The 112,223-nt window shown below is 43.6% G+C and overlaps 2 protein-coding genes and 1 long non-coding RNA gene across 5 annotated transcripts; 1 reads left to right on the forward strand and 2 right to left on the reverse strand.

Moving 5' to 3' along the window:
- Nucleotides 1-5,637: 5,637 nt before the first annotated feature.
- PRR5L (proline rich 5 like) lies at nt 5,638-64,838 on the reverse strand. Of its 2 annotated transcripts, XM_075754733.1 has the most exons (12): nt 64,779-64,838; nt 60,260-60,324; nt 56,406-56,490; nt 56,100-56,305; nt 44,909-45,179; nt 43,437-43,517; nt 39,877-39,925; nt 25,783-25,840; nt 22,593-22,684; nt 19,085-19,225; nt 17,488-17,614; nt 5,638-8,645 (listed from the first exon to the last, which is right to left on the reverse strand). In XM_075754733.1, the coding sequence occupies exons 5-12, from the start codon at nt 45,076-45,078 to the stop codon at nt 8,263-8,265; spliced, it is 1,101 nt and encodes a 366-aa protein (XP_075610848.1). In that variant the 5' UTR covers nt 45,079-45,179; nt 56,100-56,305; nt 56,406-56,490; nt 60,260-60,324; nt 64,779-64,838; the 3' UTR covers nt 5,638-8,262. The 2 variants fall into 2 exon arrangements, with proteins under 2 accessions (XP_075610848.1, XP_075610847.1); XM_075754732.1 differs by lacking the exons at nt 56,100-56,305; nt 56,406-56,490; nt 60,260-60,324; nt 64,779-64,838 and adding an exon at nt 55,733-55,978.
- Nucleotides 64,839-65,218: 380 nt separating this feature from the next.
- On the reverse strand, nt 65,219-79,757 carry LOC142601926 (uncharacterized). The gene is made up of 3 exons (XR_012835503.1): nt 79,576-79,757; nt 70,928-71,062; nt 65,219-65,965 (listed from the first exon to the last, which is right to left on the reverse strand). It is a non-coding gene; the product is annotated as an uncharacterized LOC142601926 (long non-coding RNA).
- A 15,280-nt stretch (nt 79,758-95,037) lies between these two features.
- On the forward strand, nt 95,038-101,982 carry COMMD9 (COMM domain containing 9). 2 transcript variants are annotated; one of them, XM_075754713.1, is made up of 6 exons: nt 95,038-95,359; nt 95,459-95,584; nt 96,042-96,259; nt 97,027-97,061; nt 99,768-99,871; nt 101,012-101,982. In XM_075754713.1, exons 1-6 carry the CDS (start codon nt 95,309-95,311, stop codon nt 101,150-101,152), a joined length of 675 nt encoding a protein of 224 aa, XP_075610828.1. In that variant the 5' UTR covers nt 95,038-95,308; the 3' UTR covers nt 101,153-101,982. The 2 variants fall into 2 exon arrangements, with proteins under 2 accessions (XP_075610828.1, XP_075610829.1); XM_075754714.1 differs by having other exon boundaries at nt 95,044-95,359; nt 96,120-96,259.
- Nucleotides 101,983-112,223: the final 10,241 nt, after the last annotated feature.

A 112,223-nucleotide genomic window follows, 5' to 3' on the forward strand; every position in this document is an offset into this window, starting at 1 on the left:
TGTGGATAAGTTCAAGCCAGAGCAGGGGCAAGGGGAGGAGTTCAATACAATGTTAAACCCAATGGTCTGGTCCAAAGGGACCAGCGGTGGAGAATGTGCTGGAAGAGAACTGTAATGGTTTAACCCAGCAGGCAGCTAAAACAACCTCACACCCATTCACTCACTGCCCCCTTCAGTGGGATGAGGGAGAGAATCAAAAAGAAAAAGGTAAAATTCATGGGCTGAGATAAAGACAGCTTAATAGGACAGAAAATGAAGAAAATAATAATAATGATGTGGTTTAGCCCCAGCTGGCAGCTAAGTACCATGCAGCCACTTGCTCACTCCCTCCCTCCTGTTCCACCCCCCTCAGTGAGATGGGGAGGAAAATCAGAAGAAAAAGGTAAAACTCGTGGGTTAGGATAAGGACAGTTAACTGGGACAGCAAAGGAAGAGGGAAATAACAACAACAGTATTTATAACAGAATATAGAAAGTATATACACACAATGCAATTTGCTCACCTGACCTGATGCCCAGCCTGTCCCTGAGCAGCAGCCCCTCCTCCCTGGCCAGTCCCCTTTATATACTGAGCATGACATCATGGTATCAAATACCCTTTTGGCTAGTTTGGGTCACCTGTCCTGGCTGTGTCCCCTCCCAGCTTCTTGTGAAAATTATATCTATCCTAACTGAGAACCAGGAACAATAATAATAGTAATAATAGTGGTAATAATAATAACAATAATAAATATACAAAACAAGTGATGCACAGCGCAATTGCTCACCACCTGAACCTGATGCTCAGATAGTTCCCAAGCTGCCCCACGTCCCAGACAACTCCCCAATTGGAGCATGATGTCATATGGTACGGAATATCCCTTTGGCCAGTTTGGATTAGCTGTCCCGGCTTCTTGGGTGCCCCCCACCTTCTCATTGGCAGGCCAGTATGAGAAGCTGAAAAGTCCTTGACTGCTTGGCAACAACTAAAATATTAATGCGTTATCAACATTCTCCTCATCCTAAATCCAAAACTCAGCACCATACCAGCTACTAGTAAGAAAATTTAACTCTATCCAAGTCAAACCCAGGACAGTCAGCTATTTCCTTTACCTGCATATAATTCTTCTTCATTGCCCTCTCCCATACATTCTTACTTGCAGATGTGTCTCCTACACACGCACCCATATTTGTGGCCCAGAGAGTGTGTTGGCCATACACGACTAGCAACTACTGATTAATAATGACAATTTCCACTTCACTTATTTCCTCACTGGAACTGCTATTTCTTATTATCATTTGGATTGGAGAAATGCAGCCCAACCCACTAATACACCCCGAGCTGCCACTCCTTATGTACTTAGAACAGCTTTCACTAGACCTGGAGAACTGCTTGGGGCAGGATTTGTCCCCTGGAAGGGAGGAACTTAACACATAGAGGAGCCATAAGCTGGCACAACAATTATACAGCACTTGCTTTGTCAGGTGGGAATAATGGTTGGATATAACTAACACGAGTACTCAAGGTATCTTTGTGTGTAAAAGTAATGAATGAAGGGCAGCCAGTTCTCAGGTGGAAAGTGGCAGCTATTTTACTGCATGCAATTTTGAGCACCGTATTAATGAGAACGTACTGTTCCTTTGCTGCTAAACTGCTTTAAAAGCTGGCATTTCTGTTTTGAAGCTTTTGTTTATTTAGTTAAGTGCTCAGTGCCCTCACTGGGAGCTGTTGGGATAGAAAGGGGGACTGTAAGCACTATCCAAATGGGTGGATAAGTAACAAAATCCCATTTAAGCTGTTGTCATGCTGCCAGATCTGCCTTCCACATTTGAAAAACGAATAGGACAAATAATTATCTTCTCTTTGCGCAGGGAGATACCAACTAGCTATGCTCTTCCCACTTGAATTAAGAGGAAAATTTGTGATGACTTTACTATGGAGCTGGAGTGTTTGTGAGTGAGAAACGAGCTGACTGCAGGCTGAACTTCCAGCTTATGTCCCCTAGGAAACTCCCTGGGCACCATGGGGCATGTGCGCCAGGGTAAGTCTTGCTTTCTCATCTGCTTTCCTGAGCTCCCCTGCCAGGCTGCTCCATGCGGGGAGCAGCGCTGACTCTGCAGACACCCATCCTGCACAGGGAAGGGGGCAGCCAGGGAGCACAGACAGCCTGGCCCCCCACCTCTTTCAGGACTTCAGATGCCTGATTTGTAGTTTGCTACAATGCACACATTTCTTTCAGGAGTGGGTGTTTTACCACAAAGGGCAGGCTAACAGGAGGATGCACTCTCCGGCCTCCTCCACAGTCTGTTGAAGACATGCCACTGACCAAACCACGCGGGAGATTTGTGGGGCTATGGAAGGGGCCTGACTCTGCCTCAGTGAGGAGGGGCCCCAGTCTCATGGCACAGATAGGTGCCTGCTGCACTAAAATCACTGGATAAAACACAATCGCTTGCTTCTGCTGGCTGCAGTTTCCACAGCTGAATAGATCTTTATCTGCCTCTACATTTCAGTCGTGAATGAGTGTGTTGGTTTTGCGTGGCAAGGTTTTGGTAGCGGGGGGGCTACAGGGGTGGCTTCTGTGAGAAGCTGCTAGAAGCTTCCCCTGTGTCTGACAGAGCCAATGCCAGCCGGCTCCAAGACGGACCCGCCGCTGGCCAAGGCCAAGCCAATCAGCGCCTCTGTGATAACATATTTAAGAAAGAGAAAAACAGTTAGTGAGCACTTTTGCAGCCAGAGAGAGGAGTGAGAAGATGTAAGAACATCTGCAGACACCAAGGTCAGTGAAGAAGGAGGGGGAGGAGGTGCTCCAGGCGCCGGAGCAGAGATCCCCCTGCAGCCCGTGGTGAAGACCATGGTGAAGCAGGCTGTCCCCCTGCAGCCCATGGAGGGAGGATGAGGGGGTGTAGCGATTCCACCTGCAGCCCGTGGAGGACCCCACGCCGGAGCAGGTGGAGACACCTGAAGGAGGCTGTGGCCCCGTGGGAAGCCCGCGCTGGAGCAAGCTCCTGGCAGGACCTGTGGATCCGTGGAGAGAGGAGCCCACGCCAGAGCAGGTTTGCTGACAGGACTTGTGACCCCGTGGGGGACCCACGCTGGAGCAGTTTGCTCCTGAAGGTCTGCACCCCGTGGAGGAGACTCACGTTGGAGAAGGCCGTGAAGGACTGTCTCCCGTGAGAGGGACCCCACGCTGGAGCGGGGGAACAATGAGTCCTCCCCCTGAGGATGAAGAAGCGGCAGAAACACCGCGTGAGGAACTGACCGTAACCCCCACTCCCCGTCCCCCTGTGCTGCTGAGGGGGGGCGGAGGTTGAAGCCGGGAGTGAAGTTGAGCCCGGGAAGATGGGAGGGGTGGGGGGAGGTGTTTTTAAGATTTGGTTTTATTTCTCATTCCTCTACTCTGTTTTGCTTAGTAATAAATAAGATGAATTCCCTCTCTAAGTTCGGTCTGTTTTGCTCGTGATGATAATTAGAGAATGATCTCTCCCTGTCCTTATCTCGACCCGTAAGTTTTTTTTTCATTGTACCTTTTCTCCCCTGTCTAATGAAAGAGGGGAGTGATAGAGCAGCTCTGGTGGGCACCTGGCCCTCAGCCAGGGTCAACCCACCACAATGAGGAAAGGAACTTGCTTTCACTTGTATAGCACCAATACTTAAAAATCATCCTTCTTCAGCCTTTCCTAAGTATGAGAAAGACCCACAGAGAATGCATCAGTCTCACAGCAGGGCCCTGCCTGCAGCCCTCTGCACGGGCAGCATCTTTTGTTCTGAGCACAGAATCTGCAATTCTGGCTCTGGCAACTACTGGTGCAAGTCAGTGTCATCAACTTTGGCTGAGTTTCTACACCGCTCAACTCCCCTTTCTCTCTCTGGAGAGAGGTGTGTGCCTGGCCCAGGAGCCCTGCTGCTGGCATGGGGAAGGAGTCAGGTCAGGAAGTAACAGGGAATCCAGTTAGGGAAACTGGCTACTCTGGGTCTACAGCGGAATTAGGAAGTTCATATAAGTAAGTACACCATAAACACCATGTCCTGGTTTCAGCTGAGAGGATTGATTTTTCTTCATAGTAGCTAGTGTGGGGATACGTTTTGGATTTGTGGTGGAGACAGCATTGATAATATAGAGATGTTTTTGTTCTATGGACTTATTGTTGAGCAGTGTTTACACGAGGCCAAGGCCTTTTCTGCTTCTTGCACTGCCCTGCCAGTGGGATGGCTGGGGGTGGACAAGAAGTTGGGAGGAGACACAGACAGGACAGGTGACCCAAACTGACCAAAGGGGTATTCCATACTATATGACGTCATGCTCAGTTTATAAGGAGCTTGGAGGAAGAGGAGGGGGGGGGCGGCGGCGTTCGGAGCAATGGCGTTTGTCTTCCCAAGTAACCGTTACGCGTGATAGAGCCCTGCTTTCCTGGAGATGGCTGAACACCTGCCTGCCCATGGGAAGTGGTGAATGAATTCCTTGCTTTGCTTTGCTTGTGTGCGCGGCTTTTGCTTTACCTATTAAACTGTTTTTATCTCAACCCACGAGTTTTCTCACTTTAACTCTTCCAATTCTCTTCCCCATCCTGATGGGGGGGAGTGAACGAGCGGCTGCGTGGTACTCAGCTGCCGGCTGAGGTAAAACCACGACACACCACAATTTGTCCCTCACTAGACAGTCATTTTCTGCTCTCTGGGATGCACAGGCTGCCTGTAAGAGTCAAGCACTTTCAGTCTGTTGACTCAGGGTTGTAAGCATCAAAAGACCATCCCTTCCAGGGAAGGTCCACTACCATTCAGACCTAAAAAGAAAGTGCAATACCCTACCTCTGCCTCAATCCAAACCCTGCAGTGCTCCCCCTGCTGCCACCAGTGCCAGCACCAAGACCTACTGCATTTCTTCAGATAGAAAAAAACCCCGAAATAAACCAGGTTGCTGCCCACCCAGTTGGGGACTGAAGCAGCTCTGCTTGCTGGCAATAAAAACATGCTGCTTGCCAATGGGGGATGTCAGGAAAAAGGCCGGTTGTATTAAGAATAGCTTTCTCCTGAGGGCCTCTCAGTAAGTTTATGACAGACTTGTATGGACACAGAGAATAAATCACTTACCTTAAGAAGAGGAGACAGAGTAAAAAAGAGAAGACAGATTCGGTGTGATGGGAAGTGACTCAATCTAGGTAATTATCCAGTTAGAAGGTAACAAGACAGACTTTGGGAGGTGGTAAGAGAAATTCCTTCTTCCCACTCTGACAGGTCTTACAGGAGGTTTTCTCATGTGGTTGACCATGAGGGTAGAAAAGACCTGCCCTGTGCCCCTGTCATGGCTGTGTGACATGGCGAGTGGCAAAAAGTAGTGTAATGCCAGACCAGAACCCTGTATCCAAAATGCAAGTGATTCTCACACCACAGCTCTGGCCTGGGGACAAAGTCTTTGCTTTTCGCTTCCAGGGGACTGAGCCTCTGCAGGCTGAGAGCATCCTCAGCAGAGAGCAGCCACTCAGTGCTGCCCCCAGGTCTGCCTCCATGGCCAGCCTTGCACTGCCGTCATGGCAGCTGCAGGGCGCATCTTTCCAACCACTTCCAGGTTCACCCAGTCTGCCTGTAAAAGGTACAGGCTTGCAGAGGCTTGTGCATCTCACAAGGCTGTAAAAGTGGTGCTCGTGACCAGACCCTCAGTGTAGTTTACAGAACAAGTTTTGTTTACTTCAGTTTACAAAGTAAAGCCACCAGCTTTAATTCTCCCTAAAATCCAAAACAACTGGGGAAGTGCATGATTCAGAGTGGCTTAGTGCAAATTTTTGCAAAGTAACAGACACAAAATCAAAATAATTCAAATTATACATACATGTAAAACAAAACAAAATTCAAGTTAAAACCAGGAATTGATTTCTATTAGCCCTAGAGATGATCCAAGAATATGTCAGGAAATAAATAAATCATTCTAATTTTCACCATAAAAGAGGGCACTGCTTACTAATCCAAACGGTTTAGGTATTTACAGAAGGCAAATGGGTTAGAGAAATAGAAGAAAAGCATTCATAAGAGTGAACTGAAATGCTGCAGGGTGATCACTTCCCCACATGCCCCACTGTGACTAAGAGAAGGCTTTAAATCACTGCAAGGGGCCACAGAAACTCCTTTTGAGCAGGATGCCATTATCTGCCCCACGCTGGGGGGACCATGCCAAGGTGAGACCAGCATGGTCTACTAGGTTTGGCTGTCACCACAGACATTCTGAAGCTCCACCACAATCCATGGCCACCCTGCGGCAGATGACAACAAATAAGTTGGCCTGGTCAATCCAATTTATGAATAGGAGGGCAATTTATCCTAGAATCCATCTGAAGGGAAGACTGCTTAAACCCACATTTTGCTGGCCTCCGCTGGACTGTGCATGCTCCAAGGAAGAGACAACCAGCACAACTAAATCTCTGTTCTTCAACATGTACACACAGCTGGTGATCAAAACACTCCACATTTCCACAAAGACCAACAGCTAGGGTGCCGTAGATGACTGCAAAAAAATGCAGGCCCTTTCAAGTATCTCTTTCAACATTTGCAAACCACAGGAGACAAAGCAACACCCTTGTTTACAAAGGCAGTGTGACTTGTGCTTATCACTGCTATTTCCGATGCTTTGTTACCAAATAATAATCTGTTTTCTTTTTGCTGCACATGCTACTAAGGTCAAATCCTGACAGGTGGGAGCTGTACTTTTGGTGCAGCCAGTGGAGCAGAAGATGCTTAATGCCCAACAGAAGCAGGGCAAATTCTGCAGTTAATGTCATAGTATGCAAAAAACCATCCTGAAGGCTCGTCCTAAACTTCTGTTTCCTTGTCAAGACAGATTTATTTACAGTCAGTAGCATAGGGACTAGATTCAAGTGGCAGTGGTGTTATATCCATATTTTTAATGGGATTTGACATTTAAGGCAGCATTTCAGTTCACCTCTAAGCCTGTAATTACACTTGCAAATCTGCTTAGCAAGACATCAGCAGAGTATCCCAGGGGACTGCTCAAACAGATTGATTCTGTTCCCACAGAAGCAGCATTTGAGTACCAAGTGATGCCACAAAGCAGACACTGCAGGCTGCAGTGCCTGAGACAGACACTTGCAAATTGGACCCACTCCTAATCTTCAAAACAAACACAAAAACAAAGACTGCAAAAACCCCTTGCTTTATCTTAAAAGCAACACTGCGCTGAGTCAGATACCACTGGAGGTCAGGAGCACTTCATGAATACACTACCGAGACAGGACTCCTTTCTATGCTCCACTAGTTATCTTTGGTCTCATGAAATCTGCAAGTGCTAAAAGTACCAGAGCAGCCCAAGGATGAAATCCGGTTCGTCACCTCCTGGTCTGGAATCACGACGGCCCAGTTCCGAGAAGCACCTTTATGTCTCGTACACAAGTGCAGGCTCTGCCCAGAGTCTCCTTCCCAAAGGAATCCATTTAGATTTCTCCTTTTATTGTAGCCCTACCACCACCAAAATTTTGAGGGCAAATTGATGCCAAACACCAAGATGGTCAGGACTATATTTTGTCCCCAATTTACACGCCCACCCCTCCTTTGCACCCAATTTTACACCATCACCCCCAAAGATATGACTGGAACCAAATAAAGTACATATAAAGTACTCAGCTGGGACTCCATGGATAGTCAGTTCTCCTCAGGTCTGGGGAAAAAAAAGTCTGATTTGTTCAGATTTGGACTTTTCATCCATGCCCATGGGAGGCAAAGGTAAAGGATCTCCTTCTCTCACAAGCCACCTGAGCAAATATTTCTGCAGGATGTAAATGGTTTCATCCCTGAGTTCAACTTTAAAAGAGAAAAATGCAGTCCTCAGCCATCACCAGGAAAATAGTGAACATTTAGCACAGTGCTCTCTGCTACAGCAACAAAGAGCAAACAAGCAGCTCAAAAATGGGAAAGATGAAGAAAAGCAGAAAGAGGCTAATTTGTATCACACCAAAAAAACAGAAGGAAACCTGAGGCCAAAGGGCTTGGTCTGGCAGAGGAAGAAACATTACAGACAATAGACTGTGCTGTTCAACAGCAAAGCCTTTGCAGCCCTCAGTGCTCATTTGGGAGCAGCCTGGTACCTCCATCAACAATGATCCCAGACAAGCAAGGAAAACAAGCATAGAGAGCATTCCCAAAAAGACGTAAGATCCCTCAAGGCCATTTCAATGACATGAGCAAAACTCAAATTTTTCTCTTTTTTCCCAGCAGGGATGACACAACACTTTGTCCAGATTAGTGCATACAGTTCTTCTCTCCTCAGCAAGACTTCTTCTAGCTGACTGATGTGCAGTTCAGCTCTGCAGGGTCCTGCCTACCTGCTGCCATGACTCCCTCTGGCCCATCAGCAATACTGGGCTCACTGGAGCACTGCCTGTGGCTAAAACTGGGCTGCAGGAGGAGGCATTTGTCAGTACTGTCTGACTCCTCAGTCACCATTCCTGTGTGCATCATGGAGGCCATTGCCAGGAGCTGAATATCTGAGTGAGCATTGGCAACAGTGTGACGACGGATGCTACCACATTTCTCCAGGTAAGCCTCACCCTCCTGCTCTGTCAGTGGGGTCAGGGCCATCTCGCTGGGCTGCCGGCTCGTCACCACATGAGACGAATAATTCAGTACACCAGTCTTAAGACGGGATCGGGAGTACCGTCTCTCTAGAAGAGAAAAAGGAAGCAGGAAAGGTCAATAGGGCACAGACAAAGCATCACCCAAACTGCTAGGGCTGGCCTCAGGGAACACAGAGGACTCAGTGTGCAGACACAGGGCATCCCACCTCGTTACCACAGGGGAACAGTCAGGTACTAATTATTTCATATTGCTGGGGGTTTGGAAAGGAGGTCTGCCTCTCCCCCAGTAAGGAGACACCTCCCATCCTGCTGTAAGGCAATGGTGCTGCTGCCTGCGAGAGAAGCGAGCCAAAAAGTAACCAGTGCAGCAAAGGGACTTTCTTCATCATCCTAATGGTCTTCTCTCTTACCCAGGGGGTGAGGACCAAGTAGGAGCTCTCATGTGCAGGTTCACTAAAATTGGTGACACTAAAGTGGCACAAGTTCCCAAAGAAACATTCAGTGAGGACCTGAGTTGCCATCCCTTTCTCTGGAAAATTTCTCTCAGGTGATGCCGTTAGCTGGTGTCAACATGAAATTCCTGATGCTTACATTGTGCTGCCTCCACAGCTGCCTAGGGAAAGTTGGTTCTGCTAGCATTATCCCACTGTATTTTTTAAAGATTATGCAAGAAAAAGCACAGCAACAGCCCACAACAGCCCAAGGGTAAGGCACAGAAGAGAAGGGAAGTACTTGCAGAGCACAGGTGAGGGCGGTGACAAGAATTGATGGGCGCAGGGTCTACAATTTGCTCAGCAAAAACATTAAGGTTTAAAACTCAAACCTGGTTTAAAAACTCAAACCCAAGATGCAGTCCCTAGCCCCAAATAATGAAGCACCATTTCAATTCTGACACTGAAAGCTTTAAGAAAAGCAGGGGTCTGAGTTTGTGCCTTGGCTTGCTGTAATTCACTCCTGAGCAGGATGAATCAGACAGTATTACTTTTCACCCACTGTCTTCCACCACCGTGCAGCATTGCCATGTGGTGTTAAACACCCTGAAGCAGCTGATAAAGCTATTCCCTACCTGTCTCTCTGTTTCTCACCAACTTCCTTGAAGCGCAGGGTCTCATTTCATAAAGTCAGAATCCTTTAAACTATGTAAAATACTTCCACCAAGACTGCAGAGCATAAGAGAGAGAGTAACAAAATGCAAAGTAAAACACTTGTCACTGAAGGTTAAAAAAGAGTTTTGAAAGCTTGCATCAGGAAGAAAAGTAGAAAACAAACTCTATATTCTTGCAGGGAGGAACGGATAAGCAGCCAAAACTCCACCATTGTCAGCAGCCAAGCTATGACAACACTTCACCCCGCTGCTGCCAGTAATACATTCATTCAAAATGGTTTGTTTCATGCTTAAGAGTACGCACAAATAATTTTTGAGGCTGGTTACAGTGAATATACTCTTTAGGTGCCATCTGCAGCTCAAGCCACAGCAAGCTGTAGTGTTGGAGGGCATTGGGAAAAAGTCATTTAAGGGGGAAGCACACAAGCAGCCTTCCATTCTGTACCCCTCCTTGCAGTTCTGTCGGCAGTGGCAGGCAGGGCAGCAGCAGGCGAGCATCCTAGCACAGCGCCAGCATCACCAAAACCTGCGCACTGCATTAGCGTTCTGCTGCAGGCTGTCCCTGGGTCTTGGAAAGTTACCCCAGCGAAGACCGGGCCGAAATAACACTGGTGTCATTAGCAGTAGCTGCTTCTCCACCTTCACCACTACTTATTGGGGCTTCTTTATTTCTGAATTCTGTGAACAAAGTGAAGTATTGATACTAAAAGAGAAAAGCCAGTGGTGGGGGCAGTTACATACTTGCAATGTGACCAACCCAGGCTGAGATCTTTAAACACATTTAGCTGCCCATCTCCTATCTCATTATGAAATCAGACATCTTTTAAGAGCTGTTCAGCTCTTGGGCTGAGCAGCTTAGTAGCCTCCTGGGGTAATGGTTCATTGCACTCCCCTATCCCATGGTTTAATATTTACGTTATGTCTATCATGCAGTGGCTTCAGATGTGTAGACGTGTCTTAGCTAACTAGAGAGGTCTAAGGAGATTAAACTGAACTGAGTCATGGAAAATGCTGCAGATTTTCCAAACTCCACAGCTGCAGATTTTGTAGGCAAGGGCTGAATCTTTGTTCTCCTCTGCTCCTATACAACACATTCAAAATTAAAACATGCTTCATTTAAACAAGGACAGCTTGCAGCCCCTCCCAGAAAGCCAGGATACACAGGAAAAAGAAAAATCATGTCCGTGGCCTGACGTTCACTTAATAAATAAAAATATTCCCATGAGAAAAAAGTGCCAGTTTTGTGTGTAAACTTTTAGTGCTACTGAAAGAGCAAAGCCTGATGATCTGAAAGATTAAAGTCCACTAAGAGCAAGCATACTGTAGAAAGCAATAATATAAATTTATTCCTGTCCAGCCTGGAGACCCTGCCTTCACATGAACTGGCAAAGAGATCCTGAGATCCTATTCTGTAACGTCTTTGGCTGCTGTGGTAAAATGGTCAACTAGTATCATTAGTTACATCAACTACCATGGTACCCAATCTTTATTCATCATTTCACAGGCTTATACACGATATATGTACTTGTGTGCATGTTTCCATGGGTGTGTACATACATATACTGACTAGCAGACTGCAAAGAGCTGATGCACATGTCAGTGTTTCAAAGTCTGACATCATTCAGCTTTTGACTAGAATCAGAACCTGGATGGGGAGACTGTAAAATCCCGCTGGTATCAAAGGAAACACCAAGAGTAGTTCTGAAGACCACACTCTTCCCCACAGACCTATACCAGCACGGCAACAGGAGCATTGTACCGCCTCCTGCGTGCAAAAATAAAACAAAGGTCTTGAGTTTGACTATACTGAAGTTACTACTGTAATCCAGATACCCTGCAATGAACTGAGCCCAGAACTGAGCAGAGGTTGCAAGCCCACCCAGGAATCTGGATGGACATGCAGGCAGTGTGCGCTGGGGCTCGTGTTGCTATGGAACAGCTGCTGTTCACCTAAACTATGCAGCTGGTTACCAGCATGAGCATATTTATGCTAAAAGTAGACCCACATTTAGTCAGCATTCACATGGCATGTTTTTTAAGTAGGCAAGAAATCAATAACCGTTTATCCCCACTGCATACTTTAGTTTGGACAAACTAAACTTTAACTCTTCTCCTCTCTTCTATTTTGTCACAGTCAAATGACTATTTTCTGTCCCAGAAATAGCAGCATTTCACCATACTCTTCTTGCCACCACAATCTTTTGAGATAAGGGTGCTGCTCAAACAGACACTGTGCTTCAGATACAGCCGAATGTGAAACACTGTGGTAGACAGCAGAAGAGTTAACCAAGTGACAGAAAAGGCCAGTTCTGAAAAATACCGAAACTCCCCTCCCACTCCTCTTACCGCAGTCTTACCCACCAACCAGGACAACACTAGCACTTCACTGGTGGACTTGGAAACCCAACTGTTTAAGTATCTGACTGCCTTTGATAACCTAGACCTTCATCTGTGTCAATCCCTGACCATAAAATTTCACAGAAGTTGGGACAGAGGAGGGAGGAGAAAGGTGGTGGTATGAAATAAATTAAAGAGGTTAAAGGACAAAGTGCTCAAATTTTATCTGATGTAGCCACAGGAATTATCCAGCTTCACAGCAGCACAGGAATGGTCCAGTATCCTGCTGTCACAGCAAACTGGGTAGGACTTCAGTGAAATGTGCTGGAAACGCATGACAGAGCTGGTGGCACTCAGTGGAAGAAGTTAGAAGAATTCTTCGTTCTTCCCCCACCAGCAAACGTTTTTGCTGAAGTGGGAGCTCTAAGAGGTAGGACTGGGAAGGATTGCCTGAGCAGTTACAGGAGGCTGGGTGTTGTTTAACTAACACAAGAAGACAAAAAGCAGTTTAGTCACCATCTATTAAGGCTACTCAGTCTTCAGCTTGACTGAGGAAACAGGTCTGGCTTTTGACTTCTGAATTTGCTAATTCAGTTAAGACCTGCTCTGCTCATATTTTCTGTCCACAACAGTAACAAAGACATCCTTAAGACATTAAGCAATGCTTTCTAATACCAAGGGTGAGAGCTGCAAGAATCTGCACAGAGGAGTTGAGGACCCTCCCTCAGTGGAAGTTTATAAGAGCAGGTTAGCTACAGGGATGGCTCACATATGACTGACCAGGTAGTGAAATAGAGAGATGGAGAGTGAGGAGTTTCCCAGTGTTTATCCTCTTCAGGGGAGGGATGACCTGACTCTTTTGAGGAAAAAAAAAAAAGCCATAGATTATTTTTGTGCAAAAAAATTAAAATCCTTTATGTTCAGAATCAGGTAAAAATCAGGCTACATGCTGAACATTCATTTATTGCTTTACTTTTCTCCCTTTACTTTCTTAGTCACAAAACACAGTCTCTTAAGGGAGTTGTCATGCACAGTTTAGCTAGAAATTTTATTTCTATTTTGGTGTGTTTTGGCCAGGAACATAAACTGGGAGGAGTTTTTAAGGGATTTTTTGCAAGCAAACTCAAATCAGCAGTGATGTTAGGTTTAATACATTGGGGGAATAGGGTGAATGTTTTATCTTTTTCCCTATTCCCAATTTGAACATTGTTTCTTAGACAACTGGATCCCTTCAGCACACTCCATCATTATAATGCAGGTTATGGCTAATTTACATGGGCAAAGCAAGCGGAGTGGTAACAGAAGAGCAGGTGGGGATGCTGCCTTCTAAGAACCCCTCTGTGAGCTGTCCTCTCCCCTTTCACACCTATCCCTGCTGCACTCCTCACTTCAAGTTTAAGATACAGCAGCCTTGCAGACTGAAGCCTTATGTGTATTCACAGCTGTGATCAGACACCTTCACTCGCACTTCTCAACGCTTGTTCATCTTGAAGATTCCTGTCCAGACGGCAATTTGGCCTCCACAGTATCCATTGAGAATGCAAGCATACCCAAAGGCCAACAGTGCATTTCAAAAAAGCTACTGCAGGAAAGATACTGGGCTTCAGCATCATTACAGGCTGCCCAGTGAGAGAATAAACTGGTTCTGAGAAAGCAGAAAGGTGACAGAAAGAGGGAGAGAGGAAGACAAAGAAGTTTGATTAGAAGTGGGAGTCAAGGAAAAGAAACCACCACCACAGCAGCACTTTGAAAATATCAAGATTATTTGCAGAAAAGTGCTGCTCTGCTGTCTATGTTATGTAATGCAAACACAAGTCGGTACTTTCCTCCTGCTCAGAACAGGGTGGAGCAGGGGCAAAAGGCCACCTCGGAAATAGACACAAATAAATGACAGCTAAAATCAAAGTACATACAATGATTTTAAGGCACATAAAGTTTACAAGGCTAGCTCATGTGAAATTTTTTTTCTAATGACACTAATGCCTTGTTCATCTGGTGGAAATCCACAATGGCTAGAAACTTCAGTACAGGTCAGGTAGCTACCTTTCAAAATATCCCAGCAGCATGCAGATGTCCATAAAGAGCAAAACAATCAAATTTGTCAAAGCTCAACCTTTACCGGGAGATGCATTCTAGATTTAGCCTCAGGATCAGGTCTGCAAATTAATGCTGAACTATACAATCATATTCACTTGCATAAAAGATATTTAATTGCCAACCAACCACAAGAACAAAAACCCTGAGCCACAGTTTGCCTAAAGTGATGCCATGAGTTTGTTACAGGCACAGATCATCTGAGTCCTGATAAGTACTTCTACCACAAGACCACCTTTTCCCTTGTGCTGCTAATGTGTAGTACAAGACAAGTTGTGTGTCTCCTGCTTGCTACAATTTGCATTGAAGCAAAGGCTAAAGCTCATAAAACCAGAGAGAGATTGGAGCTTTCTTCACTTGTTCTATTTAAATCTTCTTGACTATCAAATCAGTATCACAACATCCATTTCTTAGCTAGCCAATCTCTTCTGGCTGGCCACATGTGAAAGCAGAGCTCCTGGATCATACATGGAGAATTTTTTCACTGTAGGCATCCTCTTCCTGAAGTGAAGTACCAGTTCTCTGACCTAAACCCATTTATCCACAGTTTAAACACAGATTTACTTTTTTTTCCAGAGTCCTCAGATGGAAGGAAGGCTTGCCTGTGACAAGCTGCAGGATGACATGCCAAGGTTAGAAGGACAGGCTGCTAGCGATGGCCCTCAGCCTGTTGCTCAGAGACATGCCAGATACACTGCAGCACACTTGGAGTCTTACACAGATGAGCCACGGGCTCCTGAGGTAATAGGAACCAACAAGAAAACACTGGTAAAGTACCTCAAAGGAATTCCAGCCACTCCAGCCAGTAAGTCAGCTTCATGGGGGGGCCAACTGAAATGCCTCTATGCAAACGCACATAGCATGGGGAATAAACAAGAGGAGTTGGAGATGTGCGCACACCTGCAGGGCTATGATCTCATTGGCATCACGGAGATGTGGTGGGATGGCTCCTGTGACTGCAGTGTTAGGATGGAAGGATACAGGCTCTTTAGAAAGGACAAACAGGGCAGATCAGGAGGGCTGTCGCCCTCTATGTCAATGGCCAGCTGGAGTGCATTGGAGGTCTGCCTGGGAATGGGTGAGGAGCCCACTGAGAGCTTATGGGTCAGGATTAAAGAGAGGGCAGGGACAGGTGACACTATAGTGGGGGTCTGCTACAGGCCACCTGACCAGGGAGACCGAGCAGATGAGGCTCTCTATAGACAGATAGGAGCAGCCTCACGTTCACAAGCCCTGGTCCTCATGGGGGACATGAATTACCCCAACATCTGTTGGAGGGACAAGGACGGGGAGAATGAAGAATTGCCCACTGTAGGAGAAGTTTGAGACCATCTAAGGAACCTGAAGGTGCACAAGTCCATAGGACCTGATGAGATGCATCTGCATCTGCAGGTCCTGAAGGAACTGGTGGATGAAGTGGCCAAGCCACTATCCATCATATCTGAGAAATCGTGGCAGTCCGGTGAAGTTCCCACTGGCTGGAAAAGGGGAAACATAACCCCCATTTTTAAAATGGAAAAAAGGAAGACCTGGGGAACTATAGACCAGTTAGTCTCACCTCTGTGCCCAGCAAGATCATGGAGCAGACCCTCCTGGAAACTCTGCTGAGGCACATGGAAAATAAGGAGGTGATTGGTGACAGCCAACTTGGCTTCACTAAGGGCAAATCATGCCTGACAAATTTGGTGGCCTTCTACAATGGACTTACAGCACTGGTGGATAAGGCAAGATCAACTGACATCATCTACCTGGACTTGTGCAAAGCATTTGACACTGTCCCACACAACATCCTTGTCTCTAAATTGGAGAAACATGGATTTGACAGATGGACCACTTGGTGGATAAGGAATTGGCTATGGTCACACTCAAAGAGTTGTGATCAACAGCTCAATGTCCAAGTGGAGAACGGTGACGAGTGGCATTCCTCACGGGTCGGTACTGGTACCGGCACTGTTTAACATCTTTGTTGGCGACATGGACAGTGGGATCGAGTGCACCCTCAGCAAGTCTGCCAACACCACCAAGCTGTGTGGTGCGGTCGACATGCTGGAGGGAAGGGATGCCATCCAGAGGGACCTTGACAGGCTGGGGAGGTGGGCCCAAGCAAACATCATGAATTTCCACAAGGCCAAGTGCAAGGTCTTGCACATGGGTCGGGGCAATCCCAAGCACAACTACAGGCTGGGTGGAGAATGGATTGAGAGCAGCCCCAGGGAGATGGACTTGGGGGTGTTGGTTGACGAGAAGCTCAACATGAGCCGGCAATGTGCACTTGCAGCCCAGAAAGCCAATCGTGTCCTGGGCTGCATCAGAAGAAGTGTGACCAGCAGGTCAAGGGAGGTGATTCTGCCCCTCTACTCCACTCTTGTGAGACCCCACCTGGAGTACTGTGTCCAGCTCTGGGGTCCCCAGGACAAGACAGACATGGACCTGTTGGAGTGAGTCCACAGGAGGGCCACGAAGATGATCAGGGGGCTGGAGCACCTCTCCTGTGAAGACAGGCTGAGAGAGTTGGGGTTGTTCAGCCTGAAGAAGAGAAGGCTCCGGGGAGACCTTATAGCAGCCTTATAATACTTAAAGCGGGCCTACAAGAAAGCTGGAGAGGGACTTTTTTACAAGGGCATGGAGTGATAGGACAAGGGGTAACGGCTTTAAACTGAAAGAAGGTAGATTTAGATTAGATATTAGGAAAAAATTCTTCACTGTGAGGGTGGTGAGACACTGGAACAGGTTGTCCAGAAAGGCTGTGGATGCCCCCTCCCTGGAAGTGTTCAAGGCCAGATTGTATGGGGCTTTGGGCAACGTGGTCTAGTGGAGGCTGTCCCCTGCCCATGGCAGGGGGGTTGGAACTAGATGATCTTTGAGGTCCCTTCCAACCCAAACCATTCTATGATTCTATGAGGACTCCATGCAAAAAGAACCCCTGTAATCTGTCAGAATGAGCATCCATCAGTTTTGCTGTTTGCAGAAGCTGGCTGATGCAGCAGTGAGCTTGAGACCCCAGGCAGCCAAAGCACGCTAGCAAGCAGGGACGGAGATCAGGCCATAAAGCACCGCTTGCGGTCTCTCACCGGGGTGAGGGCAGTACATCAGGCATGGACCAGGGAGTTTTAAAATCCAGCCCATCTCCAGAGAAAGGGGAAACTGCATGTGCATGTGTGTGCAGTGGTGGGGCAGTAATAGTTCACTCAGTCATGGAAAATGAAAAGCCCATCACAAAAATTTACATTCAGAAACATATTAATCACGATCTTCTCAAGAGTATTTTGGCCTTTGTTTTCTGTCTCTCATGGCATCACGGACTGTCTTCTTTTCTAGTAGAAATGTGCATTGCCTCACATTAACCAACCTGTGTACCCCAACAAGAGTTTCTGTACGATATGCATGTCTTACCAAGCAAGCAGGTGCTACCAGAGAAGCTGTGATCCTCACACAAACCCAAGTACGGCGATACCACCTGCTTGACGAGTTCTTCCAGCTGTAGGTAGCCCTCACTGGGGCCAGTAGGCTCATGGACACTCTGAAATTCAAACATAAAAAGTTGACATTACCCTTTCATAGTTTTGAGTAAGGTTTTTGAGTAAAGCCTGGGGTCTGTCAAATATCTCTGTACTGGAATATCCCAACCATATCAGTAGACCATTTGGAGGAGCACAGCTGATAAGCCCAAATGGACATTCAGGTGTCATTCCGGTCAACCTCCTTATTCAAGTCATAGCCATAACCCTATGGATGTCGAGCAGCTAGCTGTCTTTTTTCTGACCAAGGGATAGGAAGGTACAAGGTACGCTCACACTGATGATTTGCACAATGTAACTACAGCAATATAATTATACCAGGGCAGTTCTACCAGAAAATGTCTCTTTGTAGAGAGACATAAGCTGCCTTAGCACAGCTTGTGGGCAAAGCACTGCTCTTTTCCTAGGCAGGACTGCAGGAAAAACACCCTCTGTAGTTCAGCTTACAGCTGTGAAGATCGTAGATAACACTAACCAATCTAACAGTAATTTCAAAAACCGTTCCCAGACTTAACTTCCTGCAAAGCCTCAATAAGCTTTTCTTTTTCAAATGCATTGCTTTGAGACCCTCTCTGCCCTCAAGATTCTTTTATTAAAATATTTCAGGGAAATTGAGGTAGCAATTTAGTATCTCCTGCTATTACAGTCTGGGTGACTGGAAACAATAAGAACTCATATGGAAACACCAGCTTAGCCATTCTGCAATTTTGGTTGTACTTCAGGAAGTTTCATTCCCCATCACTATAAGGTATATTGGAGAAGAAATAAAAGCGAAAGGAACCCAAACAGTCACCTGTAATGTGGTATTTTGCACATTTTGTCAGGTTGGGCAATATAAAAAGATAAAAGAGTTGGTATACTTGGCTGTATTTGGCATGCTTGGAAAATATTCTCTTGCGGTCTGGATAAAGAGGATAGTCCTCACAGAAGTTCTGGGTCTCTTGGGAGAGGCCTTTGGAAGATATATGGCATTTTTCCTGCTGCAAAAAGATATTCCTCCTCTCATGGGCATGGGTCAGCATCCCAGCCACTGAGGGGCTGGTGTCAGGCAGCCAGCAGCCACAGTTTGTTCAAATTCCACAATCCACTGTGATGGAGACTCGCCTTGTCATCACAAAGCTGAGAAACCAGGAGAACCTGGGCACAAAGAGGCATTCAGAGAAGCTGGGAGAGGAAAATTTATGTGAAAAAAAGTCCTGAGACTGTTCCTAGCTGGGGAGAAGTACCAAGAAAAATACAAACACCAAAGAGCAGAACTCGGACCTTTCACAGCAACATTCTTACCTGTTCCCAGGAAAGCTCAGGACATTCAAATTCAGCTCTCATTTCTACATTTACAGCTCCCAAATAAGCACACATCACTTTCCCTTGATCATACCCTCTATTCTCCTCACTCTCCTTTCCAGGGTTTGTATTAGTTCAGTGAGGTCAAGATATCCAAGTGGAGTCAGACAAAGAAGATGCTTTCCCACCTGCAGAATTAACAGCATCTGGACAATGGAAGCTGGGAGCTTTGTCTGGACCAGAGGAAGAATTTCTTCCAACTTTACTTTTAGCAAGACCAAGTCTCTGAAGCCAAGAAGTGCAATCTGACGGATAGTCAACTCCTGACCCTAAAAAACACAGAAGGCAAAATCCAAAAGTTGGTAAAGGGACGTGTGTGCATTGCACCAACACATGTATGCACACAGACAGAAAGGGTCTGTCCTGCCTGTTGCTGCTGTGGCAAAGCACCCCTCAGCTGCTCAGGTTGAGGATTCATGGTATTCTTTGGTCGCTTCCCTTTCAGTCTCTGTCCCACGCAAATTCTGAAACGAGTAACACCTCATCTGAGGCACCACTAGGTTTGGAGTGAAGCCAAAAATGGGCCTGTATTTCACCAAAACACTATGTATTCATGAAACCCAACTGCCATCCAATTTGGTCACAAACATCCAAAACCCAGGATGGATGCAGCTCTTGCTTTTGCCACTCAGCTGAGAAACCAGAGAAAGTTGGAGGGAAAGATACTGGTATTCCCTAACTAAGCCTACCTCTGGTCTGTGTTGGATCCTCTTTTTGTTCAATGTCTGCACTTTAGACCTTGCTGGTATGACAAAAATCCAGAATTCAGTCCATTACAGATTTTAGGATTTAGGCTACAGCAAAGCTAGCGAGACTGCATGTAGCAAGCATCATTTAAAAATGCAAAACCTTTGATTTCCACCACAGGAAATCATCAGGTGCTCCGTGTCCTCCCAGTTATTTTTTTACATCAGTGACACTAGTGAGCAGGATTAACAGATGAAGATGTTATAATATTTCTCAGCATATTTATTTAAATACATTTGACTCCATCTGGCATTCTGGTATTACTGCCTTTCCCTCTGCTGTGCTTAACATCCACATGTCTCTCTCTTGCCCCACTGCAGCTTAACAGCAGAAATTTTCCTCCCAGCCCTGCCCACCACTTTCCAGCCTGAAAAGTTTCCCTTGTTCTTCCCAGCATGTTAATCTCTGCCCCACGGTCTGTTTGGGAACTGTTTTATGGTCTCCATAACACACTCAACATGGCTAATATTTAGCTGGAAGGAAATAACAGCAGTTAATCATTATTTCATAATGGGTTTAATGTCATAATTAACAGCATCATCAATATGTAAATATGAGTTAAAAACAATAGTCTAGAGAGCAGCTTGGCCATAATAAAAGAAAGCACTTTGCTGTTTTAAACTATCACTGCATGTTTAGAAACTCAGAGGTCTAGAAAAGACCAGTACATATCTCTGAACTATATTTCAGCAGCTGCTCACTTTTTATTTATATCATGCAGTTTAGTCCAGTTAACTTCATACCCCATTTCAAAACGCAAACATCTTGCCGTGCCAAACAAAACAAGATTTGCTATTCTTTTTCCACATCAAGTAGTTACATCAACAGCTGCAACTATATAAAAGCCAGTGACCTGTTTACATAGTTTCCCTCTGTACATCAATTTAACCAACTTGGCTGCTTAAAGGTCGTATTTCTGCAACAGCTATGAGCCTCGGGTTTGAACTTAGCTGAGATAGGAAGGTACTTCTAGTTACTACCTTCTGTAACACATGCTCACACATTTGGCTGACTTACTTTCATTCTGAATGGGCAGTTGCTGGGATCACAGAAGAGTACAACTAAAAAATCATGTTGACATTTGCAGATAAGGATGGAGAACCAACAACAAATTGACTTTCCCATCTACCGAGTGGCACATGAAGAACTGTGACTTGGTGAAAGACATTTACTAGATGAGCTCTCTTCACATGTGGTGACACTGTAGCAATAGGTACATACAGTTCCCTATTTGTAGGAAGAGCCTAATCTTGTTATTAGGGCACTGGCCTGGGATAAGAACAATTTCTTATTTCTTGCTGCACCAGCAGCTCTCTCTGTTGTAGACTAAGACTGCTTACTCAGAGTCAAATTCTTGGATGTATTTAAGCGGTTTAAATCCATACATTTGTGTAGGACTTAGGTGCCTACAAAGCTTTAAATATGCTGTCTGATACCTTTCAGTTCCTTATCCATAAAATGGCAATACTTCCCTAACTTCATAGCTTCTATGAAATATTTTTGAGTGACTCAGATATTGTGACAAGACAAATACAGTAAGAAAGTTATGTTTTCCAAGAATCTCAACATCTCATAGTCACGCTTTCACCACTACCACCAAGTGACTTTCAAAAGTTGCACCCACTGTGCAGTAACTTCTGTTCAGTTTTTCATTAGAGATATTTAATAGCAGGGGAGCAGATTCTTCTGCTAAGTGGCAGAATTATTAGTATCAGTGGGTATAACACACACTTAGCTCAGCTGTTTCCACAGTGCAGATAGCTGCAGTGCAGACAAACCCCTGCCTAAATAGATTAGGTCACTCCCTGAGAATTAGTTGCAAAAGGAGAGAAGGGGAGGATATTATAATTGCGCAGTTTTACCGGCCAAACACCTACCTTTCAGCATCTGCAGCAAGGAAAGAATAAAAATAAACACAGTAGAAAGGTTAGTGTCTGACTTTACAGAAGTCCTTTCTCTTTTAGGAAATGCCAGCTTTAATAGGATTAGAGGAAAAGGGCAACCTTTGAGCTTTACCTGCTGCCTTTCAAACAACACAAAGAAAAAATAATTTTAAAAGGCTCTGGAAAGAAAGTCTTGTGGAAGAGGCAAAAGTCAAGAAGAGGCGGCTAGCATTTCCAAGAACGTCAGTCTCCTCATGAGGTACATTTTTCTTTTCCTCTGATGGAAGAGAAGATCAAAATAGGCTGGGAAGGTAATTAAGCTGCTCATATGGAAACTGACTAGAACTACATTAAAAAATGATACAGCTCAACACTTCTGATGGGATACTCAGCTTTCAAAATACCCGATGTACACAGGTCTTACATAAGGTATTCATTCATCCTCTACCCATAGATTTACTTGTCCCCATACTAAAGCTTCAAAAAACCCAACAGAGGATTTTCCAAAGGTGCAATTGGGACATAAGCCCTCCAAAAGTAGTTAGGGCAAGTTAAACACATTTGCTCCCGATCTAGTCTTCAGATTTGTCCCTCTGAAGACAAGTTCGGTTCAGTGTTGTCATCTGCACCAACAGAGTCCCAGGTATTTAAAAACAGAAGAACTATAAATACAAACGGCCCAGAGCTTCAGTCTAGACTAGGTATAGTCCAGTAGTTCCAGTGTTCAAGCTTAGCTAAGCACAGACAGAGGGTAGACAAATGGGGATAAATTCAGCCCTAAACACTGTGCTTGCCGAGTAGATTTTAGCAGTCCTTCTTACACAGTTAATGCTGACTTGGACAAACTCTGCTTCCTCCCAGATTTGGTTTAAAGGTTTTGAGATCTTTTTAGCCAGTGGCCAAACAGTGCTGCTGGAACAGAAGAGATGTTTCCGTGTGCTGTTAGCAGACATTGCAGTTACATTGCCTCACCTGACTGAAGACTGAATTAAATAATTAAGATTACCTGGACTGGGTAGAATATTGCCTGGAGTGTAGGAAGAGTCTCTGTAAAATAGTGATCCCACATTTCAGACAGGACATCAATGCGATCCTCACCTACGAAGACAGAGATTGGGAGCAAGAGCTTTAGTGACAGGGACACTAAAATTAAGTTGAATTTTCCCACTACTCTCTAATTCCCCAAATAAGAAATACAAGCCCACACTTCACATTCACAGTTTCTGTCCAAAACTGGACATTACTCAGCTAAGCTTCCCCTTAACTGACAGAGATGCAGGGCTGTGACCATAAATTGCTCTGTTGCTTACTGCAAAGACAGCACTATGCAAAACATGAGACCAATTCCAACAAAAGGGTGAAGCCCCTCTTCGACCGGAGGCTTTAACTCCACAGCAAAGGATTGTGCAGTCTCACAGCTCACAGTTAGCATGCTCAACTAGCGTGGGAGCATGGCCACACATTAGCAGCTGAATCTGAAAACCAGCAGGTCACAGCCAACATCAATTGTTCTGCAGCAACTGAGTCAGGGAGACCATTTACAAGAGCTGAGCCTCTTCCGGCATCCGCCCACTCCCAAGCACAGACACAGCAGTCAGGACCCTGACGAGCCACAAAGCCACCATGCTCCTCACAAATGTGACACTTGGGAAGATTCCCAAATGAAATCCACTGTGCTCACCCCTCATATGACTCCAACTCAAACAAACATCCCCAAATCTAGGTGGGTATTTAAAATGAAGGCAGACTAAATTATGCAACTTGTGATTCCCATAACAGGAATACAACTGTGGTCAAAAGCAAAAAATGCTTAACTGAACATAATCATTTGAATAGACATTTTAAATTATGCTCATAGGCTTGACTTACAGAGCTGTGTGTTTCTCAGCATTTTGGCCCAAAGCCTCTAAGTTTTTTAGATTTTTCCCATCCCAAAGGCCAAAGGTTTGCAATGTTTTTTCAAGTTTTATATATCTTCCCCAGAAATTTCAGGTGCAAATATGGATCCAGGTTTAATAAAAGAAGTTTCTGACAAAAGGATTTTCCAGGATACCTTCCACAGAGCCTCAGCTGGAGCTCACAAGCAGTCAAGACTCAAGGAGCAGTAATGAAAGACAGCTGCTCAAGACAGCTTTGGAGGCTCAGCCTCCAGGTGACTTAAAGGCCCTACATGAGGAACTGGAACACACGTAAAATTGCAACTTAAAGGAGCCTTATCACTGTGCACTGAAGTGCTTTCCCCATCTGTAGACTTCCACATGGGTTTTCACGGTGCTTGTCCATCATGGGTTGTGCTGCATAGAACATGGCCAGAGAGCAGAGAGCCAGCAGGACCAGGTCCTGTAGACATTTCCTTTCAAGCAGAGAGCCCACTGACAACTGCAGAGGGGTTCAGAGGGAGGCTACATCATATCAGGTATGACACCAGCTTCAAAACTGGAACTGCAGGCAGACAAGCACCTACCCAACACCCCCATAACAGCTACCCATTACCAGAAACTGCCAACTGTAAGTGAAAAAGACAACAGGAAATAGACTAATGGAATGTTTAATTTTTTCCCTCCTCTGCCTCCTCCCCAGGACTGCAACAGTTTGGCATGTGTCATAGATCACTTCTCCTTCTGAAGGGGAAGGGGGAATGGTTTGTTTCTTCAAGAAAACACAAATCCTACAGGCATTGAAAGAGATTCTGACAGACTGCATAAAGAAAAAACACGTCAAAATAAGAGGCTGTGATTTGAAAAACAGACACAGTAAAACATTGCCATGCCCTGCAGCTGAAACATTATTCCATCTCTGAGTAGTGGGACAGTAGAAATTTTCCAGGAAGACAGAGCTAACCAAGAAGCATGTACAAGAAGTTCTTGTTGCTGTAACCACAAGACCTGCAACAAGCCTACACATCATGAAAGAAAGGTGCCCATGAGTCATCTCTTGTAGAGATGCCAGCCCGCATGGGCAAAGTGGATCCAGTGTTACTTCAAACTAGGCACAAAAAAATGAGGCATAGGAAGAGGGTTTTGCTGTCTGCCTGAGAAACTTCATCTTACACAAACTACCTGAGCAGCTGCGAACTTCTCCCAAGCAGCTCTCAGCTTATTACAGACTAGAAACTCAATTTTCATAATGTTAAAACAAATATCGGAATAGTTTTATATGAATACAGAAAACAAAACCTATGATAAGCTGCACAGCACTCATTCCGAAGAGCTGGCAGCGGCAGGGTAGGTACCATTTTCAGGAAGATGCGTGAGTCTGCCTGTTTTTCTTCCCTTACAGGGCCAGTGCCAAAGAAGCATGCACCAAGCAGGAGGTTGCCAACTCCATAGCTCCTTCAGGGTCCAAGTCCTACAGCCTGCTGGCTGGGTGGAGAAGGCACTTGGAGAGGAATGGTGCGGAGGAATCCAGCACCAACAATGACGTGAGATTAGAAGTATCTATTAGCATTTAATGACCCAGATACAGCAGGTTGGTGATTAGCAAGGGATCTTCCCCACAGGCTACAAAACTGGGTCAAATCAAACTGCAGCCCACTTTTGAATAAAGGCATGTGCTCTAGACAGCTTGCTCTACTTGAGCAAACTGTTAATAAATGTGACTAACTCCCCACACATCCAACACTGAGAGTCACTGCGCCACGCTGGCCTTCGTCCACAGGCCCTGCGGTAGCAAGCATCTGTACCCCAGTGGTTTGAATGGAACTTCATGTGTGATCAACTTGTTTCCTGAAGGATTTTACTGCCACCCAAGTGACTGTTTTTTCTTTAAATTTACACAAAGCCTGTTAGTTCAGTTCTCAAAAGCATGACACAGTAACCAAAACTGTGCTTACATCGAGCTGCAAATCACATTGAGAAATAAAAGGCAGAAGGCAGCTCTCAGCAGTTTTGCAACAGGATCCATGTCAAGCCCAGAACTGCTTTAAGCCCAGGTTCAACTGCCACACCAGACTCATGTTTCTGCTCTCACGATGAAGACATGGCTGGTGGGAGTATTGCAGATACGTGGCTATTCAAACAGCCCATCGTCCCTTAAGCCTCACAAGGGCTGCAGTGCAACCTGGCTCCTGAGAGATTATGTGACAGCCTAAGACAGTACCAGAAAGAGCTGTATGCTTTCCAGACATGCAAATCATCTTGTCTGACCAAACATCAAAGCACAACTCCCTTCCAAAATGGATTTCTTACTATACTTGCCTTCACAGAGCTTAACCTTCTCCTCTATAAACAGCAAGCCTTTCGCAAGGAGCTGGTTCTGCCAAGAGAGAAGAGAGACATGCATTTGCCTTTTCTGAGATTTAAAATAAACATGGAAGAATATTTTTTTTTCAGATGTTATCCACTTTGTATGCAGTTATCTAAAGATTAGTCATAATCATAGTACTTTGTCCCAGCACCGCCACCTGACCTGGTCTCACTGTGAATGCTGTACATTTATTAACCCCCTCTTGTTCAGCCAGAAATGAGAACACAACAGATACAGTAGATATAGTTGAAAAACTTCGGAGAAGTGGGAAGGAAGGACCTGTCCTGAGTCACAGGGAGGGAGTCAAGAAAATAAAATGGTTCTTAACATAAGAGTGCAGCCACACAAGCTATACCTCAGCTATATGATGGAGGTGATCAAAGGGCCAAATGCTATCAAAACTTCGTACTCCCTTCTTGCTTTGCACTAGCTCCGTGCTTGCCTGACTGCACAGTAAACCAGTTCAGCTCCCTAACCCTTACTTCTCTATTGCTACCTACTCTCTTCCTGTGAGGCTATTTTTTTTTGCTATATTGAGCAGCTGGTTCATCTCAGTATGCAGTCTCAAGCTGCAGATGCAGCAGCACAAGCTAGTCTTTCTAGATAAACTTAACTATCATGGACCAGACAGATCAAGATATCGATGTGCTTGTTCACAGTTTAGGACATCTAAATATACGATAAGCTTTCTGTTCCCATTTCCCCAAATATAAGAATGGTGCAAAAACAGCACCTACCTTTGTGTTCTCCCAACAAGCACTAGGAGAATCAGTTATTCTGAAAAGTTTTGAGAATCCCAGAGAAAGGAGCTGCTATCACCACATAACGCACTATTACTGCATCTTAAAAGGTTCAGTCCTACCAAAGAAAGTAATGTTAGAGAGTAAAGCCTTCTGTCCCTCTGAAAGGATTCAGTATCAGGGTAGTGCGCAGTATTCAGAGACCTCTCTCTCTATCTCATGTTCATCCTCCAGCTCTTGTTTTTAATGGGTAACCAGGTTGAAGTTGCACCTTTCGACCTTCCATTAGCTGAGGAGCAAGGCACATATTTTTTCACTCCCAATGGACGTTGCCATTACACCACTGCCTGGCCACCACCATGGCCTCCTGATGAGCTGCCGTACCGCACACCTGCCCTTGCACTGCTGCTCTGCATGACTGACCTGCCTCCTGTAGCCATATACCAGGCTGGCTCATTCAGGACACACAAGCAGGTAACTCTGTAAGCCACCCCAAGCAAAGACAGCAGCACGCCTCTGCATCCTCCCTACAAGAAGCAGCAATACTAAACTGGTGTACTGTTGAAGGGAATAATAAGAAGGAAACATTACTCTGTGACATTCTCCACTTGTACTTTGCTTTCCAGAACAAAAGAAAAACTTGCTATTTGGGGGTCCTACTTATTAGCATCAGACATCATTCAAACATGTAGAAAAGGAAGGGCTCTTCCTTAAATAGTGTCTAATCAAACAGACTCCAGAAACCTTTTGCAAGTAGGTTGAGGCTGAGGGACTGAAGAGACTGCCATACATCCTATCAATAAGGAAACATCTCTGGATGCATTGTCTTGGTGGAGAATTTATATTCAAAAAGCTGTCAAGTAGGAAAAAACTGAAATTAATAAAATCAGGTGCTGAATTCAAGAAACTCCTTTTGCTTTGGAATTTCACCTCACGCAAAGCGAGCTCTGAGACCGTTTGGGGCTGGGTGACGCTGCAATACCAGAGAGAATTTCTTCCGTTGCCATCATTGTCAAGATTTCAGCAAAAAAGGCCTGGAAGAAAGGACAAGTCACACAAGCTCACCAGTCGCCTCATGTGCTATGGATAGTAGGGGGAACTTCCATGAAAAGTTTCATCTCAAGACAAGACTGTACGGACATTGTCTTCTTCATTAACTCATGTTTTGTTACAATGGCTTACTTGTCTCAAATGAGCCAGATGTAAGTACTTTTGAGACACTACTTTAAAAAAAACCCACAACTGCATCCCCTAATGTGTATCCAGAGTTCAGTCATGACATAAGGAGGAACGGCCATCCAATTCACCAGTACTAAGCTCTGTTAGTGACAATAATGATTAAATATTGTATAGTGTATCCAGAGTTCAGTCATGACATAAGGAGGAACGGCCATCCAATTCACCAGTAGTAAGCTCTGTAAGTAACAACAATGGTTAAATATTGTATAGTGCATACAAGGGAAAAATAATTCCTGGTCATGCTTATAATTAAGGTAATTTGGCCCTGCTAGCAAGTGACTCTTTTTCAGAATTCAAACCCAAAAATATTTAGTATGGTCTTATTCCCAATATAACATTTAAATTAGTTACACAACAAAACCAAAGCATTTGAGGAGCAACATATGGGATGAAACTGTATTATTTGAACCACCCATCCAAGTCACAAGATTTTGACCTTTACTAGCTCTATCAGAGTGCAAAAGCAATCCTATCCATGCAGTACAGTCAAGCTAAAAAAGATTTCAGTATTAACCAATCCTAGGAATTTCAGCACAGGAATTAGAGCTGACTTGAACAGTCTGGTTTGTCAGAGGAACATGCTAAAACTGCTATTCTGCACATAGGTGACTATGTGGAGACAGGAACCCAAAGCACTCTTGCATGTGACCTTCTAAACCTGCTCACAGTGTGCAAATGACTCTCACTAACTGCAGTTGAAAAGCTGTGGATGCTGATGGGTAAGAAGCAGCACTCTGGCAATACCGCAGACAGCAAAGCAGCTGCTTCTAGGCCTCACGCAGTGCACGGCTGTCGGTTTAGGAGGGTATGCTTTGGTCTTTGCTGACTCCTTGCAGGGACGGTGCCCACCCAGGTTAGCAGGAGTGGAAGGACCTCCAGCAGCACATGCACCGCCAAGGCTCAGGCCACCTCCATGACCTGTCGCATCTCACCCTGCTTACGGCAGCTTACTCAGTTTTAGCCAAAGCGCCATACATTTATTCTGAAAAAAAGTCCACTTACTGCAGTTTTTTGGATTCTGGAATTCTCTCCAATAAAACAATTTAAATTCTTTTCCTGCAGAAGCCTATTTTCTGATTTATTCATTGTTAACAATGCGACAAAGTGCTGCCAAAGGAAGCTGCAGGAAGCAAAGGGAACTTGTCAGTGAGACATTTTTAATGGTTGGAGGGCTTTGTCTAGGGCTCACTCCGCAGTTAGGGTGAGTGTTAGGGTTGAGAGAAAGAGAAAGCCAGAGTTGCCAGCAGAGTGCAGGAGGAACAGGGCTGCCAGAGGATGGATAAGCTGCAAAGAGAACGTGCCTGGAAAACACTTTTCACCTGGGCAATGACAACAGCAATTAGCAAGTTGGACAAATACATTTATGTGATGAAAAAAAAATTGCCACATAAAATTGCAATGTTTCCAAACGTTCTTTTCAACTAATGGAAGGTGACTATTTTGCAAAGATTCTCTGGGAGAAATATAGGCTTTGGAGGGAAATATTAAGTTGTTGAGATCTCCATTCAAATTTTAGATTTGTTCAGCAGAAATAAATGACTACACATGTCAGGCTCTGGACAACAACAAAAAAAAGACCTTCCAGGAAAAAACCAAAAAAATGTGAAAAAAGAGTGAGGAAGAAATCTACAATGGAAAAAATTATGATGGGGGAAAAAAATGAAACCCACTTACACTGTAAATATTTTTCTGCCTGAACAATAAGATAATGTTTGGAGTGATATTGCACTTTAACTCTTCCAAATGCTTTCAGTTCATTAATAAAGTACTTCAATTCTTTATTTTTCAACCTATAACTCAAGGTAATCCTCTCATATATTGCAGGGAAAATTTACATCTAGTCTTTAATACTGTGTCATTTTAAACTACTATATAATAAAAAAGTATATACACATATATAGAGAGAGGGTGTCACACTTATTTTCTTGTGTTTCTCTCAAGAAATATGAATTCCTTCTCTATGCACTAGAATATTAGGTTTCAATTTACATACGCTTCCTGAGCACTGTGGATACAATTTTCAAGCTACTTTGCTTATAAGTTAGTATTATTGATGCTTTCTACTTGTAAAGATTTTTTTTTATTTTACAGCTATGTCAGCAAACAAAATATGCATTTGTATACCTTTATGGGCAGCATAGTTCTATCTATTAAAAACAGATATATCAATTATTACCCTGTAGTAAAGAATTTATAACACTCTTATGAATGTATTATCAGTAATGCCATGTGCTAGATAGATTGCATCATCTCATTCTTAAGGTTTCTTTAAAAAAAAAAAGCTTAGCTCCATATAGTTACTGCAGATGTTTCAATTATTCTCTCAAATTTTCCCTTTTCCTGCGGAAGAGAGAGAGACCAAAAAAAAAAAAACCCCCCCAAAAAAACCAACAACCACACTTCATTTCCCTTCTCCCCTTCATAAAAATATTTCTGGAAATTTACTTATCTGTCTTTTCTGCTAAAGTCACAGGCTTAGAAATAGATTCAATCTGAACATTACCCCCTCAGATCAAGCCAGACAGGTAAATTTTCATTAAAAAACCTGACAGGGCTTGCTGACAAATCAATACAATCTAATAAATGCAGCTGCAGCGGAGGTCTGTATCAGACCTTGTCTAGATCACAAGTCTCATTTTACTGCTTTATCCCTGGTTGCCAGAGGCAACACAGAGGCACAGAGCTAAGAGGAAAAAGAAATCTTTTATTTGCAAGCAAGACCAGATAAAGACTCACACCAAGTGAGCTTGAAGGGCGCATTTATTTGAAATGTTTAGCTGCTACCTTCCGCCTTTTTGCAATTACAGCTGAACTGGGCACTTGGGGAGGCAGTTATTCCTTCCCCTCCCCAAATCAGCTTTCCCTGGCTCTCCAAGGTGAAGTCCTTACCCTGCTGTTGGGACAACATAGGCTGCTATGCGCTCATTGCAGGTGCTGCAAATCTGCCCTTACTCTCACTATGGTGAAGCATGCACTGCAGAGAAACAAAGCTCCTCCATACACACATGTACATGCAGTCAAGAAATTTGGAGAGAGATGTTTTGTGGCAGATAGAAGTGAGCTTGTGAAATCTCACAGGTTGAAACACCCTCCCCTTCTCAGTGCAGAAAACCACAACAGCTATTTCAGGTATACCACCAAGAAGTACAGCTAAGAGAAAGCCTTTAAGTAAGTTTTCAAATGCCCTGAGTTTTGGGAAACAGGATTCAAAGCTCTAGAAAAATCACTTTTCATTTTTTCCTCAGCAAAGACCCTCCCACAACGTGCATGTGCTTGCTACTCTTGTAAAGTAAGCTGCACTGAAATCATTGAGAAAAAAAAAATATGAAGGCAGTCAAATGCCATGCTGTAAAATGTAGACACTCTCCAGGTAATTCCTTCTTTTTCCTGGCACAGATATTTTCCCCTTCCCCTCCCGTTAGAGAAATTGAGTCAAGTTTCTCCATCCTCTGGGTCTGGTTCCTCCAGACCCAGAGGAACAATTCCAGTTCCCCCAGCACAATGACGGAAGGTGGAAGCTGTCCCACGCACAACACCTGGGGCTCCCCTCTCAAACCAGCAGTGCCAGCAGTGACGGGCACCTTCTCCTTCCCTCCAGCTTGTCAGGAGCTGATCATCCCCAACGGGAGCCATGGAGGCCCTTCCTGTGTGGGCTCCTGCTACCCTCTGGGCAAAATGGTACCCATCTGACTTTGCCAGAGGCAAATTAAATGTTGTGTGTCAGGAGCACGCTGCCAGAGCCTGGTTGCAGTGATGGCCTCTGGGCAAAACCAACAGGAAGGATTTCAGGGTGATAGCCCCGCCACTAGCACAGCTGGCTCTGCTGTGGGTGGTACATTCAAGCAGAAGGGTGGTGAAAAGCAGCTATGTAGTTTTGGTAGCAGGTCCACAGAAAACATCAAGGAGGTTGAAGCCATCACAGGCAACTTGACATCTCATCAGAAAGCCATATCTCTGCAGTGTAGCAAGGCACAAAGGAATTCTCCTGCTAATCAAAAAATATTACTATTTCCCACTAATCCACAACTCCTGGGGTGGGGGGAAGTTTACATGAACACTCATTTAGTTATGGACAAATTTTGTTTTATGTCTCCAAACAGAACATGGCCAGTATGCCTTTAAAAAGCCACATTAAAATTAACAAATTAATAATAGTTCATCAAACAGAAACATAAGCTTGGAACAGGAGTAAACTGATGAAGAGAAAACTCAAAATAATTGACCCCATTTTGCTGGGTGAAAAAAATCAGTTTTTCTTCTACACATTACAGCGTTTCTTAAATGCAGCCCCCTCTTCTAGCAAACTGAGCCTTTGTGTTCTAGGGTTAAACCACACTTCTACAGGCTCTACAAGTGCATAGCCACTGTTCCTGATGGTAATTTGAGAAAAAAAGCATCGCACAAAATTACTTGGCAAGCATTTTGTACAAGGTTATTGCCAGTTGCACACAAACACCCACCTACTTCTTGGCAGTGTTTTACAAAATGCAAATCTATGTGAGTTGCAGCATCTCATAACTGGAGCATTCCCCTCTGTCCTTTTTTTTTCTCTAGAAAGAGAGGAAATACTGACAGAAGCAGAGATCATTTCGATCCTATATACAGAACAAACTGCAAGATAAATATGAAATAACATCCTAAAATGACTCTTCTAGAGACAGATTTGTTCAAAACAGATAAAAAAAGAAAGCCCACTTAAAGAGAGAAAGTGAGGCAGGGAGAGTAAGAAGGTGAGCAGACCAGGCAGACTGAGTAGGCAGCACTGCTACAATCTAGACCACAACATGCCAGTGAGGCAGCAGCTATAGGAAAATCTCATGGCCAGGCCCCCTGGCTCTGCACTGGCAAGTCACTGCTCTGGGCAGAAGCCCTGCTTAGCCAGGGCATGGCACACCATCCCACATAAGGCTTTGAGCGGTAGCAACCAGCCACTATTTCAAGTGAATCACACACATCTACAGAGCTGATGCACACAGGCCCTGAAAGGAGGTTTCCCTGCTGCCACTGCCACCCAGGACTAGGTCCTCTGCTCGGCTCATAGTAACAGGGCTGAGCTGCCGGGTGACCCCATCCGTGATAACGAAGCTGGGCAGTTGCTATGGAGTCTCTGGAGCTGCTCCATGACAGCTCAGTCCTAGAAAGTGCCAGATGAAGCAGAAATAATTAGCAGACCTGCATGAACAGGGTTCCTAGCCAGCGAGGGAAGAAATGCAATAATAAAGACCAGCTTGACCCAAAAGAGTATTGCAGACATATGGCTGAGCTCTGCAAATCACCCAAGTGTGAATTCTCTCCCCTTGTGCAGCAGCTGAGCTGCAGCCCCCACCAGCAGGCATGGGAGAGCACTTGGCCAGAGAAGAGCAAGCACTGCCTTTATCCATCAATAACTATCACTCCAATAACGTACACAACTATTTCCTTGCCTTGCCACAAAACAGGTAGAAGTAGAAACCTTGGCACCAAGGAAAGAAATGTCACACGCACCAGATTTTTCTCTTTGACTAAGCAGGAGAGACGGACACATAGCATTTTCAGCTGTCAGCATGGCTTTACAAAGCAGCCTTTCAAAGGAGAGCAAGCATCATGAGAGATGCTGGATAGGCTGGAGTCCCAGAAAGACAGGCAGCAGGGACTTAAGCAAAAGCTTTACAGTGCCACCCACAGTAAAGGGAGGAGTGCATTTTTCCCCCTACCACTGTAGCCGCCTTGCACAGCCAGCTAACCTACAGCAAAAGGGACTCTGTCCCCAGGAAGGTTCACCAGTCCCACTTCTGACTGCTCTAAAGGGAGAGGACAAAATCAATTTTGGCTTGGATCTGGGCTTGCCTCGTCACTGCTGCTGCTTACTTTCACAGCTATCCATTATCGTGTTGTTATTTTGACTTTGCTCGACACCCCAGCAACATGGGTGCTCACACATTGCAGTTTCTATGGTTTTGCACACAAACAGAAAGCCGGGCCTAATTCTGAGTCAGGACTTGCCATCTCCCGCAGCTCTCCACTGCAGCAGGCTGGAAATTATGTAACAGCTTAGCTTCTGGTTTTAAGACATCAAAGCTCTCATTGGATTAAATGAGGAAATACAGTCCGCTTGCCCTCCATCACCTACCAGCTCTGCCAGTACAGGCAGCAAATGTCAGGCTGCAGAGGCATCAACTCTGGGCATCTGACTTTCTGCATTTGCAGCCCATGGGTGCTGGTAGAGGTTACAGTGCCTGGGAAGGGATTGGGTCTCTCTGCCTTGGGAGGAGACAGTTTGGAGTTAATATGCATAAACCAGGCAGTTCTGCTAAAGTGGTTAGCTGTGATATAGCTAGCATTTCCATTTTCCCCCATGAGTTTGAAGATTAACAAGCCCTCAGAGAGTGAAAAGAAACAGTTCATCCTTTCCAAAGGTTTTGTTTCAGGCTGTTTGCAGAATCAGGAAGATAATGCATCAATTTATCAACACTCACTAGTTTTATATTTCAAAAATTTTCTCTACAACCATGAGGGTCAGACAGCATGAAAATGAAGGGAGCTTATCTGAAAGATCTTGCAGCTGCTCCAGAGAAGTCCCAATCACCAATACACCCTGTTCCTCCAAATGCTAGCCTCTTACCATCCATGGTCATATGATTGCTCCCTGCTGTGGTTCAGCTCACCACCAGAGAACCAACCCAGCAGTGAGAGCAGATGGTGCCCTGCTGAGTAGAGGGGTGGATACAAACTGCCCCCTTTCAGCAGCAGGAAACTATCGGATCAGTTCACGGGCAAAGTCAGAACTGGAAAATCTGGAGCATGAAACATTGCTTCAAGGCAGATCTGCAGCAAATATTACAAGTCCCAACTATCTGGCATTTACACTCAGACTCTGATCCAAGGAGATGGCTTGTATATATAATAGGGTTGCTAAAGCAGCAGATTTATAAACACAAATCTCCTTCAGAATGAAGCATCTGAGTTCCCACTGAAACCCTTACAGGAATTACATTTCTCTTTCAAATACAAAACAGACTCAGTAACTCTGGTATGATGACCGTTTGGTAACAGCAAAAGACTGCCTAAGCCCCATTCTTTTCCTAATCATTCCTTTAGCAACTTCAGGAGCTAAAACCTGGTAATTTCCATGAGTGTTGGTGAAGGGACTTGTGAGTAATCAAGTCAAATTGCTCACAAAGGTAAATTTGTCTCATTATAAAAGCTCTGCTCCACTTTAGTCTTAAATTTTCAGTGGCTAGAAAAATTGTGTGTGTGTGTGTGTATTAAATATACACAATGTAAGAGCCAGAACTCTTAAAACAATGGAAAATGTGATTTTAAAAACTATCTTAGTGGCTCCTGTTACAAGTCCTGTGGCATAAGAAATGGAAAACATTTAAGTCAATTTATCACATCTAAATATTACATGATCCAGTTAGTTGCTCTAATTGCTGCTAGGATGTTTAAAACTGCCTGGTTACACACAAGAGCAAATCCTTCAGGTCCATTTCAATCTAAGAACAGTAAACTTGGTTCTTGGGATAGCTTTTCAGGAGGCTTTAACAGACAGAGGAGGAAGTCACTGCCAAAAGATACACTTCCATTCCACTCCCCATCATGGTGACCCGCTCCCATCACCTCCTCCATGTCAGAGGTGATGAGCACAACAAGCCAAAGGAAGTATTTGAAACCATTATTTTTTCTTTCAAGGTTATATTTCAGCAAATCAGCAGCCTGATTCAACTCTGCTCATTTTCATGGCAGCAGTATTGCCGTAAATCAGCTGGCATCAGCAGTGAAACTGAATCCAACAGACAAGTGAAATAATATTGCCAGCCCTTCTTTGGCATAAGCCAAGGAGCGATGCACCCCAACAAAGAGGAAATCAGGCCTGCATGGATGAAAAAGGAACTCCTGGACAAACTCAAATGCAAAAAGGAAGCCTACAGAGGGTGGAAGCAAGGGCAGGTAGCCTGGGAGGAATACAGAGGAATTGTCGGAGCAGCCAGGGATCAGGTTAGGAAAGCCAAAGCCCTGACAGAATTAAATGGGCCAGGGACATCAAGGGCAACAAGAAAAGCTTCTATAGGTACATCAGTGATAAAAGGAACACTAGGAAAAACGTGGGGTCTCTCCAGAAGGAAATGAGAGACCTAGTTACCTGGGGTATGGAGAAGGCTGAGGTACTCAATGACTTTTGCCTCAGCCTTAAACAACAAGTGCTCTAGCCACACCACCCAAGTTGCAAAAGGCAAAGGCAGGGACTGGGAAAATGGAGAACTGCCCACTGTAGAGGAAGATCATGTTTGAGAATATCTAAGGAACCCGAAGGTGCACAAATCCATGGGACCTGATGAGATGCATCTGCAGGTCCTGAGAGAACTGGTGGATGAAGTGGCCAAGCCACTATCCATCATATCTGAGAAATCGTGGTAGTCCGGTGAAGTTCCCACTGGCTGGAAAAGGGGAAACATAACCCCCATTTTTAAAAAAGGAAAAAAGGAAGACCTGGGGAACTATAGACCAGTTAGTCTCACCTCTGTGCCCAGCAAGATCATGGAGCAGACCCTCCTGGAAACTCTGCTGAGGCACATGGAAAATAAGGAGGTGATTGGTGACAGCCAACTTGGCTTCACTAAGGGCAAATCATGCCTGACAAATTTGGTGGCCTTCTACAATGGACTTACAGCACTGGTGGATAAGGCAAGATCAACTGACATCATCTACCTGGACTTGTGCAAAGCATTTGACACTGTCCCACACAACATCCTTGTCTCTAAATTGGAGAAACATGGATTTGAAGGAGGGACCACTTGGTGGATAAGGAATTGGCTGGATGGTCACACTCAAAGAGTTGTGGTCAACAGCTCAATGTCCAGGTGGAGACTAGTGATGAGTGGCATTCCTCAGGGGTCATTATTGGGACCAGCACTGTTTAACATCTTTGTTGGCAACATGGACAGTGGGATTCAGTGCACCCTCAGCAACTTTGTCAATGACACCAAGCTGGTGTGGTCAACATACTGGAGGGAAGGGATGTCATCCAGAGGGACCTTGACAGGCCGGAGAGGTGGGTCCATGTGAACCACATGAAGTTCCACAAGGCCAAGTGCAAGGTCCTGCACATGGGTTGGTGCAATCCCAAGCACAACTACAGGCTGGGCGGAGAATGGATTGAGAGCAGCCCCAGGGAGATGGACTTGGGGGTGTTAGTTGATGAAAAGCTCAGCATGAGCTGGCAATGTGCACTTGCAGCCCAGAAAGCTAACCGTGTCCTGGGCTGCATCAGAAGAAGTGTGACCAGCAGGTCGAGGGAGGTGATTCTGCCCCTCTACTCTGCTCTTGTGAGATTCCACCTGGAGTATTGTGCCCAGCTCTGGGGTCCTTAGTACAAGAAAGGGGGAGGACAAGGGCCACGAAGATGATCAGGGGGCTGGAGCACCTCTCCTATGAGGACAGGCTGAGAGAGTTTGGATTGTTCAGCCTGGAGAAGGGAAGGCTCCGGGGAGGCCTTATAGCAGCCTTATAATACTTAAAGGGTGCTTACAAGAAAGCTGGAGAGGGACTGTAGTGATAGGACTACAGGGGGTAATGGTTGTAAACTGAAGGAAGGTAGATTTAGATTAAATATTAGGAAGAAATTGTTCACTATGAGGCACTGGAACAGGTTGTCCAGAAAGGCTGTGGATGTCCCCTCCCTGGAACTGTTCAAGGCCAGGTTGGATGGGGCTTTGGGCAACGTGGTCTAGTGGAGGGTGTCCCTGTCCATGGCAGGGGTTTGGAACTAGATGATCTTGGAGGTCTCTTCCAACCCCAACCTGTCTAGGATTCTATTCTATTCAGTTCCATTCTAATATTCTCTGATAATAGTCTTTCCCCACACCACAACCCAAGGATTTCTAAGTAAAGACATTCAGGAGGGCGTGGTATCTTTTATCACTGCCATGTGCTGTCAGTCTAAAATGAGAAATAAGTCTGTATCTTAGCTCACAGCAGGGAAAAAAGCTCATTTCCTACAACAGCCTTTATCTTACAGTTTGTCTCATGGCTTGCCAGCACCAAGAGTTTACTTCAGGCTAAGTCTTACAGATGCCAAGTTAGTCCTTTTAACATTGAGCAAAAAAATACCCCAGAAATTAAATTTGAGTCCCAGTGGCTTCAGTCATAGAACAGCAGCTGCAGGTATTTGCACAAGTGTGCTAACAGACGGACTAACAGAAAAACACAGTGGTAAGCGCAGCCAGGCCCTTGCACTGCACGGTCTCTGAGGTAAACGCCACCACTCTCTCAGCAGTAGTGAAGTGCTGAGTACCTGCACTCCGATTGTGGCCTGTGGCTGAAGTAATGCAGACCTGCCACTAGGGTGAAAGAGCACAGGTTTTGTCCTGCTTTTGCAGAAAACAGTGCTGGTGATCAGGTCCTTCTCCCAGGACGAGATCAGACGCCCTCAGCTTGCTAAGAGGGATGTAACACAGATATCCAGCCTCCAGCAGTGAGCAGGTTGTAGTCTTAGCAGTCTCTTCAGTCATCAGCTCTACTACTAAGAGATCTAAGGAGTCTCAGTTAATGCCACTAGCACCGGTGTGACTGTGACAGGCTTGAGGTTTACAGTCTGGAGGAAGAGAACAACACATCCAAACCCCAGCACTCGGAGCCATCCAGTCGCCAGCAGTAATCAGCTCCTCTCGCACAGTGACACAATGCAGCTGTGTCTTACTCAGTGCTGGAACCCACCCAGGCCTCTTTCAGTACACGCTGAATTTTCAAAACCAGATAACAGTCATACGTCAGCACCTCACATCCCTTGGGACCATGCTCAGCTCCATGCTCTGTTCAGGCTTAGGGGTGCATGAAGTTGCCTCTGGACATTTTCTGCTTATTCCAGCCTTGTACACCATGCCTAACACTAGGTACCTGACCAAGACCTTTCAAATTTCAATTCAGCACGTATTTAGTTGCAAACTCTCATTTTGCCTGTTTTTAAATTAGCAGGAGCCCGAGCAGATTTCCAGTTAAGCCAGGCACTTTGCGCTGTGGGCTCACGGCCTTTCCGCCGGGCTGCTACCAGACCCTGCTCACGGTCTAGGAAACGTCCCACCATTTGGCACCAGCAGCTGCCTCTTTCCAGTAAATGACTTGTGCAGATAGGGTCTAAAGAAGTGAAACATAACTACCCTCGGGGCAGGAGTTTGCTTCTCACTTGATAGCAAAGCATGGGGGACTTTTTTAAGTCATGTAATCTAATACTGATAGGAAACAACACTAGTCTTCTTTTTCCCCTTTCTAAGCTGTTAGCACACTACGCAGAAGCGTCAGCTGCTTCAGAAAGTACTGAAATTTTCTCTCTCTCTCTCTCTCTTACTCAAAGGGAAGAAAATACTCTTGTTTTCAGCAGCCTCCCTCTTTTTTTTAACCAATACTACACTGAACAACTTACAACACTGAAAGCCATCAGTGCTCTCTCAAAATCATCCAACACACTTTCATGTGGTTACATTTGAAGCTCTGTCTATCATCTGGACAGTATCAGTAAAAGGCAATACCACTTATTCACATTTGTGATTGATCAGGTCTTCCCTTATCCCTCATCTTTTGCTTTTTCACAAGTTGCATTTTTATTTGTGGGACTAAAAGGCAAACAGTACTCAGATTGATTTCCTGCTGATACGGACTTCCGTCTCTGCCCCTTCCTCCAAAACAGACAGCCGTTGTCTTTTCTCTTCCCCTTTGCTGGCCCCTGTGGCAGAAAATCTACTCCTGAATTCTCTGTACTAGAGAAATACGGGGGGCGGGGGGGGGGGAAACATCTATGAAAAGGTATCCCATCTTCTTTAAAAAGTTCAAGTGAATTCCTTCTTGACCTTGGCAGGCTACTAGCAGCCTTTCTTAAGCGCAAAGGAAGATTATCCATACACCCATAAATATGATTACTCCCAAGGCTATATGGCCCACATTAAAAAATGCAGTACCTCCATCATCTTCTGCAGCAAAACAAAAATGAAACTTGTAGGCTACGTGCATGTAAAAAGGAGTCCTAATTTTTTTATAGCATAAAAAGCTGAAGAGAGAAAAACCTCAAAAGAAAGCAAGCAAATCATGTAATACCTGAAAGTAATCTGTGATGAAGGATCCAAGTTCACTCTTCAGCAGCCGTCTGTAAACAGAAGGAATGGAACCATGAAGTAACAGCCATTGCTGGTCATTTCTTACAGGTATATCCGCACTTAACTACCAGTCATACCAAAGATACATGATTATATGTGAACGTGTCCTTTTGGCCACAGTTAGATTTCTTTTACATATAGGTATATATTCTACAAATGCCCACAAAGGCTATTCTCAAATTATGAATGAAGGAAACAGTTTCCCTGAAGTCTTCTATTTATAAGCCATACACATAGAACAAGCAAACAAATATTTACCCCTCTGAATGCACAGAAGGTTGGGGAGACAATTTAAAGTTATTTAGTTTGAAATTCATAATTTTTTCTCCTTTGTGTTTAAACAAAGATGCCTTTCATTTCACTGAAAGTAGCATATCTCATGAATGCTGTACTTCCTTTTTTCTTGGAAGTAGAAGGTGGGAGGATAAGGAGAGGAGCAATGAAGTAAACACACAAGCAGAAGCTGCAGCTTCCCCATGACTACCGCATTAAAAAAAAAAAGGCATATATTTCAGTAAAGAAATTCTAGAAATTTAACAAGAGGTGTTTTAAATACATGCATGCAGAAGCCACTCTAAACTAGTATTTCTGATAGGAACTGTTGGATTTTAAATCAGGCTGTGATAAAAGTTTTAAATTCTAATACATATTTATATTTCAAAACTCCAATGTAAAAACCAGAATGTTTTCACATCAGAAGCATTAAAAAACCTCACAAAGTTCAGAGCATTTGCACTTCCACCTTTCAGTGACTAAGCATAAATTCTGTAGCAGTAAATTCTGCCTAAAAATTAAAAGGTGCCCAACACTTTCCATTGCAAAATATGGCAATTTTTTTTGTTGTTCTAAGAGCATTGCTTTTGACCTACATGAAGTATAATCAAGAGTCCTCAAAAATGGCATTTGAATCAGGGACCATCCAGTTCTCAGGCTGGGTTCTCACTAACAAACTACACCATTTTTTTCCTAATCTTTGCTGAAAGTCAATTTTGACAGCAACCTCCCTCACCATTTTGTAATACTTCTATATTTATTCACATGCCAACACGCCTTTACTCTTTCTCTCTCAGAGCAGTTATATTCACTCCGCCCATCTCAAAGCACATTTCTATTTCTATGAGATGGATAAACCAGATAAGTCTTTGGGGGCCTGTTTGCCAGAAGTTCTTCCACCAGCTTCAGCAAAATCAAGGGGGCTCTCCACCAGATGACTGACAAGCCCATGGCAGGACTTCACCTCTCACAGGTAGACCCGCAACCAGAGGCTTGCACCCTAGAGAGAACCTAAGGGAGAGATCTCCTTCTAATCACGGCCAGCTCACCTCCTGCATCCTGAAATCCCATCTCCCGATGGCATTTCTTACATTTCCTCTTGCTGTGACAATTGACTTTCAGAGTAGTTAACAAACAAACAAACAAACAAACAAGTATCCAGTGAGATGATATCAAATCACAGCAAGATAAAAACTTGGTGGCAGCAATCCAGAGCAAAATGTTACCACCTGCTCGTCTCCTGGTCCTGTCATTACAGTCCTACTTTAAAACTCTCCTGTGTTTCCCACTGTCAAATAACTAAGTGCTGTGCAGAATCTGTGAGTCTCTTAAAGCACTGCATTTGCTAACTTCCACAAAGGAACTGAATGGAGAACTACAAACAAGGAAAATGCACCAGCTCAACCTAATGGCACACAAGAGTTGGCCATCTGACAGGTCTGGCTTTTTGCTCAAGGTCAAGCTAGAGATTCACCTCATGCACACAGAGCTAACATTGCGCTGGGAGCTACATCAAGAGTCACCGGTGTGAGGTTGCAGGTGTGCATACAAACATACATGCAGATACATGTCCTTTGCTCCTTAGATGGATATTAATGAACTACTTGAATGTTAAAGTGGCCTATTTAGAGAATGGCATTTGGAGATGTAACCAATGCTCAGGGCACCTGCAGGAACATTAATCATATATTTCAAGGTGAGTGCTGCCAAGTAGTGTCTGGGACTGCCTGTCTGTGGAAGAGGGCATTTCCCCTCCCATCATCAATGCTGCTTACAAAGCATACACAGTTCATGAAGAATTTCCTGTTCTTCCCCCAGCCCTCGACAGTCTAGATCCACTTCAGTAACAAATACGAAGAAAGCATCATCCAGCCACTGGGGCCAAGCCCAGGCAACACAGCTATTCTGCCCAGCGTACTGTGGGAAGGAGCATCTGCTTGCACTGGGGAGGGAAAGCAGGCTGCAGCCACTGCATCGGGCAACAGCCTGGCAGACAAGTCACAAAACCCAAAGCTGGTCCCCAAGATTGCCAATAGGCTGTGGGTTAGGGTATTTCCAAAGTCTTACAACATTTGCTTTTCTTTTCACATACAGAAATACTCATCCCATGGAGAATTAAGACTGCTCCAAGTACTTAAATCTAACTTGAGGACTTCTGACCTGAGCACATGAAAATAGGGTTAAAGCATGAGACACTGCTCTCACTCAGCTCTCAAAAGGAATTATACAAACTTTCATCTTTGGGACTAGACCAAGTAGGACGGAGTCTCATGCCCTGCAAGCTGCATTCATTTTGAAAGTAGGGAAAGGGGTAGTTTAGACTGCTGCTTAGTACGTGCTTAGCCCAAATTGCCATTGGAATCTTGGCGCTCAGGAAAAACGCAATAGGGATGGGGGGGGGGGGGGGGGGGGGGGGGGGGCGGACAGAGGGGGCATATAAAATGAAAAGCAGAGACTTCTATGATAGCATTCATGATGAATGAACATGGATGTAGTGGGAAAGAGAGGCAGGAAGAACTACATCCATAAGCTCTGACAATACTCCTCTTAGAAGCACTTGGAAGCAAGGCAGGAATAAATCGTTGTTTATCTACTCTACAGTCCTATCTATTGCTAACCAAACTTTCCAAATAATCAGAATGAAACCACAGATAATCATGAAACCTGCTTAAGAAAAAAAAGATAGATACTTTTAATCATCACTAGCATCAGTGTTAGAAAATGTTTGTTAGGCTTTTAGGTTTTTTTATCTTTAGGGTTTGTATTTTCAGGTTTTGCTCTGCAATTATCATGTGAAGATTAAGCTTTTAAATGAAATGCTGTGTTTTGCTTTCATTTTAAACACTATGTGGTTCTAAGAAGCTTGGGTTTAGAAAAGAGATGTTACTACCATCACGAATGCCCTCATAAAAATATGTAAAACACAGACAGAAGAGGCAAACTCCCTAGGAGGGGACAAAATCCTTATAATCCAAGTCAATTTACATCCCGTCCTTGTCAAAGCTACACATCCACACAAGTCAGAGAAACATTATCCAAGTGTCTCATGCCATTCATTCAATAGCAAAAAAGAAGTTAGCCCGAAACCCCAAAGCTGTGCTTAAGTTTGCTTCAATCCCTGCTCCTCCAACCAATATCCTCTAACTGCAGTTCTGCAGGGGAACAAAACCAAGTAAACATCAAACAAGCAGAAACAAAAATCCCTTTTCAAGCATTTCAGCAACCTACCTGATATTTTCATTTAGGGTGTAAAGTTCATTGTTCTGCAAGCCTCCCCCTTTGAATACATTTATCACTGCTGTTTGAACACTGCCAAAAAAAATGAGACAGTACAACATCCATAAATAACAGCCACCACTATGATTTAACACAGAGCGCAATGTGAGCTAGCAGCCAAAAGCTAAGTGGTTATAATGGGGTGGAGAGGTTAATTGAACTTAAATACTTCCACTCTTTCTCCCCTGGAAATCATCACTGTTATTTACCTACATCTCTTATGGGAGACAGAGCAGAACCAATCTCAAGTGATGCCTAAAGTAAGCAAGGGAAAGTTGTTACATGGACACTGTTCACAAAGAACACATTCACACCAGATATATCTTTAACACGACTGTTTAGGGGATCTCTGCTGTGTGCTGCAGGCTAGTTGCTATAAGGAGACACAGATTTTTGGCAATATCTGCCAAACACATCAATTGGATTATCCAGTGATGCTAGCAGGAACCACCCAATCTGCAGCACATGGCAGGACCCTGGCTGTGCTGGAAGACGATCTGCAGCCAGCACCACCTCAATCAGACCCAACTTTAAGCCCTGTTAATGCTTGTAAGATATTGTTGGAATATGTACTAACTCATACTTCTCTCACCAGCACAGAGGAAGTCATGAAGTGACAGCATACAAGATGGTTTAGCAGGTCTAAAGGCTTGCCATGGCTAACAAGAGGAGGTGTCATTCCCTTAATGTGCATTCCCTTCTGAGGGCCAGTTATAGCATTTGCACACTTCACAGACTTCAGGTCACTATCCTAGCACAAAACTGCAATGTTTTTGCTGGGCTACTTTTGTGCGACTTTAGTAAGCCGAGCTAGGTCAGCAAGAGAGAGGGGTCTGTTGGGCGCAGAGCTGGTGCAAGGTGGCAGAAAGGAAGGTGGGAAAACCCACATTTGGTAGCAGCAGACCATTAGCTCAGATCAGGACATCTCATTCTTCACCCTACACATTGTTTTTCCAGTTGCCATTGCTGCATACCACGCACTGCAGACAGGATTTGGCTGTCAATAGGAAACGCTGGTAGAACCCACAAGCTTAGCAGTTGTCGGAGGAACTTGACTGTGGTAAAAGCTGCATAATATGCAAATAAATGCCTGTTGTGCATTAAGAAACCGGCCTTTACAATACTAGGAATGTGTTTTCCTAAATGGTACTTAAAAGATACAATTATTAACAAAGAGCAATTCTGTTTTGCTTCAAGACAGTACCTTTGAACAATATTGGCCAAAAACAAGGCTGAACACTATTAGGTCTAATTTTTTTCATCTCCACAGATGCATTCAATGCCAGCAAAGCTTGGGCATGCCAAAAATTTATGCATGCTTATAAACAGACGAGCTTATCCATAAATGGTCTGAAGCACAAAGATTAATCCTTGTCACGGGGCTGCTGCAGGGTGAGAGCTCAGCCTCAGTGGGTCCTGCTCACCTGTTCCAGGCAGAGTTAGAGCTGAGTTGCAGAGCCTGCCGGGCTGCCTGGAACCGTGGCAGGTCACTGAGGACTGGGGAGCTCATGAAGCGAGGTCGGGGCCTTCTGAATGAACCCATCTTGTGGAACTGGAGAGCAAAGGACGGAGCTACGGTGAACCCTCCAGTCATAGGGTCAGGTGGAGTGGAGCACAGCCGTCAGAAAGTCTCTTCTCTTGAAGGTCCGAGCATCAGTCTCAGTGATGTCGAGTCTTCAAACCCAAGGACTCAGCCTGCAGCAAAAGCAAAGAGTCAGCCTTGGACTACCAGTTCCCCACAGTGTCAGGTTGTGACATGGACATGCATTGCAAGACGATGAAGCAATTGAAGCAGTCCTGCAAAGTGAAGAGAAAGGAAAAGAACAAAACAGAGAGGGGGAGGGTGAAAATATCCTATCCCATTAACAGCAAATTTGGGCAAATCTTCCAGACGTCTTCAATAGCAGCCTCCTATCCCATCTTGCCCCTTATATAATGACCCAACACAGCCAGCCAGAAATACAAGCATTCCATTTCAATTAGCATAGATGCAAGAACAGAGGTGCCTAAACTCGTCGGCCAGAGTTACTTTACAAATACTTTTAAATACAGTTAGCCATTCAGCCTGTATAAAATAATACAAACTGCAGAAAAAGAAAACTATTTCACCAGAAAGGAACAAAAGATGAACAGTGGAATAAAAGATAAACAAACAAACACAATGGGAGTTTTTTGAGAAGTGTTACACAAGGGAATAAACCCACTCATTATCAGTCCATTACAAAAAGGATACATTAGGGAGCTTCTGCAAAAGAGGTCTGATAACCAGATATTTTGAGAGTAAGCAGGACTTTTATGTGTGTTTTGTTTTCTACAGAATAAGAAGTAATTGCTAGGCCAAATACAAAATGCCTGTATTTTGCACTCTGATCATCATCTCCATATAGATGAATATGTAGCCCCAAATAAACCACAGAAATAGAAGAAGTTAGCTTGGATAAAAACCACAAAAAAACTTTGGCAAAGCTTCTGTACTTCAAAGTCTTCCCACTTCAGAAAAATAGAAGCAGTAGATGTAGTTGGCAGTTTGGAGAGTGGAGATGTGGGAGAAAGGAGAGAGAACAAAAAAAAAATAACCAAACAAAAAAGTTGTGTAACTGAATGGCACACAAAAGATATAAAGCAAAATCTTCTCTTTTCCACTACATCTTCAGCATCAGGTGAAAAGAGAGATGATCAGCCAAAGGTATGTTGTGTATCTGCACAGTGCTTCTAATTCGACTAGTGCTCAGCTTCAGGAAACTCTTTCCACTCCCCAAACCATAATTAACTCTTTCACATGTAACAGAACTGCTTTCTTCCCACCCAGCCAGCCTCATTTCACGCTGAGCTCACTCTGCTACCTCGCCTCCACATGGCCTTGTCAGATTCTGATCAACCACCATGAAGCCCTCATAAGCCCTGGCTATGCCACAGATGCCACGCGCCCTGCTGCTGAGGAAGTTGAAGGAGAAAACACAGAGAAAACACCTCATTTTTTAGGCACAGAAACATGCAATACTATCATTCTTGGTGATATTCAAGAAATAAATATGGTTGTTATTCCCCCACAAGCTAAACACAGTTTGCACAGATCTTTGTGGAACATGGCTACAAGTGCAACTTTTTTCTGTCTTTAGACAACTCCTGGCTGTCTTTAGAGATGACAAAGCCCAGACAGTCTTTCATGACATGAGCTTAGCCTTCACTGTTATTGTTTGAAAGGGCAACAATCTATTGATTCTGTGGCTGCTCTGTTCCAATTTTTAAAAAAAATATAAAGTCATAAGTTTTAGAAATTAAGAATAAATGTAAACTAATACAACCAAACCAGCAGGGTCTTTTGTGTGCATTTTTAAATACCAGTTCATTTGACATCGCCCACACATTTTTAATCTGCCAGCAATTTCTCTATTGGCAATTGTAACCACATCAGAAATCATCACATGAAAAAAGCTACAGCACCTCGGAGAGCCAAGGGCAGGCTTTTCTCACAATATACCAAAAGATGTCCTGGAGGCAAAGTGTAAGTATATTCTGTTGTGCCAATGTTTGTCATCTCCAAGTTCCAAAGCTGACAGCATGAGGAGCTGAACCAGTGACAGCTCACCTCTCCTAGCAGTGCAGTAAAATTTCTAGCTTAACAATTTTTACACAGGGAAAACAGCTTAGAGCTATAAAATGCAATGTGTTACTTTAGATCAGTTGTAGGTATTTAACAGGGCTGGAAAGCAGTGGTTAAGATGCCTGTGCTAGCCCAGAAGCCTCCTGCTATCACTATTCCAGGTGCCATAAATGCGTACAAGTATCCTTCTCCCCAGCAATGAAATCATTTTATAAAGCTGCATTTATATTCATTTGAGTTAGATTAAGTTGCAAGGGTAAAGCTTAAATTCCAAAATGTAAATTGGGAGAACCACCTCTGTGCCTTAATATCCATATATTTAAAGTTTGTGTAGGAAAATCTTTGGCCTGTTCTGTGCAAGGGGTAAAACACCATGATCAGGAAGGTCTCTCCTGAGCTTGGACTATGGATTTAAGAGACTGATTCCACAGCAGAACTGTAGCATTACACAGGGCCCCACAACAAATTTCCTGAACACTTCTTACCAAGGGAATGTGCTTGTTTCTGCTCATGGAAACATACACATTGTTTTTCTTCATCTCTGTTAAAGTCACACAAACAGATAATAACAAGATCTTTCTGCAAAGAGCAGATAAGACAACCCTCTTCCCCCAACCCCAGTCTGCAATCCCCGTGTTACTGTCAAGTCAACCTTATTTTAGAATCATAGAATTGTTTTGGTTGGAAAAGACCTTTAAGATCATCAAGTCAAACTGTTAAGGTTCTCATCAGGAATATAAGACAAGATCCTCAGCTTTAGGACCAGATTCAGCATCTTATTTTCATTTCTTCAGGATTCAAAGATACAAATCTCTCCTATCTTATCTAAACTGGTTACTGTTAAATGGCAGGCACAGCAAACTGTTACTGAAGATAGGCTAGCCACCAAATGGTATTCAAACATAACCGAGCTTCATGTTATCAGAACTGGAAGTGCCAAAGTATGTGACAAGGACTATCCTCTGCTGGTGCCCACTGCCTATTTAAACTATTTTCAGAGTTTCATAAAGCTCGAAGTAACAGAGCTTTTACTAGAAGAGAGACTTTTGTCACAAGTAGTTTGCAGATCCTGTGTACCTGAAGGTACAACAAAGCACCCAAACCTTCTTCAGACCAGATTTTCCTTTCACAGCAACTAGTTTCCACTGAAAGTTTTCCCCAAAGCAAGGCAGTCTTGTAAATACTGCTTCATTTTCGCAGGCAAGTTGCATTAGCAGTTGGCAATGTCCCTGGTGTGCATTCTGCAGTGTGCAATTTTTTTGGCTTTTTCCTGAGAGAAACTACACTTGTGGCAAGAAAGGCATTAACGTAGTTATAGGTTAGTAAGAAGCCCTCATTGTATTCAGGCTGCTTTAGCTATTGGGAATGAACAGTACTTAGCAAAACGCTGAGTACAGCAAGGAACAATTTTCCTCTTCAGTTTGCCATGAAAACTCTCGTAGAATTATGCAGAAATATTCAGAAACAGATATTATCCTCCTAGAGGCCTTCAGTCCAAAGTACCTCATATCTATAATCTCCTCTTCCTAAGATTAAAGTATCTTAGAAGACTATGAAATAAAACCTACTTCTAATAATCATAGTCCTATTATTTATCAACCACAGAACTAGAAAAAGCTTTACAGATAAGCAATTATTATTTTTCCCCTTTTATACAGAGTGAAGGGAGACACTAGAGTGCAGCACGTTCTAGCCACTAAGCAACATTAGAGCTATAAAATGCAATGTAAGTGTTACTTTAGATCAGTTGTAGGTATTTAACAATACTGGAAAGCAGTGGTTAAGATGCCTGTGCTAGCCCAGAAGCCTCCTGCTATCACTATTCCAGGTGCCATAAGTGCATACAAGTATCTTTCTCCCCAGCAATGAAATTTATTTACTATAAAAGGCACGAAGACCTGGGCACTAAAGTGGAGTGACTGCTTAAGAGATACAGCCACACCGAGACAATCTTTCACTACCACATGCTCCAGCTAATAGAAGTAATGGGGCAGCAAAAACTACAACTGTTTTCGTTTCTTTCGTTTTCTTTCGTTTTCAAGGAAAACTTGCACCAACACTACTTCATACCAAATTCATACCAAAAAGTCACAAGTCAAAAAGTAACTTTAAACCAGATGACAAGGGAGGGAAAGGGAGAGTGGAGAAATTACAGGATCCTCAATTCATCCAAACAAACATTTCCCAGGTCCGAAACAGAGAATGAGGGGCTATCCAGGGTGATGTTTTGCCATTTAAACTCTTTTTAGTGGTAAAAATCCAGCCCCCTCATGAAGAAAGATAGCCGTTTGCCCATTTTCCTCTCCTTTATGTGCTTTGTGCAGTTGTGACATTGATGACCTATGACCATAAAATACACAAACTGGATACTGCAACATGCACCAGAATTTTTTGTAATGATTTTGGTTGTGGAAGAAGCATAATCTTAGGAAAAATCCCCCACTGTATTAGGCCTACAGACCCATAATGAGCAGTTTCATCCTACTTGAGACACAAAAAATATGCAGAGAACCACCTAGATTTTGTGGGGATCTCAGGCCCCAGGCAGCTCAAGGGTCACGCCCCTACTCCTCAGCACAAGGGCAGGATCCAGGTGGGAAGAAGAACACTGCTCCACCAGCACCTCATTTGGCTGTGCCCCAGATGCTGTCCCATGGGGGAACACAAGGTGACTCCTCAAGCTCTCCCTGCGGGCTACATGCCAGCCAAAGCGCATGACCTGCAGCCCCATTGCACGTCTCCTTCCAGCCCCTGGCTGGCCCCTGCGTGTGCAGTGCAAAGCGCTGCCGGGCTTGCCTGCCTGCCCGCCCCACACCTCCCACCTGCCCTCCCCACCCTGCACCACGGGAAAGCCCTGAGGCATTCCAGGCAGGCTGAGCCCCGGGTGGATGGGCCACTCAGGCAAACGCTCCTTTCATCGAGAGCTCTTGGAGGATTACTAGTAAAAGTAATTATCTCCATTTTCTGGCTGAGAAAATGAAGTTGCAAAGCCAGTGAAGTGACTTACCCAGGTCTTACACCTCCCAGGCCAGGCCTATTCACCAAACAAAAACATCCCTCTAAGCTCCTTTAATGAAGCTTTTCAAATTATTCCACAGAGCTGGAGAGAACAAGGATTCATCTGATCTGCTTCTCCTTTCCAAAGCTGACTCAACACCAAAAGGTGTCCATTTTTTTTATTATTATTCTTTTGCTGGGCTACCCCACCATGAAGGCAGCAACTTGGTTCTTTCATTAAACTTGATAGATTTTAACTAATGAGATGAAGTATGTAAAAGAAATTACATCAACAGAATATGGGAAAACAGCCCTCTCGATACGAAGTGTTGACACTCTGGTATGCACCCATATATCCAACAATTTTACTGCTACTCTTTGAGTACTCGAAACAAGATCTCACGTTCCCTATCTTCCTAGTACACATCCGTCTTCACAAATGAGACCCCAGCATCCCTGCCTTCCTCCCCCACCTTCTGCATATCCCCTTTTCAAATTGGACTCACATTATGCCTTTATTCATCTCAAACAAATTCACAAAGAGATCTAACTTGGCTTTGATGATAGCAAAGCCATGTAACATTCGAAAAGAAACTCAGTGGTTTTCACTTAGTTATGCTTTGAGTTCCTGAGGTTAAAGCAAACCTGAAACTCAAAGTGAAACTCTGCTTCGAGTGAGAGGAAATATATGAGACAAGGGGGAGAAAAAACCTTTGCTTATATCCCACCATGGTCTGAGAAGCTTCTCTGTAATTCGGAGACCACTGCAACCCCTTTAGAGTTGATGGCTGGTTAGAAGTAAGACTGCTACTTCACATCTATATACATGATAGTATATTTCCTCACAAAAAAAAAATGTAAGAAATCAGTAACAGCACAGAGGGAGCCAGTTCAATGTAAAGAGATCAGGTCATAGCAAAGAACATACAGAAAAAGAAATATTTTGTAATATAGGAGTAGCATCTAAGACAACAACATTATTTTCTTCTCTACCACAGGTTTTCTGTTACTTCAAAAACATCACTTAATTCTTTGGAATCACATCATTCAAAAACGGATAAAATTGTTATGATATTAAAAGATGCCACATGTTTGCAAAACACTCTGAAATGATTGGGTGGAGAACAGAGGAGAACACCTGAAACTTTAGTTGATCAGTATGAAGCTAGAGACAAATTTTAATTAGATGCACCAACAAGTGATTTAATCTGGCTGAAACAAATTGTATTCCATGTATAAGCAACTTCCACACCAAAAACCTAGCTATGAAAGGCAAGAAGCAAAAACACAGTGGAGTTTCAGAATCATAAAACTGACGGACCGGATTGGGACTGAGAAAATGCACTCACGTCTTTGGTTAAACAAGAACCCCATCCAACAGAGAGGAGGAAAGGATAAGAGAGGGGGAAGTGGAGATAGACCACCATTTTCTGCTTTACTGAAAGTGTTACAGTTTATTACATAAAGTTGCATCCATGACAGCTACAGTAACCATCCTTTCAAAATGAACTCAGTGCAGTACTGCCCTAATCCATGGCAGCTAGAACAGATTTTTTAAGCAGCAAGCTTATCTGCCATCCCTCTTTTGATTTTCACCCACCAAGACATAGCTTGCTTCAGACAGCAGAGTTAAAATCACCATTGTTTTGTCTCCAACTCTATAGCAACACTTTATTCAGGCTGTTACACTCTAAAAACCACAACTGGTTAATAGGAAAGTAGTACTCCAAGGAGCTCAGGCCCCCAGTTCAGTGGCCTATGTTATTCCCAGGCCTAACAGTCTTAAACTCTGTTGATTACCAGAATGACTTTTAATCAGTACAGCTATATGGGAACAAGCCATAGCATGAAAACAAGAAAAAAAGATGGCCTGTACATAAATAGTTATTTCCTTCCACTGTTGGGAACAGCATTTAATAGATGCACTAGTAAGTGCATCCCTACTGGAGCAAAACTAACAAGGAATGTATCACTTGAATGACACAAGTATAAGTAAGCTATCAAACTTTTTACTGTAGAAAAGACCTTTGGATTGAACTGATAAATGTGTTTTCAAACACAGAAACTAACTTCGCAGCTTCAACCTGCTTCCAATAACTCCCAAGTAGCATCTGCTGCAAAATTCAGGAAATCCATGTATTAACTCATTCAAAACAAACTGCAAAGTACATTGAACAGTCTGTAGAGATCACAGCAGTTTCACTTAGCATATGAAGAAGCTGTTGGCTTGTATTTAAAAGGAATAAAAGCCATGGGTGCTCAACAAGTAAACTGTTCACATTTGGTAGCTACATGAGCAGCAGAACTAACATAGCCCTGCTCTCCCACATCATGTTCCCTTCTGAATTTCTCGTGTGCACGAGGAGCTAACCCCCACCAAGAGCCCTTCCTTCAGCATGGGCTCTAAAGACATTTTCACAAAACTCAGAGTAACTTTATGCTTTTATACCCTTCCTTCCTTGGTCAAATGTAGTGAAATTCACAAACTAATTCATAAAGTTAGGAGAGGGGAACAAACAAGGGAGAGCCACAGGGATGCTTTCTTAAAGATGCCAGGCAGAAGCATGGAGAACACAGTTTCAGAAACAAAAAAGTCGTATCAGTCTAAATGTAACATGTTTAATTTTCTAGGAATGTTAATCAGAAAGCATGCAGGATACACTTCATCAAAATCAAACAAACATCAGCAACTGCAATTATTTTAGGTACTATCTCTGCTGCAACTAGAATGACAATCTATCATCTTTGTGCTTTCTTGCATTTCACACTTGTTGCTTTTTGTTTGTTGTTTGTTTTCATGTTCCTGTTGTTGTTATTAAAAACATAAGTATGCCCCACATTTTTAACCCGGGGCTACAAAACATGGCAGTTAAGTAGCCTGCTTATACATCATGCCCCACCCTCAGCTAGCTCTAGTATAATCGAGTTTTTGCTAAAATCCTCAGTACAATCTTCTATCCTCTGAGCTACACTTAGCCCCATCTCGTTCAGTAAGAACAGGTTGTTATGCCCTACTGAATAAGCCCTGGAACCCAGCACATACTTAGTGTATATTTATGCTTGAATTCACATCAGCAGAAACAATGAGTACAAAGGGCAATACGTTATGGGGAAAAAAACCCCACAAACACTACAGGCGCCTAGAAAAGTCACATAGGAAAACTGAAGTAATTGAAGATGAGTTACAAAAAGGATACAATTCTAGTACTTACTTGCCTACTACTTGTAAGCCCTTGATGATGCGTTCAAGTCCCATTGCTCCACTCTTTCCATAAGAATGAAAGCTACATCTATTTATTTCTCAAATAAAAGCTTAAATATCTCACCTATTCTGTGTCTTTAGTTGCTGGAAATTTAAGGAATTGAAATTCTTCCAAAAGGGATTGAAGAGTCAGTAAACACTACCCGTGTTCCATCTGAAGTTTGAAAGCGAGCATTAGAAGTCTTATCAGAATCTCAGCTGACATCAGACAGCCCAAACACATTGCATAAAAATAATTACAAAGAATTTTATCTTGAAGGCTGAAGACAAATGTGAAACTGTCACCTTAACTCCACTGTAAAACCGCCAAAAGGAAATATTGCTATTAAATTGACATAGCAAAAAAGACTCCCATGCAGGCTTGGGTGCACTTAAACTTCCGTGCCCATCCTTGGGTACTTGCAGGTACCATCCATGTACAACCCAGTGCAATGCACCATACCTGACTTGACAACTATTTCAGTCAGAGATTCAGGACACTCCCATCATAGACAACCATGGAATAATCCACCTCTGGAAATGTTTCTTCACCAAAAAGTAGCTGTTTTTCAACCTAAGTCCAAGAATTTTCCTCTCTCTGATATGTTACAGAAGTCCATGGCACTAAAATCTTAGCAAGAATGCCATATGTTGTCTATGAACCGTGTATCAAGAGCATATATTGTCTTAGATTACTGTGAAATTTTCATTTACTCAGGCTGTGAAGTCTGCTTTTTCTTGTGTTTTGGAACACAAGAAAATCATGTTTTCCTTTTTAGTTCAGTACTTTGGTAGCACTTTTAAGTTCATGAATGTCTTACATGTTACATGTAAAAGAAAAGTCGCAAACCTTCTGCGGGAATCTCTCAGCACTGTGCACCCTACGTGACAGGTCAATCACAATGGTCTCTCTTGGCTGAAAAAATATAAATAGCTTTAATAGGAGAAATTTAAACAGCAAAAAGAGAATGCAAGTGCTTTTACATCATGATTCTCCACTTACCTACATAGAAATGCCATTAGGTTTGGGTTGCTACCACAGCTCATGTTCTCAAACCTAACATCCTTCATGTGGCTGTAAAATAGCTGGCACAACATACTGCACATATTTTCAGCTATATGTAATTTTTTGTTGCCAAAATGCTAACAAAGTTCTTCACAGAGGTCAGAGACAGGATTTTACCCCTAGCTAGGTAGTTTCCTAGTTTCAGGAAAGTCAGTTTATGAGGACAGCACAATGTCTTGCCTCTGCTGATCTATCTGTACCATTAGGAACTATTGCACAGTTGGACTGTGGCATCTGTTTTAGAAAAAAACTACATAGCCTACAGATCAGCTTCTGTGTCTTGTGCATGCTGCCTCATTATGAATTAAGATCTATGGGTACATACGTTAAATATGCATACACATACAGCACCACATGCAAGATGTAAACAGCTCTTGCACACTGATCCAGGTACCAATGAGTTCCGCATAACTGAAACTTTTCATACCACAAAATTGCAGCATTGCCTATAAATATGCTCAGCTCTTGTTGCTGACAAACAGAAAAATCCCTCTAGTCGAGACAGCCCACTTATATGAACAAATCATCATATGACTAAAAAAAGGCAGAAAAAAATAGCGGTGCTTTGGACTATTCTTTTCAGCAGACAGCCAGAGGCTGCGTTGACTGCGGTCACTGCTGGCACAATGCATGGCTGTGGCTCATGTCCCGCAGAGAAGAAGGTGGCAGGGGAAGGGTTTGGCAGTTGAAGGAACCAAAAAGTAGATTACGTCCATAAAATGAAAAGCACGGTAAATATTCCTAGGGCAGAGAGGCTCTGTGTGCCTGGTGGGGAAACACGAGTGGTATCACCATGGGGGAGAGGCCCGAGGGAAGAAAGTGATGGAGCTACACTTCACTTTTTTAAGCAGGTGGCCTGCTGCTCACGGCTTTTGTCTCCTCTTGCAGCAGCTACCTGCTAATTCACTTTATTTAGAGAAAGAGGAGAGAGAAATTTCTTTCCCTTCACCCCCGGTTTCAGAATTATTGTATCTCCTGGGGGGAAGGGTTAGACTGAGACATTTGGTTTGGAAATGACTCACTTGGCAGCACTATGGAGCCGGAGGGTCTATTTTTAATATTTTTAAATGGAGAACTTACCCAGGTTTTTTAATGCCTGCGCTTTGCTTCAGAGACACCGCCGGGCGAGGGGAGCCGGCTCAGCCCGCTCCCTTCCGAAAGCCGCCCCCCGGTAAACATCCCCTTCGCACCGCCAACGCTGCCCTTTTGATGCCGGCATCGATGGCAGCTCCGCTTCCCCCGCGGGCAGGGCAGGCGCGCCCGGCCGCCCCCGAAACCCCCGCGGCCGCGCAGCCCGCTCCGAGCGGAGCCCAGCGCCCGACAGCGCCTCTCGCACTCACCCCCGCCGGGCTGCAGAGCGGGCGGCTGCGGGGGGGGCGCGCCGCTCCGCGCCCCTCCGCCGCCGACGGACGGACGGACGGACGTGCTGCCTCTTCGCCGCGATCTGGCGAAATTTGCCACCAACCGGCCAGGATTTTACGCTTCCTGGCAGCCGGCCAGCCTTTTATTTTTACAATCTGCCTCTTGCTGGCTCCTCCCAGCAGAGACAAAAGGCGGCCGGGCCGGGCCGAGCCGAGTCGGGCCGGGCCGGGCCGGCCTGGCCTCGCGGGGTCAATGGGGGCTGCCTCCTCCGGCCTCCCACCCCGCTGCGGCGTGGAAGAAGCCCGCCCCGACCCGGCAGAGTCAGGAAGTTTAAATTCTTCTGACCTTTAGAGAAAGAAAGAGAAGGGAAAGGATGGAGGGGCTCCGGAGGCCCTTCCCGGGGCAGGGCGGCCGGCCCGGGCCCCGCGGGGCCTCCGCAGCCCTGCCTGCGGTCGCTCCCAGGGTCTCGCCGACTCGGCCGAGAGATGCTGGACCTGCCGCCGGCTCCTCGCAGGCCTGGCTCGGGGCGCGGAATGTGCCTTCACACCGAGCTACAGATAAAGAAACGGGTCGTTATGGCCAATAAAAAGTGCAGCAAGGGGGAAGGGGATGAGCCATTTAAAGATAGGGCTTATTTTATTTTGATCTCACGGTTCAAGGGTCCTCCGGCAGCCGCAGCCCTGTGCAGTTTGCTCTGTTCAGCTGTCACAGCCTGCAGCAGGTATCAGACAGGAAACTGCTGAAAAAAAGAAATCACGTGTAATTCGGGGTCCTTAAGGAGATTAAAAAGCCGCAATTAGTTGCAGTCAGCAAGCAATCGCATGGAACATGTAACTCAAAAAGTGACACCGACTTTTGGAGAGCTACTCATGAATTTAAAGCACTGAGATTTTTAAGCGTTTAAAAGAGACGGACCAAATTTGTAAAATAGTATTGTTTTCTCTAGCTGCTTAAGAGGCTTTTGTGAATTAGTTTATGCACAGTACTGCTGATGCTTCGTAACCCAGTGCACTGCTTGTTAGGAGAATTCAAACTGTAACTTTATAACTGAATCGCATCTAGTCCTAAAATGAGAAAAGCTGATGCTACTCTGGAACCAGTATATTAATTCATCGGCCATGCTGGGATCCTCTAACACTTTTAAGTTGTTCTGTAGATATCCATAGCAAACTTAGATGAGAACACTTGCCATATGTGTTTGTAGGAGAGTTATTCTCATGTCTCTCTTCCTCCTTTTCTGTCTCTAGATGTGTAAAACGAAGACTTACTGAGGTATTGTGAACCTTGCCTGCTGCCCATTCCTACTACTAGTTATACAAATAGGATTTACTACTAAGAACATGAAATCAGTACCTGGGCCTTGCAGACAGGACATCATTGCAAGCTATATGAACACATACAAAACCATGTTTCCTGTCCCAGACTGATGTGGCATATGATGAGAGTTGATACCTATCCAGCACATAAAATTTGAGTGCATCTGTTAATCTACTAACAATTAAAAGTGCTTGTTGTCATTCATTCTGCATCTGCTTTTCAAGCCAACAGTTACTAATCGTTCAGAGACAACACTGCTGAAGTGGAGTTCAAGTGGTTGTCTCAATCTGTGGCTCATGATATAGCTGGGAAGTGACTTGCCACTGTGGGTAGATTGACTGCAGAAGCAAGGGTGTGATTTATCATAGTTGAACTGTTCTTCATGGACCAGCAAAGATCCTAAGGAATTTACAGGTGAAGAGAATGGTGACCTGACATACCTGCTCAGGTGGCATGCTCCATCTGAGAGAAATTCTCAGGTTTTCTAAAAAAAAAATCCAGCACACAAACTGGCATCTTTCCCCAAATTTAAACTCACATGGTTATGAATCAAAACTTGACAATATGTTTCAGGCGTGGGACAAACACCTGCACATGCAGAGTTGTGGAACTCCAGGTTTACGAGGGGGAAGCTGTTCACCATACCCATGTGGTTCTAGCTTCAGAACTACCACCGAGGGACAATATTGCTGTGACAGACTTACCATGACCATCCTGATGCATGGCTGGACTCCCGCTTGTGGGAAAAGAGGGAGGAAAGAGCAGAAAAGGCCCCTGCCACTGCACTGGGAGGAAAGGGGATGTCCTCTTGGATATCCTCATTAGGAAGAAGTGAGGCTTCTATGGAAAGGAAAGAGTCCTTGTCACTGAGAGTGAGAGCCTCCAGTTATCTTACACAGGAGCATAGGTCCTGGAAAGACTTTAATATATGGCAAGGGCAGACAAGAAAGACCATTAAAAACATTAGCCCAGAAGAGAGAAATAAAAAACTTAGGTGGGATTCATTTTATCTAACTTTAGCTATCTGAAATTAAGCAAAACACACGTAGCTTTCAAAGTCAGGTAAGGTAAATCCTGCCCTACAACTTACCCAAGTTGAATAGGGTTGCAGTGAAAGGGATCTGAAGAGAAAAGAATTATGTTTAGATTGACAGATGAGAAAAATGACTTTTAATAGCTCCTTTAACATCTTTGTTGGCAACATGGACAGTGGGATCAAGTGCACTCTCAGCAAGTCTGCCAACACCACCAAGCTGTGTGGTGTGGTCGACACGCTGGAGGGAAGGGATGCCATCCAGAGGGACCTTGACAGGCTGGGGAGGTGGGCCCGTGCAAACTGCATGAAGTTCCACAAGGCCAAGTGCAAGGTCCTGCACATGGGTCGGGGCAATCCCAAGCACAACTACAGGCTGGGTGAGGAATGGATTGAGAGCAGCCCTGAGGAGAAGGACTTGGGGGTGTTGGTTGATGAGAAGCTCAACATGAGCTGGCAATGTGCACTTGCAGCTCAGAAAGCCAACCGTGTCCTGGGCTGCATCAAAAGAGGTGTGACCAGCAGGTCGAGGGAGGTGATCCTGCCCCTCTACTCCACTCTTGTGAGACCCCACTGGGAGTCCTGCATCCAACTCTGGGGTCCCCAGGACAAGACAGACATGGACCTGTTGGAGTGAGTCCAGAGGAGGGCCACGAAGATGATCAGGGGGCTGGAGCACCTCTCCTGTGAGGGCAGGCTGAGAGAGTTAAGGTTGTTCAGCCTGGAGAAGAGAAGGCTCCAGGGAGACCTTATAGCAACCTTCCACTACCAAAAGGGGCCTACAGGAAAGCTGGAGAGGAACTGTTTACAAGGGCATATACTGATAGGACAAGGGGTAATGGCTTTAAATTGAAGGAGGGTAAATTTAGATTAGATACTAGGAAAAAATTCTTTACTGTGAGGATTGTGAGGCACTGGAAGAGGTTACCCAGAGAAGTTGTGGATGCCCCATCCCTGGAAGCGTTGAAGGCCAGGTTAGATGAGGCTTTGGGCTACCTGGTCTAAGTGGAGGGTGTCCCTGCCCATGGCAGGGGGGTTGGAACTAGATGATCTTTGAGGTCCCTTCCAACCCTAACCATTCTATGATTCTATGATTCTTTTTCCCCTTTAGCTTTGGTTAAAGCAAAAAGAGAAGAATATGGTTTCAAAAGAAAACTCCTTGCCTACACACACAAGTGATAACTTACGGACGTCTGCTCTCAGCACTGAAGCCAGTACATGGTGCAAATGGACTGCTGTGCACTTTGTGTGAGATTAATTGACTTCTGTGGCCTTGTTCAAGTCTACAGCATTGTCTCAGAGAACTGAAAAGCAGGCAAATTGACAACATCAATGATGTTCCTACAGACATTTATATAATGAATGGATATGTGAAAAATAGCTTCAGCCTTAATTTTGTTTTTGACACTGAGCCTCAATGCCACACATCTTCTCTGCAGCACATTCTATAGCGAGAGCCTTGAGGACACACACGTCCTGCTCTCACACAGTCTGGTGTTCAATAAGAGCCAAACCACAGAGCTGTGACTAACAGATGTGACCTTTTATTGGTTTGCTTTATAATGCACTTGATGATGGGTTGACTCCAAAACATATTGCCTTTGCTTTGGCTGTGTGATCCAACAGGTCTTCAGCATCATGTGCTTCCCAGAAATGAGTTCTGGGAAAAGACCTACAGTGTGGTCTAAGAGAAGGGCAATGAGCAGAGTCACTATTTCTGAAGAGCGTTCCTAATTCTGCCACTAATTTTCAAAGAGCTGAGGGCTGCAGCTGAACCAGGTTAAGAGGTCACTGTTCCTTCAGTTTATTCTTATCCTACCCATCAAAGATCTCTTTCCCTTTCCATCTGCTGGGATAGAATGTATTTGCTCCAGGTGTCCAATGGGAGGGAGAGAGAGAGAGGGAGAGAGAGAGAGAGAGAGAGAGCAGGCCCACAAGCAAGCAAGAAAAAATTTGCCTCAGCTAAAGTGGATGATTTTGACAGCAAAGGATTAGGCAGTGGCTGCACTTGAAGTTACCTTGCAGATTCTAGGAAGGAGTGTGGGGCAGACAGCTGGGGATTAGCTGGGAGCTTCTATCCCAGCTCAGACAGTGAGGACAAGAAGTCTGGCAGTCCTCAATGACATTATGCAGATTATTTAACAGTGCTGTTCACCTTTTTCTTGGGGCTGTAGTGAGAAAATTCTGTGTGTCAGTGATGCTGTGAAGCTTAAACAACTCCTGCAAAGAGAACAAAATACTTTTTTTTTTTCTTTAGTTGTCTTTTAATATTCATTTTTATGGTTTCAAGCTTGGGGAGGGGAACAGAGGGAAACACCTCCAAGCTGGGGCCTGAGGGTACTTTATTCTGTTAATTTTACAAGTCAAAGCTCTGGCACAAATGATATTCAGGAAACAAAATGTAATTCCACAGGGAAAAATGCAGCTATGCTACATCTGGTGAAAAATAATTCACATCACAGCTATTCATTGGGAAGAAGGATTCTCAGAAGCTGTACTGCTGAAAGAGACCTAAAATAGCAGGAGAGCAGACAGTAAATTAGACATGCCTGTAATCTGAGATGAGGGGGGGAGGGAAACAGAAACAAGAAAACAATGGGATAGTAGAGTTCATAAACAGAAACTGTAACAAAGGCTTCTGTTAGTGGTACTGTAGTGCAAACCCCCTAGAATACTGCATTCAGTCCTGAACATCTTCTCGTCAAAAAGACATCAGCAAACATAAAGGAATGAATTTTTTTAAAAAATAAAAGTGATGAGGATTGATTTAGAGACACTGTCATATGAGTTGAAAGAGCTAAATACAGCTGCGTATGGCATGAAGGACACAAAGCTGCAAAAAGTAGGCACCATTGGAGAACAATTATTTGGGTTTACAGAAGTGAGAGCATTATTATTGTGAGGAAGGAGAAACTAGGATGAAACAAGGCAAAAAGATTAGCACGAGTGCTGTTACAATGGCTTGGCTGTAAGATCCGCTGCCTGGTGGAGCAGTTGCTCTGGGAGAATTCTTCTTGCGGTATTTTAAATAAGCACAACGCTAGTGTTTATCCCTTGGCCTACCAAGCACAGTGGGCTAGTTGATCTTTTACAGAGGAATTTTCCATCTCTAATTTCTGTGTTTCTAAGGCTTCCTCCTCTGTAGACCACTGTTTGTCATGTCAGTGGCAAACCTCCGAGGAGAAGACAAACAAACTAGCCCCACAGGGAGAGAAGATCTAAATGAAGAAAAGAACTAAAACGTGTTTGTGTGTGATACTTTGCAGTCACACCACAAATTGTAGCCAGGTGAAGGCAGTGACAACCAGTCTTCCTTATACTGACCTCTTCTAGAAACCATAATATAAATTTCCAAAGGTCACAAGCAAGCAGAACAGAACTTTCTTTCCATGCTCCTGCTTTAATTCTTCCCATCCCACTCCTGACTTCATTTGTCTCTCCAGCATTTCCATCTGTTCCTTCTCCCTCTTACCTTTCATCCCAGAGGTCAGTAAACTGAATGTTTAAATTCATTACTTGGAATCCTATACATCCATCCTAAACTCTCTCCAATCTAGTTTGTATACCTTAGGCATCAGAGTGGTATGTCACATTTTCTAAATACCACATTTCAGCCAGTCCTCAGAGCAGTTCCCATCTTCTCTGACACGTCAGCCGTTTTTGAAACACATGGCTGTCCTTTTGCCATTTGTTTTCCCTGATGGTCCTGTTGTGTTTTTTCCTGCCTCCTTAATTGCTTCATCATTGTATCCTCCTTCAGCTTCCTAAGGGACAGCTTTTTCTTTTGGTCACTTTTCTTCTCCTTCATCTTGTCTCCAGGTAATTTCACATACACAAAACCGTTTAATTAGCAGTGCATGTTTGTACTCTCTTCTCCAGTCATATCTCTTTCTTTTCCAGTTTTCTACACTATACTATAAATGCCCCACCCCACCCCTGCCTATACATATTTATTTGGGCATTGTTTTTAACTGAGACCTTTATTTCTCTAGGTCCTCATATTCAATGTCTAAACTTTGCAGATACTTTCTGTGTGTCTTCTTTCAAATAACATCCTTACTTATCCACAGACCAATACATCTCAGCCTGACTTTAGTCACTTCATATCAAAACTACTGTGATAGCTTTTCCTCCAGCTTTCAAAAATAGAATCTTCAATCACATCTATGCAGAACAGTGCTACAAATGGCATTTCCCTCACCTCTCACACTGAAAGCAGTACCTTTTACTTTCCATCCCTCTCTTGGCCCATCCTTCTCTACTTATCACCACAGCTCTCAGCCAGTCTTTGTGTTACTGCAGTTTCTCACATCATAGTTTCACTGAAACTAGCTGTGATTGCCACTGAAAAAGGGCATTTCACCCTCACACTGGCTTTGGCCATTAGATCTGCCCAGCACTGTCCCTTCCTTGTGCCACCAAATACCTACGTGACTGCACAGAAGGGAAGATGAACTGGGTTACAAAAATGACACTGCCCTCACTACCCGTGGGGAGCTTGACCCAACTCTGTTCTGTTGATGGCACTGGAAGAAGTCAATTGGATCCACTGTTGTGTGAATCACACAGTGATACCAGCCTAAGAGCCCAGGAGAACCTCGGTGTGTACCCTTAGTGTGAGGAAAGTCCCAAAAGCAGCACTGCAAGCTTCTCTGCCATGTGTGCTGCCTTGTTGCGAGCCTGCTCCATGGGCTCACTTGCAGGTCATTTAGGATCTGGAGGCTGTGCCAGGAAAGAGGTCACCGTGGTAGGTAATTTTGGCAAGGTGACCAACGGCTCAGTTACCAGCTGCGGAGAGGTCTGGTATTTCATGTATCAGCTGTCTGCTGGCAACAACTTTGGGTTATATTGTCTTTCAAAGTTGCACATACAAAAGAGTATGCACGTGGTATAAGACATCTTTCTTATGGCAAATCAAGTGAATCACTAGGTGTTAGATAACTCTTGTTGGTGAATAGATGCCAAATCACGCTGTTGTAATTACAGGAGGTTTCTAAGCTGCCTTCCTTTATTCAACCCTGACTTGCTGTGATTCATCTGTTGGCTTTCAGTCTGTGTTTTTTTCAGTTCCTACACCTCACTTGCTGACCATGCTAAGCTCTGCGGGCCAGAAGCACTCCAACACAGTGAAAGCCATGACCGGGGTAGAGCTCTCTCAGTGAGAAAAACAGACTTTCCTCTTTAAAACACCTAAATGCATTCAACGCTGTTACTTTGATGTAGCTCTCAGAGAAGTCAACAAATCTGTGTGGATGCAGCAGAAGGACATGTTGCCCTCCTGAGCTGACTGGCACAAGAAACAGTTTAGTCAGGGGCCAAGAAGAAATCATGTGTTGCACCAGAAGTGATCACAGTGGCTCTGTCAATATTTATATTCAGAAAGAATGTGGGAGAGACTTGAACCCTCCCAGCCATCCCACAGTTGGTGGGATGATGAGCAGACATGCCTTTTCCCCTCAGAGCAGGTTTCTCATTTGTTGTCCTGTGACATATGCCACTAATTTGGCACAGTCGCTGACAACTTAGCCTCACCTCCCAGGGATGACCCTGCCTTCCTTGAAAAAGGGAGGAATGACAGAACGCAGCTGGGTGCCATAGTCTGGATTTACAGCTCGGTGCTTATTTACTCGTCGTCTCTTGACTCCCACTGTAGATGCCAGGTCATTTCTTACAGATGTAGCAGTGCAGAGGCTGAGCCAAACTGGAAATGCCTTTAGTAGCTAAAAGATCTTATTTTGTCTGTCCAGGAATGCCGTTGTGCTGTGGGGGAGAAGGCTGGGGAGCGTGAGTGGAGAGAAGAAAACTCTTGGCCATTCAGAGTTTATCTACACAGACAAAGGGACTGCCAGAATTAGTGAGTTATAACTCTGTAACTATATCCCTCTTTCTTGACCAGTTAAACTCCTTGAATAGCTCTCATCTGGCGTAGGAGTGTCAGTGACTTCTGGCATAGAAGTGATGCATACAGTGAGGCTCTACTGTAGGATTAATCTAGAGAGGCTGAGAAGGCTTGGTCAACAAATGGGGACATTTAAAGGTGGACTGCATTTGAATATACAGAGTAAGATGCAAATACCCAGAATATGCACAGCTTGTGGTAGTTATGTGGATGGTAAAATGAAGGATAGCTTCATGGAGTATTCCTCCATGTTATCAGATGCCTCTGATCCCAAATTATCTATTGTTATCAGATAGAGCCTTTGTACCACCAAGGCACCATAAAGCAGGAGGAAGGATATAAGACACTAAAAGTGCTGCTTAAATGAAGATGCAGACTATCAATCTTATGCATAGGATGAGTCTTTGCAAGCTAATAGGGCCTGTGCACTTGTGGAATTCAGCTTGTGATTGCCAGATTAAATGTATTTAACTAGAGAATCCCATATGCATGTGTTGGTATTGCTTATGAGCAATACTGTACGGTGGCCAAATGGCTGTGTGTACAGACACGCTCTCCTCCAGAGAGCTAACATGGGTGTTTGAACACCAGCTGAGGAATCTGTGTCTAGGGCTCTGCATTTGTGGGGAAGAGAGTCATATCCTAACTGCGCCAATATCAATCTGGGCAAATCTGTTTGACACATCTCCAGTTCTCGGAATTTTTCTCGTCTCTCGGGTTTTATGATTTATTTTCAAAAACTCTCCACAGAGACTGTTCTTTATGTGGAACTTACCTTTCTGCCAGGCAAGACTGGAATTTCAGCCATTCATAAAGGAAATCCCAGATTTTGTGTGCATATGTGCATAGTGCCAACTCACTAGAACAGACACGGGGCCAACACTTCGGCTTTGCAACCAAAAAAATTCAGCAAATAAAACAGCATGCCTCTTTTCCTTCCCTGCCTCTCTCCCTTCCTCCCTTCCCCACCATTTTCACACCTTGCTGAAACATGTGAAATCAAACCAGCAAAAACATTCTAAGTAAACAGTAATTTACTCTGGATTATTACTCACCGGATCCACGCGCACCATGCCCTGGGCAGGCATCCTCTCTCACATCCTCCCTCTGCAACAGAAAGTGCATCTGCTAGGTCATGGCTAAGGAAAGGCACAGTCCTGAACTGTGGAAAAAAATAGCTTTAATGAGACCTCAGTAAAGCAATGCCTGGGCTTGCACTGCATTACATCATGGGCCAGGAGGTCTACCAAATGAGGCACATATGCAACAAAGAGCAACGGACTGTGGTATACATCTGCAGCTGGGGAATGTGCCTTATGAAGGGACTCTGTATCAGGCTGCACCTAGCACGTGGGGTTGCTTAGTGAGGGAGAGGTGATGTTCAGGCCTAGGCAGGTGATTTTGGAAGTGAGAGGCAAAAGCAAGTGCAGCTACATGTTGTCTGATGGATCCATTTTCACCACGAATGATCGACCTGTTTAAAAAAAGAGTAGTTCTACCACTGACAGACGCTTGCTTAGTTTAATTGTACAATTGTTACAAGCAACTGCAAATAGGGAACCTACCTGATTGCATAAATCTCAGCTCAAGGAGGTTAGCAGGGACCCCAGCCAGCTTGCGCTTGGTTACTAGGCAATCTAACATACTAATGGCTAGAATAGATCTCTTTGGCTCAGTCTTCTGTCTCCAGCAGTAGTCAAAAGTAGATGCTTTGGATGGACCACAGGAACAGGAAAGACATATGGAAAGATGACTTTTTTCAGTTATCATCTTCACCACTATTTTTACCTGTATTAGCAAAGTTAAAGTTAGCAAGAGGTGTTTCCTGCACTTCAATCACTTGTTCTCTGCAATTGCAGATGTGTTTGTTTGAATTTATTTTCACATCTATGTTTTCCAAAGTCTGCGAAGGGCAGATGTCTTGCTGGGGAAAACTCCACGGCATAAGGATGGCACAAGTTCCTGGGAGGAGACAAAGAGAAATAACTGGGTTAACATGAGTTAAGCTATGTTGCTGCCAAATACGTAACCACAGCCTGAACTGCAAAGTCAATGAAGTCAATCCTAACTAGCCATAATCTGATTCTAAATTGTCCCCTTCTCTACACACAGTGGTCATAAAATTAACAAAAAAAAAAAAAAAAAAAAAAAAAAAGTCTTCCTCTGTTATAAATGTGTAAGTTTAAGCAATGAACTCTTCTGTCACCTCCATTACCCTTGAAAAAGACATTTTGCTGACATAAAGATATTTTTTTCATCTGATGAAAGTTGCAGTATGCAGCAGTACTGCTCAGGGGAATGACAGTCTGTATGCACAGGACACAGACTGCCTGCACCTACCCTCTTGCATGAGCCTGGCAGCAGGGAAAAGAGGGTAGAAAGAAACAAGATTAGCATCTGACCAGGGAAGATGTGAATTCTTGTAGCTGCAATCTGTTATTACCACTACAATGAGCTTCCACTGTTTACTGTACACATACAGATTGGTATGCAAGGAGATGGCTGTCTGAATAAATAAACAGAAAAGGCCAGGGTCCAAGTCTGTCTGAACAATAGACTGGGGAGAATGCAAGCCTCCTCTTTAGCTGGACTTCCCTCCAGGAAACCCAACTCGTAATAAAATCCTCCTGTATCCTGTGCCCTAGTCTGGGGGGTGTTGACTCAGTTCTAGCTAATCATGTAGATCGTATTTGCAGAAGGAGGTGAGTGCAGGCTGCTGGATGCAGCCAAGAAAGTATTCTGGAAGAAACCTCCCTGCTCTAGATGGGAGGAGAGCTGTCCTCAGCATTTTGAGAGAGGTTCATCTGTTCAAGTCCCCCCAAATGTGATTGCTTCTTTAGCCAAGTCACTGGCCACACATCAGACCTAAAAATTTAAAAACTCCTCTCCTGCCTCCTTATCTTGAGAAATGGGAACAGTTGTCCAAACACAGCGATTCTCATGACTCCAGCAGAAGGAGATTTTTAGACCCCGAGGCTCCCACGTCAAGATGCCTGGGGTTTGAACTGCGCAGTATTTGAGGCTTACCTATTTGGATTAGTGAGTCATCTGAACATGAAGCTTCTCTTCAACATATGAAAAACTAAAAGGCATCCATTTTTCCATTTGTGGCTTTAAGCTGACCAAGAGAGAATTGGGACAGGAAGTTTCTAACTGAGGATCAATATCCAAGCCCAAACCTGGGCCATAAGAAAAGCAGTTCTCAACCTTTTGTAATTAACAAGACAAATACTTTTCGGGGGGGGGAGGTGGGGAGTCTCTGGAACATTTTATATACTACTCGTGTTTGTCAATTAGGAGCTCAATAAATAAAGCATCTGACATCAAGCTGTGATTTTAGAAAATCACATCAAATGCTGTGATTTTAGAAAAATTAAATTACAATGGCTGTGATGTTATAATCTGTACTGGTACTGATCGCTGGATTCCAACAGTCAGAAGTCAGCAAGTATTCCATTGCCTGTAGTCTTACTTTTTATGGATTGATAGTGGTTCATAGTTCACAGATTGATTGAATTGACTGACACTGTTTTGGAGCTTGTGATAGCAGTCTTGAAAATAAGGAAGTTAGGATCTCTATGTGCTTTAGTGTTCTGAAAGTCACTTAAGAAATAGCTTTTTTAATATGCTGCATATTTATATATGAAACTGGTTAGGTCATTATACTTGTCTTTTGAAAACCAAAGCAGAGCTCCCCTGCCCCCCCCCCCAAAAAAAAAAAAAAAAAAAAAAAAAAAAGAGGTATTTTCACCTCTTTTAGCACGATTGGGAAGTAGACTATTCCTATTTTTACATTTCCTGTTCCAGGAAGGAAAGAGGGGGGGTTAATTTTTTTTTTTTTTTTTTTTACTACAGACTTTTCTTTCCTGGTTGAATCAAATCTGAATCAGTGGTGATACTGAAAGGGTTATGCTTCCTGTTTGTTTCTGCTTAAGAAAAAAAGTTCTAGTGTGAGTTGTTGAAAATGCAGCATATTTTTCTGTAACTAATTAACATCCCACTTTCTCCAAACACTGTTTAACAATGTAAGTCCTTACATCAATGAGTATCTCAAATGTCTTTCCTTTTAGAAATGCAGACAGGAAAAATATCAAGGATGCTATGAGTACTCTTTTTGCTCTACTGTAGAAACCATTTTTCTCTAGGACTTCTGCCCCACCTCAGTTTACTGAGTTAGAGCATTTCCAGACTATTTTTCCCCATTAAATGTAGCTGGGAGGATCCTGAGTACTTAAAAATCACATTGAATCTTATCATAAAAGCAGAGGCAAACGCTAGTCCAAATCCAATTTGGGTTGCAATATGCTGATTTTTACCTAGGACATGGGATTCTTTTTGCAATTCCACTTTTTTCCCCTCTAATTGCAATAGTTATATTGCAATTTTATGTGCTGACTCAGCTGACACATTCCACTCTAGAAGTGGCTGCATTTTCAGCAACAGTTGAAGTGTTTGCCAGTTATAGAAGTTGTGAGATATTTTAGAAGGTATGGAATAAAAGAACGTCTTTTCCTCACTGTTATCAGTACAATTACAGCAATGACATGTCACTTGCTGTGGTACTGTGTAAGTACTAATTCACTAATGATCATAGTCTATGGAGGAGCGAAAATTTCACTTGCTCCATTTCATATATGGGGAAGAAGAAAGAAAAAATTAAGAGTCTGATTTTCACTAGGTCCTCTCAACTCCTCTTAAAAATCAGGTAAGGTTACATCTGCATGGAAAGGTCAAGTAGACCAAAAATCTGTAGAGCAGCAGCTCTACGCACACAGCTGATACTGAGAATCTAACATGCACACTATACATATTCCAGGTTTTTTCAATTCAAACCACTTTCATTTGGGTCCCCTGGACTGAATGCCTATTGAGGTCTGAGCACACTAGGTGCACTTCTGGGTTACATTTTCAGTTTAATTTCACTCAATAGAATCTGGTCCCTGCACTCCAAAATCAGCCCCTGATACAAAATGAAACACAGCCAACAGAGATGATGGGGAGATTTGCATCAAAAAATACACTTCTGATCTGAACTAAAACACTGGTGAAGACACGCCGTAAGTATTGCTGGCAGGACTGCTGTAACAGTTATACTCTGTGCCACACTTACCTCACTTCACTGCACATTACAACCACAATGCAGAGAAAAGACGTGACAGACTGACACATGGTTCTTTTGTCTCCAGATTGATACATGAGGTCCTACTTTTAGGCACATCTCCTGAGGTATAAAGTAACTATATTTCTCTAAATTATAACGCTTTGTATCTGGAGATACAAGGATTCTTTCTGCTTAATTTCCAGACATGCCGATTCAGAATAGGTGGTGACACCAAGCTGCTTTACTACCAAAAACCTGTGTTTATGTTGATTTAAGCATTATTTTTACTGGTGGAAGCAATTTTTCTTCAAAGTAGTGCTTCAGCTCCATGGTGTTTGTGTCACTGCATGATGAAGTTGCATAATGTTACATTACTGTGTATTGGCAAGATATCACGATATGAGAATTCAGGCAGCAATGCTCCCATGTAGCATTGGCATGAAGAGTTACAGCAGAGAATCCTTTAAGGCGTGACTTACACCACTGTATTTACGTTGCCTTTTGTAATCACAGGTTTGTATGGTATGTGGATACACTAAAACTATAAAGTCAGCCACTGATGTCCAGCCTTTCTGTTGCATGCATAGACTCTCTTTCTGAGCTGACACAAATCTTCAGCAAATACAGTTGCCAGAGGAACACTCTACCAATACAACCATGCCTGCAGTTGTCTTCGTGAGTTCCTGTTCCCCAGGTAGTGGCTCTTCTGCCACTACAACCTGTCACAGCGAGGATGCACAGCCTGGGTAAAAGCAACCAAGTACCTCAGTGACAGGGCAACATCAGTAGCTATAAGCCAAGGAATGGCTTCCTAGGGTTGATGTTAGACTCATGGTCATTGGGTTTACCAACGTCAACTAAGGTAATTTTATAACCATGTCAGAAGATGTTTTTAACAGAGAAATACTAGGGAGCCTGATTTTAAAAACAGCTATCAAAACAAACCAAACCAAAACAAATTCTAGGTTTAGCTACATCATTTTTTAAGGCTGTGACACTCCTCAGTAGCCCTTTGATTCATTCTCTGGTACCATGAGGTATCATTCATCAGTTGATGCTGATCTGTGGCATTGTACAATGCTGTCATTGTGGGGACAAGGAATGAAGTTGGATTGTTTGCCAGATGTACTAGTCAGCAGGAAACAAAACAACAAGCACACCAATGTTTAGGTGCTCTTCTCAGCATGGCAAAAGATTCAGATAACACATCAAACTACATATCTTGGCTGCCAGGATTAAATACAGCATGTCCTAAGAGGCTGGGGTTTTTGCAATCTCCATTCTGCAGTTTACCGAGAGGAAAAGTCATAAAATGTTCTGAATTTACCATGAAATCACCATAGCCTGTTCTGATTTTTTTTTTTTTTTAAATCAATGAAATTAAAAAGAACCAATGGGGTACTTAGTGTACAAACACAAGAATGTCATGCTTTCAGATGTGAGGAACTGACACAGAGTACAGTTCCTGTCTCTGCCAGCTGCCTCTGTCCCCCTTGGCCAGGGTGGTGGCCTGCCACTCCTTGCCCGTGCCACTCACTCCTGTTGTTATCCTGCCCTCCTTCAAACCAGACCTGCCAAACCTCATGTGCTGAGCCTGAGAGTCACTTGACTGACAGCCCCCTCCTGCCACACCACAGCTTTGTTCGCACCTCACACAGTGTCCCAGCCACTGCTCTGCATCCCTTGCAGATGCAGAGCTGCTGGGCACAGCACAGCATGGCTGTGTGGCCTAGGACAGTGCTGCCTTTGCAGCACCGCAAAAGGATGTATGAAAAACCTTTTTGTTTCTTCTCAACTCCAAACAGCATCTCTCTCATGCTTACCGCTCCATGCCTGTTGCCATTACAGAGTTAGGGTCCCCGCAGCTCTGAAAATGCACTTGTGCTTTTATCTTGGTGTACCTTGTTGTTCCCAGTCTGTTCCATTTCTTAATGAGGAGGGAACTTGTGCTGACTCCTCTAGGAGAATAGCAAAATGAACATCAAAGTCTGTGAGACACATACAATACTTAGACTTTGGCCAAATCTGGCTTTGGTCTTTCTTAGAGAAGGTATAGTTCTCCTGAGCCTTGTGGGCTCAGGAAAAAGAAACCTTGGCTATCATATCAAACACAAAACAAAAATGCATAGGCAGTGGAGGCAGAGATACACATCCTGGGGAGATTATAGGGATATGACCTCAGAGTGCAGGCCTTGGCTAAGGACATGAAAAATTACAAGAAGGGTTTATTCAGGTACATAGCACAACAAAGCAAACTAAAAGAAACCCTCCTGATGAACAAAATGGGAGACCTGGCTTCAACAAACATGGAGAAGGCTGAGGTACTCAATGACTTTTTTGCCTCAGTCTTCCTGTAGAGGAAGATCAGGTTCGAGACCATCTAAGGATCCTGAAGGTGCACAAGTCCATGGGATCTGATGAGATGCATCTGTGGGTCCTGAGGGAACTGGCAGATGAAGTTGTTAAGCCACTATCCATCATATATGATCATGGAGCAGATCCTCCTGGAAACTCTGCTAAGGCACATGGAAAATAAGGAGGTGACTGGTGACAGCCAACATGGCTTCACTAGGGGCAAATTGTGCAGACAAATTTGGTGGCCTTCTACAATGGACTTACAGCACTGGTGGATAAGGGAAGAGCAACAGATGTCATCTACCTGGATTTGTGCAAAGCATTTGACACTGTCCCACACAGCGTCCTTGTCTCCAAATTGGAGAGACACGGATTCAAAATAAGGACCACTTGGTGGATAAGGAATTGGCTGGATGGTCACACTCAAAGAGTTGTGGTTAACGGCTCAATGTCCAAGTAGAGATCAGTGATGAGTGGCGTTCATCAGGGTTCAGTATTGGGACCGGCACTGTTTAACATCTTTGTCGGCAACATGGACAGTGGGATCGAGTGCACCCTCAGCAAGTTTGCCAACAACACCAAGCTGTGTGGTGCAGTCAACACACTGTAGGGAAGGGACGTCATCCAGAGAGACTTTGACAGGCTTGAGAGGTGGATCTGCATGAACCTTATGAAGTTCCACAAGGCCAAGTGCAAGGTCCTGCACATGGATCAGCGCAATCCCAAGCACAACCACAGGCTGGGCAGAGAATGGATTGAGAGTAGCCAAGGAGAAGGACTTGGGAGTACTGGTTGATGAAAAACTGAATATGACCTGGCAATGTGCACTTTCAGCCCAGAAAGCCAACCTGGGCTGCATCAAAAGAAGTGTGACTGGTCGAATGAGGTGATTCTCCCCCTCTACTCCTCTCTCATGAGACCCCACCTGAAGTACCGCATCCAGCTCTGGGGGCCCCAGTACAAGAAAGCCATCAACTTGTTGGAGTGAGTCCAGAGGAGGGCCACGAAGATGATCAGGGGGCTGGAGCACCTCTTCTATGAAGACAGGCTGAGAGAGTTGGAGTTGTTCAGCCTGGAGAAGGGAAGCTCCCGGGACACCTTATAGCAGCCTTCCAATACCTAAAGGGGGCCTACAGGATAGATAGGGAGGGACTCTTCAACAGGCTGTCAAGTGATAGGACAAGGGGTAATGGTTTTAAACTGAAAGAGGGTAAATTTATATTAGATATTAGGAAAAAAATTCTTCACTGTGAGGGTGGTGAGACACTGGAACAGGTTGTCCAGAGAGGCTGTGGATGCCCCCTCCCTGGAAGTGTTCAAGTCCAGGTTGGATGGGGATTTGAGCAACCTGATCTAGTGGAAGGTCTCCCTGCTCATGGTGGGGGTGTTGGGACTAGGTGATCTTTGAGGTCCCTTCCAACCCAAACCATTCTATGATTCTATGATTTTTTGCCTGCCAGTAGGATCCCGTATGGCCCAGGGCAAGTCAACAGAGGTGTTTCTGGCTTGGCCACCCCAACTGTGGTACCACACCCCTGTCCTGCACTGCGAAGGCCTGTTCACGCTCCTTCATCATGCTGCGCTTGCCTGGGCAAAGCTCACTGACCAGTTGGCACCCAGGCACACTCACCCCATTATGTATGTTCAAATTCATGTATGAACACTGCTGGTAGGTCATTCTGTTTGGCACTTCATGCTGCAAGAGTGCTCACGGTAAATCCCAGCATGTTTCTGATTGAAATAGTCCCAATGCTGGCAAAAGAAATGCAGGGGTTAGGGTTTCATTGCTTTCAAATGAAGCTCGTTATGTTTCCATCCAAACCACTCCTTTGGGAATTGGAACTCTGAGATACAATGAATGCAAACACAATGGTTACAGGTATTTCTTCTAGAGAAAGTTGATATTAATTTCTGTTAAACGTGCTGCATTTACTATGTAATAGACGACGTGCATTGGGGATGAAGATTCCTTCCACGTATCTTGCATAATCCGCTCGAAGAGCTTTCCTTAAAAGAAAGGTAATTGGTTTGTACTATTTCGTATTTCATTCTTATCCTATTTGTAAGAGGCCAGCAGAGAGCTAGGTGGATTCAATTTGTTTGTGGCGCAATGTTTCACGTAAACGTAATCTGAAGCCTAAACATAATTACATAATTTCTGTTCTTCTGAGGTGAATACAAATGCAAGCATAAAATTAAGCAGCTCTCACAGCAAACAATGCGCTCTTAGTTTATGATAGGCGTCAAGTAAGGAAATTGCATTATTCCCCCTTTAGAAAGAACTAAATCTATGTGAGGGTGATGGCTGTCTCAGGCCAGCTTATTTAGTACTGACAGTCATAGGACTCCTCATCAGAGCCCTTATTCCCCATATGTGCGTGCAAATACACATGCACACACACACAGAGGCTGTAGGCACAACTGGCCAGCCACAGCAGGTTCAAGACACTGAATGACACCTCTTGCCTCTGAATAACTTGAGAGAGGAATTTCCACAACAGAGCAGATCATTAGTCCACAGCATTCGTCGCCTCACACACCCTGGTCACTAATATCAGATATGTTACAAAACTCTGCAGAAGACAGTAAAGGCTGCCAACAGGAAGCTTCTTTGAGAGGCTGGCTCATGTCCTGAAATTAGAGATGCACAAACACAGCTGCATTTGTGCTATTTCTAAAAGGCCAGAGGCGAAGCATCTAATATACATTTATATAGATATGAAACACCCTTCTGGGGATTTACTGGAAGTGAACAGTGGCAGCAGCAGATAAATAATGAAAAATCAATTATATTTTAAAGAGCCCTTTAATTTTAATAGTCCATGGTGATGTCAATAATACAGGGAAGGACATTTTTAAAGCATTTATCTTGACATTTACCCTTATGATGCCTTGGTAATTTAAGCATGTGGTTGTGATGAGGTAGAGCTTTATCAGAAGAACGAGGGATAAAACTTATATTCCAGTTTCTTAGTTTTTACAATTCTGCCCTTCTGTTTTGAGGCATTACTAGAGGCTTTTCTGAGTGTTTGGGGTTTATCTCATCTTTTCTGAGTTTTAAGCCACCCAAAACAATCAGAGAAAGAAACTACTTTTTGAATGTTTTCTGTTGCAATTATATGCGTGATCAAGGCATTGTTGAAATAAATTGAGGCTTTATAATTTTATTTCTTAGCACTTAAACCTGGACTTCCTTGAACTAGCCAACATGGAATGAAAAGACAATCCTACCTAATAAGGCTGAAATAAGCCCTTCATAATTGTCATTTCAAACCAATAAAAGGCAGCAACTGCAGCAAAAGGGGCCTGAATGACTCCAGCATTTCCTTGATAATGGGATATGAATCCTTTTGCTTACTGAGATGCAATTTAAACTAATGGTGACTATTCTCATACAAAATAAGCTGATGGGGTTCTTGTTGCAGCTCTGGCTCACAGTCACGACTTTTTAGCTCTGCAGGCAGCCTAGGCTGCAGGACCAGTGACACAAGGTGAATGTGGACGTGCAATTTCTTGAAGTACCTAAGTTCCTGAGGCCAGCTTGATCTGCCACTGCCCCGGGTGCACCCAACAGCCCAGCACGTTTCACACATCTGCCTTTATCACAAATGCAAACTGAGCACAAGCAGTGGTTGAACACTGGCCTCTTGGTGCATTTTGTGTGGTGCCCTGCAAATCTACAAGCAATTCATGTTACAGAAGCCAGCAGCTCTGTGTGCTCTACACTTACACTCTACACCTTGCTTTGGAGAACGTCACACTGGTTTATTCACAAGCTTTTGCTCATCTGCAGGCAGCATTCCGATTGCAGGGGGGTGAGCCAGTGCACGAGTGGCTTCCTGCTGGGAGGCCCCTGGCACCCAGTGGTTAAAGCCAGGCAGTGCAGGGGACAGTGATCAAGTGAAGTTTAGGCTGTGGAAAAGTGGAAAGGAAGCAAGAAACTTCAGCAAAGTAAAAATGGTTAAACAGAGATTGTGTCACAGTGACCTTGGATTGTGCCTGCAGCTGATTACAATGGGCTGTGATATAGCAAACTTTGTAATGAATACAGAATATTAAACTGATGAAATGCTGCTACAGCTGATTTGTTGATAATGGCATCACTGCACTCTCAGAGTTGATCCTTGATGTTTCACTCAGTTCTGAAGCCTAAACTGGCCAGAGGTCACCAAGGTGGCCTAGGACCCCATCGACATGCAGAAAACTGCTTTCCTGCCAGTATTTGTTCCCAGTAATAGATCCTACTAACTACTTGCTACTGAAGGTAAGTGCCTCCGTTGGAAGAAAGAAACCATGCAACTGAAACATGTGTGCTTGAGGCTTGCTGTTTTATGTAACATGTCTTGAAGGAGCCCTTTCTGGCAGCTGTTGTCAACTGCAGTTAACCTATGAAATTCAGCATATTCGAACTCTCCCTTGCTGCCATCCCCTCCATATTGTTGCTTGCACAGGGTGGTGGTCATCTTCAGTGGCTGAAGGGGAGAGCTGGGAGCCCGTGCTGGTGCTGGCCTCTGCTTCGTTGTCTAGCCTCAGCACGGCTAAGTCATGCCGAGGGACGCTGACATTCAAAAGGAGAACAGGGAGAAAGAAATGTCCCCTTCAATGAATTTTAAACTTCATATTTATCCTTTGCCAACTCTGTGACTTGTTGACTTTTTTGCTTTTCTAAGAGAGATTAAATGTCTTGCTTTTGTCCCTGGTGGCTTGCTCCTTCTGTCTTGCCAGAACTCACTCTGCTACGGTGTCAGGGTTGCAAATACCTCAAGGAAAATGTTTCAAAGCATGTTTTAATTTGCTTTAAAAAAAACAGATGTAGTTCCATTGATTTGAGATACATTACACAGAATTTTCTCCCAGGAGTTTTGTGAGCATCAATGAATCGTTATGTCAGGATGAGACCTTGGATAAAGAAAGTTCTAAAAACTTGGTATTATGCTTAGGCCAAATGCTTTCTGCTGGAAAATACCCAGCTTCTTTTTGTCCGGATGACGCTTTGCAGTTTGAACACATTCATGATCTTGTGAAATGGCACAGTCTGACCTATCAAATTTTATAGGGACCATCTTGCAGCAGGGGGGAAGAAAATTAGTTTAGATGAACTATTAATGTGCAAGTGCCTTCACAACAGTGTTAGGCTGCTCACTTTCCAGTTTGAATACCAACAAGTGTCCACAGACTTACATAGCACACAGAAATTATCTGTTAGCACAGAGCCTTATAGATCACATCTGTCAGCAGTGGTCTCGCCCTCTAATTTGCAGTCCCACTTGAAGAGTCTCAAGTATCACCAATTCAGATTGAAAAGGCACTAGCTGCTTCAGCTGAGAGGCCAGGGAGGAAGGAATACAGTCATCTGAAAGATGATTGAGCACTGACACCGGAGTACAAACCCAAGTATTAACCACATGGTTTTGATCCATTCCTTAAAAAATCATAACAATAAAAACTTGTCAGGATGATAACTGTTTAGCAAGTAGGGATGGGGCCAAATACTACATGAATGCAAACAGGAAAGATCATGATTTTACATTACCTGCACCTTGTTTAGCCACTGCAATAGACAACAGACTGACAACGCACAGGGTGCGCAGCCATGCAGAGTCAGGCCAACTTTGCTAATCATGCCCATGAAGTACCCCAAATGGTCCTACCCTACTCTCACTTTCACAAAATTAATGGGTTTCACCAACAGAAATAAATGTAGGAAATTTTAAGATGGAAAGAGTATAAAACAGACAAGTCCTTAAGGCAAGGATTACCCATCAGGTCCAGTGATCAATACAGAAACTTTCCCTAATCACACAGACCAATCAATTTGTCTGAATTGCAGTAAAAAAAGAAGTATGTGTCAAAAATGCTAAATGCAAGAGCCTTGTTTTCAAGCCTGCAAAGGTGTCTAAATCAATGCACATTCAAAGATTGCTGTCAAGTAGTCTCATTTGTATAGCTTTTCAATATTTTTAACTGCTTGGTGCTTTATTTCAAAAAGACAAACATACTTAGTGCTTTCTGTCTGTAAATCTGAAACTTCTTCATAAAAGTAGATATAAGTAGCCTTGGCCATCTTTTACCTAAGAGAAATCTAAGGGCTTTGACAGGCAAGCTGTAACAAATCTTGCTGTAGCATCCAGAGAAATTATAACTCCAATTCTCTCTCCCTCTACTGGATACAGCTGTCTCTGCAACTGGATTGCGAGAAGGGAAGGTGTGTCTGATGCTCTAACACCCCAGTGCCATGTCTCCTGTCTTAACTGGCTGAAGACAGAGATGTTTCAAAGCTAATGCATGTCTGCATCCCAGTGGATGCTGCACAAGCAGGCTTTTCTCCTGCTGACCCTCCTGTGGAGCTGGTAAGCAGGCAGACAGGTGACTGTTTGGAAATCCTGTACCCTGAAATTCTGCAGGGCTTACCTGCAGGCTGGCTGGGGCACGGAGCTTTTCTCTAGGTCACCACATAGTCTACATCCAGTTTGATCAACATATACTTGATGTTATATCTCTACTGCATTAATTCAGGAGTTAAGTCCTGCATCTTCTAATTTGGAAAAGGATAAGTAACTTTACTACTAGGAATCTGCTCTTTCTTATGAGCATTAGGATGCTGTTGACATTGTATCAGCTTCTCACCTTGTGACATGAACGTATAGAAGTAAAGGAAAAAGGAATGGGCAAAGATCCCTGATTATTTTCATTATTTTTTTTTAAATGCAAGACAAGGACAAATTATTTCTTTTTCTGAAAACAGAAAAAATCTGCTTTGATATTAAATATTTTCACTCACAATGCAGAGAAATTTTAGAGTTAATTTTAAAATTATATTATTATTGTTGTACTACAGGCTTTTAGAATTTATCATAGTAGCTATTTCAAATAAAGACAACACACTGTAAAATTGCTGGTACTGAGCAATTACAGTTCTTACATAGTGGAGGCCAGATTTATTTCCAGTCTTTAATGCTATGGTTTATTTAATCGAAGTGCAATGAAAATACATAGGAATGTCGTGATTATTTCCCAAGCTCTCAAAAACCGAGTTTCTTCTGTATCTGCATTATAACATCAGTTTTAATTTACATATTATTTCTTAGTCCTATGGCTATGACTTTCCATTCTGTTTACAAGTCCACAATATTAATGTTTTTCATTGTGAAAGATATCCCTCTATTTTAGAGATATCAACAGGAAAGAGAGACAATAAATACCCCTATAGTAGTAGAACAGGTATGTGAATAGCTGCTTAGAAACGAAGAATTGGTACTATGTTATGCCATAAATATTCTTAGCAGAAATCTCTGCATGCAATTATGTAATAATGCATATTTAATACCTTGTCGTGGTTTTACCCCAGCCGGCAGCTGAGTACCACACAGCCGCTCGTTCACTCCCCCACATCGGGATGGGAAAGAGAATTGGAAGAGTTAAAGTGAGAAAACTCGTGGGTTGAGATAAAGACGGTTTAATAGGTAAAGCAAAAGCCGCGTGCACAAGCAAAGCAAAGCAAGGAATTCATTCACCACTTCCCATGGGCAGGCAGGTGTTCAGCCATCTCCAGGAAAGCAGGGCTCTGTCACGTGTAACGGTTACTTGGGAAGACAAACGCCATTGCTCCGAACGCCGCCGCCCCCCCTCTCTCTTCCCCCAAGCTCCTTATAAACTGAGCATGACGTCATATAGTATGGAGTATCCCTTTGGTGAGTTTGGGTCACCTGTCCTGTCTGTGTCTCCTCCCAACTTCTCGTCCACCCCCAGCCATCCCACTGGCAGGGCAGTGCAAGAAGCAGAAAAGGCCTTGGCCCCATGTAAACACTGCTCAACAATAAGTCCATAGAACAAAAACATCTCTATATTATCAATGCTGTCTCCAGCACAAATCCAAAACGTATCCCCACACTAGCTACTATGAAGAAAAATCAATCCTCTCAGCTGAAACCAGGACATACCTAAAGAAGTAAATAGTTTTATTCCTATATGTATATATTTAAAACAGCTACTTTAATTTTTGTCAGAATTTCCAGAAGTTTTCTGCTAGCGGGGGGAAAAAAAAAAAGGAAAAATAAAATAAAATAAAATAAAATAAAATAAAATAAAATAAAATAAAATAAAGGAGTTTCCTTGCCTTTTTGTTTGTTTGTTTTCAGAATTGTCAGACATTTTCTATCTTTGTCCCCCAGTGGTTTAACGCCAAATGTTGTCACACATGAGCCCTTTCAATATACAGCAGGAGAACTTCTGGTGTAGAGATTTCTGGTGCTGGATATGCACCACCGTCTTACAAGTTTCATATGCATTTTCCTTACCTTATCTAGTAAGAAACAAAAAGAAAGAGAACACAAAGTTCCTAACTTCTAACTGGTAATCTTTTATAAGCAAGTCTCAAAGTACCTAGATTACATACAGTTTAGGGGCTACGCACTATTTTTTTTTTCCATTCTGTGTATGAACTGTGAAAACCTTGGCTGTAACCATAACATAAATAATAAGAACCAATGTATTATTTTGTAGCTGGGGTGTATTGCCTTCACTAGCAACCTTAAAAATAATCACTACTACCTGGAAAACACTACAGGAATGTAGTGCTTTTTTTCCTTCAGTCCAGTTGTTACAGCTGGAAAAAATGGACAAGATTTGGTTCCCACTAGCCCTTCTTCAGGACATTTGCATGTGCCATGTTTGAGTTATAGGTCCACATGACTCCTGGCTTGCAGAGCTCTCAGCAGGGGTGGACCCTTGTGTCTATTTAGAGACCTGCCGGTATCTAACCACAGCTATCTCATGTCTGGCACCTGCATTTAATAAGCACAAAAGGGCCAAAGCAGAAGCATCTGAAGCATCTGAAACAGTTACCATTTAGAAGCAGATCTTTATGTTCTAAAGGCTTCTCTGTACTTTTGAGATTGTGTTAGAGCAGCTATATTAGCATGGAATTTCCCACAGCATCTAGTGAGCTTTTCAGCTTCCATTAATCACTCAGGTTCCTGAGCATCTTAACCACCAAAATACTTATCTTTTGATGCAGCTGGCTGTACTTCATGTGTCTTGCCAGTAGAGCTAAACCAGTTAGAGGACATGGTGTTTGCTTATGTAGCAAACATTTTTATACTGGCAACGTTTCACATTTCAAGCCAGTTCAGTCTGCCTGGTTGAGGAGGCTATTATGGTTTCTCTAAGTTCATCACTATTTTCATGACCAATAAGTCCTTAGGAATGTACATTTCCTATTGAAGTCAGAGGCTTTCTGCATCCTAATAAAGGATCAGCTGGCAGTTTAAACATCCTGCATTTTATTCATTGTCGGTTTTTTGCTCCATCCATTTTGCAAGGATTTTTCTCCCACACTTTGAAGAAGTGGATCCATCTTGTTTGCTGCTTAGTTTCTACATTGGTCATCACCCCAAGGCCAATCAGGACATGCTTGGTTCTCACTTTTTGAGTCAAGGTGACAAGACACTTGCTATTGTCCTATGTTCCAGGGCAGTTTTTAATCATTTTTAAAACTGAAAGTTGCTCCCTTACTAGATATGGGAAGTGTCAAAATTGTCTACAAAGTTTTGTCAACACAGCAATGCTAGCTAGAAATATGAAGAAAAAAAAAAATCATAGCTCTGTGAGCAGCACCTCCAGCATGGATGAAAGTCTGCCCCCCAGCTGAGTGATGCAGGCAGCCTGCAGGCAAGAAATCTGTGGGCAGAAAAAACACCTCTGGCCGGGGCACTCTGCACCTCCCCTACGGGGCCTGCTGACATACTTAAAAGAACATAAGTTTTGTAGTCTGAGGATTAAAATCCTGGATTTTAAGCTTTTATACCTGCTCATAATCCACAGTCTCTCTCTGCCCTTAGGCACAAAAGCTGAGGAGGACTGTGGTAACCTCCCGTGACTGCTGTTCATGTAGTGGGTTAGGTGGAACAAAGAGACCACATCTGCTGGAAAGCTCATTTTAACTGGAGCAAAAGGGGTGAGGACAGGAACATGAAAGCAAAATTTGTGCTAGTAGATTAAACATGCTCTGAACTGTTTTCTGGCCCACAGATCAATGGATATAGAACAGTTTGCAAGAGCTACTTGGCTCTTGGTCTCTTGGACAGGGTGGCCACATGCACACTGCTTGTTGGGGTTGCTTCCTAGTCCATGCCAACTCCTGACTCATACCCTGGAGCTGCTTGTGAGAGTGACAGTGAGTAGAAACCATGCCAAGAACAGCACTAGCAATTTAACAGTAAAGGCCTCAGGAATGTTCTCTACCACTGTTTACTAGTGTCGACGCAACCAGACATCAAGAGGAAATTTGCCCTCCTGATAATATATCTAAGCATGATTCCAGGTGACAAGAAGAAGAAATTTCTGCCCTAGCCCTGGCACGGAAAGACTGCCATATCCATTAATATGTAAGACAGTATAAATGGGACTTTCTAAAGTCAGAGACATTTCAGCAAAGTCCTGGTTGCAGAATATGACTCCAAGTAGGCAGCTGGTACTAGTAAACCCAACCTTGCCTGCATGCTTTGTGAATATTTCTTTCCTATTATTTGTGCTTTGTTGCTGAAGAATCACCATTAAAAAAACCCCAAATAATGCAAAAGTAACAGAGGAAATTATGTGTCTTTTACACTTTATCTTGCTCAGTCTCTAAACCAGAATCACCTAGTATGTAGTTATTTTCTTCAGGGCAAGAGAACAGCTTCACTTTTCCTTGCAGCAGGGAAATTCCACATGCCCAGCAGGGTGCAGTTACAGAATACAGCCTTGCCTTGCAGCATAAAGCCCATTAGGAAGAGACCATTGTTCTGCAACAGATGCTCCAGTGAATACAGGCTACACTGCAGGTAAAAACCTAATAGTTCTTCCCATCAAATCTTTAATATCTCAAGGATTTCTCTCCCAGGGAGCCTTGAACAGCCAAGGTGAACTAGAACTGTGTGCTTCTTTCCCTGGAGTGTAAAAGGTTACAGTTCTCCAGCCAAGAATTGTAGGAAAGCTAAATTTATTCCTTTCCTTTTTTTACTTCTTGGGGGGAAAAGGAGGGGGGGAGAAGGGGGGGGGGGAAGCGGGGAGAGAAGGGAAAAAGAGCACTGGCTGGAATGGGTTTTGTCAAGTTACTTGCTTGCTTCTTAATGCTTATTTTTACCTTGAATATATTAGGAACAGCAAGACTGACTTTTCCTCACAACACAGTCCCTCTCAGATACATTTATTTTGGGCTCTCACTTTAGTTGATGGACTATAACAAGGATGACATTTTTGCAATGTGTTTATCTGTCATTGGAGTTATATAGCTACATGTAAAAACACAGAGCGTATTTCACACTGAGTTATTGAAATTCTTCAGTTCAGGTTTCTATCTCTTCATTTTTGCCTTGTGGTATCACAGAATTTATTCTGTCATGACAGCTGACTTCTGTTGAAGATACATACTTTGTATGTGAAATGCACACAGTTCTTTCAATGCCTATATATGAAATACACACAGTTCTTCCCCTTACCTCCCTCTCCTTTTTTTTCTTTCTTTTTAAAAAAAAAAAAAAAGTTGACAGTCCCTCTCCATTAAAACAGCCAAAGGGCACACAGACAACTTCTCTCCTGATATTTTCCTGGTAGGGAAAAGTTCAAATCCCTCAGAGTCCATCAGAGTGAGTTGTATATATACCTGACAAAAAGGGAATTCCCCCTGGCTATTCCTTGCCAAGTACCATTAGATACAGAAAACTAGGACAACTTGCTATATTAAGTGAAAATGCAAATGAAGACCTGTTCTCCTACAGCAGCCCCAGGAGGTCCCCAACTCCCAAAGAAACCTCCCACCTAGCCCTCAGAAGTCATCCCTGCTTGCCTCACCTTGTCACCAACATCCGGGAATAAACCTTGTAACACCAATGTAGCGTTAAAAGGCAGGCATTCTTTATTGCAGCGCTGGATGCACGTTGGGTCGTACATGGCTTTTGTACATGGCTGGAAATAGAGGTCACAGACAGGAACAGCAGACAGCAGTTAAGTATACATACCCATACATCCACACCCCCATGTCCAGGGGATCCTGAATTTAGAATATCAACAGTATTTAAGAGTCTCATAGTCCAGAGACTGCCCACTCACCCAGCCCCCTGCAGTGCTATTGCCCACATATCTGCACCACTTCAGGAAGGACGGTTTGCAGATACCCCAGGCTGGCTCAACCAAGAGAGAGAGAGAAACCAGTCAGTACTATAGCTGTATCATCCAGGTCTGGGTGCAGGCAAATTTGCCCAACTCAGAAGCAGAGTTTGATTTTCAAATTCAATGACTGGACTAACAGCAGTTCAGCTCTTGAGATCCAAGCCAATTCCTGCACATAATGCTGTGCAGATGCATCTGTTGGCTCAGAGCTCACAGCCCAGTCCCACTGGGTGATATAGACATGAAATCACGGGAAAAAGGGCTGTGAGAAGACCTAAGGAGGTCATCTAATCTATCTCATTCATCTAAGTGTTTTGTTTACAAACTCGGAGAGAATGGCCTCTGGCACAGCAGATAATTGAATGGTATTTCTCAAAACTTCCTGATAAGCACGCTGATCATAGGGCCAGCCTTCCTTACATGATGCAGTCTCACCCTTCACCCCTTATAATCTGATTTTGAAGGTCTAGACCTTGAGGCAGAGGGGAGGGGAGAGAAAAGAAAAATCTACTCACCCTCAGATAAACATTTTACTAAGCACTTCTGTTGGCTTCTGACCATGAGCTACAAACAGCATTTCAATTTTTATATTAAAGCAAACCTGACATTATTTCCTCATAATTAGAAGGCTCCCAGAGTAAGGAAATGGCAACAATAGGAGGTGGACTAGAGACCTAATTCAGTACGATGCTAGCTGTGCTTACTGACAAGCAGCATCTTTGTTCTGAATATGTGACTCACAGGTCAATGTTCTCTCTTGCCACATACTCCTGTGATTGATAGTTAGCAACGGCAGTTATCTACACACCCTGCTTTTGCATCTTTCCACCTACTTGTCTGGCAAAGTTACTCTGTACAATTAAGTCCTTAACCTAAGCATGGATCAATGTGATTTTACGTAAGTCTTGTAAAGTCATTGCTTTAGAAAAGCCCTGGGGTAAAAAAAAAAAAAAAAAAAAAAAAAAAAGGTGACCCTCTTCCCCACTTGGATACAGCATTTCGGAAGTTTTACTGCTTAGAAAAATTCTGCTTACCTCTGACTGTAGAAAATGCTTGTTTTATTGGTTTGGGAACAAGGCAAGCAGGCAGATTATAAGAGGTCAATGATACAGTTACAATATTAAGTGATATGCCATGAACAAACTCTATGTTTCCTTTAGGCTTACTTGCTCAGATTGTAACATGCTGGTTTTTCATACTGCTTTCATTCTGTTTAGCCTTTCACAATCTAAGATTACTGCTGACATTAATAAATGCCCACATTTATTAATGCAGGACTTTATGTTACATTACCTTCCTGTCACTCAGGTGACAAAAGTGACCTACCTTGATTCATCTGAAGACTGAATCAGTGTCAAGATGTAGCAAAAAAGATAGGCCTGTAACGAAGGCCTGCTTATATGTGATAAGAAACTATTCATTGTTACTTTAGGTAGAAGGGTAACGATTCTTAGAATGAGCACCTGCCACACATCATGATAAAAAGGAGGAGCTACAAGACACTTCAAGGTCCTTATGTACATACTTGTCAGGCAGGGAGGACACTAATTGCTTCCAGGAGCATCCTTATCTTCCTGAGGCATATAGCAAACAATTACCAACACCAAAGTATTGAGAAACTAGGGGAAAGGTAACTTGGGCCAGGGTCCCCATGACCACCACCCCATAAGCCCCCTACCCAAATTATATCACCTACTCAAAAGATAGAGGTGGAGAAAGGAACTGAACACGCGTTCTAGCTTGCATACCAGGCAAAGAAATATGAACCAATTATTGTAATGGGGAGTGTACCACTTTGTAATCTTTGTAAAATTTGTGTATATGACAAGAGAACCAGCGCTAGCTATGCCTGATTAGAGGAACTATCCTCTTGACACCTAGGCTGCAATAAAAGGAAATGCCTGCTTCTTAATGCTAAATTGGTGTTAAGGAGTTTTCTTTTAGTCCTGAACTTTGGTGACAAAGAGAACAAGTTTCCAGTTCCTAGCTCTTAAATCCTGACCTCTAACCACTACACCATTTCTTTTTTCCTTTGGGATGCTATTGTTTTGCCCACTAACTGCAAATCTCTCATTTTGGAAACAAAAATTAGGATCCACCATCCTTCTCTTCACCTTCTGGTCTATTCCAGTGTATAATGTACAGATACTGTCGTATCTGTGTAGGTGGAAAATGATCGCTGTGGCATCAGTAAAAGAGAGACCATCACAAAATCTTTCAGATACTTCATCTCAGGCAGCAATAGACAATGTCATCTGTGTAGCTCATTTTCCTTTTCTCATCAGAGTATTGAGTTGTATGGTATGGTCACCTGGATAAGTAATTACCGTCCACAACACCCACTGCCCACTTGGTCTTGCCATCTAAACTCAGAAGCACACCAGCTCTTCCAGGAGGGCCCCACCAAGAAGATGACTCCACATGGCAGACCCTCAGCTTTACCTAATGTGCTGCCTGTGCTGGGTTAGATTGGTTGGTGACGCAGTGCTAGAGAAAGCCGCAAAAATACATGGCAGCTCTCCAAACTGATCAATCATACAAACTAATTTCAAGAGGCCACAGATGGTAAACTCATACCCCAAAACAGTTCCCGCAGAGCCTTGTTTCCTGTTGCTCATGAAAAATTATGGAAAATAAAACCCTCTCCCTTTGGATTCTTCTGCCTTTTAACATTTCCCAGCATGAGAGAGGGAAATCAGTTCCTCTGCAAGAGGAAGCACTTTTCCCTGCCACGCTTGTGAAGCCCAGTGCAAACAGCATTTAGATATTTGCATTTCTTACCGTGTATTATTCTGCTTATAGAACCATGCAAATGTAAATGAGGATGGGGGTGCCGTGACAGAAGTGTCACCGAAATTCGGGAATGAAAGAAAACTCCTTAACACTAATTTAGCATTAAGAAGCAGGCATTTCCTTTATTGCAGCGCTGGGTGTCAGGAGGATAGTTCCTCAAATCAGGCACACCTAATGCTGGTTCTCTTGTCATATTTATACACAAATGTTACAAAGATTACAAAGTGGTACACTCCCCGTTCCAATAATTGGTTCATATTTCTTCGCTTAGTATGCAAACTAGAACGCATGCTCAGTTCTGTTCTCCGCCTCTATCTTTTGAGTAGGTGGTATAATTTGGGTAGGGGGCTTATGGGTCGGTGGTCGTGGGGACCCTGGCCCAAATTACCTTTCCCCTAGTTTCTCAGTATTTCAGTGTTGGTAATTGTTTGCTATACGCCTCAGAAAGATAAGGATGTTGCTGGAGGCAATTAATGTCCTCCCTTTCTGCAAAGTATGTACATAAGGACCTTGAAGTGTCTTGTAGCTCCTCCTTTTTCTCATGATGTGTAGCAGGTGCTCATTCTAAGAATTGTTAGCCTTCTACCTAAAGTAATAATGAATAGTTTCTTATCACATATAATACAAGCAGGCCTTCATTACAGGCCTTTCTTCTTGGCTACATTTTCTTATTATGTATAATATAAGCAGGCCTTCGTTACAGGCCTATCTTTTTGGCTACAATTCCCCCCTTTTGAAACTTTTCAGATCCTTTCAGATTCTTAAAAGTTTCACCTTCACCCTTTTCTATCAAAGCCATATATAAATCAGTAGATATATTAGCAGTACTTCTGGCAAATGTTGTGAGCTGTATCATGTGCTTCATCATTATCCAAAGTTTAATATACAAAGCTGTAGTTAAAACAAAGCCTAATAAGACAAGCAAAAGCAATACAATAACCGGATGCAACATTTTGTTCAATAGTCCAGTAACGTTAGGCGATCATCCAAACAGAGTATCCCACCACTTATGCTCCCCATCTTCCTTCACTCTTTCCAACACCTGATGGATTTTCTCAGTATCGTGGTGGATGGTTATCAATGTTTTCCGTCCATTTTCATGTCTGCAAAATTTTCTGTAGGTCTTGATGATGTAAAAGTTCTCTCACAAGTGTTAAATTCATTTCTATAGGGGTATGTATTGAAGCATTTCATACAGTCAGTACAAATGCTGTGGCACTATGGTTGGTGGGATTGTAGGTGAAATGCACTAACTGCCATCAAGACTGGAATTCTTTTTCAAATTCATTTTGCGTTATCCCAAATGACTTTAGGGACTTCACTAGGTAAGACCCCTTCTTCCCCTTCTCTAATGATTGCTGATGCCACCGACTGGACCCATAGTTGGGCTTGAATACAGCTAAGAGCTAATGAGATATTACTTTGGCCAGTGCCCAGGCCCTCCAGGATTATCTCGTGGTCATTTTCATTAATTTGTTTCTATGGAGGCAATATATCTGGTAACAGCCACTGATTTGCCCCTAAAGCTGAAAGAGAGGATCGAAGAGGATGTTGTAATCCTTGCACGTCCTTAGTGGCAGCAGCTAACTTATTGGCGAGGATTTCAGTATGGACAACTCTACCCTTTTAAGGGAATAAAATGGATTTAATAAGATTTGTTGTTGTCCCACATTTTTAATGACATACGGACCAATGCTAAAAGTAAGTGGAGTCAGTCCAGAGGGTCCAGTTGGCACAGGCCCAGGCTTAGACTAGGGGATCGTGTCATACTAGGTTCGATAACGTTTATCTTAAATTTAATGTTAATGCCAACAATTGATCAAGGACGCCTAAACAGATTATGTGCACAGATTGTACCAAAGTAAAATTGTGCCAACAATCTAAGGTACTAGAAATACATTGGGTCGTAATTTGACCTTCTCCTATACAAGATGTGGCCTTATTTGCCCTCTGATGTGTAGATCCATTTATCATTCTGCATCCTATTTTCATTTCTTTCCCTACCTTCCCCTTAAATATGGGAATTTTCCCACAATGGCCATCCTCCAAGCCCCATTCATTTTCTAAAAACACCTCAGTTCCATGTATTACCACTGTCAGTAAGGCAGCTTTGCCTACATTCCCCATTATACCAGTATGTTGTTTATGGGCTTGAGACCATAGCTCCTGTTGGTTCCCTTGACTGGAGAGCAAAGAAACTGCCAGTAATACCCAGAACAGGACCATACCTGTCCTAACAGAGCAAGACATCTTACATATTTGACATACTTTTTCAAACCCGATTTAATTTTGATTTTTAGAGGTCCTTCCGTAGTTACTTGCCACTGATCCAGGGGGGGGCTTTCTTAACTCGGGTATAGTGGATCCATGGTTCAATTTCTTCAACCTTGATTGCTGTGTAGGTTGTCAAAAGAATCTGGAAGGGGCCTTTCCACTTTTCCTTTAGCGGTTCAGAGTTCCAAGTCTTCATGTAGACGTGGTTGCCAGGCTGGTATGGATGCATGGGGGTATCAAGGGTCAGAGGTTCAGATAAGGTGACGTATCTCTTTAGACCTGCAAGCGTTTTTCCTTTTTATTAGTCCGAGGTTGTACCCTAATGTGGAGAAGTGCTAAAGAAAGGGCTTGGGGCCATTTTAATGTTGTTTCCTGACAGATTTTACTTATTTGTCTCTTAAGAGTCTGATACATTCTTTCAACTTTTCCACTAGATTGCAGTCTCCATGGAGTATGTAAATCCCATGTAATATTCAAGGTTTGACTTAATTGTTGCAAAACCTCAGCCACAAAATGCGGTCCTCTATCTGAGGACATTCCAATTGGTACACCAAACTTAAGTATTATTTCCTTTAATAAGCATTTAACAACCTCCCGTGCTTTGTTGGTGCGACAGGGAAAAGCCTCAGGCCATCCTGAAAAGGTATCCACCAAAACCAAAAGATATCGATAGCCATTTTGCCTGGGTAACTCAGAAAAATCAATTTGCCAGTAATCTCCGGGGGAGTTCCCTCACCTAGTAACCCCTGGGGGTGGCCTCCTTTGGTTAAGAGGGTTGTTTTTTTTTTTTTTTTTAAACAGACTGGACACTTCTGTGTAACTGATTTTATAATCTTAGTCATTCGAACACTAAGTACTTGTGATTGGAGGTTGTCAATCAAAGACTCCACTCCCCAATGTGTTTGTTTATGTCTGGCCTCAGCTATTTGTGTCATTAATTGAGGTGGCACAATAACTTGCTCATTGGGGGTTATCAGCCATCTTTCTGAATTTTCTGTTGCTTTTAAATGCAATGCCAATTTATGGTCTACTTCACTGTAAAAAGGCTTAGTCCCTGGTAGCTGTATCCTTCTAGCTGGGATTAGTGCTAGAATACCTTGTTGTGCAACCTCCTTGGCAGTGCAATCTGCCAAATGATTTCCTATATTAACATTGGATTGCCCAAACTGGTGTGCCCAGCAGTGCATTATAGCAATCTCTTCTGGCTCCTGGACAGCTTGGAGAAGTTGTAAAATTTCTTCTTTGTGTGTAATAGAAGATCCTTGTGCTGACAGCAATCCTCTTTCTTTCCAAATGGCTCTGTGAGCGTGCACGACACCAAAGGCATATTTGGAGTCTGTCCATATCTTTTACCTGTTTACCTTTAGCTATTCTCAAGGCCTGACATAGTGCAATCAGTTCCGCTTTCTGCGCCGACGTGTCGATGGGTAACGCCTCGGCCTCCACAACTTCTGTAGTTGTAACAACAGCATATCCAGCCCTTCATTTCCCATCCTGTACAAAACTGCTACCGTCTGTAAACAGCTCCAGATCAGCGTTAGTCAAAGGTTCGTCATGCAGATCTGAGCGACTGGAATAGACTTCTTCAATTGTTTGCAGACAGTTGTGGCTCAAAGATTCCTCACTTTCCTCATTCATGGTTAAAAAACATAGCGGGATTGACAGCAGAGGTGACTTTGAGCTCTACATCATCTTGTTCTAATAGCATCACGTGATATTTAAGCATTCTGCTGGGGGATAACCAATGTCCCCCCTTTTGTTCTAGAACTGTGGTAACCATATGGGGTGCATATACAATTATCTCTTGCCCCATGGTTAATTTCCTGGCTTCCTGTATTAATAGGACGGTGGCCGCTACAGCTCGCAAACATTCCGGCCATCCCTTACTTACAGGGTCCAGTTGCTTAGAGAAGTACCCGACTGGTCTCTTTCAGTCCCCAATCTTCTGGGCCAATACTCCCAAAGCGAGATGTTGCCTTTCATATACAAATAGTTCGAAGGGCTTAGATAAGTCCAGCAGCCCTAGGGCATCAGGCGCCATCATCAAAGCCTTTTTTAGGCTCTGAAAGGCCTGCCCGCATTCAGGGTTCTAAGGCAGATATTCTCTCTGTGCCTCCTTCAAGATGTCGTAAAGAGGTCTTACCAGCAGTCCATAGTTGGATATCCACAGACGACACCATCCAGCCATTCCCAGGAAGGCCCTCAGATCTCTTGCTGTTTTCGGTTCTGGGATCTGACAAATAGCCTCTTTCCGATCTGTTCCCAATCTCCGCTGGCCCTGTAAAATCTCAAGTCCCACGTAAGTGACCATTGGTTTTGCAATCTGTGCTTTCTTCTTGGACACTTTGTATCCTCCTTATCCTAAGAAGTTTAATAAGCTTATAGTCATTTGTATACACTCCTCCCAGGTTTCTGCTGCTAATAGGATATCATCCACATATTGCAGCATAACTCCTCCAGGATGGTCTCTTCTCCATATTTCTAATTCTTTAGCTAACTGGTTTCCAAAGATTGTTGGACTATTTTTGAATCCTTGAGGCAACACAGTCCAGGTTAGTTGAGTTTTTCGTCCAGTGGTTGGGCTTTTCCATTCAAAGGCAAAAATAGCCTGACTCTGTTTCTCGAGAGGTATACAAAAGAAGGCATCCTTTAAATCTAGGACTGTGAACCACTCATGTTTATCTTTGAGGGCTGTAAGTAATGTATAGGGGTTTGCCACCACCAGGTGAATGTCCTGCGCAATTTGGTTCACAGCTCGTAAATCTTGCACTAATCTGTATTCCTCACCCCCTGGCTTTTTAACGAGTAAGGTTGGGGTGTTAAATTCTGATTCGCATTATGTGAGCAACTCATATTCTATAAAGTTGAGTATTAACTTTTCTAATCCCTTTTTGGCCTCTGTCTTCAATGGGTATTGTTTTTGTCTTACCGGATTTGTTCCAGGTTTAAGGATAATTCTTAGTGGTTCTGCTCTTCTGGATCTACCTGGAACCTCACTAGCCCGTACCAAAGGTGTCACTGCATTCTCCACCTCCTTGGGAATTCCTTCGTTAGTCTTAGGTTGTTCCTGCAACATAAAAACTCTTGCCTCAATGGCTTTAGATTCAGGGATTAATAGTTGAACTTCTCCATCTTTAAAGGTGATCTGTGCTTCCAATTTACTCAATAAGTCCCGTCCCAAGAGTGGTATAGGACATTCAGGCATATATAAAAATTGGTGAGTTACCCATTGTTTTCCAAGCTTAAAATTTAAAGGATGGAAAAAAGACACGCTGTTCCGCTTTCCCTGTGGCACTCACAACATTTACTGCATCATTGCTCAATTTTCCTTGACAAGTGTTTAATACAGAATAAGTTGCCCCAGTATCTACAAGGAAATCTATTTTCTGTTTTCCCAGCTCTACTATAACCAGGGGTTCTGCTGGGGAGGTTTCCCCTGGTCCCCTTCAGGACTTAGTTAAGGGGAACTGACGTGGAAAGGGAGCTGCTTCTTGATTGTATCGTGCCTCCTCCAGAACCTCTGGACTGATAGGCATAGGACCCCTAAAACAGTCCTTAAATTTCTGACAATCCCATTTCCAATGTCCCAGTTCTTTACAATAGGCACACTGATGATCTCCTAAGGTATTACTGGTATTTTGTGCTGGAGAGGCCCCGCCTCTCCCCCCATAGTATTGCCGTCCTCCCCTGAAGTTACTCTTTGCTGACGCTCCCTGCAGCGCAGCTCTCAGGTTACCGTCTCTTTCCCTGTTTCTCCCTGCCTGTCTCCGCTCTCCTTCGTTTTCTCGTTGCTCTTCTCTAACTTCCTTCCCTTTCTCCCTGTTACCAAAAACCATCCATGCAACCTCCAACATCTTTCATTAATTCCAAATCATCCTCCTCATCACGCTCGCACTTCAAACACCGTTGCCCCGTACTACACGCAGAGCAACACCTTCACAGCCTCCTGCTACCTTTTTCTGCTTTTCTAGTGCTGATGCCAGGGGGGCTTGCAGGGTAAACCCACAGTCCTTCAGCCACTCAAGATGATTTCGCAAGGTGAAAAAAAACCCAACCAAATCAACATAAGGTACCTCATCCCATTTCTTCTCCCTTCTACAAAACAACACCAATGGTAATATTGTATTATATTACAAATTCTTATTCTTGGGCCATTTTTCCTGATCATCCAATTTATATATCGACCACCAGTGATTATAATACTCAATTAGTTGTCTTTTTATAAGAGGGTCCCCTCCTATTTGTTTCCAACGTTTTAAAATACCCCCTAGGGGAGATTTCTTTAATATTCCCCCATCCACCGAAGGTTTGTTACCCATTGTAACGCAAATACCACAAAATCCACAGAACAAAAATTGACAAATGACAAAAGTAACACAAAACAATACCACAAAAAAAACACAAAACAAAAATTGACAAATGACAAAGGTGACAAAAGGAACACAAAACAATTAAAACACAAATTCTTGATTGATCAATACCTCTCAAAAGTTCTTTTCAAAATTCTTAAATCACAGTACAATAGCCCCTTGCGTAGCTCACGCCACGGCTTACTTGAAGGCTAAGGGGGCCTCTAACCCAAAATCTTAAAATCACAGTACAATAGCCCCTCGCGTAGCTCACGCCACGGCTTACTTGAAGGCTAAGGGGGCCTCTAACCCAAAATCTTAAATCACAGTACAATAGCCCCTCGCGTAGCTCACGCCACGGCTTACTTGAAGGCTAAGGGGGCCTCTAACCCAAAAATCTTAAATCACAGTACAATAGCCCCTCGCGTAGCTCACGCCACGGCTTACTTGAAGGCTAAGGGGGCCTCTAACCCAAAATCTTAAAATCACAGTACAATAGCCCCTCGCGTAGCTCACGCCACGGCTTACTTGAAGGCTAAGGGGGCCTCTAACCCAAAATCTTAAATCACAGTACAATAGCCCCTCGCGTAGCTCACGCCACGGCTTACTTGAAGGCTAAGGGGGCCTCTAACCCAAAATCTTAAATCACAGTACAATAGCCCCTCGCATAGCTCACGCCACGGCTTACTTGAAGGCTAAGGGGGCCTCTAACCCAAAAATCTTAAATCACAGTACAATAGCCCCTCGCGTAGCTCACGCCACGGCTTACTTGAAGGCTAAGGGGGCCTCTAACCCAAAATCTTAAATTTCATTTAAAAAGTAAGAGAAATGCCTTTTACCTGTCCCAGGGAACGTGCTCAGAACTCTTCGGTCCGGGGGATCGAAGGGTCTCCCCGAGAATCCCTCGGTGCCGGCTGGAGGTCCTATGATCCCACGGATCCGTCGAGATTCAAAAGCCTTGTCCCATCTGGGTCGCCAAAACTGTCACCGAAATTCGGGAATGAAAGAAAACTCCTTAACACTAATTTAGCATTAAGAAGCAGGCATTTCCTTTATTGCAGCGCTGGGTGTCAGGAGGATAGTTCCTCAAATCAGGCACACCTAATGCTGGTTCTCTTGTCATATTTATACACAAATGTTACAAAGATTACAAAGTGGTACACTCCCCGTTCCAATAATTGGTTCATATTTCTTCGCTTAGTATGCAAACTAGAACGCATGCTCAGTTCTGTTCTCCGCCTCTATCTTTTGAGTAGGTGGTATAATTTGGGTAGGGGGCTTATGGGTCGGTGGTCGTGGGGACCCTGGCCCAAATTACCTTTCCCCTAGTTTCTCAGTATTTCAGTGTTGGTAATTGTTTGCTATACGCCTCAGAAAGATAAGGATGTTGCTGGAGGCAATTAATGTCCTCCCTTTCTGCAAAGTATGTACATAAGGACCTTGAAGTGTCTTGTAGCTCCTCCTTTTTCTCATGATGTGTAGCAGGTGCTCATTCTAAGAATTGTTAGCCTTCTACCTAAAGTAATAATGAATAGTTTCTTATCACATATAATACAAGCAGGCCTTCATTACAGGCCTTTCTTCTTGGCTACATTTTCTTATTATGTATAATATAAGCAGGCCTTCGTTACAGGCCTATCTTTTTGGCTACAGAAGTAGTGATGGGGAAAGATCATAGATTACCGGTATCCTGGAACCAGATGTGCTGGGAATTACATAAGACAAAGAGAAGACTTTCTCTCTCAAAAAAAGGACTTATTTAAATCTTTTACAAAGTGAAAGATGCACACAGTTTGCTAAGATAATGGTCCATGTCATTGCAGCAGCACCATGATAAATCTTTTGCCTTCGGTTCCCACTGGCTGAAAATAAGTGTTTACAGCTAAATTCTGCATCCAACGTAGAGCTTTGCACTGACAGTAAAAAAATGAGTAGATTGAGGAGAGCGAGGCCAGATATTTAGGGCCTGCCCTTGTCCCGGCCTCCTCACTACCGATACTGAGCGCCGCTGCACGGCCGGGCTCTGGCCGCAGGTCCCCTCGCACGGCCCACGCACTCCCACCCGCTCCACAGCGGGCGGGGGCCGCTTCGCTAAGCCTTCAACGCGGTGCCGGAGTTTGAGGCCGCGATAACGCGACGTCCCCTCCCGTGTCAGGACTACAGCGCCCGGCCTGCCCGGCCTCACCGCCCTCGGCCTCCTTCCGCCCGCCTCAGCTGACAGCGCCAAGGTAGTGGCGGCGCGTCAGGGGGAGCTCGGCGCCCGGCTCAGCTGACAGCGCCAAGATGGCGGCGGTGCGGGACGGGGAGTTCGCTGCCCTGCAGAGCCTGCTGAAGGTGAGCGGGCCGCCGAGCTGCCAGGGCACGGGGCGCCCGGCCCCGCGGCTGCCTCTCCCGGGCCGCGGCTGAGCGCCCCCCCGCTTTGCTCCCCGCCAGGCGCCGTCGAAGGACGCCGTGCGGCAGCTGTGCCAGGAGTGTTTCTCCAGCCCTCCCGCCGGCCTCGGCCCGCTGGCGCAGCGCGCCTGCCCTGGCCTCGGCGCTGGCCCTGAGGAAGCGGAGCAGGTGAGGAACGGGCGGGTCAGCGCCGGGCTCCGGCGGGAGGGAGAGCCGCCGGCGCGGCAGCGAGCGGGGTGCCTTCGGGAGTGCCCTCTCCCGCTGCGCGGAAGCGGGGCGCGTCGGAAGGAGTGGGAGGATGGGACCTGCCCGCCTGGGCCTCACCGTGCGGCAGGGACGGAAGGAGCCGCTTGGAGTGGGCACCAGCCCAGGGGTTGGCCCAGGCCCTCGGAAAGATGCGCGGCGCCACGGGGCTTCAAAGGACGAAAGTAACGAAACGTGCCCCGTAAAAGCAATCCCCCCCTCCGGGGGCACAGCCCGGAGGGGCCTCACAGGGAGGCAAAAGGGAAGTACGTGAGGCATGAATGCTAGAGGACAGTGAGAACCTGTTAAGGCTGTGAGACAGTACTTGGATGTCCAAGGCCCTGGTGGTGTCGGTCTCACTGCAGAAGTTGTGTCTCTCCAGGCTACCAAAGGCCCATCCCAACCTGTATGTAATGCTTTTCAATGCAGCAGAGCCCTTTCCCCTTTTCCTTTCCTACAGCTGGTATCTGCTTTGCACAACCTCACAAGGCACGTCGTGTACCGTGGTTTGACGAGGGCAGAAGATATCCTCTCTCTCTTTCCAGAAAACTTCCACCAAAATCTGAAAAACCTTTTGACTAAGATAATCTTGGAGAATATGTGAGTGTACCCACCTGCCATTTGCTTTCAGCTGGAAAGTTAAAGCCTATGTATCTGGTTTGATATGCAGATAGTTGGCAGCATGCAAAGTCTTGTTTCTATGAATTTTGTGCATGCCTTGGGCATAATCACACAGGTTGGGATGAACAGTGTTGAATGAAATAGGTTTTCTGAGTGGAATGGCAAACAAAACAGCCATGGGCACAGAGAGTTTTCCCAAGACTTTTGGAATGGGTGGGGGCCTCATTGACATAATGCAAAGCCCCTTTTATCTCAACAACTCACTCATGTGGTCGAAAAATGCTACAGATGATGATAAAACTCAGAGGGACAGATTTCAGCACCACAAAATCTGATTGGGTAGTATCTAGATGCCCATCCACTTACCACATTGGCTTAGGTGTGAAGGCAACTAAGGTGTGCCTGGGGGTAGAGCATACATGAGGTGGTGGCAGAGGATAGCAGTTCTGCGTGGTTGTACATCTCACTGCTTGGTAGCCCATTGCTTTGATAAAACTGGGCCGAATAGTATATGCCATAAGTGAGCCACACTTACAGAAGAACCAATAGTTGGTCACCAGTGATAGCCTTTCCTCAGTAGCACTGGCAGTTTCTCTCTCCTGCTTACTGCTGCAGCCCTGGTGACCCTTCTGTCAGCATAAGCCACTTTGAATGCTTTCCCTACCTTTTTTTCTTTTTCTCTCTCTTTTTTTTTTTTAATTCAAAGCACTAGTGATACTGTTTTTTTCTTCTCCACTTTTTCACAGCTCTGCTTGGAGGAATGAAGCACAAGCAAGTCAGAGTAAGTAGTAGTTCACATCTTGATGCAATTAATGTTTCCTAAGGTCATTTGAGTTTAGCGTTTAGAATAGCGCATTGCAGCGTGTTTTCATGATGTAGTACAGGGATACCCTCATTTGCTTTAGAGGAAGCTGTATGATTGTGGCATCACACAGCTTAGCAGAAGCCAACAAGCTTGTATTCAGATCTGTGCTGCTGGGCTAAATTGTTTCCAGTCCTCAGGCAATTCCATTTAATACTCAGTCTGTTGCTACCTTGCAATGTGTAGTGTATAGCAAGTATTTGTAGAACTTTTGAAAGTGAAGCACTCTGTGCTCCCCATTCAGACACTAAGTGATGGCCATATTCAATAACTCTGCACTGTAAAGGATATGTATATACTGGGGAATACCTTACCTTTGCACGTCTAGTCAATTCTGTGCATTCCTTCTCTTCTGCGCATCAGGAAGTATACTGCATATATTCATAACTCTGCTTTTTCTTCTCCTTTCTAAACAGTGATGTAATTAAGGAATGCAAACTTTTAACAATACCATCATGAGCAATGAGTTACATCTCAGTTAAGTGTTCCATGCAGCTACAACACTTTGTTTTCTCCCCAAGAGGTTTTCTTTAGCACTTAGAGGCTTGCAAATGAGAGTTGATACATAACAGAGTTCTTTGAAGTCTGCATGGATCCTCCTTACCCTTTTCTTTGCCTGTAGAGAAGATAATGTCCAACAGCTAAACAGTATGGCAAGACCTGGAAATACACTGTCCCTCAAAGTTTTAATCGTGAGAGGGAAGAAACTGTTGTATAACGCTAATAGAGTAAATACAGCAGTTGCTTATACTAAACAATTTTCTAGTGTAACCAAGACACATAAATGCTTTTTTTTGTATCCTTAACATTATCATGTATTAGAGGAAATGAGAGCAAGCATGACACACCAGCATGACCCACTAGCTAGGTCTTCATGACCCAGAAGCAAGGCTGTGTGTGTGCCTCTTGGAGCACCACCCAGAAGCTCTGCTCTGACAGTCATGTCAGAATAAATGGCTACAGGGTGCCTGAAGGAACATTGTTCCTGTTTATGTCAGCTGGGGATTTCCAAAGAAGTCTGAATGAAACATAGAATCGACCCCATAAAAGTTACAGCAGTTAAGCCCCTTAGCTGCAAATGGCCTTTTGAAACAGAAAGGGTTTGTCTTTGTTTCTGCGGCCTTTGTGTGGACTGTTTTTCCCATGAAACTGGATGCTGCACTTTCAAACGTAGAAAGTATAGCTCAGCTCTTACCAGAAAATGGAGTTGAAAAAAGTGCAAGAGGTGTTCCAAGTCTTTTAAATGTGACAGTACCAAAGTGGGAATGACTTCAAGTATGCCCTGTTAAACTGCACCTTAGAACTTGTTTTCTTTACGTATGTTTTAAGCAAGGAATCTATCTTACAGACATTTTCCAAATTTCTGGATTCTGGTGGCATATTTACCAGAACAGTATTTGGCAGTCAATGGTTCAAGCCTCGTCTTTTAACACTTGCTGTCATTATCTGGTTGAAAAAGTAATTATGCTTTCCTCTGGTTTGCAGTTTATGTGAGAAAACACTTGTAAATCTGAGATGAAAATGTTAATATGGTTTCTTTTTCTTGGTTAAAATTTATATTTTTAATGAAAGTAGGAAACTTTGTTTTGTTCAAACAAGGGGAAAAGATATCTGTATGCCACCCATCTAAATACCTACCTCAGTTTCACTTTAATATATTCTTCAAACATTCATTGTATTTATTACTGGCAGCTGAAAGACATTATTGAAAAACATTATGGTCCTAGGAACTGACAAAGAGCACTTGCAGCCAGCCGCTTGGTGCCAGAGTTTTGTTGGGAGAACGTTAATCTCAGTTTTTATGGTAGTTTACACAGGGCTTAGGGACTCTTGAGGATTCGTAGTGCAGTGAGCTCCATTAAGTACACACCAACATAACAGAATATCCCCATCTCCTCTCTGTAAGATATACCTGTGCAGATTTCTTGGCAGGGCAGCCAAGTCAGACCTGTCTTCCTTCCCTTGCAAGGCTAATGGAGTCTCCAGCCCTGAACTATTGCTGTCAGTATTGCACCAGACTGTTGAATGATTTCTGTTAGGCTGCATCTAATTAGGATGATATCTTCAATATTCTCAACAAATTGGCAGGACATGTGAAGACTGCAGTTTACAAATACACATGCTGTATTGCAGAATGCTTTGATTCACAGGTTGGAGAGCTTGAAATAACATGTTTTATACTGCTGGATTTTAAGAGCATTCCTGTGTGCTTTCTTATCAGTTACAGAACAGAGCAATAAGCATGTAGGTCCCAAAACAACTCGTGATGAAACATTAGTTGAGTGTTGCAGGCAACAAAGCGAGGGATGAAGAGCTGGAGAAGACAACTTACTGCTCCCCTTCCCTTCAGCTGCTTTGTGAATTTACCTATGCTTGTCTTGCACTGTACCATCCTTGCGTGTGATGATGGGAGAACCCTATTTGCCCTTCCAGTGTCATGAGGAAGCCTTCAAAGACTAGCTTATTGCAGAGTAAAAATGATGTGAAATCACATAGTAGCACTAAAGTTGTACACTTCCCAGGGCCAGAAGTGGAGAAGCATGTACATGGTGATAGTCATAGGTTCCAGGATCAGGTGTCATCATGTGCTGCTGGACTTAACAGACCCACTTTTTAATCCCTCAGTCTCCCTGCCTCGGCTGCTTGACATGGACTGGAGGGTGGACATCAAGACGTCTTCAGACAGCATCAGCAGAATGGCAGTCCCTACTTGCCTGCTTCAGTTAAAGGTAATGTCAGTGGCTGTAAAAGATACAGGATCAAAATAATCAAGTCCAACACCTGACTTAGCAGTGGTAGTGCAAAACAGTTCAGACAGGCATCTGGTGTATGCCTACTGCCTGGCAGGCCATTAGCAGCCTTTCTCAGAGATGATCTTTGAAATACTGCAGAGCCTGGGAATGATGTCTCTGAAAGCCGCCTTTTTGTTGCAAGGGAAAGTTTTCTTTGCATGAGATTGCAAGCCGGCAGCATATTTGTTCCCTGGTCATGATTGTTCTCTACAGAAAGAAAGAAGATAAATTATGAAGTCATTGCCCTTTAATTCTAAGCCACTCATTGGCATGTTTAACTGACTGCATTAGTTGGGATATGACTTTTGATTACTAGTAACTTCCTTCACTGGCTACATCTATCATTTGGGGAGTGTAGCTAAACTTACTATTTACATTCTACAGAGTTCTGGATTGCCCCCATCCAGTAAAAACGGGGTGGGTGGGTTTCAAAGGAAGAGAAAAAGAAAATCTAATTTAGAATCATAGAATGGTTTGGGTTGGAAGGGACCTTAAAGATCATCTAGTTCCAACCCCCCTGCTGTGGGCAGGGACACCCTCCACTAGACCAGGTGGAGGGTGTCCAAAGCCTCATCCAGCCTGGCCTTAAACACTTCCAGGGATGGGGCCTCCACTACCTCTCTGGGCAACCTATTCCAGTGCCTCACCACTCTAACAGTAAAGAATTTCTTTCTAACATCTAATCTAAATCGACCTTCCTTCGGCTTAAACCCATTACCCCTTGCCCTGTCACTACACTCCCTGATAAACAGTATAGAATTTCTGAGTGTGCGATGGGATTAAGCTGTGTGGTATCTGCTAAGATGCTCTTGATATGGATGTGGCTTCCTGCCATGAGCGTCTTCAGAATTTCCCCATGCTTATGGCAGTATATGCTTACTTGCGCTCTGTCAATCGCAGTGCACTTCATTAGTCAGGCATACAGCTTAGAAAATGTGCCGTGGTCCTTCAGGATGGAGCTGGATGACAAACTTAAAGCATTTTTCTTAATCTGTTGAACACTGACTTTTGTAGTGGCACTGCAAAAACAAGTGAATTACTTTTTCTTACAGCTAATGTCTGCATTCCTGTTTTCAGATTCAGGAAGATGTTGCCTTATGTGGAAATAGTCCTGTTGTTTCTGCACTGACTGTGGAACTGAGCAAAGAAACCCTGGACACTATGTTAGAAGGTCTAGGAAGGATCCGGGACCAACTTTCTGCTGTTGCAAACAAATGAATACTCAAGGGCGTGGATTCCAGCAGTGAGGAAGGGAAATATTCTCTACATACAGCTCTCGCAAGTTGTAGCCTAGTGTATGTAACATGTTTTCTGTTTTAACAAAACAAAATTAAAAAGATTTCTTTGCGTTAATAAGATAGCTTTTGAAAAGCTAACACTTAAACATTCCTGTAGTCTGATGCCAAAAAGTGGTTTCCTAATATGTTGTTGAACAACAGCTGGTCTCTATTTCAGAAAAGGATTTGAGGGCTCAGAGCTTGGCTTAATCACAAGGGTCGTAACTGCAAATTGCAGATAGCTGCAGCCAATGAAGCAAGTGCTATCTCTTTTCCCTGAAAAGATCTAAAAGGCTCAAGCTGGTTAACAGGCTGCCTTCCAGCGTTAGCAGACAAGGAGAGTGTTTTTCTCTGGAATGTGTGTGTACTGAGGTGCATGCTGTATGTAGCACTTGCTCCCTCTCAATGAAGCACAGCCATGCTGCAGATTGTTATTACAGGATAATGTTTTGAAATAGGGCAATTATGCTACAACACATTCTCTTCCAATCAGCTTCATAGCACCATTTGCAGGATGACTGAATATCTTTAGCAGCAAGTAATTTCCTTCTTCTGTTTGAAAAGAAAAAAGGACTTCAGATAATTCTTGTTTGGGTTTACTGGACTCTGGGCTCTGCCTTTGCCTCACAAAAACCAGACTGGGAAAATAAAGAATTGATGGCCATTGTCTGTACTGTGAAACTTTTCTGTGGCGATATGTGCCTATATTTCCCCAGTGTTCTGTTTGTTTGTTTGTGTAAATCTTCATTTAATTAAAAAATGAACTGCTAATTGATTTTTGAATCCTTTTCAGTCCAGAAGAGATGTTGTCCTTGGTTACCTCAGCCTCTTTATGATGGTGCCTAGTTTCTAGGCTGGTTTAATGGATGTTTACATTTATTGCTGCAGAGGGATCTTTTGTTTCCTGTTCAAATGAATTAATCTTTTAAACTGTCTTCTCTTTATTATAATACACCAGCTCTGTGCAATGTTACAGGTGATGACCCTGACCTAAAAATTTACAAATATATGTACATTGAAAATGTGGAGGAGTAAGCGCAGAAAATGAACAAAATTCAGACTCTTCTTTCTGATGAGCTTCTATAATGCTCCAAACTCAAGGATTGGATTCAAATGCTTTGATTATGACAAAGTCCCACCTTTCATGAAACATTCAGGTCTCTTTCAAGATACAAAACATTGTCTTTTGTGTTTGGAAATGTGAAATCATTCAAAAAGTGTGTATAAAGTACAGAGCTTTGTTAATTAATTTTATACATCCCCACAGAATGCAGGCTAAGTGTAAATGAAGCCTGTGTCTTTAAAAGATACTGGTATAATACAGCTTATGATAAGTCACTTGTTAAGGTCTACTTTGAGCAAAGATTGTAATGCTTAGTACTGTATCAAGGTAACCTGGTAAATTTCATATATAATAGGGAAGTCTGAAAGGAGAAAATGGATATTCAGGAGTCTGTTCCATAAGATTCAAACTGTGAAAAACATCTGTAACAGACTTCTTCAGTTTGAGGAAGTTTTGTTGCCTTTGCAGCCTAGCTTTAAAAAAAATCTTGAATAGTTTATATTTTACTGTTTATTTTAGAAGGTAAGAATCACTGAGGAGGTAAATAATGCATAATAAATAATAATAATAATAATATTATATAAATGCATAATATATATTTATATATAAAAATATATAAATGCATAATTATATAAATGCATAATAAATAATAAATAATGCATACTTGTGTTAGAGGAGCTGAGGAAGTCAATACACAGAGGAAATCATTGACGAAAATACTGAAGTTACAATCAAAATGTTGTAGGGCCTAATGAAACGAAGAACTGATAGTTGCATAGAGTTCTCATACAAAACCATTGTAGAACTATATAATAGTTGCAAAGAAAAGACTTAAAACTGAAAAGGCTTTTTCAGTGTCAGAGTGGCCCTATCTGCAGATAGCTAAAAGTTGCTCATGGAGACTCAATAAAGGGGCTGTGCACTAGATCAGAGGCATGACAAACATCTGATGACTTTGAGGGGTATATCTCAAGTCATTCTGCAAGAAGATACTGGTATTTTCTAGCCTAAGATTTAGGATGCTGTGAAAGCTTGCCTTCAAATCTTTGCCTAAAGAGTTAGGTATTTTCTCTTTGGCTCATATCACCTTTGCCAGAAAAGCTGAGACTGCTCAGAAAAAGGTATATAAAACAAGAGATGCTGAGTAGGACTGTCATTACCCAACCAGCAAGAGTACTTCACACTAAAGTCCTACTTACAGAGACTGCTACAGAGAGAATAATATGCCTGCTATTGCAGGCAATCACATCTGACCTTTTTCATAAAATGATTGGTCTCTTAAAATCAGAGTTTCATCCTCCCTCCACATATTGCTGCTATTTTGTAGCCGAGCATAAATGTATTCACCACTAATTTATTATCAGCTTGTTCCTGTGCCAACACTGTCCTCTAGTTTACTTCTCTCCTAGCTTTCCATTTTTCTCTCATGCTTATGAAGCAGTGAAATCCCCCTCCACTTTTGATGGCTAAGCCCAGTAAGCTATGCCTTTCAGCATCATAGTGGACATTCTTCACTTAGAGTTTGCATCTCCCTTGAATGGGGTCACTACAATTGTTCATTTCTGGAGAGTAGTCCAAGGACATTAATAAAGAATAGAGCTGTCATAGTATGTGAATCACCTGAATGAACTCCTCCTCCCAGGAAACCACCCACCTTCATTGTGAAGTGGAGCTCAAAACTCCATCTTCATTGCAGTATTTGAGGATTAGAAAAAACACCTCCTACATATACACTGTTTATCAAATGATAACTCAATTACACTAAGCAAAACAGTGATACATTTATTTATAAAACACAGGTATGCAAGTTAAATTCAAATTGTCATTTCACAATTCAGAGATTGTGTTGGATCTGACTGTGTCAAAGTGTTGAAAAAGTATTTAAAACATTAAATCCTACTTTGTATTATTCAAAACAATTTTGCTTCCTCTTACTGCAAGAAAACGTGTGCTTTAGGGTGTTCAGGCTAAAAGTTGTACAGATGTGATCGCGAGCAAGGAGAACTTAGGAAGAAAATGCTTTTATGGTTCCTAGCTGCCACTTCAATTAATGATCTTTAAACATTGGTTTAAAACAGTAGAAGACTTTACAAGACTCATGATGGTTTGGTAAAGGTATAATAGTTACTCTATGTTTAAGTTTTGGGTTTAATGTGTGAAATTTACATATTTAAGCTCTTGCAAAGCTATCATCTATATGAAGTTTTTGCTTTGTTTATAACCGAGGCGCTATTACTTCACTTCAAACAAGTTATTTTGTTACTAGTAATCTGGTTTAGAATTATTTTGACCTAAGTAAAAAACCATTAGTTTCAGTTTGTTTGGTATCTAATTTTCACTGGAGATAATAGAGTTTATATTTAACAATATATATGGGACCCTCTGACCAGATTAGGACTGAAAAAGGCTTTTTTGGTAACAAATCTGTGATAGGCCTCTTGTTAAGTGAACATTGTTTCTCTTAAAAATCACAACAGCTCAGCTTGATCTCAGTTCTTGGTACTGGGAACAACAGCTAGCAGTGTAATTTCCTCAGCTGCTTTATAACTGTAGTTATTCTGAATCATAATAACCCCTACAAAAGTAACCAGTTTAATGAATTCACCAATCTTTCTCACATACCCCTTAAAAGATTAATCTCACTAAGCTGTAGGGAAGTAAAGTTCTTATGGTTGCAATAAATCAGTGGCAGCACTGGGACTTGAGGCATCGCACCTCCCCAGACCCTTTTCTAGCTTCTTGACCCCTTAGTCAGAAACTTTATTCCATGACACAATAACTATGCTAATAGTCATATATTTTTTCACCCATCTACACAGACATTGTGCAGGTAGTTGCCGATTTTTTGCTCTGTTTTTAATGTAAGAGGTTAATAATGCTTGGGACACTTGGGCCTTGCTTATTGAATAACTGTCACCTCCAAGGTATAACTTGATTAACGTTGTGTAATTTAGTCTCCAGTTGTTTTTACCACTTTCCAATAACCATGTCAGGAATATCACTGCATTAGCACAGCCCTGCAGCATTACCTTGGCTTACCCACCATCAGTATTCGGTAATCCTGCCCAGCATTTTCAAACAACTGTCATGGTTCGCATTCATCTGCCCCCTGCTTGAAGGCACTACAAATGCATTATAAACACTGGTGAATTAAACCTCACAGACTATGGCAGGGGGACTTTTGTAGCAAGCCTGAGGAGAATGTGCAAAAAGTCCTGAATTTTTTAGTTACAATCAAAAATCCATAGGTATCCTTAGAAGCCTCACTATAGGCATCAGTTTTTGAAGGGACATATAGCTATCTGTGAAAACTAAGGTGTTACACTGTGAGTAGATGTGCTGGTTTTGGCTAGGGTAGAGTTAACGTTCTTCATAGTAGCTAGTATGGAGCTGTGTTTTGAATTTGTGCTCAAAACAATGTTGATAACACAGGGATGTTTTAGTTACTGCTGAGCAGTGCTGACACAGAGCCAAGGCCTTTTCTGCTTCTCACACCACCCCACCAGTGAGTAGGCTGGGGGTGCACGAGGTGCTGGGGAGGGGACACAGCCGGGACAGCTGACCCCAGCTGACCCCAGCTGACCAAAGGGATATTCTATATCATATGACATCTTGCTCAGCATATATCAGGGGCTGGGGGAAGAGAAAGGGGAAGGGGGTAATGTACGGAGTGATGGCGTTTGTCTTCCCAAGTAACCATTACATGTGACAGAGCCCTGCTTTCCTGGAGATGGCTGAACACCTGCCTGCCCATGGGAAGTGGTGAATGAATTCCTTGTCTTGCTTTGCTTGTGCGCGCGGCTTTTGCTTTACCTATTAAACCGTCTTTATCTCAACCCACGAGTTTTCTCACTTTTATTCTGATTCTCCCCCATCCCACCAGGAGAGCAATGAGTGAGCGGCTGCTGGTGCTTAGTTGCCGGCTGCGGTTAAACCACAGCACTATCATCTAGTATAGCTTTCATAATGTCCCTGTACTCCACAGAGCATATGTGGCAGTTGCTAAACTGTCCTTGCCTGTACATAAGAACCTGACTGTCCCTGCATCTGCTCAATGCCCTATAAACCTCTTTTCTGGGGTTATTAATGCATACGAGTCTTGCCACTGACATTGCTGCTGCTGAAGTATGTATGAAGTATGTAACAAAAATACCAAGTGTACGGACCCCGTGACATAAATTCACTGTCTTATGTTACCAAGTCTCACAGGACGAAGAGGGACCACAGTAGGGTCAGAGGTGGTACTGCAAGCCGGCAAGCTTGCTTAGCCTTCTACAATCTTGGCCTTTCACAAAGGAACAAGAGTAAGAATGAAAGAAGGAATGAAATAAACTAAACTTTCCCGGACACGTAAATGCGTTTTCACCAGGAGATGGCGAGCTTGGTCTCCCGTTTCTATTCCCTCACCAGTTCCTCGGCAGGAAGCAGCAGCCTGGGCTGCCCTCAGAAGCTGGGAGCAATCGAGTGCCTACGTTAGCCCAAACAGAACCGTTTCCTTTAGCAGCAAAACAGAAAAGGGGGATATTATTCACTGATTAGCAAAAGGTCTCATCTGTTAACACATTTGTGGGTTGAGGCAGCTGAGCACATTTTAGGGGAAGCTGGCAGAGATGGTAGTAGCAGACGGTTGTCTGCAGTGTGCCAGTCATTTTAATCACAAAGAAGTAGGAACCCTTCCTTTTTTTGCCAGGTTAGATGCAAATTCCTCCGGGGACAGCTTTGGCACCCGCAAGGGAAAGAACAGCGTTGTATTTAAAGGAATGCCGACAACTTGAAATGTTTCCAAATTGACCCGTCGCAGACAATGTAAGTTTTGCATAGATTTGTCTTTAAATAGCAGTGACCATGGCACTGTAAAAAAAATAATCTCCAGAGATGGAAGTAAGATGGGGGGACGGAGAGTTCCTTCTCCCTCAAGCATGTTACAAACCGATTTTAAACAGTGCACTAAGCACAATGGCATCCTATACGTCTGATCTCTGTTCTCCATGTATATACAAATTCTCTAGTTGCTTTTTCCCCTCACTTTTGCTGCTGCTGTTAATACAAGGCCTGGGATGAAAGCATCCCCTCTCCTTGCTGACCCTTCTGCACCCCCACCTCCCAGGAGGTGTCATCTTGCCATTCTGAGAGAGAAAGTGCTAATGCACACCAGCAACACTGACATGCCGCAAAGTGCTGTCAAATATGCAAAGTAAACACACTGAACAGAGATAGTTAAATAGCATCCCATTCTCATCCACACTCTCTCCTAGTTACTGCTGTTGTAAAAGGCTGGTTTGGAACAATAGTAGGTATGGCCTTTTTTTTTCCCCTCTAAGGAAGACACAATTTTTCAAGCTGACAGCATCCCTTTATGCTGATGAGATAGTGAAGGCTGAGTGCCAACTAGCAGCAGAAATATAATAGCATCCATTAGAGCTGTTAGCTAGAGTCTGCCAATACTTCTGTTGTTTGTAATTTAGAGGGTTATAACTCAGCTATGCAAATAAGATGCAGGAGAAACTTCACATTGAAAATCTGGACCTTGCAGTGGCGTTTTTAGTTTCTTACAAAAAAAATAAATACCAAGTTTGCTTTGACACTCTGGACCATTCTGTAAGGAAGAGATAAGAAACCTAAATGAGAAAACTCCTGTATACCAATGCCTGGCCTTTGCACTGACAGGGAGCTGGGCTAATTGGAAATGCTGACATCTTTACAACTGTATCAGTGACTGTAGGTCCAGGGGTGTCCAAACTCCCATTTCTGTATCAGTAAGTCTTGAGGCAAATGTCATCATCGCTTCCAAACAAAGCACTATACAAGCCAGCAAGGCTCCCTCAGCTGTCTCTCTGCTCCACATAGCAGCAGGGCTCAGCCTGCATAAAGTTCACTGGAGACTGAGGGCCAGAACCAGTAAGTTACATGCTCTCCAAGGTATTTTCGTTCCTTAGTGCTTTGTGTCACTTATGCGTTGGTGCCTCATTCCCAAGCCTGTTTCTGCATTTATCATCTCATTTATATGCCCACATGGAGACATGACCCTTACTTTTGATTATTGTTTTTTAATCCACTAATAACAGTCAGTATTACTAAAACAGAATGGCAGAAAGTCATGGATAATCTAGAAAGTTTGAACTGGATGTCAACAGACAGCTGATATGTTTTTGCAAACATGTGTCTGGTGACAAATGATCAGAAGATCAGAATGAAATCAAAGAAAGACAAAAGCATGACTGAGTACACTGCATAGCTGAAAGTTAGGAGAAGTGCATTTGGAGACAGCTTTTTTTTTCCTCTCTGAAAAGGACAGCATGAAAGTGTACTTGGCCATCTGTGTCTCAGGATGTTTTCCTTTTCCTGGGCACAGATGGTAAACTTCAAATGCCACTATCACTCTCATCTACCACATCAGCTCTGTAAGCAATCTTATTTACAATCTCTACTCATTGTTTTCCAGTGACCTCATTTCTCCTTTTGGTGCTATATTAGAAGGTCTGGCTAATATTAAAGGCACTAAAATAGACACGTTCAAAGCTACCTTTGTGGGTATGGTAACATAGTTCTCAATAAAGCAAAGACCCTTTAAATGAAATGAAAGCCGGACACATTTTTGCCTTGTCCTCAGGCAAGAGACAAATTAAAAACCATTCCTATGCTTTAAAAAAAAAATAAATTAAAATAAAATAGCTAAGCAAGAAATCTAACCCAGGTGCACCTGTCGTTCCCTCTTCTATCCTAGTTTGCACACCACCTCTCTAGACTGCACGTTTTCTGAGGCAAAGCCCTTGTCTTCATAGCCCCATGTAGAGGGCTGGTGCTGCTACCAGTACTCTTAACAGTAAGAACAAGGATCCTGTCCCTTGGTTCTAATGCATCACCAAGATAGTTTAGTTATTTCAGGATCAGATTTCAGGCTTTTGAGTTGCTTGACAGAGCAGTGGTCTTACCTTTTCCTAGTGAAGTAAGGCTGATCTATGCAGTTTCACATGTGGATTATGTCCCCAGTGACAGCTCACAGAGAAACCATCCAATTTCCAGGGGTGTGGAGTACTTTCTTTGGAACTTCAGATATTTCTGATAACATTCCCGCTTGATCCATCCAATCTGCAGGGTCAGAAGGGATCCCAGCATAATTTTCCCCAAGATAAGTAATTTTTGTGGCATTTATGGTTAAAATGTCTTCTTCCTCTACATTTCCTTTTTCTCAAAACATTCTGTATCATACACACTGTCATCCTTCACTCCAGAGCAGACTGCACACTCGCAGTGAAAGAACACCATCCTATTTCAAGAATTCAATAATAATAAATGAAAAGTACCAAAATTTAGAAAAAAAATAATTACACAGACTGTCTTAATGCCTCCGTTGAAGCAATCAAGAGAGCTATGAAGTCTGCTAGCAACTGAAAATGAACCTGACTTTCAGGTGATGAAATTTAGTTCATTGGGGAAAAAGCATTGGCGATGATCACTGCATGTGAAATAAATATCCTGGTCACTAATGATATTTAGTCTTAAGTACAAGCAGCTTATTGTCATTAGCAGGGTTCTGGGGAAGGAGTATCATCTAGCATGGGGCTGTTCTAATGGTAGGCACAGGTGCAACTCTGGACCAGGGCCTGGTTTTGCTTAGACCTCTACATGCCCTAGAAGAAATCAAACCTCTCACAGCTCCTCAGATGCAGAAACAAAGAGGGCCCAGGAGAGCAGCTGCAGCTCTCCAGGCTTGTCAGCCATGTCCGACCCTGGGCAGCAGGACTGGGTTTGGCCTTTATAGCAGAACTAGAGGCGTTGGTGTCACTTCTGCGAGCCCAGTAATACTGAAGCAGGTAGCCTGGGTGGGGGCGAGAGTGTGGCCTGGAAATGCAGACTTCTGAGCTGCATGCTTGTCTCTGCCATGACTCTTGAGCATCTCGCTTTACCTCCATCTTCTGCCTAGCAGTTAGAAAGCTAGGTTACACCTGTTTTGGGGGAGATAGGATAATTAACCAATCCACTTGGTATTAAGCCTCTTGAAGTATGTAGGCAAAGGAACTTACAAGTGTACTGAGCATATTGCCAAGAAAAAGATGTCAATGCCAGAGTCTTGTGTTCCCTATGACAGCACAGGCTGAAATGATTTTCTGCTGCCTACAAAGAAAACAGTGTTTTGCAGAATTTATCACTCTCTCCAGTTCCTCAGGAGCACAGTACCAGACAGCTTTTAAAATACAATGGGGTTCGACTACTGAACTAAAACCTGAATCACTATTACAGTGCTCTTCAAAGGAATCATGTCCTGCTGGGGTTTATAGCTGAGAGCAAGTCTTCACTTCTACCTGACCCACTTTAAGAGTTTGTCTTCTACCTCCTTCATATGAAAAGCTTCAGAAGGAAACCGTGAATAGAGGCTGCAATGAAAGAGCATCATCTGATTGTTTTGGAAGAACCCTCCTTGCTTCATCTCAATTTCAGACCTTCCATGTAAATCAGTAACTATTGAGACAATTCCCCTGGACCATCCCCTTCCCTCCTCCCCCTCTCCAGCGGCATCTTGTCCCTTAGCCTTGCCTCTCCTTTCATATAGCTGTGACTGGGGAGATGAATTTGCTGGGCACAGGAAAGAAATTTCATGTATTTAAATTCCCCGCTGTCTGTGTGGTGTACATGCCCATGCAGAGTGAAGAAGGGATTGTGGCACTTCTGAATTAATCAAGCCTGGATGATTCTGATCGACTCACTGACATGAATTTCATTTTCACAGCTAGCTCCCTGATGCCCAGAGTGTTTTGTTTTTGTCAGAGTTGCCTGGTTTCCAGTCATCTGCTGTAGGATTTGCTACAGAATAAATTTGTCCTGGAGGGCAGTATAGCCTCAGCAGGCCTTTGGGAGGGTCTGCAGAGCTTGCAGGACCAGCAATGTCTGATGAGTGGAGTGATGTATCGCTCAAATAAACCCGAGATGAAGCAGATGCATGGGATAGGGAAGGGGGCTAATAAGGCTTCAGCCATCCTAAGAGAAATATAAATACATTTCTTTTTTTTACCTTAAATCAACCAGAGACTTCATTGTCACCATTTATTGCCTTATTAACCCACTTTTATTACAGCATTTACATTGTTTGGACATCCCACATCTGACAGAGAAATGCCTGCAATTAACTAGTTACGTTCAGGTGTCGTCCTTTATTAGGGCTGGCCCACAAAGACGTTTATGGGTCTATTACTATCCCCTTGAGATCTGCTGTACTTTGACTTATACAGAAAATGTCACAATCTCTTTTATAATTATAAAACAGCTCCTCAGCCAATGTTTCTGCTTCTCCTCCTCCCCTCACGTGCATCAGGAGCCCTCCACCAGGAGCCCTCCGAATGCATCACCAGAAAGATCACTTGTCTCTAGGGACATGCAGCCATCGCATAACCATGCAGTCCTACTGCGCTTCTGACAATAAAAGTAAACCCAAGCCATCTCTACACATTCTCCCCCCCCTTACGCACCAGCTCTTTTTCATCCCTTGTTAGCACCTTCATGTCCAGTTTGGAGCTTGGTCTGAAGGGCAGGTCTGCTCCTAGGACCCAGGACTGGGACTCTGGTGTTAATCCTGGCTTAGCATGCCTGTGACAGGACTGCAGGCAGCACAGGGCTCTGTAACCACCAGGCACTGTTAAGGCAATGACAGCATCCATACTGCTCCAATGACTACAGCTTGCCTTTGTTATTTGGTGCTAGGAGCATTACAGGAAAGAAAAAAGAAAAAAAACAAGAGAGAGAAGAAGCGTGGTGGGGAGGGGAAGGATCAATTTTACTATGCTCTTTGCAAGCAATGAGACCGAAAATGTTCACCAGTCAGCTTAGTGATGAGAAATGGCAGGCTGAGATTGACCTACACCACGGTCCTATTTTAACACATATTAACTGACTGCTAACTAACTGTGTTGGGTTTGTGTGGCAAGGTTTTGGTAGCTGGTGGGGGCATGGGCTA

Source organism: Balearica regulorum, chromosome 5 (genome assembly GCF_011004875.1).
Source record: "Balearica regulorum gibbericeps isolate bBalReg1 chromosome 5, bBalReg1.pri, whole genome shotgun sequence".
NCBI classification, from domain to species: domain Eukaryota; kingdom Metazoa; phylum Chordata; class Aves; order Gruiformes; family Gruidae; genus Balearica; species Balearica regulorum.

Excerpts from the sequence above, each read along its gene's own strand:
- COMMD9 (XM_075754713.1), top strand. The coding sequence starts at position 95,309 with ATGGCGGCGGTGCGGGACGGGGAGTTCGCTGCCCTGCAGAGCCTGCTG. Across the intron at positions 95,585-96,041 it reads GCCCTGAGGAAGCGGAGCAG|GCTACCAAAGGCCCATCCCA; the intron begins GTGAGGAACGGG and ends GTGTCTCTCCAG. Across the intron at positions 96,260-97,026 it reads AAGATAATCTTGGAGAATAT|CTCTGCTTGGAGGAATGAAG; the intron begins GTGAGTGTACCC and ends ACTTTTTCACAG.
- PRR5L (XM_075754733.1), bottom strand. The coding sequence starts at position 45,078 with ATGACTGGAGGGTTCACCGTAGCTCCGTCCTTTGCTCTCCAGTTCCAC. Across the intron at positions 43,518-44,908 it reads TCTAACTCTGCCTGGAACAG|TGTTCAAACAGCAGTGATAA; the intron begins GTGAGCAGGACC and ends TTTTTTTGGCAG. Across the intron at positions 17,615-19,084 it reads AGATGCTGTTAATTCTGCAG|AGTGTCCATGAGCCTACTGG; the intron begins GTGGGAAAGCAT and ends TTTGAATTTCAG.